A 144,179-nucleotide genomic window follows, 5' to 3' on the forward strand; every position below is an offset into this window, starting at 1 on the left:
TTTTATATATTTAAGTTACAAAATTAAGTAACAAGCTGCAAAATAGTATACATGGTATTATCCCATTTGATGAAGAGTAAATTACCATAATGCATATGTAGCTAGTTGTGCTATACATATACATAAAATCTGGACCAAGCTGGAGAGTTGGCTTAGTGGTTAAGGCACTTGCCTGCAAAGCCTAAGGACCCAGGTTCAATTCCCCAGCTATCACATAAGCCAGATGTACAAGGTGGCACATGTGTCTAGACTTTGATTGCAGTGGCTAGAGGCCCTGACATACCCATTTTCTCTCTCTGCTTCTCTCTTTCTCAAATAAAATATTTTAAAAAATATCTGGACCAATATTTACTATACTTTTCCCTCTATGGTATGGTATCAGAAGGCTCTTCTAATTTCTAAGTCATATGTGCCTATATAGTTTTACTACTTTTTAACCATTATCACAATGTACTATTTCAATATAGACAGAAAATGCAACCAGGCCCGGTAGGTGCAGGCCTGAATAGCAGACCTGTAATACTATCTCAGGAAACTGTGTCAGGAAGATTACAAGTACAATCCTAACCTGAACAACTTAGTAAGACTTGTCTCAAAATTTTAAAAAAAATGGAAAAAGGAAAAAGAAAAGGCTAGGTATCTAGCTTAACAGTAGAGTACTTACTTACTGTGTGTGAGGCTGTAGGTTCAATCCCCACTACTTGAAATACACATACATGCATACACAAACACACACACACCCCTCAACAAATAAAATAGTAACTCAAAAAATTCACAAAATTTGGAGCTAATAACAGCTATTTGGCGAACATTTACAATATGAGAGACACAGTTCTAAGTATTTTATATATAATAATTGGATCCTCACAAAACTGGGGGTATGTTGATTAGTAGTCTCATTTTATAGATGAAGGCACAAAATTTTATAGAAATTTTAAAACTTTTTCAAGGTTAAATAAGCAGCAAAAGTATATTCAGGATTTGAATCACTTTCTGACTCTCTAAAGAACCCTAGCTTTAGGAATATATTATCTTTCTATTGAGGAAAAATAAAGACACGTTAGTTAAAAAAAAAAAAAAAAGCTGGGGAGGATAGAGGCTTTATCGTTAAGGTGCTTACCTGCAAAGCCAAAGGATCCAGGTTTGACTTCTCAGGACCCATGTCAGCCATATGCACAGGTGGTACATGTATCTGGAGTTCCTTTGCAGTAGCTAGAGACCCTAGTTCACCCATTCCCCCTCTGTATTGCTTTCTCTTACTCTGTCCCTCTTTTGCTATGTCAAATAAATAAAATAAAATATTTAAAAATCTAGTTCACACCAATCTTTGACAAATTGGCTATCAGTTAAGAAGTGCAGAGATTTTGAGCACTAAGTAAGTATTCCCATGTCCCCTTACTGGTATCCCAGACATCTTAGGCTTTTTACCTCAATTATCACTTTAAACATATGTTCAGAAAATTCTAACTTCAAAATACATCGGCAAACTCTTCATAGTTTATAACTTCTATTATTACCCCATTCTAAAATATCATTACCTCTTACCTGAACTATTGCTTTGACTTAATTGATGTCTACACTTTATACGGTTTGCAAGTTAGTAACCAAAATAATCCTTTTGTTTTGGTTTGCTTTGTTTTGCTTCATTTTTGGGGAGGGGAGACAGCATCTAGGTATGTAGTCTGTGCTGGCTTCAAACATTCAATCCTCTTGCTTCAGTCTTCCAAGATCTAGGATTACAATCATGGTCTACCACATCACACAAAAACAATCTGTTTGAAAAGCATAATATGGCTTCTTTTCAACACCTTCTAATAACTTTACTGCTCACTGAAAATAAAAGTCAAAGTCCAACAATGGCCTACAAGACTGCATTATTTCGCTGCCTATCTTGCTGAGCTCATCTTTCACCTCAGATGTCATCATAGACTTATTAAATCACAGGACCTCTAGCTACCACAGACAAACTCCTGATGCATGCACCACCTTGTGTATCAGGCTTATGTGGGTCCTGGGGAAATCTAACCTGGGTCCATTGGATTTGCAGGCAAGCACCCTAATTACTGAGCCATCTCTCCATCCCACCAGATACTTTTTCTAAGCATTCTGTGTACTACTTGGGTTCACATATTACAGGAAAGAAAACCGAGGCATGTAGAAGTTGATTTACCCATGGTCTCTCAGCCAAAATGAGGCTAAGGTTTGAATACATACAGGTAGTTCCAGAATCTATTCTCCTAACAATAACACTGCCCTGCCTTTTTAAAGAGCCCTAGTGTGGACATCAAATCTTTTAGACTGCACAATCAAAAGAGACCATTGATGTAGCCCACACAGATCAACTTTTTTGAGGAGCTATGTAGCAATAGAGGGCATGAGCTGCTGAACACAGTCAGAGAGAAGACTGAGGAAAGAAGCTTAGAAAAAAAAAAGGCATAAATCAAAAAAAGTTACCCAGCAGAAGTAATAGTATTTACATATTTATACATAGGTTTCACTCTGTACCTATGAGAAACTTTCTATGTAGGCTAGATGGGACTTGATTTTGTGTCTCTTCTCCTGCCTCTGCCTCTGGAATTACAGGCATGTGCCATCATGCCCAGCCATAGGATCGAGGATTTAAAATAATAAGATTTTAAGTAATCTTTCTATTGTTTTGTTCCACCAAGATGAAATGAGTACCTCCTGTGGCACCTTACGCATACAATTTACAGACTAGACTTAAGATAGCAAGGTTTTGAATTTGAGATTTACCTACTGCCTTAGTAACTGGGACACAGTGTTTACTTTCTGCTTCTGATTTTTCATCTGTTAAATTAGGATACTAACTTTTAATTTTCAGGATTGCATGGTATAAATGAGATGATATGAACAAAACCTGTGCCTAGGTTTCAACGAGCTCTTTACATATTACATACTCTATAACATAGTTTTTATTCCCATTATTTGTTTCATAGCTTGTGTTTTTAAAGTTGCATGCCTTGCACACAGGCCTACAATTAAGTTGGTGGCAACCTTGCAGTTAGAGTCAGTGCATCTAGATGGAGCCATCTTATTAGCTTTTGCATGCTGCAACATTTCAAGCATGGCACAACCTTTCTCCTGGACAGAAAATAAAACTGGGGAGGAGATAGCTGGAAGAATCTATGAACATTTTACCTTGCTAAAAGCACTATAGGAATTGGGAGGAGAAGAGAAGAACTAAGGACTGTCAGATGCTTAAAAATGAAAAGCCCAACTGTTCCACAATTGTGTATCTGTGAATACAAGCACACTTTTATATCAGCTGTGTGATTAGAATTAGGCTTTAAAAGTTTCTAACTGGGGACTGGGGAAATGACTCAGTTGGCAAAATGCTTGCTATGTAACCATGAGGACCTGAGTTTGGAGCCCCAGCATCTACATAAAATAACCATTGACTCTGGAGTGTGGTGGCAAGCATCTGTTAGTCGGATTGTTAGAGCTTTCTGGCTAGCTAAAATAGATGAATCAATGAGCTCTAGGTTTAATTGAGACCATGTCTCAGAGGATAAGGTGGAAAATAATTTAGGAAAACACTCTCTGTCCTTCACATGCATCATACTAATACATATACAGATGCACAATGCACAAACACACAAAAAACTTTCTAAGTGTATTTTGAGCCTACAAAAATATATATATATATATACATAAAACCTTTCTTTTGGAGATTTTTTAAATTAGCATTTATTCAACAAAGTGATAAGTTTTATAAGTGACACATTCATTCAAGTATATCATGTACTTTGGCCATATTCACACCCACATTACTCTTTCCTGCCTCCTTTCCTTTGGGCCATTGTGATATTTGCCCAATGTTGTCCAGCAGATGCATTCATTCTTTACTCCCATCTACTAACAATATCATTCTTCATCCCTATCTGAGCTTTTGTTCCTTACTGGCCTTCCTCTGTTGGGTTTCTTTAGTAAAATGTTAACCACAAAAAAGAATGTACTTAGTAATCTAGATCTACCATCAGAAAAGTTTCTAAGTAAAAAATGAAAACCTCTTACTAAGATAATTTGAGAAGAATTTCTTTACAAATGGTAATTTTAAGGCAGCTGGAACAAACATAATGCATAGTATAGGGGCTCAGGGATAAGTGAAGTTGTCAATATTTTGTGGTCCAAAGAGATGTAGGGATATAGGGCTTGTTAGAACTCAAAAGAAGAGCAGGCCACCTTAAGAAGACAGTGGTTTTCTACTGAAAGCCAGCCTCTGCACCACAGAGAAAGCAGCAATTTCACTCTTGGGTAAATAACTTCCACTGTCAGTGTCTATATTTGAGGGCAAGGGCACCTCTGTAATTGAGCAGTAATTTATCAATACAGAGGATCAAAGTCTAATTTTATATTTAACCATCTCAGATCTGCTAAGGAAAATGACAATTTTACATCATTATGCTATTTATTATAAAAACAGCTACCTCATCTACTTTTATTGAACTCTTCATGTCCTTTGAATGGGACCCTCCAATAAGTATTCTAGGTGACCATAGTCAATTAGTAAGCTGTGTTGTTGCTATGTCTTTAAGGTGGAGTTTTATTGTAAATCAAACAATTTTGATTTTTGTTTCCAAATTTCCCTGAAGGTTGGTTTCCTGCAACTTACCAATTTCAAAATGGTCCAGAGTTCTTGAGAAAAAAAATAAGATTCAGTGGGAAACCAATATAGAAAATTAATAGAATATCTTGAGAGAAGTTTGTGCAAAGAAGAAGATTGGGCTGAGGTATTGCTCAGTTTATAGGTATCACTGCACTTAGTCATTAAGACACGATCACACTAGCAACTGGATGCAGCCAGCACTACTTGTGTTTAGCAGCACTGTAATTCTCATCTCACTGGCTCTTTTATTTCAGAATTTATTTTAGAATCTCTGGATGTTACTGTCCTTTGGATAATCTACCACCTATAGTCTGGCTTTGTGAAGCATAGAAATGGGAAGTAAGATTTTACTCTAAGGTACAGAATAGGAACTGAAAGTGGGGTTTTGTGCTAAGTAGCAAAAACTTATCCTTCTTAATCAGTAGTGGAGGAATTATCATTAGAAGTCCCAAAGCTGTTTCCTATTCCTCACTTTAATACTCTTTCTCTCTATTTCTCCATCCTTCATCTACTTTGAATAAAGGTACTATAGTTTTCCAGCCTTCTGATTTTCTAGTCTTGGGGATATAGTTGAATTAAGATATTCAGAGTACATCAGCCCTGATATAGAAATGGTGTGGGTAACTGCTTTTAAGAGCAGAGCCCCTTAAAAGGAAAACTAACCCTTGGAGTCATTTATTCAAGAGTGGGCTAGCTGCTTCTAAAAGAGCCTGATGAAAAGATAACTCACCTTTAGAGTTACCCAAGAGTGGGCTAGCTAGTTGTAGAAGCAGAGCCTGAGAGAAGGAAAATTCCGTGAAGTGGTTCAAACCATGGGTGAACTCACTGCTTCTTCTGTTGCCTCTGCTCTGATGTTAATGTGTCTCCAGCTTCTGCTGACAGGAACTCATCAGTATTTTCATTGAGCATCTGAAAAAAAAAAAAGCAGCAATATGTGAACAAGTTAAATAGTGCACGGACAAATGCGCAAGGAACATTTGGTTATGAATAACTCTTAAACATTTTTTAAGGGAGACATTTAGGGGTATGACCTGTTAGACTCTGCTGCTCCACAAAATATACATATTTAATTCACAAATGTAATTGCACTAAGCCCACCTGTGTTATTTTCAATAGATCTATGGCAGTTCTGTAGGCAATTCCTTACTGAATGCATTTTCTTCAATGCTGTGGTCAGCACTTCTCACGCATTCTGGTTTGTTCTGGGTCAAGAGTACAGCTAGGCCAGTGCAGAAATTAGAAAAGCATAGCTGACCATCTGTCAACATTTCTAAACATTGCTCATTAATATTGGTTATCTGTGTTGTTCAAGCCAAAGGTAAACCAAGGCAGGGAAAACCGAGTCAAATTGCTTCAAGCAGGTAGATTACATGGTTATAAGATTATCTTCAGAGAAAAGTACAAATTAGGAAGTCAGCAGAAAAAGCATCTCACACCAATATTTTTTTTAATATTTTTATTTATTTATTTATTTGAGAGAGACAGACAGAGAGAAAGAGGCAGATAGAGAGAGAGAGAGAGAATGGGCGCGCCAGGACCTCCAGCTGCTGCAAACGAACTCCAGACGCGTGCGCCCCCTTGTGCATCTGGCTAAGGTGGGTCCTGGAGAATCAAGCCTCGAACCAGGGTCCTTAGGCTTCACACGCAAGCGTTTAACCGCTAAGCCATCTCTCCAGCCCACACCAATATTTTTATAAAGTTATTCGTAATGACCATAAAATATATTTTACATATTTCATTCTTATAGCTCATTCCCACAGTCTGTACTTATAACTCATTCTCACACTCATTGATCCCATCTAATGGCTCTGGTAAGGAATATACTGTCTTCACATTAAAAGTTTAAGAAAGGCAGCCAGGTATGGTGGTGCATGTCTTTAATCCCAGCACTTGAGAGACAGAGGTAGGAGGATTGCTATGAGTTCGAGGCCAGCCTGAGACTGCATAGTGAAGCTTAGGTCAGCCTGGGCTAGAGTGAGACCTTACCTTGAAAAAAATCAAAAATAATAATAATAATAATAATAATAAGAAGAAGAAGAAGAAGAAGAAGAAAGGCATAGTGTGAAATGTTCCGTTTTTATCTAGTGTGATATTTGAAAATGTTGAATTATATTTGTTTATTTATTTATTTTCCTTTTAGTATTGGGTATTGAAAGATTTTTCCTTATCTTTTGATATTCTTAGTGATGTTAACAGTATTTTGTTAACATTCTCCACACCAATTTAAAATGCTTATAAAAATTCAGGTGTAGCCTGGTGTGGTGGCACATGCCTTTAATCCCGGCACTCAGGAGGCAGAGGTAGGATGATTGCCATGAGTTCAAGGCCACCCTGAGACTACAAAGTGAATTCAAGGTCAGCCTTTGCTAGAGTGAGACCCTACTTCAAACAACCAAAAAAAAAAAAAAAAATCACGTGCAATTTATAGAAAACAGTGATAAAGGAAGCTGATATTTCAGGAGACCTTCAGGATTTGCCAAGCTGATACATCAGTTTTATTTTAAGTCTCTTATCTATCTAATAATTTTACCACTTTAATTAAATTAAAGGAAAATTAGTATTGATGAAAAGAAAAAGTATAATCAAAGAAGCAGATAAGCAAATAATTAAATGCAAATACACGTTAATTATAATCAATAAAGTTAATGAACAATGTAAACTGCCAACATTATTTTGACAAAACACAGGATAGTATCAGGATGAAAAATCCAAAATAGCACAGAATGTTCTGAAATATTTGGTCACTTTCAAAACCATGAAAACAATTCTCAATCTTGGATGGAAAATATGTTCATGCACTTCAGTGAAAACACAATTCTTTATATCCTTCTATGTGCCTTAATAACTTGTAAAATCCTACTAAGGTCCCCAAGCTTCTTCAAGCAGAAAGAGCTTACTGGGCTTCTGGACATGGTAAGTAGAGTTTGAGGTTTAAAATACTATGTCATTTGGAATTATAGTAGGAAAACTAGCAAATAGTTTTCATTTTAAGTCAATCAAGTAGTTTCTTTTAAACTAAATAACATATCTGCCCTTTACCCCTTTCCTAAACCAACCTTGTCAGGATTATTTATCCTTTCTGCCATTATCCTTCTGCTATGATTCATAGTCCATTTAAGAACAAACACGTGACAATATCATATAGATGGTCTTTGATTTATAATGCTTTGACTTATGATTTACAAATTTACAGTATTATGAAAATTATACACATCCAATAGAAAATACACTTAAAATTTTGAATGTTGACAGTTACAAAGGGACAATAGTCTACCAGCAGTTTACAGTATACTGTGTTGCTAAGCCATCTCAGTGGTAAACGCATGGATTTATGAAGACTATAAGATGTAGAGCCTTTGTAAACAAACCAATACATATACAAGGATAAGAGCAGCCATTCATTGTAGAAAATAACTGGGAACAGGGTACCCAGTAACATAATTAAGAGATGAAGGTGATGGAGATGCATGATTGTCATATGGTCTTTGAAACATGCATTGTTGATGTCTCCTGATCCATTTGTGTTCAATAGATTGGGAGGAACCTGTTTCAGAAAATGACAGGATTGTTTTTATGTATGTACATCATAGCTTTGCATAAAGGCGCTGAAATTGTAAGTTTTAAATGGAAAAGAAGAATTGGTGCTATGGTCATAAAGAGACTTGATGATCAATTTTTATGATACTACTTTGCACTGGAAAACAACAATAATTCCCCTTTGTATTCTTGAAGTACTTAACACTTATCAGCTACTTTATCTCCTTTCCTTCTTAAGTGGGATTTGCTGGCTAGCACTACAGGGTTACAAAAAGACAATGAAAGATTAGAAACTTGCAATACTGGGAATATTGGTATACTGAGGAAAGATTAAGTTTGTTTTTATATCATTTATGGGACAAAAGAACAAAGAAAAGACAGCTCCCTGGAGATTCTCATTGAGAATAACTGAATTTGTTTCTGTTTATTTTTCATTGTTTAGAAGACAGCAACTTGATTTTAAATGATGTTTTTAATATCATCCCACAGGATAGATGAAAAACCCAGATCATTTCAACACTTTTAATATTAGAAAAAATAAGTAGAATAAACCAACAACTGAGACAGAGACAAGGACTCTTACCACATGTATTTAGTAGTAATTTTTATTAAAAGTTGGGTTATATACTATACTCTGTCACCCTATAATCTGCTTTCACATTTCTTTCTCACCACAAAACCACAAGCAAGAATCACTAGAGCCACCAGTTAGCAGAAAAAAATAAATAAATATGAGGTTTAGAAATACTAAGTAATTCTGTATAAAGAAACACTCTCCAACTTATGCCTTGCTGTCAAATACTTGGATCAATACTTATAATACCTACCAGGACACTTGAAAATTTCTTAATAGAGGATGACCTAGTACTCTATGGACTCTTTAGTTCTTTAGAAGAAGTGTTTTATCTGAGACCCAGTTGAAGAACTGTGGGGAATAAAATGAGCAATGGTGAGCATCCAATCCTTGTAAAACAGTCTAAATATTCAGCAAAGTTCCATGAAGAATTTCATATTGGAGACAAAAGGTTCCCATAAAGCTTATCTTCTTAGAACATACATAGTCCCTATTTATACAAGCTACAGGGTTGGTACCAGTGGATCAACTTTAAGAGATGGCTCTGTATAAGCAGTAGTTTAAGCGGTGGGTGGTGCCCTTGTTTAGCATATGTGTCCTAATAAAGGCAGATCAAGAATACTTTCCAAGTAGGGTCTGGAGAGATGTCTCAACCATAAAGATGATTAGAAGTATCATCAAGAACTAGAAATGAATAAGTGAAAATTTCGATGAGCAGTGGCTTTTGAGGACATTCAGGGATATGTATTTCCAGGGAAGAATATAGTCACAGAAATACTTTTATGCCAAGTTCTCATTAGCCAGAAACAATACCTATGATCTTACAAGGCCTCTACTTTCCAGGCTGTGGAAATAACTGGTAGTCTCAGGGAATATGTTGTGTTCAATTATTGAGACACTGATGAACTTTGAAACTTTGTGATTTTCTTGTTTGCTTAATGCCCATTAGCCTTTGATCTACTAATAAATATACTTCATTCACAGCTTGAACTCTGCACTTCCAAGGGGAGGTATTGGAATCAGCCTATGGGGAAACAGATGGCTCTGAGATTCTGAGTAGGATCTTGAACAAACAAAAGTATTCCCTTGGAAGAAAACTATCCTGTTGCATTTAATCAGCCTGTAACATAAGATGGGATTACTTACCATAATTCTTTACCTTTTGTCCAATCTCAAATTGTTCTGTACATTTCCTAATCTTGTGTGTTTTGCTGAAATTTGCCAGACCACAAAATAAAAAGTACTAGATATGATTTTTTTCATGGAAAATTCCAGCTTCTGCTCAAAAATCAAAAACTGCCAGAGTAAATGATTATAGGAGAATGACTTCAATGGTAATGTAGTATATTTCACAAGAGAGAAGAGAGATTGCAATGAAATTTGATGATCAGCAATTTGTAATGTTCAGATTTTTGTTCTTCAGTGGGGTGACTGATTACCCTCTTCAAATGCCTCAATTGAAAGAGTATGGTGGGGGAAGGGGTGTATATAGTCTGTACATATTTCACAATTTCCCCTAGGGCTCACATGTTTGAAAAATACTTAGCAGTAGTGTAGAAATGAAATACTCCAGAATCAATATTTTTAGTCAAAATCTACATTGCCATCTGTTAATTAAACAGTAACTTTCAGATCTATAAATCAGGTAATTCTTGGGTAACATATATACATGCAATGAAAAATATAGCCAACTGATAGTAATTTGATTTCTTCCATTATCATAATTCTAATTTATTTATTTCCAGTTCCAATGTGGACCCAAGCCCCATAATAATACATGCTTTGAAAGTCTGGAGTTACAGATTATGGTTTTTTTTTTTTTTTTTTTGGTTTTTCGAGGTAGGGTCTCACTGTAGCCCAGGCTGACCTGGAATTCACTATGGAGTCTCAAGGTGGCCTCGAACTCACAATCCTCCCACCTCTGCCTCCCGAGTGCTGGGATTAAAGGCGTGCGCCACCACGCCCGGCTATTTTTTTTTGTTTTTTTTTTTTGGTTTGCGTTACAGATTATGAAACCTCCTGAAATATTTGTGTGTATAAATTACTAAATTCTTTACCACATTGGGTATGATGTAGGACATGGAATGATCATAATCAAAGTAAAATAGGTAATCAATGTGTGGGAAAACTCCACCTAAACCTCAAACCTTAGATATAATGAGCCATGGATCTGAATGTTAAATATAAGGCTACAAAACTTCTACAACACATTAAAAGAGAAAGTGCTAAAAAGAAATCAATGAAAACTAATTTTTCTTGCTTGAGTTCATTTGCAGTGGATAGAGGCTCTGGTGTACCCATTTTTTCTTTTTGTCTGCCTATTTATCTCTCAAATAAATAAATCACTAAGTAAATAAAATATTTCTAAAAAGCACTATGCATAAAATTATAATTTTTATTGCTGGGAAAGATTCAGACTAGGAAAAAGTATTTGCAATTCACATTTACCATAAAGATTCTTTCTATAGCTATATAAAGATACATGTGAAAATTAATAAGAAAAGAAACAACTTAACCTTTAAAAGTAGGCAAGTGATTTAACCTGCATTTTATCATAGAAGATGTATGGCTGGCACATAATCACAAGGAAAGATTCTCAACATTATTAACCCATAGATAAATGAAACTTAAAAACCACAGTATCTACTACATGTATGTTACAATGGTGACAATGAAAAATACTGACAATACCAAGTGCTAACAAGAATGTGAGGCAAGTAGCCCTTTCATGCATTCCTCCTGGTATTGAAAAAATCATATGGTCACCCAAGAAAACATTGTAAAATTTTTTAAGCTAAAATAGTAACTATGTGATCCAGCCATTCTATTTGTCAATGTTTACCCTAGATAAATACAATGAAATTTATTTTCTCAAAAAAATTTGTACACAGATGTTTGTACCCAAACTATTGATAATCTCTCAAAACAAGAGATAACCCAGATCTCAATGAAAGGTAGAAGTTTGGAAATAAACTGTGATAAATCCATGCAATGAGGTACTACTTAACAATCAAAAAGCACAAACTGGTGATACACACAATATTGATAAATCTCAAAGCTATTATGCTCATTGAAAGGAGCCAGTGTTAAAATATTACATAGTGTATGTTTCTGTTTGTGTTACATTCAAGTAAAGGCAAAATCATAGGGAAGAAAGAAGAGAGAAAAGATTAGTATTCTAGGGTTTAGGCGTGAAGAGAATGTGATTAAAAGTTAAGTTTTCTGGTGATAGAACTGTTCTGTGCCCTGATTGTACTGGTAGCTATTCAATCTATACAATCAGTAGTACTTTAAACATAGAAAAAAATCATGTTATGGTGTCTTAAAATTTTATATTTATTGAAAAAACATAAGAAATAAGAAAACATTATGTATATTCATTTAACCCAAAGGTGAAATGAAGAGTATTGCTTTCCATTTGCAAATGTGGAAACAGATTTGCTCAAGGTCATCTAACCAATAAATAATACGTTCTGAAGTAGAAACTAGTACCCAATTTAAAAATACCATTTCGGGCTGGAGAGATGGCTTAGTGGTTAAGCGCTTGCCTGTGAAGCCTAAGGACCCCGGTTCGAGGCTCGGTTCCCCAGGTCCCACGTTAGCCAGATGCACAAGGGGGTGCACGCGTCTGGAGTTCGTTTGCAGAGGCTGGAAGCCCTGGCGCGCCCATTCTCTCTCTCTCCCTCTACCTGTCTTTCTCTGTGTGTCTATTGCTCTCAAATAAATAAATAAAAAAATTTAAAAAAAAATTAAAAAAAATAAAAAATAAAAAAATAAAAATACCATTTCACAGCCTGGAGAGATTACTTAGTGGTTAAGGCAAAGCTTGCAATGAGTAAGTTCTTAGGTTTGATTTCCCCAGTACCCATGAAGGCAGATACATAAGGTAGCACATGCATCAAGAGTTTGTTTGCAGTGGTTAGAAGCTCTGGCATGCTCATTCTCTCACTTTTTCTATCTGTCCCCTCAAATAAATAAATAAACAAAATATTTTTAAAATACCAATTCAGAATGATTTAAACAATAAGAACATTTATTATTTTATCTAACAAGGTGTTCAGTGGTAGGGAAGATCATGAAGTCAGTTGATTCTGAAATATAATAATGCCATAAATGATGAAGATTCCCTACTTCTCCTGCTGTGCCAACCACAGTTTGTTTCTAGAGCTCCTTCCTCTTTAGACTTATAAGATGTATCCCATGCTTACATACATACAAGCCTGTTTGTTCATACCCAGTAAAAAATAGATCCCCTGCAACAAGTTCACAAAACTTGTAAGACTTACATGGGTACTACATGCATATACCATGACTTCTTAGGATCTTAATGATTCAGAATAACCAGCTATAAAATTATTTATGTAATTATTGACACTAAAATAAATCAGAGCTTATCACTGTAGTAGTGGCTAATAATGTGTTTTCTTTTTACAGAGCTCAAATTTGCAATCCATTATGGGAAATAGGTATGTCAGGGCCATAGACATAACACTTTATGTTTGTTTAGCATTTTAAATTTTCCCAAGCATGCTAATAGGTCACTTTATAAAAACTTTGTTTAGAAAAGTAAGGACTCTGAGGATCTCAAGTAACTGGGCCAAATTTACCATTAGGTAGTAACTGAGCCAGGAATCACATCTGATCTTAAGACATCATTTTCTTTTTCCATTACATCATATAAATTCTTTCCTCCATGCTTGGAATTGATTAAAGAAACACAGAAATTATTACAAATAAATATTTCTTTTAAAAATATTTTATTTATTTATTAATGAGAGAGAGAAAGAGGCAGATAGAAAGAATGGGTGTACCAGGGCCTCTAGTCACTGCAAACTCCAGATGCATGCACCATCTTGTGCATCTGGCTCACATGGGTACTAGGGAATTGAACCTGAGTCCTTTGGCTTCATAGGCAAGATGCTAAGCTATCTATCCAGGCCTCAAATAAATTTTTCAAGTCCATATATAGTACTTGCAACTAAAAATACCAGAAAATAAACATTTCTTAATATTCCCAATGGTAACATATGGCTATTTAGAATTTTAGAATTCACTATGACAGGATAAATTTGAAACAGTGGAGTCTCATTCACTTCTCAGTATCTTTTCCCTCAATATCCGATCAATTGTCCTTACTGTTGGATTCAAATCCAGACATCTCTATTGAATTCATGTATTTTTTTCTATTTATTTTCCTAGGCTCAGTATGTATTTAGGTCCCTCTTACCCTACAATAACCTCTTTATCTTTTTGAATCTATTCTCTCCCAACTGCATGTCTTAAAAGATAGTACCATATTGATGTTTTCAACAAACAATAAAGATAAGGGCATCTTTGCTCTTGTCTACATCAGCAACAAAACTTTAACAATCTTTGCTTGACTATATATAAACTTTTTAACTCCATAATCTGATTTTCAAGGTCCTTGAAAATACCTTGAGATAATGTTCCTTCTTGAGTGTGAGTTGCAAGCAGTAGCATACTAATGTCATCTTACAGTAGCTTGCAACAACTAATTATCAACCCAACTTTTCTTGACTCCATATTTAGTGAAGTCACATCAGTAGCTTAACCTTGGCTGTGATTGGAGTATTTGTACCATACAAATTAGACAATGCACAAAATAAGAGCTTAACACATTAAGCATTTAAAAGAATACCAATAGTTCCAGGCCAACTGATGATGGAAGACCAAGATGTTGACACTAATAGCCACCAGGTCAAAGATAATAGGGTCTGGAGGAAGAGAACAGAAGCAGAGGGTTGAACAACTATTAGAAAGGTAGAGATATGGAGAGGTTGGATTCCCACAGAAGCACAATGAGCAAGGTAACTTAGGAGTCAATGACAGGTTAGATGGAAGTGAGTTGGGAAGAGAAGCCTGCTGTTACAGGGTATAGTGAGGGATGAGTTAATAGTGTGGGCAAATGAGGTAAATCCCACTAAAGACCTGTAGGGGTATCTGTAAGACATACTTCATAGTTGCTCACACAAGGGGTCAGGAGCATGATGAATTGATTTTAAGCAGACAGCTATGGGCATGTGCATTAACAAGTGGAAGGTATATGTGCATGACTCTGGGTGACCCTTTTCTGGTCTGGTCAGCATAACTTGGCATTCATCTTCTCCTTGGGTCTCTGTTTTTGACATATATATATATATATATATATATATATATATATATATATATATATATATTCTTGCCATATTCTTTATCATGAGACTTATCCCTCCTGCTTAACTCAATATTTCTCAGAGCCAGCCCAGTACAAAGACCCAGCATGATTATTTTGGGTATCAGAGAAAAATGCATGCATTGAGGGATGGGTAGCCAATGGGAATAAAGTGAGTCAAGGAACGCCGTTGGTGCTGAATTAGAGGAATCATGAAGGTTCAGGAAAAGCACTTGAATAAATTCTGAGGATGAATTCAAAATCCCATAAGGTAGATAGGCTCTGCATAGGGTTCTATCAGCAGAACTGAGCTCGTTGAGATGTACTCTTAAAAAGTCTCTTGCAATATCTTGCATTTTGAAATTTAGTTAAATTGCCTTTAATCTCATCCTAATTTTGGCATGACTGCATTTGTGAGATCTCTGAGTGGTTTCAGTTTGTTGTAGGCTCCTCTAGTTTTGTGCTTTTGCCTCCTTAAAATAAAGGTGTGTGCATTTCTTTAGCATCTCTGAAGTGCTGTCAGCATTCTGTAGCACAAAAGTACAGAAGTTTTTCTTTGCCCAAGCATTACTTATGTGAGTTGTGGGGAGGGGGGATTAGCCCGGTTTCCTAAAGACATGGAGTACAGTTGTGAGCCCCTAGCCTAGCCTCTTTCTCCTCAGACTCCAAGAAAACCTTCACTTTCCCTCCCCACGTTATGAGAGTAATTGCATTCTATAAAACTTTTCCAACAACTGGACCTGATTTGCTGCTTCAAAAATGCTTTACTTTATTACAAAGGAGCCATCTTTTCTTCTGCTTGGCACATTCACTCTCTGCTTTCTCCTCCCTGGACATTTACAAACAATGGCTATTGCCTGGTATATTCTTTCCAAGAGAGTTGGCAGAGGTTTGGAACCTTCAATATTTTCCTGTATTTATACAACATTATTCTCTAAAGTAGGAGGAAAAGTGTCAACATTTGGTTCCCTGATGATATTAATTAGGGCATCATAACCATCTCTGCTACTGAACTAGCTACAGTTGCTTATCCTACAGACATCCTACAGACTTCCAGCAAGTGCTAACCAGCAAGTGTTGTCATGTCAGTTGACCATCCACCTTTCTTAACCCTTATTCCCCATTTTCTAACCTTCATGAGGTAAAGTATTTCCTCTTCTCTGTGTTAACAGACAACTTTATTTGGACATCTTGTATGGTCTTGTGTTATGACTATTACTTAAAAATGTCATTATCCTTATTGAAATGTAAGCTCTGCAAAGATGAGATCATTTCCTTTTCTGAAATTTCACTTGTGAACTAAAGTTCTAGGAAAATGTAACAAGTAAAAAAATGTAAGCAAGTCTGAATGGATAGATGGAATGTTGAAGGATCAGAGGCAAATTATGTTGAGCTACCTTTAGTCCCTTTCAGTAGCCATTTATTGCTCAATCTCTGTGTGATCTAATATCCTTGTGACTATCAGGTGATCACATGAAACCTTTTTGGAAGGTAGTAACAGACTACAAGCTTCCAGCAACACAAAGACTAAGGATGACATCAGATATCATCTGAAGACTATTCCAGAGATTCTACCCCTAACACCACTATTTGCTGTAACCTGTCTATCTGATACTTTAGTCAATGTTTCTTCTTAAATTTATTTAATTATTTATTTGTTGGTTTTTTGAGGTAGAGTATTGCTCTAGCCCAGACTGACCTGGAATTCACTATTTAATCTCAGGGTGGCCTTGAACACATAGCAATCCTTCTATCTCTGCCTTCCAAGTGCTGGGATTAAAGGTGTGCACTACCACACATGGTTTTTTAATTTAGTTTAATTTTTTATTTTATTTTTATAGCCAGTGGATACAGTAAAGTTGGTACCATTGCTAGCCTCCTCCCTGTCTTTCCCCCTCCACAGGGACTCTCCTTGTTGGGATATATGATATGGGTCGTACATTTTGGGATTAGCCTTTGGTTTTGGGTAGGAGGAAATGTCTCACTCATCTAGAGCTCCTAACCAGAATCTACCCAAGTTGCAGACATACCTAGCAAGCATCTCGAGGACCGGACAATAGGGAGGGTAGAGAGGGAGAGGAGGGCAAGGGAGAGAGTGGGAGACACAAAACTGGTCCCAAACAGCAATGGTACCATAAAACTCTACATCCTAAAAGAGAGACCAAATGGTTGAACCTTCACCAGGCCCTTAGAGGTAACAATAGATTCACAAGTCCCTGGAGAGGGAATGACTAAAATTTTTATTTTTTTATTGACAACTTCTATACTTACAGACAATTAACAATGATAGTGCCCTACCCTCCCCCACTTTCCCTTCACAACTCTGCTCTCTATCATATGCCCTCCCTCTCCATTATTCTCTCTTTTAATTTGATGTCATTATCTTTTTTCCTGTTATGAGGGTCTTGTGTAGGTATTGCTAGGCACTGCAAGGTCATGGATATCAAGGCCAATCTCTGTCTGGATAGTTGCATTGTAAGAAGTGGTACACTTCCTTTGACTCTTACATTATTTCTGCCATGTACCCTGAGCCTTAGAGGGTGTGATAGAGATGTTTCACTGCTGGACACTCCTTCCTCCCTTCTACTCAGTACTATGTTGACTTTTGGGTCATCCCAGTGGTCATTGCCATCTGAAAAGAAAAGCTTCTCTAACCAGAAGTGAGAGTAGCATTAATATACAAAACATGAACATTAAGTGCAATGATTTCAGGGCATTTTGGTAAGAATAATATATGCATTTAGCCATACAGGAGCAGGCTTTATACCCCTAAGGCTCATGTCCTCCCCTGCCATAGGCTTTTGATTAGGTTTTCAGTACCAGGCATGCATTCCCTCCCATAGTGTGGACCTCAAGTCCAGTTGGTTTCCCCCAGAGCAGACAGGCTACTATTGCACTTGTTCATTCATTTGGCCTGTCTGGACAAACTTGAGGCTTCAAGTATCCACTGTTTTCACCACTGATGATCTTTGTCTTCTATAGGGCTACATGCAGGGCAGATTTTTCTAGTTTAAAGTTGGCTGGTTTACAAGGAGGTTTTCAGCTTAGCACCACCTTGATTTCTCAGTGGTCTTGCTGCCAAGGCATGTGGAGTCTTCAGAAATAGAGTCTTACCATCTGTTCCTCATGGGAAACCAAGGGTGGTGGAAATAGCCTATAATATTTTAGAGGCAACAGAGACCTCCCTGGCCATCAACTTACTGGAAGGTATCCCATGCCTGACACTGAAAATTTTCTAGTAGCAATCTATGGCTTCTAGATGTACCATTATCCAAAAAAGTAGGCTTTTTTATGTCTTATACAGAGTACTTTGAATTTTGATTGATCTTCCTCTCAACCTTCTCTTACTCAGTCTCTTCCCCTGGCCTTACATAGTCCATTCCACTCCCTGTAATCTTTTAAATTTTTTATTTGTTTATTTATTTATTTGAGAGCAACAAAGAAAGAGGCAGGTAGAGAGAGAGAGAGAGAGAGAGAGAGAGAGAGAGAGAGAGAGAGAGAGAGAGAGGGCATGCCAGGGCCTCCAGCCACTGCAAACGAACTTCAGACGTGTGTGCCCCCTTGTGCATCTGGCTAACGTTGGTCCTGGGGAATTGAGCCTTGAACCGCACTCCCTGTAATCTTTTATTCTACTCACATATATACAATACCAGTCCCTAAAGTCGTTCCCTCTCTTCCCTCCTTATAGCCTTTTTTAGCTTACTGGCCTCTGCTACATATTTTTGGTTTTAGCTCACACACAAGTCTAACCATCTGTAGTTAGGATCCATATATGAGAAAAAACCTGTAACATTTGGCTTTCTGGGCCTGGGTTACCTCACTTAGTATAATCTTTTCCAGATCCATCCATTTCCCTGCAAATCTTATAATTTTATTTTTTCTTTCCCACTGAATAGAACTACATTGTGTAAATGTACCACATCTTTAATATCTATTCATCTATTGAGGGACATCTAGGTTAGTTCCATTTTCGAGCTATTGTGACTAGAGCAGCAATAAACATGGTTGTGTACATATCTCTAGGGTAGTGAGAGAGTCATTAAGATTTATGCCCACGAGTGCAATAACTGGATCATATAGTAAATCTATTTCTATCTACCTCAAGAACCTCCACACTCATTTCCACAATGGCTGTATCAGATTACTTTCCCACAAACAGTGTAGGAGGGTTCCCCTTTTTCTGCATCCTTGCGAACATTTAATGTCATTTGTTTTCTTGATGATAGCCATTCTGACAGGAGTGAGATGGAATCTCAATGTAGTTTTAATTTGCATTTTCCTGATGGCTATGATGTAGAACACTTGTTTAGTTGTTTATATGCCATCTGTATTTCTTTCTTTGAGAGATCTCTATTTCATTCCATAGCCAATCTTTTAATTGGGTTGTTTGATATCTTATTGTTTTCTTTTTAGAGCTCTTTGTATATTCTGGATATTAATCCTTTGTAAGATGTATAGCTGGCAAAGATTTTCTCCCATTCTGTAGGAGTCTTTGCTATATTCATGGTGTCCTTTGCCGTATGAAAGCTTTGTAATTTTATAACATCCCAGTGGTTGATTAGTGGTTTTATTCCTGAGCAATTGAGGTTAAATTCAGAAAGTCATTGCCTATGCCAATATGTTGAAAGGCTTCCCCTACCTTTACCTCTAGCAGTTTCAGAGTTTCAGGTCTGTAAGGTCCCTGACCCATTTGGGCTTGAGTCTTGTCCATGGACAAAGACAAGGATGATTTTCATCCTTCTGCATATAAATATCTAATTTTCCCAGCACTACTTGCTGAAGAGGCTGTCTTTTCTTCAATGAGTATTTTTTTGCATATTTGTAAAAAAAAATCAGATGTCTGTAGCTACCTGTATTAACACCTGGGTCCTTTGTTCAGTTCTATTGATCTATGTATCTGTGTTTGTGCCAGTACCATGATGTTTTTGTTACTATGGTTTTGTAATGTAGCTTAAAATTAGGTATAGTGATACGTACCCCCAGCCTTATTTTTATTGCTCAAAATTGTTTTTGTTATTCAAGGTTTTTATCTTCTTCCAAATGATTTTAGTTTTTTTTTTAATTTCTGTGAATAATTCCATTGGAATTTTTTATCGGAATTGCATTCATTGTATAGATTGCTTTTGGTAAGATTGACATTTTCACAATATTGATTCTTCCAATCCAAGAACATGGGATGTCTTTCCATTTCCTATTGATTTCTGCAAATTCGTGCTTGAGTGTTTTAAAGTTCTCATTGTAGAGGTCCTTAGATTCCTTAGTTAGGCTTATTCCAATGTATTTTATTTTTTGAGGCAATTGTGAATGGGAGAAATTCTCTGAATTGATCCTGCACAAGTTTGGTGTTAATATGTAGAAAAGCTATTGATTTCTGTGTGTTTATTTTGTATCCTGCTACGTTGCTAAAAGTGTTGATCAGCTCTAACATTATGCTGGTAGAGGTTTTAGGGTTGTTTATGTATAGAATCATTATAGAAATAATGATAATTTGATCTCTTCCTTTCCGATTTGTATGCCTTTTATAAGTGTATCTTGCCTTATTGCTATAGCTAGAACTTCCAGTACTATATTAAATAAAAATGGGGACAGTGGATACCCTTGTCTTTTCCTAAATTTAGTGGAAAACCTTCAAGTTTTTTTTTCCCATTTAGTATTATATTGGCTTTAGGTTTGTCATAAATAGCCTTTATTATGTTGAGATATGTTCCCTCTATTCCCAGTTTCTATAGGACATTTACCTTGAAGGGATATTACATGTTGTCGGATGCCTTTTCTACATGTGATTTTTGCCCTTCCCTGCCTCTCTGGGATAAAGCCATCTTAGTAGGGGTGAATAATCTTTCTGATATATTCTTGTATTCTATTTGCCAATATTTTGTTCAGAATTTTTGCTTCTATGTTCGTGAGGGAGAATGGTGTGTAATTTTCTTTTTGTTGTTGTTGTTCTGTCTTTGTCTTGTTTTGGTATCAGAATGATGTTGGATTTATACAAGTATTTTGGTAGAATTCATTCCTTTTCTATTCTATGGAAAAGTTTGAGAACCAGTGGTGTTAGTTCTTCCATGAAGGTCTGGTGAAATTCACCAGTTAATCTATCTGGGCCTTGCCTTTTTTCAGTTGGGAGACTTTTTATAACTGCTTGGATCTCAGTACTTATAATAAGTCTATCATCTATTTAAGTGGTTTATCTCGTCTTGACTTACTTTTGGTAGGTCATATGCATCAAGGAAATCATCCATTTCTTTCGTACTTTCAAACATAGAGGCATATATATTCTTAAATTCTGTCCTTATGATTTTCTAAATTTCTTTGTTATCTGTTATAATGGTGACTTTTTCATCTCTAATTTTATTAATTTTTGTCTCTTCTCACTTTCTTCTGGTCAGATTTGCCAAGAGTTTATCAATCTTGTTTATCCTTTCAAAGAACTAACTCTTTGTTTCATTGATACTTTGGATTTTTTTTTTGTTTCTATTTCATTAATTTCTGCCCTATCCTTTATTGTTTCTTCCTGGCTACTGATTTTTGGTTTGCCTTTTTCTTCTTTTTCCAAGGCCTTAAGGTCAAGCATTAAATTCTTTACTTGTGAACTCTCTAATCTCTTAATCTAGGCACTTAGAGCTATCAATTTATTTCTTAGGACTGCTTTCATTGTGTCCCAAAGGTTTTGGTTTGTGTATTATCATCATTTAATTATATTAATTTATAGATTTATTTTTTTCTTCAGTGATCCATTCATCATTCAATGGTGTCCTGTTTAGTCTCCATGAATTTCTGTGTGCTCTGTAGTTTTTCTTGTTGTTGATTAGCAGTTTAATCCCATTATGGTCAGATAGAGTACAAGGGATTATTTCAATTTTCCTGTATCTGTTTACATTTGTTTTGTGTCCTAATAAATGGTTTATTTTCAAGAATGTTCCATGTGCTGCTGAGAAAAAAAAATGTATGTTCTGCAGCATTTGGATGGAATGATCTCTATATATCTGTTAGGTACATTTGTTCCATGACATCATTTAATCCAGATGTCTCTTCATTTATTTTTTGCTGGGATGACCCATCAATTCATGAGAGTGGGGTGTTGAAGTCACCCACTACAATTATGTTTGGTGTTATCTGTTACCTTAAGTCTAAGAGTGTTTGTTTGATGAAATTGGGAGCACCCTTGTTAGGAGCATATGTGCTTAGGATTGTAATATCTTCCTATTAGAGTGTTCCTTTAATCAGTATAAAATGACCTTCTTTATCTTTCCTCATTCATATTGGTTTGAATTCTATCCTGCCAGATATTAGGAGAGCAACGCCTGCTTGTTTCCTAGGCCCATTTGCTTGAAATACAATTTTCTATCCTTTAACCCTAAGACAGTGTCTATCTTTTATTGAGACATGAGTATTCTGGAGGCAACCAATGGCAGGACCCTGCCTTTTAATCCATTCTGCAAACCTGTGTCATTTGGTTGGGGCATTGAAGCCATTAATATTAAGAGTTATTATTGAAATGTATATATTTATTCTTGCCATTTGTCTTATTTCAAGTATTTTTTATAGAGTTTGTTTAGTTGTCATAAATTCCTTTAGCCTGTTTTTGTTGTGGAATGTCTTTATTTATCCATCAATTTGGATAGATAGCTTTACAGGATAAAGTAATCTTGGTTGACAGTTATCTTTCAGAATTTGGAATACATCATTCCAAGCCATTCTAGCTTTTAAAGTGTGTGTGTTGAGGGCTGGAGAGATGGCTTAGCGGTTAAGCGCTTGCCTGTGAAGCCTAAGGACCCCGGTTCGAGGTTCAATTCCCCAGGACCCACATTAGCCAGATGCACAAGGTAGCACATGCATCTGGAGTTCGTTTGCAGTGGCTGGAGGCCCTGGCGCACCCATTCTCTCTCTCTTTCTCTATCTGCCTCTTTCTCTCTCTGTCTGTCCTTCTCAAATAAATAAATAAAAATGAACAAAAAAATTAAAAAATAAAGTGTGTGTTGAGTAATCTGCTATTATTCTGATGAGATTGCCTTTATAGGTGAATTGCTTTTACTCTCTAAGTTCTTTCAATATATTTTCTTTGGTTTACATGTTTAGTAATTTAATTATAACATTGTAAGGAGAAGTTCTTTCCAGGTTTTGTCTGTTTGGTGTTTTAAAAGCTTCTTGTATCTGCATTGTCATTTCTTTCCCAAATTTGGGGAAATTTTTCTTCTACTCTACCCCAAATTCTTATATTTGATCTTTTCATAGTATCCCAGATATCTTAAAATTACTATTCATACCTTCCTATTAGCTTGTCTTTCTTTTTGTTGGACTGTATTAGGTCTGCCACCTGGTCTTCTAGTTTAGATATTCTGTTATCTCCTTCATCCATTCTACTGGTGAGACTTTCCACAGAGGTTTTTTTTTTTTTTTTTTTTGACTGACTGTGTTCTTCAGAGCTAGAGTTCCAGCCTGGTTTTTCTTCAGTATTTCTATTTCCTTACTTATGTCTTATGATGACCTCCTTATTTCATTAAACTGGTTTCCTGTGTTCTCTTTCAGGAGTTTATTTTATTCTTTAATTCCTTTGTTTTCTTCTTTGATTCCTTTCATTCCTTCTTTGGTTTCTTGGAGTTTAGATACAATCAATATTTTTGAAATCTTTGTCGGCCTTTCATCTAAAACAGTCTCATTGGTAATCATTCTGATGGATTTATAATTTTTGGTGGTATTTTATTGTCTTGACTCTTTGTGTTTCTGGTATTAATGTAGCCACTTTTGCATCCTGAATTGATTTGATGCTTGGGTTTTGTACTTATCTTCATTGTTCTTAGATGTGGTGATCCACCTTTATACACTTTCAGGAAATGAGTTTAAGGTGTCAAGTGTGGCTCTTGTACCCCAATCCAACAGCTGAAGTAATCCTAGGTGTTGAGTTTGTTTCCTAAGCAAGTATTCTAGTAGACTGGCTAGAACAATTTACTGGCAAACTGTAAGCTTCAACTTAGCAATATACACATTCAATAAATACTAGTACAGAGTATGTAATCGTGGGGATTAAAACAAACAGATAGTCCTATAAAGCCAAAATCCCTAAGGGTGTGTGTTGCTCTATACCCTTAATCCTGTTAGCAGGTAGGTTGAGAATTCTGTTCTGATTTGGGTTCCAGGTCAGCCTGGATCTGAATCAGATCCTGTCCTCAGTAATGACAAAAGGAAAAGACAAAGGCCCTATAAATTTGAAAGCATCAAAGACAACAATATTCAACCCCCAAATAGAATTTATTTGAAAATGGTAAAACCAACAAAGAGTATGTAACCCATAACCTGCCCTGACATGGAAAGAGAGATTAGCACTTCCATTGCAGGCCTATGTACCTCTTGTATTTGTCAGTCGGCCTTGTTACCTTTTGGGGTGGCTTCCAATCTCACCAATGCTATGTGCCCACCTTGAACCTTCCTTATTGTGCTGTGGAGCTGGAGTTCTGATCAGTTGTGCTGGATGTACTGCCACTGGGGGCTAAATGCTGGAGGTTTTCAACTCTGATGGTTGGGGGATGGGAGAGTGTAGAAAGCATGGGGTTGCTCATACAATCCAGCCTGTATCCCTTTCAGTACCTCCTTAGGTAACCACAGCTGTCTTTCCTTCATATTTATTGACTTTGCAAGGAGGCTGATGAGGTGGAAAATTCCATTGTTTGGTCTTTGCTGCTGCCACTTGACAGGTGGGCAGTGCTGGGCTGGTGTGTGGATCGTGGACCACAAGCATCTCAGGGAGATTCTGGCCATTTTCCTCCTTTCTGGTGGATCTTGGTCTCTCCTGCTTCTCTGCTATGTATAAGAATAACTTATACTCCTTCACTTTTCAGAAGAGTGTATTTTGCTATGGTTTTGCTTTAATCCCTCCCTAGTCTAGTTTGGCATGGCTCCTATGTTTCCATCTTACCTGGAAGTCTAATCAATGTTTATGAAACATGCTTTAGTTTATGGCTTTCTTTTGTTCTGTAATTATAAAACCTTCCTGAAATTTTTAAACCATAGGAACATGGAATTTGGGGTAACCTAAATCTCTCTCCCCAGGCCATAGTCACTCACATTGGTTCCTAAATGATATCTTATTCCCTTTCAGGTGAGAGCTGTGTGTTTTATATCAACACAGTTCTAGCCCAATGTCTGACACAGAACACACTATGAAACAAGACAGTCTATAGCAATAGATAAATCAATAAATGTAAAGCACTTGATCTTATGAAGCCTAGGGTGGTTGCTGGGGAGTCACTTCTACTTACTACAGTCATGGCAAAATCAATAGGCAACTATTTACTTATTGAAGATCTATTTTGTTCAAAATGTAACTGGAGCCCCAGGCTTGAGGTCTCTTTATGGTACCTCTATGCTTCTCCCATTTCCTGTCATTGAAAGCCAGTTTCTAGCACATTCCTTTCTATTTATTTTTGTGGAAAGTTTGGAACTGAAAGGAAATGAAATCAGTGGAAATATTCTGGGATGTCATATCTACATCTAGGGTTTTGTGCTGTCAATTCACTTTCTCTATGAGTTATTTCTATATACCACCACAGCAGCCAGCATTGCAGTGCCTTTGTATATAATACATGTTCAATGGGTACTTTTCTACTGACTTTATACATGCATGGGGCAAAATAAATACATTATAAAAAACGGAGATACCTAGCACTGAAAAAATTAGGATTATTTCTTAAAAAGTAAAAATTCACAACAGTGGGCTTAAAGTTCAAGTGCTTCTGTACCCTGCCTGTATTATCTCTAACCAGGGTGATCTGATAAAGTGGTGGAAGGGTGGCAAGACCTTTGATCCCTCTCTGTAACTGAAAGCACTCTTAGCTCTTCAGTGGCCCCACTGGCTGACTTTCTGTGGAGCCCTCCAGAACAGAGGATCATTCTTTCCATTAGGAAAAGAAAATGCTATTTAATTTGAGGATCCTGCTGAACAATGCAGCTCTTAGAAATGGTCAAAATTTCATGGTTCGAAATTTTTGGTAAGTGATGGTCAGAAATTTGGGTCTTAATTTTGATCTATGTTGATAAATGAGATTATACTTTGCAGAAGAACAAAGCCGCAAAACGCCTCTTTCTGCAGAGTGAGTGTTAGTGGCACTGTCAGTGGTTATGTGAGACAGATGTCTCTAATCCCAGATGGGTTTTCATTTCTCAGTCCTTCTGGAATCAAATTTTACCATACACAGTGGGGTTGGGGAGACACCCATGGCTGGTACAATATACTGAATGTCCTTGACACCTTTCATTTGTATACATTTTAAAAAAGCTACTGGTCAAAGGAAATTAGAGAAACTAATTTGCTAGGGCCTTCAGCTTGTACTTGGGTTTGCTGGAAAACAATTTATCACTTGAAGGTGTTGAGGCTAATCACTTTCTTAAAAGAATTCTCCAAATAGCAACAAAATAAGCATTTACAAAGCTGTTGGAAAGGAACCTTATAAGTTTTGGGGGCTAATGTTATATAGAAATATTTTTTACAAAATAAAAATTTTCAACTAATCTATGAAATTGTTGGTGAAATATGCAAACGAGGCTATTTCCAGTTACCATATTACAAAAGCTTATCTACTGTAAACAGCCATGGTTGAGATTAAAATGTGGTGTGTCAGTGGGAAAGGGAGATGAGTAAACTGATTAAGAAAAACCATCAAGTATAGATTTTTTGGACAGAAAGCTTCTAGAGAAGTTGCATATTAATGATCAGAATTTCTCCAGAGTACCTTTACTATTTAAAATGATCTGAAAACAACATCCCTGGCATCATAAAGGATGGTTCCAGGCTTAATGATCTTCCATTGTTCATAAATGTGCCTAGTATGGACTTCCTTATTTTCTAGATCATTCTCAGCTCTCTGGATTTCATCCTCTTTAGTGAGTATAAGATTCTCAGAAGACAGAGCAACATTGTAAATGAAGCCTATAATATCAGACATTGGTGAGATCTAAAGCTATAGAATTACATATTTGCTAATTTTACAAGTAGGGAAAACAAAACCCAGATAGTATGGGATTTATCAACTAGTGACTAATTTACAACATGTAATTTAAGAATGTGGTGAAAAAGCTCAGGTGTTGGAGTTTAAAGAACTGCGTTCCAAACTTAGCATCACACTTAACTGGCTGTATAACCTAAACTTTTCTGCAATATTATTTCACCTACAAAATGGAAAAGTGGATAATAATCACCAAAAGTTAGGTTTCTTTGTCAAAAACTAAGAACCCACAATAGTGGAGTTGGGCTTAAAGTTCAAGTGCCCCTGTACCCTGCCCTGTAGTATCTCTAAGCAGGGTGATCTGATAAAGTAGTGGAAGGATGGTAGGACCTTTGATCCCTCTCTGTAACTGAAAGCACTCTTAGCTCTTCAGTGGCCCCACTGGCTGACTTGCTGTGGAGCGCTCCAGAGCATAAAATCATTCTTTCCACTAGCAAAAGAAAATGCTGTTTAATTCGAGGATCCTGATGAATAATGCAGCTCTTAAAATGGTCACAGTTTCGTGGTTCAGTAGTTTTGGTGATGGTCAGAAATCTGGGTCTAATTTAGGATCCATGGTGAGAAATTAAATTATATTCTCCAGAAAACTGAAGCCACAAAAGTCCTCTTTCTGCAGAGTGAGTATTAGTGGCACTGTCAATGGTTATGTGAGACAACTATACATATTACACTGTGGTATAGTCATTCATACAACAAATACTTATTGAGAACTGATCTTGCACCATCCTTTATGGGAGATTTTAAAGAAACAATGGTAAACCAAATAATGAGATCATTCATTCAAGCCACATGAAGACACAGTGTAGTGATGCACAATGACATAGTTCATGTGTACTGTATAAAAGAATGGATCAGCTGGGCGTTGTGGCACACGCCTTTAATCCCAGCACGTGGGAGGCAGAGGTAGGAGGATTGCCATGAGTTCAAGGCCACCCTGAGATGACAGAGTTAATTCCAGGTCAGCCTGGACCAGAGTGAGACCCTACCTCGAAAGGCAAAAAAAAAAAAAAAAAAAAAGAATGGATCAATATTCATTGTTTATTATTCCAACTTAGTAAGTTATATTAGATAACAGGATGATACAATTTTATTTGTTTTTTATTTTCTTTTTCAAGGTGGGTCTCACTCTAGCCCAGGCTGACCTGGAACTCACTGTGTAGTCCCAGGATAACATTGCACTCACAGTGATCCTCCTACCTCTGTCTCCTCCTAAATGCTAGGATTAAAGGTGTATGACATAGCTTCCAGCTTCCATATGTTTTAATAAAGAAAAATCATTGAGTAGAAAATACTCCAGTGAGTGACTAATAAAAGCCTGAAACGTAAACATACTCTTTTTGGCAAATATATGATGGTTGACTTTTTACAGTTATGGCAGGTCAAGTTTTACAAGTGAAATCTCTTCCAAGTAGTTGGTGTTTTGATATGTACTAATATTTTAGTGTCTAAATTTGGTAAATAAATTATATTTCTGAAAATCCTACCTAAATATTTCTAGAGTAAATAGGGGCTGGGAAAAATATAGCTAAACTATTATAAATATATACTGACTACTTTCAAATACAAAAGCTTCCAGTACCTACATTGTGAGAAAATTAATAGAATGTGTCCATACTAAAAATAAATCAGATAAGGGTCTGGAGAGATGGCTCTGTGGGCAAGAGCATTTGTTTTACAAGTATGAGGACATGACTTTGATCTCAAGTACCTACATACGAAGCCAGGAATGTCCACACATGCCTGTAAATATAGCACTGATGGAGGCCAAAGAAAAGGAGATTTCTGTGGATCACAGGTTGATCAGTATAGCTGAAAACCTTGGAGCTCCCTGTTCAGTAAAAGACACTGTCTCAAGAAAATCATGTAGACAAGTGACAGACACCTGATTTCTTTCTCTTTCCAGTGCATGTGTTTTCATAGGATGCACATACCTGCACACATATATGCATAGTATACCACACCATTCACACACCATAATACAACATACTGCCTCCAAAATAAAAATAAACTATGTGTTTGTTAATATTGTCAGCTTGATTGGATTGAAGAACATCTAAGATATTAGTAAAGCAAGTTCTGGGAGTGTCTGGGAAAACATTTCCAAAGATGATAAGCTAGGGGAAAAGAACTACCAATTCTCTCTGCTTTCTGGCCACCATGAATTGAACTACTTTGCTCTGACATGCCTTTTTCAACTCGATGAGCTTAAACTTCTGAAATTGTGAGCAAAAAAATTCTTCCTCCCCTGTGTTGTCTATGTCAGATAATTCATCATAGAGGTATCTAACACATATAGAAATATTTTTATGGTATTCTCCATTGAAATGGGTATTTTTCCACTGCATTATTAGTCATACTACCTTCCAGATAAATTAAATCAGAATTGTTGATCTTCATATGATCATCAACCTTTGACAAACCTCCTTCACAATAAAGATAAACTTTCTATGTTATACGTTTTCTTTGATTTTTAGCCTTCACCAAACTTTGAGTTCCTTTTCGCTTTTCTTGGGGAAAGTGAACAGTTCTTGTTACAGGATATACCACATGAATTTACCATTAAAGACAAAATATGTGGTTAGGGTTTGGCAGTACCACAAAATTGGTATGGTACACTTTGGAAATGTAATTGACATGATAAAGTAATGGCTGAAACCATCCATTCAGGTCCCTGCATCAATCATTTTTGTCAATTATTATTATTATTATTATTATTTTACAAAATCAATAGGATCAGGCACCAAGACTGGTGAAAACACCCAATGAACAAGCATTCCATCTTGCAAACAAGACTCTAGATCTAGGCTATGTTTGGATAATCATGCTGTATGATTTGTTGCCTAATAGAGAACCCACTTATACCTTCTAAAGAAAACACTAAAAATATTTTTCTTTATCCTAGAAGACCAACTTTTAAGTGCAATTCAATTTAATCTCACAAATAGAAATTTTTTTAGAGACTATTGGGATAACCCACCTAATCTGTAGAGGTTATGGACTGGAGCCAGAGGTGACTGGTTTTAAGGTATTTCATTCTAGACCTCTATAAGGACTCACATAACCAAAACTCATTATGTTTCCTTCATCCCACAAAACACCCATCCATACACATGTGAACACACAGATGTTATCATAGACCATCTGTGGTCCTGTGTAGAGGAGAGAAAATAGTGAGTGACAATTGATTATTCTTATTTTATGCCAAGACTTACACATGCCCTTAAAAATCCATTAATCTTAGTTTGACTCAGAAAATTATAAAAGGCATAGGACCAAGACTGGAATGCGGACATGGTATTTCCTTTGGCTAATAGTAGTTTTGTTTCTGAGTATTTTGTCAATAATTTAATTAAAATAATAGAAGCCATAGATTTTCAACAATTGCAGAAGTACTTAATAGGTTGATATTGTATATATGTAAGTACAATGATTGGGATGGGGAGGTAATATGATGGAGAATGGAATTTCAAAGGGGAAAGTGTGGGTGGGGGGAGGAAGGGAATTACCATGGGATATTTTTTTATAATCATGGAAAATGTTAACAAAAATTAAAAAAAAATTAAAAAATGACACAAAGGGGCTGGAGAGATGGCTTAGCAGTTAAGCGCTTGCCTGTGAAGCCTAAGGACCCCGGTTCAAGGCTCGATTCCCCAGGACCCACGTTAGCCAGATGCACAAGGGGTCGCACGTGTCTGGAGTTCCTTTGCAGTGGCTGGAAGCCCCTCTCTCTCTCTCTGCCTCTTTCTCTCTGTCTGTCACTCTCAAATAAATAAATAAAAATAAACAAAAATAAATGACACAAAGAAGAAAGGAATTGCCTATGGGGTCAGCGCGGGAAGGTCCCACATGGCAGTGCCAGCCACCTGTGGCTCCTGTTCCACAGTTTTAGAATATTGATGGCCTAAAGTATCAGAAACAGTCACCTGGTTACCAATAATAATTTATAGTGCATATGCACATGTAGCAACATTAAGAACAGATTTGAGTAAATTCTTTGCTTAAAATGATTATAATTTCCAATATTAAAATAAATGCATTTGGAAAAGATTTGTGGTTGTTTGATCACATTAGTGGAGTCAATTCAAGGTTTTGTGGAGTAAAAGGACTCCTTGCATACTTTCTAGTCTGCTTATTTTAAGGAGAAAAGAGAGAATGGAATTAAAATTGGCCATTACTAATTCACAAAGCAGGACTAAGGAGATTGCTCAGTGGATAAAGTGCTTGCTGTTTTAGTGTGAGGATGGAATTTTCTGTAATCCCAGTACGTGTGAGGTGGAGAGTGTTATTCCTGTCATAAAATGGGTAGCTAGATTAGCCAAATTAGCAAATTCTTGGCTCAAGTGAAAGACGCTGCCTCAGTAAATAAGGTGAAAATCTATCCAGGAAGAAACCCAATGTCTAATTCACGTGCACACGTACTCACACATACACACACACACACACACACACACACACACATACAAAACACATACACACATGCGTGCACATTGCACATACATACACATGCTCCCCCCCAAAAGAATTCAGGAACGTTGTCTTCATAAACTTCACAAGTATTTTTGAAGATAAAGACTCGGAGAATCAGAGAATTACTTCTTTTTCTCATTTTCAGATGGGAAATTAAGGCTAGATATGGCATATGACCTTCCTAATGTTGTATTTCATTCCTGAGTCTAGGCCAAATTAGGACTGTAATTCATCTACTTAAATCTACACTTCTGTTAGGTATACTACTTTGCTAATTTGCTTCCTCCAAATTGATCAGGTTAACTAATCGACCTTTTCCCAATATCCTCTTTTAGATATTAATCAAAATACCTAAAAATAGATAACAAAAAAATTGTCATGACTCTCACATTGATGAATAGTTAAGAAACATATGAATCTTAGTGATAAGGACCATTGGCTCTCTATTCTGTCTCCAGAAGCTAAAAACTTTATCTTAAATTCCCCATGGGGATCAGAGAATTTTTCCTATCAAACAAAAGTCAATTTCTGACTGACCACATTTTACTCAAATAAAGCAGTTTCTTTTCCAAAAAATTCAGTTTTACCAGAGAATTCACCAAATTCTTCCCCATCCCTCAAATAATTTACCAAAGTTGGAAAATGTACACACTAGCAATGAAAAACTTCATTCTGCCAATAGCAAATGCTCTTACATTTTCTGGCTAGGAAGATAATTGGGCACAGTTAATGTATAATTCTTTTTGGGGGGGTTGAGTTATAGTCTCATGCTAGCTCAGGCTGACCTGAAATCACTCTGTAGTCTCAGGGTGGCCTTGAACTAATTGTGATCCTCCTACCTCTGCCTCCCAAGTGCTGGGATTAAAGGCATGTGACACCATGTCCAGCTTTAATGTATAATTCTTTTTTTTAATTTTTATTTATTTATTTGAGAGCGATAGACACAGAGAGAAAGACAGAGAGAGGGAGAGAGAGAGAATGGGCGCGCCAGGGCTTCCAGCCTCTGCAAACGAACTCCAGACGCGTGCGCCCCCTTGTGCATCTGGCTAACGTGGGACCTGGGGAACCGAGCCTTGAACCGGGGTCCTTAGGCTTCACAGGCAAGCGCTTAACCGCTAAGCCATCTCTCCAGCCCTAATGTATAATTCTTAACACAGATGCTTAGTATTTAGTGACTTGGGGTTAAGAAATCATTTATTTTTATTTATTTATTTTTTTTAATTTTTTATTTATTTATTTGAGAGCGACAGACACAGAGAGAAAGTCAGATAGAGGGAGAGAGAGAGAATGGGCGCGCCAGGGCTTCCAGCCTCTGCAAATGAACTCCAGACGCGTGTGCCCCCTTGTGCATCTGGCTAACGTGGGACCTGGGGAACCGAGCCTCGAACCGGGGTCCTTAGGCTTCACAGGCAAGTGCTTAACCACTAAGCCATCTCTCCAGCCCTTTATTTTTATTTTTGAAGTAGGGTCTCACTCTAGCTCAGGCTAACCTGGAATTTACTATGTAGTTTCAGGGTGGCCTTGAACTCATGGTGATCCTCCTACCTCTGCCTCCACCTCCCAAATTCTGGGATTAAAGGAATGTGCCACCACATCTGGCTAAAAAAATCTTTTTTTTTTTTGAGTGATTAAATTTATATAAGGAGCTAATTGTGATTTTTCCAAAGTTAGTAGATCTCACTAAACTGTAAATCAATTTTAAATCTTATTTTTGCATTTTAGCTTTTGATTGGCACAGAATATTTGTATATATTTATCAGTTTCAATGTGATGTTTTGAATCATATTGGGTCTTACTTAACTCAGGGCAGTTAGCACATCCTTCACTTTAACATTGTTGAGAGAAAATCTGTGCATCATTCCCATTGTCCCCCATGTTCTATCTTCTTTAGTATGTATGAGTTGTAGCAGGATGAGATTTAGGTCTGATTTACAGTATAGTTTGTTGTTTGTTTCAGTTTTATTTCCTGTATGCTATAGTACGAGGAGACAAAACACTGTATGAAAAAGATAAAGAGTGATTTAGGTCTTGGTCCCAGAGCAAGGCTGGCTGCCTGGTTTCAGGCATGGATTCTCTGCAGGAGCTTAGTAACTTTATGCAAGCTTCTTTACCTCTATAATTCCTATATGGAGAAAATGCAGCTGATGTCTAAATGTGGAACTCTTCTACTTTTCTCCAAGTTTCTCTGAGCTACATAGGAAAAGGGTGTGGCAGTTTCACTTTGGAGCCAAGAGGAGTTCTATGAGATGATAGTAAACAGGATAGGAATATAAACTAGGGCCATTGTATTTGCTTTCCTTTCAGTGATATGTTTTCCTGGTTATTCTTAATATCTATTAAAAACAACTTTTCCTCAAGTTAACATTTCCTGTCCCACCTTCGGAATAGAAGTCAGACAGGTAGTGACTACACAAATAATTTTTTAATTGTATAAACAGCATGACCCTATTCATTAGTTGAGACTTTTGTTTCTAGTCAGTTACTCAAATCTTCACATACTGGTGTCTCTCTATCCTTTTATCTCTAAGAATGATGAGTACTTATTGTGTCCAAAAGAGACTTATAGACTACTAATATTCATTCTACTTAGAACAAAGAAAAGGTTTATCATCTACAATCCTATGTGGCTTGTATTTTATTTCAGAAGTAAAAGTATTTTCAAAACACCCCTAAATGTGATTTTGTAAAAATTAAGCTGCCATATCCTCATTCAAGGCCCACATATAAAACCTGCTTAGAGATATCTAAAAAGAAGAATCCTATTGACCTTGAAGGCACTTGAATATTAGCCAAAGGTTGTACTTTTCAACAGCATTGTTGCTTGTATACTCCAGGTATTGCTTAATTAATTTATTTATCAGAGCTAAATGCATAGCCAAATTCCTTATGTAATTTCTAGTTTTCTACCTCAAATTTATACCTCCAGAGTTATCAAATGGATGACTCCCAAGTGTGTGTGTGTGTGTGTGTGTGTGTGTGTGTGTGTGTGTGTGTATATGATTTTTTTTTTTTTGAGGTAGAGTCTCACTTTAGCCAAGGCTGACCTGGAATTCACTATGTAGTCTCAGGGTGGCCTTGAAGCGATCCAAGTGCTGGGATTAAAGGCATGTGCCACCATGCCCAGCCAGTTTTGTATGCCTTAACTGGAGTTGCAGTAGAAGGAAGAAAATGAAGGTCTTTTCTAGAAAATTCTTTAGCCAGCAAAATATTTTGTGTTTTTGATGTCATTTCTTAAATATTTTATTCTCTTTAGTGTATTTTCCTTTTCTATTTATTTATTTATTTTGGTTTCTCAAGGTAGACTCTTGCTTTCTAGCCCAGGACGACCTGGAATTCACTATGGAGTCTCAGGGTGGCCTTGAACCCACAACAGTTGGTAGCTCATATATAATAAACAGTCATTATCAGTGAATATTTGTGTTCTTATTAACATACTTTGAATGGATACATCATATGCTGGTACCATTTTTCCCTCCTCCCTGCCCACATTACCTGAAGGCTCTCCTCAGTGGGGTTGCTGGTATTGTTTATGGGATTGTGGGTTATACGTTGTGATAGCAGGAATTAGTTGTTGGGGAATATTATAAATATTAAACTTAAAATTTGAGAAATATTACTTTATAGAAATTTCCATTTGGTGAGTCTTTATCCATGTATTTTGTAAAATTGAACACAGTTGTTCACCTCTGAAATATGTTTACTAAAATTTTGTTCCACATATAACCTTTAAGCACAGATTTTATATGCAGTGAAATATATCATTAATATATTTACTCAGTCAACTAATTAGCCAACCTACCTGCAATCTGTATGGAAATTCTCTTCTTCATCAACAAGAAACTCTTAAGAGGTCAATCTCATATAATATATTCTGAAAAATATATTCTCACTCACTGAACTTTAATGAAAAAGCCAACATTGTTAGAAAGTAAGATATTTAATGAAATATTTATTCATCCAAGTTGTTTGACACCATGCAGTGATAACAACAAATGGGATGAAGTCATGATTTGCCAATGTATAACCATGTTCCCATTGCAAAAATACATAAATTTCAACAGAATATACACACAAGCTCTCCTTAGGCTCAAATTCAAGCATGATCCTACTGTGACAGTTACTGTGCTATTAGTACAATTAAAGTGTAAGATGGATATAGTACAAAGTTACACAGGAAGAATATGTTATGTGTGTTCTATTGCACAGCACAGTGACCGTAGTTAATAATAAAGCATTTTTGTTTCAAAATAGATAAAAGACATTACATTTAAATTTAATTTAAAAATTAAATTTTTCACCACAAATAAATGATAAATATTTGAGATGTTTGATATGCTAAATAACCTTAACTCACTATTATATAATGTATACATGTACTGGAACATCACATTGTATCCCATAGATATATGCATTATTTCTTTTACAATTAAAAATAAAACTTGAAGAAAAATGAAAATGTTAACTCATATACTCCCACAAAAGATAAAAAAGAAGTTTTGGAGAGTGTTACTATTGTTTATAACTCTTAGAATCATGGAGTAGGTGCCCTTGCCTCACCTCATTTCAAGCCCAAGTCAAATGATTCCAATGAGATCAATATCTTTAATAGAGATAAATATTATAACTTGAGGAACTTTAACCTGATGTCTGGCTCATACCTGAGAAAAGTAAAGAGGTGTTAGCTAGTTATCTAGGAGTGTTTTGTACCTATTTTAATTGAGAACATTAATGCATGAACATACTGTAATTTTCCCTTATTCTTGTCCCATTAACCTCTTTTATCCTCTCTCCTATTCTCCCATTCTACTGAGGACCTTCCTTTTCCAAGAGTTCTTCCTCTGTCTTGATGTCTCATTCCTTTTGTTCTCTTCTCTCTGCCATGTAAAAAATATTGATGAGCTCAGAGCAATGCATGTTAGGAGTACAGTGCCCTGAAGTACTACTTCCTACCCTGTTGCTCTTACATTGTTTCTGCCCCTTCTTCCACAATATTCCCTGAGCCCTGCAGGGCATGATAGAGATGTCTATTTTAGTGTTGAGTTCTGTATTGATGGCAGAACAGAAGAGGCTATATTAGAATGGACCAGACTCTTGTCCAGGCAAAGAATATGAAGGACTTTCCACAAACTACTATGGAATGAGAAAGACATCTGGAAGCATGGTATTATTTCAGCTTATGATGAAGAGACCACCTGGAGTGGTGGAAAGATCTCAGAAAAAAAAAAAAAAAAACGTTATCTATTTTCCCTTAATGCCCGAGAACATATAATTATCCACACTAAAAACTGCTGTGAGAATTTCCCAGTGACATAGAATTCTCTAAAAGGTTCCCTATAAGCACCTCACAAAGGAAAGAGTCAGCTTCAAACACCTACCAATGATCCTCAAAAGCTAGAATATAATCACATGTTTCTCCCTCTTAACATTTTCATTCACTTGGACTCATGTAGAGAAATTGAAAGCAAGCAAGCAGAACCAATAGTTCCAAGCCTTTTATCCCTCATGAATGAGACCAGCTTGAGTGAAACATTCGATGCCACAGAGCAAGTATCAACTTGCAGTAAATGTCCTAAGCTTTTTTTTTTTTAAAGCCATTACTATTATTGCACATTATTATTATTATTACTGAGAGTTTTTGGGATTGGAAAATAAACAAAATCCTTTTTAAAAACACATATCTTTTAGCTACAGGATTTGCTGTATTTTCATTCTGGGACAAAAAAAAAAAGTCTTTAGGCGCAGACCTGATAGGGAGTAGGAAATGCATTACCAATTCTAGTTATGTGGGTTTCAATAACAGTGGCTAAAATTTACCAAGTGCATATTATATGCCAGTCACTATCTGATTTACATGTATTAAATCATTCTCACAACAACCCTGTATAGTGATTACACTCATTTTGTTAGTTGGGTACTGAGAGAGGTAAGGTAACTTGTCTACAGCTATATGATTATTAAGTGGCCAAACCACTTTTATGACTAGTTCCATTCAAGTGAATAAGAATTCATTTTTCCCCACAAATCTTTCTTTTCTCTAAACATCCAAATTATTGGGTATCTAAAATGTAAATCATGACCATATCAGTTTCAGTGTACTCACACTATAGCAACCCATGAGGCTACAGAGCAATGAGCTACCACAGAACATTTTTTATTAAATACATATTTTTACTCCTTTTCTTGTTTCTTCTTTTGTAGGTGTGGGAAGCCATTACAGAACAAAGTACAGCTTAAGGGACGTGATCTTCTGACTCTAAAGGACTTTACAGGAGAAGAAATTAAGTATATGCTCTGGCTATCTGCAGATCTTAAATTCAGGATAAAACAGAAAGGAGAAGTATACAACATTTTCTTCTTACCTTCCATTAGTAACAATCAGCCTTTTCAGAGGCAGCTTTCCCCAAGAAAGAGGGAAAAGAAAATGCATTAAAATTCCTAAGCAGTAGCTAAGTAATGAAACCTCACACTTGAGGTAATTGATTATCACTGTGTGAAGAGGGATATTTAAAATATCATAAAAATCAGCTATTCTATGACAATTCACTGCACTCCTTTCATTGGAATACTGAAATTCATTATTAACTGAATTTGAACCAGTGAAATCATTTGTCTAGAAAGATTTGGTTTTAATGCATATTTTTCTGTGTGTATTCTATCAAGTTAAAATGGATGGTATATTATTTTCTAGCATTAATATATCTGTTCTGTATGTATATCAGGTTTTATGCAATTATTAAAATAATGAAAAAATTACAATTATGAGATTATGTTTTAAACAAACACTTCACTTAGTAAAGGAACAATTAAATGCTAGCCAAGTGAGGGAGAAAATGGGATATGGTGTTTAGCTATAAGCATTTCTCTTCATTTTGAACAATTTATATTTGAAAATGCTTAACTAATACAGTACCTTATGTTTAGACTGCTAATTGTTAAAATATTTTTGTGATCCTAGTTTATTCAAGTAAAATTCTTAGAGTTGATTTCAGGTTAAAGGGGATTTGACAAGGCTCTGATTTTCTTTTTTTTTTAATATTTTTTGTTCATTTTTTATTTTTTTATTTGAGAGCGACAGACACAGAGAGAAAGACAGATAGAGGGATAGAGAGAGAATGGGCGCGCCAGGGCTTCCAGCCGCTGCAAACGAACTCCAGACACGTGTGCCCCCTTGTGCATCTGGCTAACGTGGGGCCTGGGGACCCGAGCCTCGAACCGGGGTCCTTAGGCTTCACAGGCGAGCGCTTAACCACTAAGCCATCTCTCCAGCCCAAGGCTCTGATTTTCTTATCTACTTAGCTAGCTCATCATTCACCAAAGAACAAACCGAGGACAACAGAAACCCCATATATTATGAGTTGATGTTGTTTCAGAACTCCTGATCTGAGAGGAAAATAGGTTTGTTTAGGTCTCGGGCACTTGCTCTTCACTCACTGTATCTTCATAGGTTACCTGGCAGGAAAGCCAGAACTCTCCTTCCAGAAACAAATGTTTTGTGTTTTCTCCCATGAGGATGGATGATGAACATGAAGTTGAAACAGAAAGACTTAGCCACTGGTCTACATGGAAGTTTTAGTAGTGCCCCATGTAGTGACAGAGTAATATGCTCTTAACTGAAAGCCTCTGTGAATCACACATCTTCAAGATCATTGAATGTTGAATGGGATTAACTAACACAATGAATGGCTCAAGTGTGAAGTATGCTTTGGATTAAGTCCCCATGTTGAACTAAAACTAAATAATATTACCTTATACCAGACATGGTGACACATATCTTTGGAGGCGGAGGTAAAAAGATCAGGAGTTCAAGGCCAGTCTCTACTACCACGCAAGTTCAAGGCCAGCTTGGGCTATGAAATCCTGTCTCAAAAAAATGTATTTTTCCAACTTTCATGTCAATAAGCTGTGTGAATTGAAAATGAAAATAGTTTTAAATTCATTTTAGCAACATTGTAAAGGCTCAAAAGCTGTGCTTTTTTTGTTATTTTTATTAGTGTAAAGAGTATATTTTGAAATGTAATTCTGGGTCTTGGATATACAATTTAACTTGCATTTTAATTGCATTTTTATCCTTGATTTTCAGTATTTGCCTTTATTGCAAGGAAAGTCCTTAGGCATGATTTTTGAGAAGAGAAGTACTCGAACAAGACTATCCACAGAAACAGGTGAGTCACTGACTAATTTGTACTCATGTTGAAGAGGAGGCCTGGGGTGAGGAATTGGGAGGTGCAAGGCGGTGGTGAGCTTTGTCTGTCTTCAACAACCACACATTTTCATGCGAGCAGCAATGAAAACCTGTAAATGTTATTTTCAATTCTACAAGCTTTTTCTTCCTAGAATTTCAAAAGCAGAAATAGCAGCTTCATCTGTAGGAACTCCATGGAGACATGAGTAGAAGTGCAACAAAACACTTCAGGTTCAAGATAAAATGTAGGTAGACACAATATGTATGGTTTCAACTCATGTAAGAAATATGAATATATTTAATTTATTTAGTTATTTGCAAGGAGACAGAGAGAGAAGAAAAGAAAAGAAAAGAAAAGAAAAGAAAAGAAAAGAAAAGAAAAGAAAAGAAAAGAAAAGAAAAGGAAGGGAAGGGAAGGGAAGGGAAGGGAAGGGAAGGGAAGGGAAGGGAAGGGAAGGGAAGGGAAGGGAAGGGAAGGGAAGGGAAGGGAAGGGAAGGGAAGGGAAGGGAAGGGAAGGGAAGGGAAGGGAAGGGAAGGGAAGGGAAGGGAAGGGAAGGGAAGGGAAGGGAAGGGAAGGGAAGGGAAGGGAAGGGAAGGGAAGGGAAGGGAAGGGAAGGGAAGGGAAGGGAAGGGAAGGGAAGGGAAGGGAAGGGAAGGGAAGGGAAGGGAAGGGAAGGGAAGGGAAGGGAAGGGAAGGGAAGGGAAGGGAAGGGAAGGGAAGGGAAGGGAAGGGAAGGGAAGGGAAGGGAAGGGAAGGGAAGGGAAGGGAAGGGAAGGGAAGGGAAGGGAAGGGAAGGGAAGGGAAGGGAAGGGAAGGGAAGGGAAGGGAAGAGAAGAGAAGGGAAAACACAGAGAGAGAATGGGCATGCCAAGGCCTCTAGCCACTCTAATGAAACTCCAGATGCATGTACCCCTTCTACATTTGGCTTACATGGGTTCTGGGGAATTGAACCTAGGTTCTTTGGCTTTACAAACACCTTAACCACTAATCCATCTCTCCAACCCATGACTATTTTTATAATTTGAACTTTTTCCTTCTGCACCAGTTCTGTGGTAGGAAATACCTCCCACATTAGACAGTCTTCAATTTTGTAGGGTTTAATTGATCAATATCAGATCTCTGCTTGCTTTCTCAACAGTCATTGATAAATCCTGGAGGCTATATGAATGTTTAGCTGATAGTGAGTCATTTGACGATCTTGTCCTTGGTCATTGGAATATCAGCATCATCATCAAAGGTTTACTCTGGAGTTTGATGAAACTTCATTGTTTATTTATTTTTGTCTTTTCATTTTTTTAAAAGTTATTTTATTTATTTATTAAGAGAGAGAGAGAAAACAGGTGCCATGGTCCCTAATTATTGCAAACTTACTTCAGACATATGTGCCAACCTTGAGCATCTGGCTTTACGTGGTTACTGGAGAATCAAACCTGGATCCTTTGCCTTTGACAGTAAGTGCCTTAAATTCTGAGCCATTTGTCCAGCCCATCATTTTTTAGATTATTAAAAAATTCATTAAAATTCCGTAATCACCTCCCATAAACCTCTCTGAACTCTCTGTACCACCCCCTCCCCTGGACCCCCTCTTCTTTCCAAATATTCACTCTTCTATTTTGATATCTTAATTAGGTCCTCCATCATCCATGACAACAGGTTAATGTTAGCAGTTCTTCTGCAGGTAACAGCAGTGAGTGTGAGGCCATGAATGTAATGCTCACATTGTATCTGGTAGATAGTGTTCCAAAGAACTTCTCCCCATCCTTTGACACTTTCAAAAATTATTTTTGTAATTATCATCAAAGCTATTTTTAATTTATTTTAATTTGACAGAGAAAGAGGGAGGGAGGGGGGAATGGGCAGGCCAGGGCCTCCAGCCACTGCAAACAAACTACAGATAGTGCGCCCCTTTGTGCATCTGGCTAACATGAGTCCTGGGAAATTGAACCAGGGTTCTTTGGCTTTGCAGGTAAATGCCTTAACCACTAAGCCATCCCTCCAGCCCATAAAAGCTGTTTTTAAAAATTACATAATCCCCTTATACCACCATCCTTTTTCTCTCTCCTTCTCCCACTGAACTCCTCCTTTTTTCCTACTATATGCTCTCCTACTTTAATGTTACTTTTTGCTCTCATCCACAACAACCTGTTACTGGGCCCAATAATATACAGGTCTTGTATAAGAAACACCTATTATTATGTCATGAATGCATCAGCCTATTTTTATCTGAAAGACAGAATTCCAAAGCACTCCTCCTTATCCTTTTGCTCTTTTATTCTTTCTACCCCAGTAGTCCATGAACCATGAACCTTTTAGGGTATGATAGAGATGTCTCATTTGGTACAGAACTATCAACTGTTACTTCTCAACACTTTGAGGAGTTTTGAGCCCCTCTCCCCAGTAGTCACTGCCATCAGAAAAGAGAAAATTCTCTAACCACAAGTGAGAGCAGTGCTAGTATGTGGACAAAAGCATAAGTATTTAGAGGGAACTTGGTGAGCATAATACATCTATATAGTCAAGCAACTATTGTAGCTCCCCCCAGGGATTATCACCTTCCCAGCCATAGGCTTTTGATTAGCTTTTCAATACCAGGCATGAATTCCCTTCCATGAGAGAATTTGCTGAATTTTCTGTTTTTATGTTGGATTTTCAATTTGCTATAGTTTTTATTTTGCTCAGATCACATGGCCTGAATAAGATTCACTTAGTTTATACCTTCAAACTCTTGATAGCTCCCCACACCTCCCTTAGTACACATGTACTGCAAAGCAAAAGTCTCTACCAAATTGTTCCTTTTTGCAATGGAGAGCCATGGAGTTCTAGAAGACTATTGTACAAGCAGGGAAGAGGTAGACTTAGTTCTGGAATTTCTCAAGTTCACATGAGGGTTTTGTCATTTTACCTACCCTTTAGAAATTGGTCTGGGTGTGTCAGAGACCCATCTATTTCAATTTCATTGCCTCTTCCTTCATGCTCTCTTTGTCCCAGTATTGGAAACCAGGTGAGGAAAGGCTAGCAGAAAGTGAAATTACTCTGACTTCCAAATATACTGTTAGTGCCTAGTATCCCAGACAATCAAAGCTCACATTTTCTCATTTTTCTAAAGGATTATCTCTGTAATGAGTTTTCAAAAATCTGTTTTGAAACTTATAAGCCACGAATCACCTCTTTTCTTCATCTCTGCATTTATCCTCTATCAGACCTCCTTAGGATCCATAGTATAACTTCCCAGACAAAGCCAAGGAGAAAGTGCCAAAAACAAAAACAAAAACATATTGTAGGATTCTTTACATGTATTATCCTACCTTATAATTATCAGAGGTTTTCAGGGCTTAAAAGTGTATTACTACTGTACCACATATGTTTTTTTTTCTTGTAATAATCAATAATGAGGTTTATCAAATGTTTAATCAAAATGAAGTTCAAGGGCTGGAGAGATGGCTTAGTGGTTAAGCGCTTGCCTGTGAAGCCTAAGGACCCCGGTTCGAGGCTCAGTTCTCCAGGTCCCACGTTAGCCAGATGCACAAGGGGGCACACGCGTCTGGAGTTTGTTTGCAGAGGCTGGAAGCCCTGGCATGCCCATTCTCTCTCTCTCCCTCTATCTGTCTTTCTCTCTGTGTCTGTCGCTCTCAAATAAATAAATAAAAAAAATTTAAAAAAATGAAGTTCAAGAAAAGTAAATCATTTGCTAAGTTTACTAAATACAAACAATGTCAACATTAAGATTTCCAGTCTATTCTTCTTATTAATGTATTGTTTCATTGCCTTTTGAGAGAAGGAAAAAGGGAAATATCGAATGTATCTCCGCATAACCCATATACCTCAATAAGGAGGGGCCGGGGGAAGGGGTAGGACATGGATGAGGCTAACAATGGTACCAACTTGACTGTATTCACTGAGTACAAAGCTGATTAATAAAAAATAAATTAATAAATTTAAAAAAAATTCTAGGAAGAGACCAGATTACTACATTTTGCTCATTAAATCTAGCTCCTGTAAGAGATCAATTTGATATCTCATTGATATTTGGAGGAAATGAGTGGAGCAGTAATACTCAACTTCTGTTTCCTTCTAACACTGGTCTTGCATAAGTTGGACAGAATTTTATTATATTTTATGTTTTTTAAAATTTATCATTAGTACATAAGATAAATAGAATTTTTTATGAGGTATGGTCTCACTCTAGCCCAGACTGACCTGGAATTTACGATGTAGTCTCAGGCTAACCTAGAACTCACAGTGATCCACTTACCTATGCCTCCTGAGTGCTGTGATTAAAGGTGTGCATCACCACACCTGGAAAGAAATAGTCTTCCTGAAGCCACCAAAACAAATACTAAGTAGAAATTTCTTAATTTAAAGTTTTTAAATGATTTTTTTTCTTAATTGTTAGTATTCTACCATTTTCCTCCATCCAAATGTTTTGCTTGATATAAAAATACCCCTGAATAATTGATCAGTTTCATCTTTCACAATAAGCTGTCAGTAACAAAAATAGAAAAGTTACTACTTGGTTTTGGGGTGCAGACCCTGTTCCAAGTACTGTGAAATCCTCATGACAAGGCTGGGAGGAAAAGTCCATAAATGAAAGCATGTTGAACTATGTTCAGGAAATGTCCCATTGACACTGATAGTAAATGACAGACACAAGACTGGATATTACTATTAACTGTATTTTAATTTTTTTCTAGTTTAGTTAAGAAAAACAATGGTCATGTTTTATTCTAGTAAGATTGTTTCCACAAATGGCAATAAGCATTTTATTAAATGATCATTATTATAGAAGTGCACAAAGTTGCAAATCCCAACAAAAAAGGCATAAGGAAATGGATATTTGGCCCCTAAAATGTATGGTTTGCAGAATATTTGTCATCAGTCTCTGTAAGTACCTTTGTATGTATTTGAATTCGAAATGCTTTCAACTTCAGCAGCAGGAGAATCAGTTAGAAAAGCTGACATAATACTAACAAAAATGATAAACCTCAACCCAAACCATGACAAAGCATTTCCATTGTGTATATATACATCTTTTTTTCTTCAGTGCAGGGGATGGATGCCAGGGTCTTAAGTGTGTTAGGCAAGCACTTTATCACAGAGCTGTATCCCCAGATATACAGATTATATGGTATATTTTATATTATATGCTATAATTTTTCAAGTATACAGCCTGTTTCCTTGGTGTTTAGAATGTGAATGAGATGCAATTAACCATCTTTTACATGCCTAGATTTGTACCACCCCCTGAGGTGGGTGATCATCATAGAACACTCTGGAAGGACTCCATCCTACACTTGAAATTCAGATTCAAAGATTCAACAATATTTTCCTTATCTCAGGAAACAGAATATAATTCTCTGACCACATTAATTGTTTCTGTAAAATGTTTATTAAAGTACAGCAAACATACAGGAAAATGCACAAATTAAGCAGTGCCTACTAGTTCAATGCATTCTTATAGTGAACACATCCTTGTTATTAACACTCAGATGAAAAAGAATGTTAGTAGCACTCACAGAAGCGCTCCTTTCTAACCTTGTATTTCCTTGCAGTTGCTACACCTCTAATCCAAGGGTAATCATTATCCAGGCTTTTAATGCTCAGATTAGTTGTGCCTGTTTTCAACAGTTGTATGAAAGGAATCATTCAGTGTATGTTCTTTTGTGTCTGACTTCTTTTGCTCCATATTAAGTCTTTGTATGTAGTTGTGGCTCATTCACTCTGTGTATGCCTCTCTGAAAAGCCAGGAAATTTTCCTGTGCATCTGCTGTTGAATATATTCCTTTATTGCAAATTAATTGAGCTGTTTGTCAGATACGTTTATTAATATCAGTAAGTGCAGAAGCTGATAGAAAAATGCACAGGGCATTGTAAGTGATGGGTTCTTTTTATTATTTAACAGTAGTATTTCACTTTCAAGGTGACATAGAAGTTGGGGCCTCAGCAGTTGTTCCAAATTCATCATCTTTACAAAGACACTAATACAAAAATTTTTATTCTATTCTACAGAAATTTTGATTCTATGAACAGAAAGGTTAATGGGTGCTTTGCTTCAACTAGCAAGAGCCCTTAGATTCCCTCATGTTTATAATGAATGAATTATATATTTTACCATTCCTTTCAAAGTCTGAAGAAATCTATGAGGAAAAGGAAAGAGCAAAGTAAGATTTATTTTTCCAAACATAAATTGGGAAATGAACCCATTGCTCAAAAACATCTGGTGTGAAAGCATAGGCAAGTGAAATGGGTAAAATAAGATATTTCTGGAGAAAAGGTAGAAAAAGAGTGGAGACTCACCCTTATGTTTCCTCCTCCTCAGCCATGTTTGTTGTTTTCAAGAACTCTGACACTCATTGAAGCCCTTTCAACAATGTGGAGTGATAAATTACTGAGTGTTTTACTTGTGCCTATAGATTAGAGTCTAAATTTCATTTTGGTCAGTGATAAAATAGAAATTCTTTCTTAGAGGCAATTTTCCTATAGTTTACCTTTTTCTTTTAGCTGTGAAATTCTTGATTTCTATTTTAATGTCCCCTCTTACTACCTCCACCTCCTGAGTCCAGGCTCAGGGAGAATCTTCTTCATAGCACAATGAATTGGTGCAACAAAGTAAATTCTACTCAGGTAATGAACATGACTTAGGTCAGACCTACCAAGATACCTTACTTTTTTTTTTTTTTTGCAATATTCCTCCATACTGTCAACCCTAAGCAGTTCTCACAGCAGTAATAGACATGTGGGAGGTGTACAGCAAAGATTTACTTGGTGAATGTGGATAGATAAAGGTGTATAGGTAAAACAGTGTTCAAATGTGATTATTAATTGCAAGCATCGTTCAACTTCAGCAGTTTATGTCACAGATAATAGATCTTTTTGTTCTTTCAGTCAACAGAAGGAGAGTTTTTCAGTGTAGAAAATGGGTCTTCTCTCCAGAGTCAATGCCTTCTTTTTTTCCTTCCATCCATTTCTCCTTCCTTTCCTCCCTCCTTCCCTTCCTCCTATTTAATTATTATTTCCTTAGCACTAACTATTTTCCAATACATCTGTAAGCAAAGCAGAGAAAAATTCATGTCTTAATACCCTTATCTTTTACTAGATACAGAAACACAAACAATAGGTAAATTATGCTGGAAGAAGTATGCTCTCAGCAAGAAGAAGATTGTGACTTTGTCAGAGGCAGAAATGTTTATAACATCATTAGATTTTTGCTTTTACTCTGAATGAAATGAAGTCTCACTAAAAATTTTGAAAAAAAAATGGAGGGACACAATCTAAGTTACATTTTAAAAAATGGCTCTGACTATTCTGTAGAAAATAGACTGTGGAAGTAAGGATGAGGAAACAAGATAGAAGCAGTGAACTTTGTTAGTGAAATCTGGGAGGAGAGAGGTCCAGAAATGAGTGATAGCAATGAAAGGGTAGGGGATACACACACACACACACACACACACACACACACACACACACACACACATTGGTTTTCTGAGGTAGGGTCTCGTTCTAGCTCAGAGCTGACTTGGAATTTATTCTGTAGTCTTAGGGTGGCCTTGAACTCATGGCTATCCTCCTACCTCTGCCTCCTGAGTGCTGGGATTAAAGGTGTGTGCCACCATGTCCAGCTCTAGTTATATGTTTAAAAGAGAGCCAGCAAGATGAAATTTATTTGTCAAAAGATAGATGTTTAAAATCACTTTAAGTTTTCTGTCTGAGCAATAATGAAAGCTGCCTGTAGGGCAGGTTGCAAGGGAAAGATCAGGAGTTCTCTTTGACATGTATTCACTTTGAAATGGCTATTAGACATACAAAGACATACAAAAGGCATTTGGGGGCTGTAGAGATGGCTTAGTGGTTAAGACACTTGCCTGTGAAACCTAAGGTCCCAGGTTCGATTGCCTAGTACCCACATAAGCCAGATGCACATGTTGGCACATGAGTCTGGAGTTTGCAGTGGCTAGAGGCCTGGGAACACCCATTTTCTCTCTCTCTCTCCCCCTCTTTTTCTATCTATTTCAAATGAATGAATATTTCTTTTTTTTAAAAAAAGAAAAAGCAGTTGGATATGAGGCTAGTTTTGGAGAGAGGTCTGGCTTACAGATGTTGAGCGTCATCAGCATAGAGATAGTACGGATGTGATATATGGTAAAGGGAATGAGTTAAGAGAAGAGGATTAATAACTTTCCTTGGAATGCAGCAATATTCAGAAGTCAAGAAAATACAAGGGGTCAGAAATCGAGACTGAGAAGGAACAATTGCCAATGTAGATATAAAAGCAAGAAGGTTTATTATTCTATTCCTCGTGTGAAGAAAGTTTATTACAAGAAATTGGTGCTCCATTTTGTCAAGTCACACTAGACTACGAAGTGAAAAAAAAAAAGAAAGAAAAAAAACTAAGAAGAGGAGTGTTTTCATGTAAGGGTGGCTTGCAAATCCTTATTGGGCCAGGTTTGGTGGAAATGAGAAGAGGTGGATAGAGAGAGGGAGAGAGAGAAAAAAAAGGCTAAGGAGAGAGAGGAGAAGAGAGCAGAGAGACCAACAGAGAACAGAGTTAAATAGTTTTGCTGCAAGGGAAAGTAAAAACTTAAAGTTATACTTGACAGAGGAAGTAGGAACAATAGAAAACGTGAACTTGTGTTTGTTATTAGTGAGTGAAAAATTGAGTGTAGTCCATTGAAGATACAATTTATGTAGTTGTATCTTGGAGAAAGTGAAGAATTATTAATATTGTGTCCATGATCAGGACAAAGATTGCCTTCTGGTGCATGAGTGGGGGCCTGGGCAAAAATGATACATATTATTGGGCATTTGAAAGAAGATCTGGAGCACATGGGTGAGTGGGTCATGGAAAGCATACAAAATGGGGGGAAGAGGCATGGAAACATCAGGCATGGAAAGTTCATCTGTGCTTAATAGGAAAGAAAGTAGAGTACATGGACATGGCTGCTATTATGACGTGGTCCAAGTGATCAATTCTCATCTAGTTCACATATGTCTCCTAACTAGTCTCTTTGGTTCTGCTCCACTACTTATGTCTCATTAAAACATATCTAATTATATTACTTCTCTGCTCTGAGTTCCAATTAATTTATATTTTCCTCAAACACAAGTAAACGTTGTTGCCTCCCACCTCTCTCTGCTTTTTTCCTCCCTCACGTTCAACTACTTTACTCCTTACACTGTATCTTCCACACACCAACCTTCCTGCTTTCCCTTGAAAGTTCCAATTATGTCCCTTATACAGAATCTTTGCACTTCTCTTCCCAGTGTCCCATGTTTTCCATGGCCCACTCTCACACATTCCTCCATCTGCAGGCAAATGCCACACAGTTTGGCTTTCTTAATCATGGTACTAAAATGAGAATTGTCCTCGACACTTCCTGCCCCCATATTGCTCTATTTTATAGCACTTACCAGTATTTAATACGTATTTAATTTATTCATATACTTTATTATCAGTACCTCCTCATTAAAATATAAGTTACAGGAAGGCAGGGAGTTGTGTTTTATTTATAATGCTTCTCTCAATGCCTAGGAAAGCAACTGGGCTTTAGTTTAAGAAAGCAATACAATTCAGAACCTTAATGTGATATTGGTATTAGTGGTAACTCATTTTTAGACTTTTGGATCCTCAGAGCCTCTGTCTATAAAATTCTTACAACAATATCTTCTGAGTTCCTTCTCAGAAGGACTCAGTGGAAGAATGTTTTTAAAGGGCCAGCTCAGGATAATGCTTTGTGACTAATCAGTGCATGATTTAGACCATGGTAGCTTCTGGTAAAGGAACACACGCAATAATAGAAACAAAGGCTATTTCTGTGGCTTTTTGTTTTTTATTGTGGAAGTTTTAAAATACATACAAAATAGAAATATTAACATAAAGAACACTGCAGTAATGCTCATATTAATCTAACACTTGTGACTATATTGTCTTGTTTAATTTCTCTTTTTCTTTTTGTTGCTAAAATAATTAGAAATTAAGTTATATATGATAATTCATCCCCAAATTCATTAGTTTGCATTTTCAAAAAGTACAGTATATTTTCCTATATAGCTGCAATATAATTAACAAAATAATGATTTCCTAATATCATTTACTCTCAGTCCATACTGAAATACCATTATACAAATTGCACTAAACCATTAGTGGATAATTTCATGAAACCTTGAGTCAAATTCCCATTTGTGGGTCTAATGTTCCTCACTCCATTCTCCATACAATTAACGATTTCCCCCTTATAGAGGGAATCCCTTAAACAGATGGGATTAGCAAATTATACCAGTTATATATGTCCCCAAAGAGAAATTAGGTACATTTCAATATGGAGGGCAGAATAATATTTGCAAAGTACCACAGACAAATCTCTATCTTGACATTATTCTTATTTGCCTTTAATTATATACTAGAGAAAATCTACCCATTGAGTCTCTCAGATGAGGTAGAAAAGTTTTGGCTGACTGTTACCATCTCCCATAACTTTGTCTAAGAGTATGTACCAAAAGAACTCTGTTTGTGCTCACAGAGTTTAACTGTGCCTTGGAGCAGACCCCTGTGTGTCTTATCCTCTTCAGCATAATGGAATGTGCTATGAGAACATGGCGGAAGCCATGCTTCTCTGCTCAAGTGTCTGCAGTGTTCTCACCATGTAAGGACAGTCAAAAGCTGCAAGGGCCAAGTACCAGCGGCACTCAGCTCAATCTTCCTTGGAAGATAAATAAAATAATAGAGTGATCCTTTAACTCTTACTAACCATCTCAATGGTTTTTCATTTGAAACATTTTCTAAAACCTGTACAATTTATGTACAGAAAAATGCACATGTGTCCATTTTAATATTAATAAACTCATACACCCCTGTAATCTACAAGCCTTTTAAAGCTATAAAACTTTTTAAAAATTATTTTAATTATTTTTATTTCTGATACATAGACAAAGAGGGAGAGAGAGAGAGAGAATGGGTGTACTAGGGCCTTTCAGACACTGTATATAAACTCTAGATGTGTGCGCCCCCTTGATAACATGTATGATATGGCATACTTGCATCACTATGCATCTGGGTACTTGGGACCTGGAGATTCAAACAGGTATTCTTAGGCTTTGCAAGCAAGTGCTTTAACTACTAAGCCATATCTCCAGCCCAAGATATAAATTTTTTTAATTATCCCAGCAAACTACCCAGCACTACTTTCCAGTCAATGTCTTGTCACACAAAAGCTCTCTTAATTTCTTCCACTCTTAGTTAGTTTTGACCAAAACTAAATGTTTACTGGTTAGTGTCTACCTACTTGAATTCGGGGTAGTATTTCTGAAAGTTTGTTATATTTTATTGCTGAGTAGTTTCCCACAGAAATTCATAATATCCCATATAACTCCAGTTTCTTTCTTCGTTATCCTGATATACATCTTTTTGCATTTTAAATACTAAAAACTAGGCTTAGGTCCCAAAAGGGAGCAAAATTGCCTTATTATGAACACTTGAAAAAAAAAAAAACAGTAACAATGATATTTAAATGTTAAAGTTCTAGGAATTTTTTTAAAGTTTTATCGGAAAAAAAAAGCAGCTTAACTGGTGCTTTCTTCTAGGAAACTTTATTCACAGTTCAAAAATGCTTGTGCATGTGTAAAAATTATTTGAATTAAGCATAAGGGTAAAACTTCATAATTTGAAATGTACTCATATTCAAATAAAAAAACAGTAACAATGTTGGCATATATATGAAGGAAAGTTAAATCTGTGTTTACAAAATTTCACCTACTTCCCTTGTCACCATTTTGCTTTGCTTGAGGCATTCCTGTGAGAGAGGTTGGAGAACTTTAAAGTGGTGACTTTTGAGTTGAGATTTTACACTCTATTTCTCTTTTCGAAAAGTTTTTTTTTTTTTTTCTTTTGCTTTTATTGTAGGTTTTGCTCTTCTTGGAGGACACCCTTGTTTTCTTACCACACAAGACATTCATTTGGGTGTGAATGAAAGTCTCACAGATACTGCTCGGTTTGTAAATTTTTTATTATCTCTAAAACTTATTTCAAAATCAGATGGAATCATTTCAAAAAATAACATGTTTCTTCTTAAATAATGGCTATTCCTCTCAATAGTTTGTAGTTCTTTTTCTCCACCGCCCCGCCACCTCTGTCCATGATGTTTGCAATTCTACTCCTTCATTCTCTAGCCACATTATGGATTAAGATTGCTATTCTTAGAAATTTTGAAAGGCTTCAGATAATAAAATTTCAAACTTAGGAAAATTCAGAAATTGTCAAACATGGCTTTTATATGTAATAGTCAAGGGAAGTAGAAGTTCAGCGAAATTGATATGTTCAATGACTTATAATTCATTAGTATCAATAATGTCAATAGTTAATACTTATGTCCTAGGTAAAGTTATAACTTTTTTAATTCTCATAACAACCTAAATAGTTGGACATACAGCAGTGAAACAACCAAATTTGAAATACATTGGCTGTTATACTACAAATTCTTCAATCTCAAAGTATTAATATAATATAGTTATTCTGTGGTCTTTTAGAAACTCTGACAGTTAATGGCTCTACCATTATCAATATGTGGCCTTCAAGGTCACCCTGAATATAAATCTCCATCCAGGACCAAGGAAACAAGAACATTGAGGTGCTATACTTGCTTCAAGGCATCTTAGTGCAGAAGTGAGTGGCTCAGTCACTTGCACCAATATTCTATCAGCAGTTACTAGTATCTCAATCTCACCTAAATGAAAGAAGAATAGGCAAAAGGCTCTGATCCTCTCACTATGTTATACTGAAAAGTTTAAACATGCAATGATCTTGCCACTGTAACATGTGCAGCTGGTGAATCCTGAGCAAAGGTCTTTGTTAAATGTTTGCTCTCAATCAAGAAGACTCAATATTTTTCCCCTAAACAATTATATGTCATAAAATAACTACTTACTGATACTATCTGCTTTTTATGGCAACCAGCCTCATATATACTAAATAATTCACCTTATATGTTTTGCTGAGAAGATTTCAATAGCCCATCTTTAAAACTTTCATGTTGATGAAATGCCACTGTTATAAATTCATGGAGCTGAGGGTATGGCTTAATAGTAAAGCACTTGGCTAGTATACATGAGGTCCTGGGGCCAATCCCCAGCAACACAAAAATAAAATTAAATGTGAGAATTATAATTGTGAAACAAATAAATCATACTGTGGATACTGTGACTGCTTCTTGCTATTAGTTATTGAACAACCTTCCCATGTAGTACAGAAGTCATATAATAGAGGTCTGTGTAAGGAAATTGTATCAGAATAATTTTTTTTTGAGGTAGAGTTTCACTGTAGTCCAAGCTGACCTGGAATTCACTAGTAGTCTCAAGGTGGTCTCGAACTCATGACGATCCTCCTACCTCTGCTTCCCAAGTGCTGGGATTAAAGGCATGCACCACCATGCCTGGCTTACCACTTCTTTTTTAATGACAACTTCCATAATTGTAAACAATATTGCTATTCTTGTACTTGTCTCAGGCCAAATGAGTATATGCTATTATTCTTATGAGACTTGTATGTATGAAGATGCCTTGATCTGTAAGATTGACCAGGGCACTACTACTGCCATGCAATCTGTATAGCTCCAGATAATTTGCAGTGGTCAGTTTTTGTTGTTGTTTTGTCTCCATTTAAGAACAACACTCGTTTTGTTTTGCTCATTGTGGGGCTGGAGAGATGGTGCACAGGTTAAAAGCACTTGTTTGCAAAGCCTCTCAGCCCTGGTTTAGTTCCCCTGTACCCACATAAAGCCAGATGCACAATGTGGTGCACAATGTACAGTGGCAAGAAGCCCTGGTGTGTCCATACTCACTCACTCACTCAAGTAAATTAAAAATTATGGCTAAAATATGTGGAAAGCAGTTTCTTATGCTTAAAATAATGTTGCTTTTGTGGAAAACTTAAAATTAGCTTTTATCTGAAGTGCCTTAAGTAGATTCTTAATTTACTTTTCTAGTACTGGTTTAAATATAATCTGTTATGTATTTTTAAGCTACTATTAAAATGTATTATTGTGGCAAAAAACTTTCATGTTGAAAGATAGTGTGTTATGTCATATAGGGCAATGGGAATATTAATAAGTGGTGTGATTACCTGCTGGGTTCTAAGGAAAGAATAAATGAACATAACTTAGTTTTTCTTTCAAATATGCTGACACTAATTGAGGTTCTATTTGCCTAGTAACTCAAATTCTACAAAAGTAAAGGATACTTTATTTAAAATCAAGTAGTAAAAGCAAGTTAAAGGAGAAAACCTGAGATATATCCAGGAGATGAGTTTCAGTGGAGACCCTTCAGATAGCATTAGATGAATTGGAATGAATATGTCATGTGTGAACTAATGACTGGGAAAGTATACAGTTGAAGGTACCACTGAGAATCCAAGAAAGAGTTAGGCAGTATAGATTGATAGCCAGAATGAAGGCAAAAGTCCAACAATTAGAGGAATGGGAATGATCCAAAAAGCAAGAGACAAATAGTCAGCCACGATTGAAAGCTAGGGATGAGTACATAAATTGCCTGCTCTCCATGCAAATCCCCTGTAGTCTTTAGATAGACAAGCTCTACATTTAACCTGAGAAAACCAAATCTCTAAGTGTTCTCCTAGTGGAGTCACACAAGAAATGCTTAATTCCCGAGTAATAACTTGAAACAATGTTTATGAAATATCAACATGGTAGAAGTTCATTAGTGACCCAGACCCCCAGAGTTTATATTGGAGACTGATCACATTGATGCATACTACCTCAAATGTACCCAAATTCTAGGCACTCTGATAGAAAGCAGGCATTAACCTCAAGCCAGATTGCTTAATTTAAAAAAAAAAAAAAAAAAAAAAAAAAAAAAACACTTTAGGCACAGAGAGCTACTCTTATCAGTCCTGTGAACAGTGAAAACACCCTAAAATGAAGTAACCAGATACTACAAAGAACAAATCTTACAAGCAGACCTTTCAAATAGTATCACCCAGACTTGCTATGTAAACACTTTCCAGAAAATTTTAAAAATTAAGACCACTTAGTTGTACTACTTGTCTGTCTACACTGTGGCCTACATAGGCAAACATATTTCTGTACTATTGATTCATCAATTAAAAGGGGTTTCTGATGTTCAGTATCCACTTCATATTCTAAAATGCATGCAACATATGTGATATAAGTACTTGTCCTTAAGCAGAGGTATAATCCAGTGTGAACTTTGTGTGAACAGATGCAGAGTAATTTGGATTGGGGTAGTGATGAAAGGTAGGGAGATTAGTGCCAGAGGTTCTAAACCTTATATTTGGAGTTATATTGGTGAGCTTCTTAAAATGTAAAATTCTTGAACCAACACTCAGAAATTATAATTTTCCTGTTAAGTTTCAGATGGTTTCTGAGAATCTACATTTTAACAACCTTCCCATATGATTTTTGACATGAAGATAGCTGGACTACTTTGAGACACCTTGAGTTGGGAAGTGGTATAGGGAGCCAAGGCCATCGTGCTGTGAATCTGGATTAAGGAAATCATGATAAAGAAAGGGATGGATAATAATGGGCTTACATGGTTTCATAACTGATTATGGAAGGTGAATAGATAATCGAGGTGAAATGATTCCAGATTTGTTTCTCTTAAGGTGTGGGTGGGTGTAGGAAGTTTCTACTTTTTTGGGGGGGTGATAAATTTGATATTGGATACAGTATATTAAAAGTTGAACCTCAGAGTACATATTTCCACAAGATATTGTAGATAAGGATCCTTGGGCAACATTGAGAATTGGACAAGTGCATGTATGTATAAGGTTAGCAGTTAAAAGTGAGCTGTGAAGCTTCATTGTGGGAGAATTGCAGAGGCTGTACTTAGCAAGCTGATGAAATTGGGATAAAAAGATAATAAGGATAATATAATCTTAGAAGAGGCTGGGATGGGCGATGAAGGTGTCAGAAAAGGGAGTCATTACTATGGAAATCTGACTTCCTTCTGTGTGCCTCATTATTGCTTAATCTGCCAAAATATCTGACAAACAGGATATACTGAGACTCAGAAATTCAATAAACCTAAATTGAAGAAGACAAGAGAAATGTACTCTTCTCCACAGAGGAAATTAAACATGGGAAATAAAGAAGTGAAACTCAATGACATCTGCCTTGCAATATGCTCCGAACAACCCTTAACAATGACCACCTTTGCTTTTTATGGAAGTTTAACTTTTAAAAATGCAAAGTGATTGTACGGTGCTTGAATGGCAGCACTTGCCTTTTTTGTTCAAGAGAATAGTGCACACCAGACACTGACTGATAGCACTGCTTCTCCAAGCTACCTGTCTGGCTGCTTTGGGGATCTGGTAGAATAAAAAGTGCCTGTGCACTGGAGAAAGGAAAAAACTGAAGGAGAATTAGTAAGTGCAGCCTCAGAACAGGAGGAGAAAATCAAAGCCAGACCAGTTTTTGAATAACTATTAAATGCAGGTTCAAAAGTATCAATTTTCTTTAGCTGATGAAATTCTTCATTTATTCAAAGCTACTTATTTAATACCCAGTTTTTCTTGCAGACATTGTTTTAGCATTAAGAATAAAACGCTGTTCAGGTCAAACAAGATCTTTTTTGATTTGGAAATACATTGTACAGGGAGGAGGCATTCCCTAAATAAATACATAAAGCACAAGTAGGAGATTTGGTTGAAATAAATACTAGGATGAAGCTGAAGCAGAAGCAGAATGGTTTGTTGGGTATGTAGAGGCTATCTTACATGAGGTGTTCAGGGAAGGCTTTCTCTGGAGGTGGCAGTCAAGCTGAGAACTCAGTAAAAATTCAGAGCCAGCCTTTGAGAACATTATCACAGACAGAAAGAACTGCTGGTGCAACGGCCTAAAGCAGCAAGAAAAATGACTGCATTTAAGCACAAAAACAAATCCTGTAATGTTCCAAAATTGGCAAGTAAACATATTTTAGTTTTAAATATAAAAAATATGTACATATCTTGTGTGTTGGCCCTCAATCCCATCCACAACAGGAAGGAAAAAAATAAAATAAGGCTGGGTGTTGTTGTGTGTACCAATAATCTCAGCACTTGGGAGTCTGAAATAGGAAGATTCGTCATTTCTTGTCAGCCTGGGCTTCATTACAAGACCCTATCTCAAAACAAAACAAACCAAAAACAGAAAAGTCAGGCTGGAGAGATGGCTTAGCGGTTAAGCGCTTGCCTGTGAAGCCTAAGGACCCCGGTTCGAGGCTCGGTTCCCCAGGTCCCACGTTAGCCAGATGCACAAGGGGGCGCACGCGTCTGGAGTTCGTTTGCAGTGGCTGGAAGCCCTGGCGCGCCCATTCTGTCTCTCTCCCTCTATCTGTCTTTCTCCCTGTGTCTGTCTCTCTCAAATAAATAAATAAAAAATGAACAAAAAAATTTAAAAAAAAACAAAAAACAGAAAAGTCACATCAAGAAATTGCAAAACCTAAGGACTAAAGGAAACCTAGATATCTAAATATTCAAAAATGTGTTGTGCAGCATTATCACTAGAATTCATTCATTCATCTTAACTATCTTACTGCTTATTTCCAATGACAATTTCAATTGTTCCGCATGTGAAATCACCCTCAAGCCTGTGAAAACTACCATTCTATTCTGTGCATCTGTGAGTTTGACTATTTTTAATATCTCAAGCATTTGGCCTTCTGTGTCTTGCTTATTTTATTTGGCATAATGCCTTCCAAGTTCATCTCTGTTTTTGCAAATACAGGATTTCCGTCTTTGCAAACAATGAATGAAATTTCAATGTGTGCATATACCACATATTTTTTCTCCATTCATTTGTTGATTTAAGTTGTTTCCACATTTCAATTACTTTGACCAATCCTGCAAAGAACATTAAACTGAAAATATGCCTTCCAGATCCTGATTTCAATTATTTTGCACAGATACCCAGTACTATTGTTGGTGCTAAATAATGTAGTAGTTCTGCTTTTTTTTTCTCAATTTTTATAAACATTTTCCATGAATATAAAAACTATCCATGGTAATACCCCCCCCAACTTTCCCCTTTGAAATTCCATTTTCCATCATATCCCCTCCCCATCTCAAACAGTCTCTCTTTTATTTTGATGTCATGGTCTTTTCCTACTCTTATGATGGTCTTGTGTAGGTAGTGTTAGGCACTATGAGGTCATGGATATCCAGGCCATTTTATGTCTGGAGTCCTACCCTTCCTTTGGCTATTACATTCTTTCCTCCACCTCTTCTGCATTAGACTCTGAGCCTTGGAAGGTGTGATCGAGATGTTACTCAGTACTCCAGTCACTTCTTTCCAGCACTATGATACCTTCTGAGTCATCCCAAAGTCACTGCCATCTGAAAAGTGAAAATTCTCTACCCAAAGTGAGAGTAGCATTAATATAAGGGTATAAATATTAAGAGAAGTGCTTACTGGGCAGTTTGATAAGCATAGTATATACATTTTTCCAGACATCAGCAGATGTTACATCCCTAGGGCTCATGACTACCCCTGTTTTAAGTTTTCAGTATCAGGGATGTGTTTCCCCCCATGGAGCATGTCTCCAGTCCAATTGGAGGGCAGTTGGTTTCCACCATGACAGATGTGCACCCGTTGGCTCATTTGGCCTGGCTGGCCAATTATAAGGCTTGCAGTGTCCACTGTTGAGTATCTTCACTGGTGGGATCTCTTTCTCCCATTGAACTACATGTAGAATGGCTTCTTTCAGCTTTCTGTCAGCTGGTCTACATGGAGGAGGTTATCAGCTCAATTCCAGCAGGATTTCTCAGTGGCCTTACATCCCAAGTATGTGAAGTCTTCAGTAATAGGGTCTTACCATTGATTTCTGGTGGGAAACCTAGGGCCTTGGCAATGGCCTATATTGTTTTGGGGGCATCAGGGACCTCCCTGGCCAACAACTCACTGGAGGTATCCCATGCCTGGCACTGAAAATTTTCTAACAACAATCTATGGTTCCTGAGTGTTCCATTGTCTGAAACCAGAGGATTCCATGTGATTTATTTGTATCCTCTTAGATTTTGATTAGCCCTCCCTCCACTTTTCCTTTACTAAATCTCAATTTACTCAATTATTCACAGATACCCAGTACTATTGGTGCTAAATAATGTAGTAGTTCTGCTTTATTTTTTTTTTTTTGAGGAAAGTCTATATTCTATTTTCTTTTTTTCTTATTGTTGATTTGTTTTGTATTTCAAGGTAGGTCTCGCTCTAGCTCAGGATGACCTGGAATTCACTTTGTAGTCTCAAGGTGGCCTCAAACTCATGGCGATCCTCCTACCTCTACCCCCTGAGTGCTGGAATTAAAGGACTGCACCACCAAACCCAGCTATATAGTATTTTCTAATTCTTGTACTTGCATTTTGAAGGAATTTCTATTCAAGTTCTTTGCTCACTTTTACCATGTGCTTTGTTTTGTTATTGAGTTGCAGGAGTTCCTTAAATACTTGAATATAAATCCCTTATTCAGATATATTCTTTACAAGCTTTTTTACCTTTCTGTAGATTCCCAGCTCATTCTTCTGCTTGGTTTCCTATGCAGAAGCTTCTTAGAATCTTATGTTGAGTATACTTGCCATAATAAACAATCATTAGTGTTGTGCGACATTTTTAAAATAGTTATATATAATATAAATATCCCCAAGAGAATTTTACCTTTTTAAATTTTATTTATATATATATATATATATATATATATATATATATGAAACTCCCATTACCACTCCTTAGTGGGATTGTAGTAATCTCCATGGGTCATGAAGGCAACAGACATGTGGGGGTTGGGGACCAAGCATCAGGGTATTCCTACCTACTATGTGGCTCTTGCAATATTTCTGTCCATTCTTTCACAATATTCCCTGAGTCATGACAGGCCTGTTGTAGTCTCTGAATTTCTGCTTTTATAGGTTTTGATTATTCTACATGTTTGTCACTCTCAACCTGGTTGTTAGGCTAATAGTAAGAGCAGTATTCATGATGTCACCTCCTCTGCAATTTCTCCTGGGCCCTGGTAGATGTGGTAGAGATGGGATGTCTCATGGTGGGCAGTCAGCTATCTTCTTGTCTTATGGATGGTTCTAAGATTTCCTCTGCCACCTGGGATATTATAATTTTTAATGAGAACAAAGTCATATTGCTTCTTTTCTCCTTGAATTATAATAATATAACAGTTTCAATTTGCAAGATATTGTGGTGATTTCTACTTAGGTAACACAGAGTTGAATAGCATGTACCATGTAGATAAGTGGAGGAAGATGCAATGAGGTGTTATTTCTGAGAAGCTGGTGGTTGGAAATTCCCAACAGCACCCACAGGTTTAGTGATTCATTAAGAGTCCCTCCAAGGCTCAACATATAGTACCTTCATATCTAAGATTTATTGCATCTAAAATATGCAAATAAAATTATAAAGGGAAAGCTGAAGGTTTCTCTCAGTGGTAAAGCACTTGCTTAGTATACACAAAGCCCTAAGTTCCATCTCCAACTTTGCCAAAAAGCTGTCACTAAGGAAAATGGCACATGGAGTGAAATCTGGATGAAACCAAACACAAATTTCCACATCACTTTCCAGTGGAGTCACATATACTTAACTTCTTCAGCAAATCAGTTCCCAGGGATTTTAGTGAGGACTGTTCAAATAAGCATCCTGTGCCTAACACAGATACAAATCCCAGCCTCGCAAATAGAAAGAGGGCATTCAGCATAAACCATAGTGTATATGCTTTTGGCAGTTCAGACAATGGCAGAAGCCCTCCTAAAGTCTATGTTTCCAGATGTCAGTCAAGGGCCACCCTTGTAAACAGGCCTTCAAAGAATGAGCATCATGGAGCTGCTGTATAAGCTCCTCACTGAACAGCAAAGCTTTTGTTACTGTTCTGGATTTTTGTTACATTTGTTTTATTTAATTGCAATCTAATGTGTAAGGTAGAATATTTTATACCCATGGGAGAACAGTCTTAAAATTAAGTTGTCTTGTCTGTGCAATTTGAATGTCTGAAGGCCTAGGTTCTCACCAGAGAAAATCAACCCCACTGATTATTTCCCTCCTGACTAGCCTCTTTAGTAACTCATTTCTACAAGCTAATATACATGAAATTTGGTGAAATTAACTTCAGATTTGAGGGCATTTTCAGATGTTAATTCTATGTAGCTTTACTGGGGTTAAGAGTTGGTTATTCTATTTTTTTCCTTGCTTTGGGCTTGTACTTTTAGATGTCATAGCAGAAGTGACACCTTAGCATGACTCACCACTAATTCTTTGGGAATTTAAAATCAGATGGAACTTAGTAACAGCAGTGGGACCTTATCACTCCAGTTACAAGGCTTTGTGTTTCTTCCATAATAATAACTGTTCATGCCTAATGCTGTGAGTGCACTATTGAAAGGAGCATACAGCTTCACAGTCATTTTCACTTTAATACTTAGTAATATGGCTTTGGGAATCAATTGTATGAAAGGCTCAATATAAAACCAAATAGGGTGACATTGTTATACTCTAATTACTTTCACTATATGTAATTTATTTATAGTAGTGATCACTTACATGTTCTACCCATGCAAAACAAAGAAAGGAACATCAACATGAGTCACTGGGTTACTTTCTTAGAATTACCATAGAAAACTTTCACAGCTTTGTGGCTTAAAACAGGTTTGGGGTTGGAGAGATGTTTTAGTGTTTAAGCGCTTGCATGTGAAGCCTAAGGACCCCAGTTTGAGGCTCAATTCCCCAGGACCCATGTAGCCAGATGCACAAGGGGGCACACACGTCTGGAGTTTGTTTGCAGTGGCTGGAGGCCCTGGTGTGCCCATTCTCTCTCTCTATCTGCCTTTCTCTCTCTCTCTCTCTCTCTCTCTCTCTCTCTCTCTGTCACTCTCAAATAATAAATAAATAAATAAATAAATAAATAAATAAATAAATAAATAAATAAATAAATTTTTAAAAAATGCGACAGATTTTTGTTTGTTTTGCTCATAGTTATTCATGGCAGGAACCCCAAACATGCCCATTCCTAGAAACATTATACATCTGTCACAGCAGTTCTTGATCTTCCTTAGTGTGTAGTTATAGCACTCCAAAATCTGCTTCCATCTTCAGCTGGAACTTTCCCCTCGTGAATCTTCTTCACTTTATAAAAGCAATAGCCATTGGACTTAGGACTTATGCTGCTCCAGCACGCCTTTATCTTGACTCCTTCCATCTATAAAAATCGTGCCACGTAACAAGGTCACATTCTAAATTTGTAGTTAGAAAGGCATTTAGGGGGATACCATTGAAGCCACCATTATAGTCATGTATATCTATGCCCCTGCAGCAGCAACATGGAAGAGTTTCTGATCATTGTCATTCTGATACATCAAATGATGGATTTTTTGTTTTGATTTGATTTTTTGAGGTAGGGACTTGTTCTAGCTCAGGCTGGAGTGGAATTCACTATGTAGTCTCAGGCTGGCCTCAAACTCAAAGCAATTCTTCTACTTCAAGGTGCTAAGAGGCACCACAATGCCCCACGTATGATGGAATTTATGAAAGGATTTCTTTCTTGAGAAACAGCCAATAGATAAACTAAATAATTGTCATACTGAAAGGAATGTTTTAAAAAAGGTAAAATTTCTTGTTTTTCAATATTGTGCTCAACAGCAAATATGTGTCCAATAGTAATAAATTGGTATCTAATAAGAGATATGATATATCCATAAATCTTTATAGAAGATGTTGACACTCTACAGGATACTTGTATTTTGGTGGTAGTTTGCATGTGAAGTGTCCCTAATAGCCTCAGGTATTTGTCATTAAGTCTCATACTCAATTCCCAGCTGGTGATTGTATAGGAAGTCGAGCCTTGGAGGAGGTATGTTTCTTGGGGCTAAGCTTTGGTATTATAGCCCAAGTGCCTTTGCCAAAGCTCACTCACTGTTGCTGCTACCTCCCAACTGTCATAGAAAGATGTGGTGCCTAGCCTCTGCTGTACTGTGACATGATGAGACTTTTCCTCAAGATCATAAGCTAAAATAAACCCTTTCTTTCTTGTTCCAGTGACAAGAAAATAACTGCTACAATAGCTTTGGTTAATACTGACAAAAGTCAGTTCTTTCATGTTGAATTTTTGCTATATTCTATCAAAGGAAGTGAATTATAATGCAATCAGCAAAGACTGTAAAGCAGAGGTAGTTTTGATTTTAATTTATAGGTATCCCACATACTACCCTTTATGGTTTGAGTCACTTGCTTCTGAATCCCAGGTTTCTGAGTTGCTAAATGGAGATACTAATATTCATCTCAATGAGTTCTAGGAAGAGAAATGAGAATATGCTTGTAAAAGACAAATATGCAAAAGAAATTCAAATAATGTTGGTTGAAGCAAGTTATGATTTAATCCAATCTCTGGATGTTCTGTGACTCACTTGTAGCCATTTCTATGGTTTCCTTGTCAGCTTACAAAGGCACAATCCTGAAATTATATTTTGAAAAGGTTATTTTGAATGACATTATTCCCTAACTATTTTTCTCTGGATTTTTCAAATTTAGATCTAACATTTAAGACAAAAAATCTGGCTATTATAAAATAGTTCATTAATTAAGTTAATATGAGGATTTCATGCATCTCTGGCTTTTTCAACAAAAGCTCATTTGAGAAGACTACATCTAAGTTTGCTGAAGTTAATTCTTCATTGTTATTTATGGATGTAACCCAAAGACCCAAGTGTTATTATAACCTGGGTAGAAATTCTAGGAGGCTGGAATATTCTTCCACCTGAAGCAGACTCTATCAGAGAGGCAACTCCTTGATCATAATTACTATATATTGAGCCTGTGCATCCTCTGAGGTCTTTTGCTTTGGTAAAAATAAAAATAGGAAATATTTATTTTGAAAATGATTGAAAGCTTTTGATGGTGTCAAAATGTACAACCAAAAATTCCTCCCACTGTTTCCCAGCCAGTTACACAAACAATAAGTGTTGTCACTGATAAGAAACTAGAATCTAGATGGTACACAAATACATTGTTTACTTGCCTTTGGATTTTGTGACCATGGAGAGTTTCAGCTTGAGCTGACTGTGATTCTCTTGAGTTGTGGCCACCCTGATTGCCCGCAGCTAACACTGGTCTTTTCATAGATACATAAAACCATGAAAGTGGTATTATGCATCTTTACAACCAGGCCTTGGAACCTTCAGTTCCAAGAATGTGTCTGATGATTTTTGACTTCAGCTTGAAACAATGCAGTTATATTTCAGCTAGACTGAAAGTTACTTTTTCCCTGGCCACCATATAAGAACGTTTCAAATTATATAAGTCCTGTTACTGCCTTTGACCACACTTCAGGATTCTGTCAGAAAATCCTTAATATATTGTACTCTGCAATCTTAGATCTGTCTACCTCTTTCTTTGGTCTTTCAGTAACTTGAGGATGGTTCTTATATATTAGCAACATATTTTCCCAGGACATACACATTTCCTGTGTTTCAGTATATTAGGAATTGACTTCTAAAGGCATAAAAATTGCAACATAATTGCCTAGCTCATCAATATCCACATTTACTCTTAAGGTCTGGCTTAGAATACTATTTTTTTATGATTTGTTCACCCAATCCCATGGATTCTATACCAGTCCTCCTGGGGCTATGGATACACTGCTTTGGTTTTTGATTTACTTTGTTTTGGTCTTAACAGTATTTTATCTAATCCCTAAACAAGTTTTCTTTGTTATATGGAAATAAAATATATCAAAGAACAACAGAAATTCAGGAATGGAAAGAATTTATCTCAATCAACCGTCATTTTAATGTCTTTTCCATAAAACTTTCAAATCACCATTGAGCTGTAAGTGGTTATACCAAGTATTATGAAACAGTTTACATACTGAGCCAGCTTGTTCCATTTTAAAAAAAGATTATTTATTTATTTGAGAAAGAGAGAGAGAGAGAGAGAGAGAGAGAGAGAGAGAGAGAGAGGGAGAGAGGGAGGGAGGGAGGGAGGGAGAGAATAGGTGCATCAGGGCCTCCAGACACTGCAAACGAACTCCAGATGCATGTGCCACCATGTACATCTGGCTTATGTGGGTTCTAGGGAGTTGAACCTAGGTCCTTAGGCTTTACATGCAAGGGCCTTAACTGCATAGCCATCTCTCCAGCTCACCTTGTATGTAGTCTGACTGTCCTGACCAAAAACTTACACAGTCCCCGAACTATCTTTCAAATTGATATGAAATTGATCTTAGTATAATTCTTAATATTCTTCTGTTTTTAGTATCTTTATAAACCGAAGGGTATTTGGAGGTTTCAGTACATGACAGACATTATTCTTATGGATCCACAAATCATCCAATATTTGTCAAGTGTGATCTGTATTCCATTTGGGGCATTTTGACCAAACCTCATGCATCTTTAATAACTCCCTTGCTTTTTGGTATGATAAGATGTTCCAGGCTCATCACAAACACTTCATTACTAAAGGCAAGATTTAGCCTTTGCTATTCAAAACCATATGCCATTTCAATTACTTTCAAAATAATATTTGAGAGATTTTGTTTTGTGCAGTGATGGAGATTAGACCCTGGGCCTTAGACATAAAGTGCTCTTCCAACTGAGGTACATCCCTAGCTCTCTTTTATAATAATTGCTATTCTGGTCTGCTTTACTTTGTTTTCCTATGTATCCCAGGCTGGCCACTATATATTCAAGGTTGGTTTGTAACTTGAAATAATACTTCTGTCTCAGCCTCTTAAGTACTGGGATCATAGGCTTGTGCCACTATGCCTGGAAAAAGTGCCCTTTTTGAATGATAGACTTTTCCTCACTATTGCATTAGTATTTTTCTGATAGAAGACACTCGAGAAATTATGTGCCACTGATGCTGCTATCATCTTGACATAACCAATGTTAATTCTTGATCTCCTGTGCCATCTTGTCATTTATGGTACTCTACCATGCTTCTGCTTTTACTGAGCAGTGGGAAAATAGACAATATAGGCCACATATTAAACATCTAGACAGAAAGGTTTACATAAACATTTTAGGTTGTTAAATCTTTGAAAGGACACAATATTGGCTATTAAATACCTAAAGCACATGGGTATGGATAAGAAACGAGCATTTTACAAAGCTGTTTCGTTATCATTGTTAGAAGAGGTCTAAATATGTCTTCAAACTCACAGGAATCTACTGGAAGGCAGACAGAACACCATTTTCATTCATTGGAAATAAAAACAGGCCAAAATGAAGTTTCTACAGAGCATAGAGTATGTTTAACTTGTCAACCTTTCATTTGTATCAGCTATAATAAAGCTCTTTAAATGTTTAATTCATAGATTTTAAATTACTGGAGAGCTGGATGAACCTAACTGTTCAGGTATAGCTGTAGAGTTCCCATCATTTCCAGTGAAATGTTTGTTTTTATTTTTATAGGTCTTTGGTAGCCTGGAAAGAATATAAAGAGTGATTTCTCTATGCTTATACTAACTTTAAATATATAAAAAACAATGTTATTGATAAAATAATATAAACTAATTGGCTGAAGTGTTATTGATATCACTTCTCTTCAAGGGTTGCTAATGTGAAAACATCATAGGAATTTCTTCCCATAGGCCCATATCACATCTACATCATTAGATGTCAGTTACCTGCAGCTTATGTGGCTGAAGAAGGGCCAAGTGGCATTTCTTTTTATCACTACTATGCATAAACACACAGATTAGGTACATACATACATACATATGTATACATATGATGTATTTTCATGTCTCACAGTGTATGTGTGGAAATATGAGGACAAACTCAGGGTGTTTCTTCTCTCCTTTCACCTTACTTGAAACAATGGCTCCCTTGTTTTTGCACCTGTATGTGTGCTAGTCTAGCTGACCTAAAGTTCCCAGATTCTCCTGGTTTTGTGTCCCATTGCCATAGGGAACATTGGGTTTTCAGATTGTGCCACTTTGTGTCTGATTCTATGTGGGTGTTGGGAAATCAAAAACTTGCAATTAAGAGCCTTTAACTACTGAGCCATCTTTCCAGCCCCCCTTCCAAGTGGCAATTTCTATCAAGCTTTGTCATGCTTTTTTTTTTTTCAATATAGATGCTTATATTCAAGTTCAATGGACTTTTGTGTATAAAACAATGTTCCTGAGTCTATCCTTTGCTTATTATACAATATGTTTATTAATTATATGAATTTATCAAACAACATTTGCTTAAACAGCATACAAAAAAATTTCCTCAAAATCACTGATCTCCATAGTATTGTCACCAAAGCAACAACATAAGCAACCACTGAGTGCTTGTTAGAAGTGCCAGCTTGTAAATTCAGACCTTGTGAATTAGCAATGCAGCATACAGTGTTTAACAAGCACTTTTGATGTTTCTGGTACATGCTCAAGTTTTCATTTCTTTAAACATTTGACCGAGAGCTGTGGGTATAACTCAGTGGTAGAGATCTTATCCAGTGTGCATTAGATCCTAGGTTCCATTCCCAGCACCACTAAAAGAAAAATAAACACACACTTTTATACTGCCTTATACAATGAGTAAATCAGATGAATGTTAAGTGAACAAAACATGTCTCTTCAAGCATTCAAACATTGATTGCGAACTTAATAAAATGCATTTCAACATTTAATCAGAACCCTAACATTTCAGATCTCCCTGAATGCTTTAAATATTTTGAAAAGTAAAAAAACACACACAAAATATCACATTGATTACAGTTACAGATTAAGATTTTCATGATAAAACAGTGTGTGATTATATTAATATCACCAACTTAATTTTGTTTTCTTTATTCTTAAACTTTCTTTTATCCTTACTCTTGCAAAATCCTATAATTTAAAATTCTATACATTATTGTGCTTTCAAAAATTCTACAAGAGTACTTTAATATCCTCTCAAGGTTTATGTAACTAGGTTAGGAAGGAAAGAAAAAAAAAGAAAGGAAGGGACAGGAAGAAAGGAAGGAAGGAAGGAAGGAAGGAAAGGAGGAAGAAAGGAAACACTGTTGTCTCAGAAAGTCAGGGACACAAGTTGAGTGGATTGCTGACCACTTAGTTTTGACTGATAAGATAAAAAGAATTAAAATATAGCTGCTCGGGCTGGAGAGATGGCTTAGTGGTTAAGCGCTTGCCTGTGAAGCCTAAGGACCCCGGTTCAAGGCTCGGTTCCCCAGGTCCCACGTTAGCCAGATGCTGGAGTTCGTTTGCAGTGGCTGGAAGCCCTGGCAAACCCATTCTCTCTATATATATCTGTCTTTCTCTCTGTGTCTGTCACTCTCAAATAAATAAATAAATAAATAAATAAATAAATAAATAAATAAATAAATAAATAAATAAAAATTAAAATATAGCTGCTAGCCACTAGGCTGTGCATCATGTGGAGGTTTATTTACAATTTTTATTGAAATTTCCCATAAATAAAACAATATAACATGACCATTATCCCCTCCTACCACCTTCTCCCTTTCCCCCCTCCCAAATCCACCCTCACTAACTACCTTCTTCTTTCCAACTAGTCTCTCTTCTATTTTAATGTCATTATTTTCGTTCCTCCTAATTATGCAAGTCTTGTGTAGGTAGAGTCAGCCACTGAGAGGCCATGGATATCAAGTCTAATTTGTGTCTGGAAGACAGCATTGTCAGCAGTTCTCCCACTCCTTTGGCTCTTACATGCTTACTACCACCTCTTGTCCAATGGACCCTGAACCTTGGAGAGTATGATAGAGATGTCTCATGTAGTGTTGAACACTATGTGAAGGGTTGTTTGTTCTTTTTTGTCAGTGTGATCCTGGAGATTAAACTCAAGGCTTCAACACATGCTACACAATAGCTCTACTGCTGACCTATATTTTTGGCCTCTGAGGCTGTGCATCTTGGTATTAAATAGTCTACACTTTATGTCATGAGATTTGCATTTTTCTTTGTATCTTCCTTAACAAATTATAACAAATTTCATGGATTAAAAAATAAATACATTAAATTACTGTTTTGGTAGTCAGAACTCTGGAGGTTCCAGGAGAGATTTAATTCCTCCTTTTTGAGCTCCTTTAGAGGTTGTATATATCCTTTGGATCATGGTCCCCTTCATCCATCATCAGGGTCCATATTGTAGTATCCGTTTTAGTGTATGACCTCATTTGTCTTTCTCATAAAGACACTTGTGATTATACTGGGTACAACCCAGTGGCATCTTTCTATCTCAAGATCCTTACTTTTATCAAATTTATAAATTTTCTTCTATCAAGAGAACATACTCATAGTAGGACGTAAACATGTTTAGAAGCCATTATTCTGTCTACTACAGGATTGTTACTCCTATTTTTCAGTAGTTTTTGAATGTTTTCTTTTTTTAAATTTTTATTAACATTTTCCATGATTATAAAATATATCCCATGATAATTCCCTCCCTCCCCACCCCCACACTTTCCCATTTGAAATTCCTTTCTCCATCATATTACCTCGGAATTACAATTATTGTAATTACATATATACAATATCAACCTATTAAGTATTTTCGTCCCTTCCTTTCTTTACCCTTTATGTCTCCTTTTTACCTTACTGGCCTCTGCTACTAAGTATTTTCCTTCTCACGCAGAAGCCCAATCATCTGTAGCTAGGATCCACATATGAGAGAGAACATGTGGCGCTTGGCTTTCTGGGCCTGGGTTACCTCACTTAGTATAATCCTTTCCAGGTCCATCCATTTTTCTGCAAATTTCATAACTTCATTTTTCTTTACCGCTGAGTAGAACTCCATTGTATAAATGGGCCACATCTTCATTATCCACTCATCAGTTGAGGGACATCTAGGCTGTTTCCATTTCCCAGCTATTATAGATTGAGCAGCAATAAACATGGTTGAGCACGTACTTCTAAGGAAATGAGATGAGTCCTTTGGATATATGCCTAGGAGTGCTATAGCTGGGTCATATGGTAGATCAATCTTTAGCTGTTTTAGGAACCTCCACACTGTTTTCCACAATGGGTGGACCAGACTGCATTCCCACCAGCAGTGTAGAAGGGTTCCTTTTTTTCCACATCCCCGCCAACATTTATGATCATTTGTTTTCCTGATGGTGGCCAATCTGACAGGAGTGAGATGGAATCTCAATGTAGTTTTAATCTGCATTTCCCTGATGACTAGTGACATAGAACATTTTTTTAGATGCTTATATGCCATTCGTATTTCTTCCTTTGAGAACTCTCTATTTAGCTCCATAGCCCATTTTTTTGATTGGCTTGTTTGATTCCTTATTATTTAACTTTTTGAGTTCTTTGTATATCCTAGATATTAATCCTCTATCAGATATATAGCTGGCGAAGATTTTTTTTCCCAGTTCTGTAGGTTGCCTCTTTGCTTTTTTCACTGTGTCCTCTGCAGTGCAAAATCTTTGTAATTTCATGAGGTCCCAGTGATTAATCTGTGGTTTTATTGCCTGAGCAATTGGGGTTGTATTCAGAAAGTCTTTGCCAAGACCAATATGTTGAAGGGTTTCCCCTACTTTTTCCTCTAGCAGTTTCAGAGTTTCAGGTCTGATGTTAAGGTCTTTAATCCATTTGGACCTAATTCTTGTGCATGGCGAGGGAGAAGAATCTATTTTCATCCTTCTGCAGATATATATCCAGTTTTCAAAACGCCATTTGCTGAAGAGGCTGTCTCTTCTCCTATGAGTTTTTTTTGGCATTTTTATCGGATGTCAGGTGGCTATAGCTACTTGGGCTTACATCTGGGTCCTCTATTCTGTTCCACTGATCTACATGTCTGTTTTTGTGCCAGTACCATGTTGTTTTTGTTACTATGGCTCTGTAGTATAGGTTAAAATCAGGTATGGTGATACCACCAGCCTCATTTTTGTTGCTCAGTATTATTTTAGATATTCGAGGTTTTTTGTGATTCCAAATGAATTTTTGGATTGTTTTTTCTATTTCCATGAAGAAAGCCTTTGGAATTTTGATAGGGATTGCATTAAATGTGTAGATTACTTTAGGTAAGATGGCCATTTTCACAATATTGATTCTTCCAATCCAGGAACAAGGGATGTTTCTCCACTTTCTAGTGTCTTCTGCAATTTCTCGCTTGAGAGTTTTAAAGTTCTCATTGTAGAGATTCTTTACTTCCTTGGTTAGGTTTATTCCTATGTACTGTATTTTTTTTTTTTTATTGATGCAATTGTGAACGGGAGTGATTCTCTGATTTCATCCTCTGTGTATTTGTTATTAGCATATATGAAAGCTACTGATTTCTGTGTATTTATTTTGTATACTGCTACATTGCTGTAGGTCTTGATCAGCTCTAACAGCTTGCTAGTAGAGTCTTTAGGGTCCTTTATGTATAGAACCATGTCATCTGCAAATAATGATAACTTGATCTCTTTCTTTCCAATTTGTATCACTTTTATGTGTGTCTCTTTCCTTATTGCTATGGCTAAGACTTCCAAAACTATATTAAATAAAAGGGGGACAGTGGACACCCTATCTTGTTCCTGATTTTAGTGGAAAAGCTTGCAGTTTTTCCCCATTTAGAAATATGTTGGCTGTAGGCTTGTCATAAATAGCCTTTATTATATTGAGATATGTTCCTTCTATTCCCAGTCTCTGTAGGACTTTTATCATGAAGGGATATTGGATTTTGTCAAATGCTTTATCTGCGTCTAATGAGATGATCATGTGATTTTTGTCCTTCAACCCGTTTATGAAATGTATTACATTTATAGATTTGCGTATGTTGAACCATCCCTGCATCTCTGGGATAAAGCCTACTTGGTCAGGGTGAATGATCTTTTTGATATACTCTTGTATTCTGTTTGCCAATATTTTGTTGAGAATTTTTGCATCTATGTTCATGAGGGAGGTTGGTCTGTAATTTTGTTTTTTTGTTCTATCTTTGCCTGGTTTTGGTATCAGGGTGATGCTGGCCTCATAGAAGGAGTTTGGTAGAATTTCTTCTTTTTCTATTTCCTGGAAAAGCTTAAGAAGCAATGGTGTTAGCTCTTCCTTAAAAGTCTGGTAAAATTCAGCAGTGAATCCATCTGGGCCTGGGCTTTTTTTAGTTGGGAGATTATTGATAACTGTTCGGATCTCCATATTTGTTATAGGTCTATTTAAGTGATTAATCTCATTTCGATTTAATTTAGGTAGGTCATATAGATCAAGGAAATCATCCATTTCTTTCAGATTTTCATACTTTGTTGAGTATATGCTTTTATAGTATGTCCCTATGATTTTTTGAATTTCTCTGGGATCTGTTGTGATGTTACCTTGTTCATCTCTGATTTTATTAATTTGTGTCTCTTCTCTCTTTCTTTTGGTCAGATTTGCTAAGGGTTTATCAATCTTGTTTATCCTTTCAAAGAACCAACTTTTTGTTTCATTAATTCTTTGGATTGTTCTTTTTGTTTCTATTTCATTAATTTCTGCCCTAATCTTTATTATTTCTTCCCGTCTACTGATTTTTGGTTTGCCTTGTTCTTCTTTTTCCAAGGCTTTAAGGTGAAGCATTAGGTCATTTACGTGCGACCTTCTAATTTCTTTATATAGGCACTTAAGGCTTTACATTTACCTCTTAGAACTGCCTTCATTGTGTCCCAGAGATTTTGGTATGTTGTGTTCTCATTATCATTTGACTCTAAATTTTTTGATTTCCTTCTTGATTTCTTCATTGAGCCATTCATCATTTAGTAGTGTATTGTTTAGTTTCCATGATTTTGTGTATGCTCTATAGCCTTTCTTGCTACTGATTTGTAGTTTAATTCCATTGTGGTCAGATAGAATGCAAGGAATTATTTCAATTTTCCTGAATTTGTTAAGATTTGCTTTGTGTCCTAATATATGGTCTATTTTAGAGAATGTTCCATGTGCTACTGAAAAGAATGTATATTCTGCAGCCTTTGGATGAAATGTCCTGTATACATCTGTTAGGTCCATTCCTTCTATGACCTCATATAGTCCAGATGTCTCTCTGTTTATTTTTTCCTGGGATGACCTGTCAATTGATGAGAGTGGGGTGTTAAGTCACCCACCACCACTGTGTTTGGTGTTATCTGTGAACTTAGTTCTAATAGTGTTTGTTTGACAAATTTGGGAGCCCCCATGTTAGGTGCATATATGTTTAGGATTGTAATGTCCTCCTGTTGGAGTGTGCCCTTAATCAATATAAAGTGAACTTCCTTATCTTTCTTGACTAACGTTGGACTAAAGTCTACCCTGTCCGATATTAGGATAGCAACCCCTGCCTGTTTTCTAGGCCCATTTGCTTGAAACACCGTCTTTCAACCTTTCACCCTAAGATAATGTCTATCCTTTGTAGAAAGGTGAGTTTCTTGGAGACAACAAATTGTAGGATCCTGCTTTTTAACCCAGTCTGCAAATCTATGTCTTTTCGTTGGGGCATTGAGGCCATTGATATTAAGAGATATTATTGAAAGGTGTGTATTTATGTTTGCCATTTTTTTTTTTTTTGTGGTTCTGGTTCTACCTGTGCTCTCTTCTGTTAACTAGTATTTGAGTATTGCTTGTTTTTTCTAGGTTCCTTATATGTGTGCTTTTCCTTTTCTTCAGCATGGAGGATTCTATCAAGTATTTTCTGTAGAGCTGGTTTTGTCTTCAAATACTCCTTTAACCTGCTTTTGTCATGGAATGTCCTTATTTCTCTGTCTATTTGAATGGATAACTTTTTAGGATAAAGTAACCTTGGTTGACAGTTGTTATCTTTCAGAACTTGGAATATATCACTCTAAGCCCTTCTGGCTTTAAATGTTTGTGTGGAATAATCTGCTGTAATCCTGATGGGCTTACTTTTGTAGGTAACTTGATTTTTCTCTCTAACTGCTTTCAATATTTTTTCTTTGGTGTGTGTGTTTGGAAGTCTGATTGTAATATGGCGAGGAGAGGTTCTTTCCAGGTTTTGTCTGGCTGGGGTTCTAAAGGGTCCTGTATCTGCATTGGCACCTCTTTACCAATTTGGGGGAAATTTTCTTCTATGATTTTGTTGAAGACACCTACTATGCCTTTGGATTGGAATTCTTCTCCTTCTACTATGCCCTGAATTCTAATATTTGATCTTTTCATAGTGTCCCAAATATCTTGAAATTCCCACTCATACTTTTCTATAAGTTTGTCTTTTTCTTTGTTGGCCTGTATTAGATCTGCCACCTGGTCTTCTAGCTTACATATTCCTCTCCATCATCCATTCTACTGGTGAGATTTTCTACAGAGTTTTTTATTTCATTAACTGTGTTCTTCATTGCTAGTAATTCTGACTGGTTTTTCTTTATTATTTCTATTTCCTTATTAATGTCTTGTATTGCCTTCTTTATTTCATGAAATTGGTGTCCTGCATCTTCTTTGATTCCTTTGATTTCCTCTTTAAGTTCCTCTTTGACTCCTTTGATTTGTTCTCTGACTTCTTTGAACATATTTGCAATCATTCTTTTAAAATCTTTCTCAGGCATTTCCTCTAACTCGTTCTCACTGGAAGTCATTTCTGATGCTTTATTACTTTTAGGTGGATTTATATTGTCTTGGTTTTTAGTGTTTCTTGTGCTATAATGTATATATTTTTGCATCTTGGATTAATTTAATGCTTGGATTTTCTAGCTAGCTGGGTATTCTTAGCTGTATCAGTTGATTTGATGTTATATATTTTCAGGGTAGGAGCTTAAGGTGTTAGATGTGGCTCTTATGACTCTCAGAGTATCTACAAAGGTGCTCCTAGTGTTTGAGTTTCCCTGCTATGGGAGTATTCAAATAGGCCAAGTGGAATAAAACACAGGTAGATTCTAAAAGTTAACTAAACACTACCCATTCAGTCAAAAACAGCCACAAGTATTTATACTAGAGTAGTTATTATAACAACCAGATCCTCTATCAACATAGAGGTTACAATTTCTGGTCTGTTGAGGGATCCCAGTCAGCTTGTGACCAAGTGAGACCCTTCCCTGGTGCAAACCCAGTTACCTTGGATGATTTTGGTCTCAGTCAAGTTGTTGCCTGGGTCGTTGGGCTGCTGTTCTGATTTCTGGAACTGGGCACTGGATTTTCCTGTGGGGCAAGCCAAGCCTGGAAACTGTGGCCCTGCAGATCAGCACCCCTGCTGCTGGAACCACTGCTCTGAAAGCTGCCTCTGCTGGGTCTGTCAGCAGCTCAAGCTGCTGCTGCTGGGCCCACTGCTACTGTTGCCTCTGCTGCTGCTGCTGCTGTAGCTGCCACTTCTGGAGCCACTGCTGTTGCTGAAGCTGCTGCTGCTGGGTCTGCTGTTGTTGCCCCTCCTGGGTCTGCTGCTGCAGGGTCTGCCGCTGCTGCTGCTCCTGGGTCTGCTGCTGTTGGGGCCACTGGTGCTGGTTCCGGAGCTGCTGATGTTGCTGCATAACTCTGCTCCTGCTTGGGTCCCGCTGTCGGCTCAAGTTGGCGTGGCCAGGTCCCGGACTGCTGTTCTGTTCACCGGAGCTGAGCTCAGGCAGTGGGGGAGGGGAGGGAGCCGCAGCTGCTCTGGTTCGCTCGCTGCTCCATGTGTTCTTCTACCTCGCGGTCTGCTCCTCTGCTGCTCACTGCCGCTCTCCCTTCATGTTTCCTGAGTTGCAGAGAGCGCCGGTGTGAGGGTATTTCCTGCACCTGGCTTTTCCTGCGGCTGGAGTTGAGCCTGGTGGCTTTCTGGTGCACCCCGCAGCCGCTGCAGTTGGCGGAGCTGCCGGGGCCACTTTTGCCAGCCTGTGCGGGCTCTGGATGCTCTGGATCTCTCCTACTTCTCCGCTGCTGCTTCAATTTCCTATACACCTCACTTTTTAGTAAAAGTGTGTATTTTGCTGAGTTTTTTTTTTTTTTTTTTTGGTCTTTTTTCCCCCCAGGCTGCTTTGGCGTGGTACCTATGCTGCCATCTTAACTGGAAGTCTCAGTTTTTGAATTTTTAAAAGAAATTTAGGAGCTGGATATGGTTGTGCACACCTTTAATCCCAGCGTTTGGGAGGCAGAGCTAGGAGGATTGCTGTGAGTATTAGGCCAGCCTGGGACTACATAGTGAATTCTAGGTCAACCTGGATTAGAGTGAGACCCTACTCAAAAAAAAAAAGAAATTTAGAAGATAAGGTGTTATTCTGGTTCTGTTTGTTTTTAATCTCTGACAGCACATGGCCCATTGTAATATAGTGTATTAACATTCCCTCAATATTTTAGTTCATCCTTCTTTTCTCTGAGTTATTATTTAAATAATGAAAATATTCCCTTCTTAAAGAAACAAGAAAGTAAATCTGAAAATTTGCATTTCTTTGTACAATAGTTAACTAAGTTCTTATTTTGGAATACTAGTATTATCTTCCTCACTGGAACTTGCATTAATAACCAGTGCTAGTTAGTAAAGTGCTGCACTCTTCTGCTACAGTGATTTTGTAGAAGACAAAATCATATTTTTGAAATAGTTTCTACCATTTCTAGGACTGGCTTATAAAGTATGTTAATTTTTATGTTATATACAGATTGAAAATCATATGCATATGTACTTTATCAGCAGAATCATAGATAACAAAACCTCCATAAAATATCTATCTGCAGCTACAGTTACATTGTAATACATGCCTATTTGTTTAAATAAAAGTAAATGCAATGGTAGCATTCACTATTCTTTGATATTCATATTTTATGTTTGTACATTTTTATGTTAATTCTTTTCTTATGAGTAGCAATGCCTTTTACAAATAGAACTTGCTTCACATAATAATTTTTTTTATTTTTTTGGTTTATTTTTATTTATTTATTTGAGAGCGACAGACAGAGAAAGAGGCAGAGAGAGAGAGAGAGAGAGAGAGAGAGAGAGAGAGAGAGAGAGAGAATGGGCGTGCCAGGGCCTCCAGCCACTGCAGATGAATTCAAGACGCGTGCGCCCCCTTGTGCATCTGGCTAACGTGGGTCCTGGGGAATTGAGCCTCGAACCAGGGTCCTTAGGCTTCACAGGCAAGCGCTTAACCACTAAACCATCTCTCCAGCCTTCACATAATAATTTTAATACTGTAAATGATCCTTTCTCATTAGCAGTGGCCTTGCCAGTTTTAGAACTCCTCTTGCATGCTAGCAACAATACAGTTCTACTATTTGGAGTTGATCTTGCCAAGGACATTGAATTGACTATCTAAGAGTTCCCATTTATTTTTGTATAAATCATAGAGCACTATGAAAGTCTGTGTGCTCTTGGTAGTGACTGAGCTGAAAGAAAATACTTCTTTTATAAGTGTATTTGATCTCATTCTCCTCAGTATACCTGACTGTTTGTTATGCTTTGATCTTTTTCTTAAACAAAAGAAGGCATTTATTAGAAAAATACAAAGGTCTTTGTAGGGATTAAAACAATTGTAATGTGCCAAGAATGAGAACTATACCTTCTGTCATTTTTCTCTGTTGCTGTTTATAAGAGGAAGTGATTTATTTCAAATTTATAGATCCATAGGAATTTCTATTAATGGTGGAAGAAGTTTGCTCCCTTTCACAGATTCAAGCAGAAGCAACAATTATCCAGCATACACCAAAAAGCAGAAGCATGCATCCGTCAGAGCTCACACTGCTCTGCACACACCTTTGGGCTGGAATCTGATTTGACCCCAGTGGAATGATCCTCCAGTAGAGTGCTAGAGTCTTATCAGGATGTTTAAACTTAATAAAAAAAAAATACTTACGACTATTGGGGACATACATTCAAACTACCACACCTTTCTAAGGGATACAGCACCATAGTGTGATCACAAACTTCTAGTTCTAGGTTCTGCATGATCATGAACAGAAAATACCCAAGGATAGACTTCCTTATAGCCTTAGTAATCTGCATGAAGGCCAAGAATGTGGTTTCATTTTTGCTTGCTATTTCTTTCTTTCTCTTTATGGATGGATGGATGGATGGATTGATAGATGGAGAGAGAGAGAGAGTCTCACAGTTTTATTATGTATTTGTGACTGGCATTAAAATGGTAATAATGCTCTTGCCTTTTCTTCCAAAGTGCTGGAATTATAGCTGTGAACCACCATGCTTGGCTTCTTTTGTATGTGGTGCTAATGACAAAACCAGGGGCCTGTGAAGTGAAATACATGTTTTTCCCATTGAGTTACACCCCAGCCTCCTCCACTTGCTTTTCTATCTTTATAGTCTCTATTTTGGTCTCAGCCTTGTCATGCATATATTATCAGACATTCATGAACTCATGTAGGCAGGCCTCTCTGAAATGACTCAGCAGCTGGAAGAACACCTCAAATCTGTGTAAATTAATTTTCTTTCTGAAGAATAAGTTACAGTATAACTACAAGATTCTGCCTTTAGATTCTTCATGATCCTACAATACAGAGAATTTCCTAGGGTGAGCTCTTTTGATAATACAAATGTCATATAATGACTTATTTATTACAGCTCTAGGACCAGACCATTTCTGGGGCTGTCTTCTCTCACCTTTAGCCATAGGGGTCTTCAATCCAGATATTTTCTCACTATGTCCTTGTCCTATTCGATTTAAAGGGGCTGTTTCAAGTTGGATATTAAATGTCTTTCAAAGATTCATGTGTCAAGGGCATGGGTCCCAATGTGTCATTGTTCATTTGGTGAACAATAAATCTAGCAAAAATTCAACAATAATTTTAGAGTTCATTAAAAATCATCTTAGGAAGCTGGAACCATTGGGTTTCAGTAGAAGTTAACTCTGCCTGTCCTTGAAAATCAAAGACAGATTTTTGTCATCAGGTGGGGTTCCCCAGGTTTATGAACTGAACTTTTGTGTCTTGTTTTATTTTTAACAAACAATTGACAAAATGAGTGCAAGAAGGATAAATTAGGAATTATTAAAGTTTAGTTAGGAAGAAATCATAATTGGTGAGGTTTATTTAAGGGAAATTGGGATCTAGGAAGAAGACTAGAACAGAGCTATATACATATGGGAAGAAGGAAACATACACTCATATGGAAATCATTGCATAGTTTATAAGGTTCATTTAAGAGAAGTTGAGGTTTTTAGGGAAGGACTGGAGTAGAGCCACAAGCATGTGGAAGATAGAACTTAGGGACATATAAGCAGATTTAGAAGAAACACAGAAAGCATCACCCTTGTGTTTTCCCATGGAAAGAAGTTAAGAGAGAAAGGTGAGAACTTAATGAAAAATAACAGAAGGAAAATATCAAAGGAGAGACCAAGAAATACAGGTGAGAAATGGATAATAAAGATAGTTATGTCCATGGTTATCCCAAGTTTAGAAAAATTACACAGGTTATAGGCCTAGGGTTAGTGAAAGCATCCATGTGATATATCTAGAATGTAAGGAAAATACACATGAGGTAAATTTAGAAGCCAGAGGAAAATCATACATGTAATTTAAGTGAAAAGTTACCCAAATTATAAAGCAGAGGTAAGCAGAAAAACCATCCAGACCAAGTATTCTCCTCTTCCCCACCCCACCACCACCCAGCCAGGCCGGGTGAGAGAGGAAACCACTTACATGTATCCAAGCAGAGATGAGAGGGAATCCAGAGAGAAAGAGTGACACTTAGAAGGCCACAGCCTTTATAGTATAAAAAATATATTATTTCATCAGATTCAAGTGTGCAAGGAGAAGACCTGATTGGTTTGTAGATTTGGAGGGAGGACCCCAGGGACAGCCCAACTGGGCTGTACTTATAGGTAGCATGCAAGACTATGGGCAGCAGAGGACACTATAAATCAATCTTGATCAGACACAAGTTTCATTCCTGCCAATAATTTCATTCTTGTTCCAGGTCAGGGTGGCATGTAGAGTAGAATCTCCTGGTTCTCTCTGGGTCTCAATTTCTAACTGAAACTGCCTAAAAGAAGCTGTTTTTCTCCTATTCTCTTTCACCATCTTTAGGAACTCATTCATATTTAAAGAAGTTGACAGTATGACTTTTAAAGTCAAACATACTTCATCTTTCTCTCATGATGTCTTAGTTACCATAGAATTAAATCTTTTTTTAAATGTGGAATGGAAAGTTGGTTATAACTGTGTTGCTCTTACTAAGGTATCTATTTCTTTGAAGTTACTTTTCCATGATGGAATTAGAAGCTTACATTCTTAAGGCATGAACTTAGAATTCATGTACTCGGAAGAGGATTTGTTTTATGATCCTGAAAAATGAGAAACAGATATAAAATCATTTTAACATAGCAGTCTTTACCTCTACATAGTGATTCTTAAACTTTGGAAAGTTATATTAATCATATGAAAAATTCAATAAGCCTACAGGGGCCCTGCTCTATATTGGGAAGCGAGGTATCTCCTTAGTAAAAGAAGAAAGTTCTGTTACACAACAAAGTATAGGACCCATTGCTTCAGATCATCAGATAGATCAGAGCAGCTTGGTGCTCTAATGGGGGAAACTTTACTGGGAATTATTTACCCGAGAAATATTCTCTTCTCAGAGGATATAAGTTATTCTTTTCCTTTAATTGACCAAGAAAGCACTCCCTGCCCCTCATTGTAAGGTCTCATCTCAGAAGCTTTAGTTATGCATTTTTTTAAAAATCTGGTTAAGATTCTAAAAAAGTAATTGACATTATTTACAGAAAAAAATATATATATGGTGGCCTCTATTCTGTTTTTAGTTACAGTCTCAACCCTTAATATGCAAACATGTCACTTGGAGATCCTGTTAAAATACAAATACTATTTTAGAAAGTCTAGGTAGGACCTGAGATACTGTACTTCCAGTAAGTTCCCAGGTGAGGCCAATGTTGATCTGATGAAGAAAGAATGTGCTGAGTTTTGGTTGTTGATCTTTGCTGCAATCTCCTTAGAAATGTTTAAAAATCCTTATCCCTAAATCCCAGCCACTAAACATTCTGCTTTTTCTGACGTAATGGATAGTTATTTGGGCAGGAAACAAGGGTTCAAAAATATCTCTAAATGCCTTGCATGTGCAATAAAGTTGTCAAACTTTCTCTTAGGTCCACCAACAAAATTTTAAGAGAAAATATAGAATGGCATTTTACTAACTTCTTTTGTGTTATAATATATGATATAATTGCATACTTCATAGAAATGATTTATCTTGTTTCCTTCACTGATGCCATAACACACACAAAAAAATTTCATCAGAAGTAATGAAATAAGAAAATTTAAAAATAATGTAAATTTCAGGGAGCACAATTCAATAACTTCAAGTGATGTAGGATTTTGTGTCCAGAGAGGGATTAAATTCCATAAAGATGCAGGAGATCCCAGGTCTCTGGACCTCAACTTTTGGGTTCTTGTCTGACCGAGTTGGCAAAGAATTGAAAACAAAGACTCTATAGAAGGATAAATTATGAATTATGAGGTTTATTTTAGGGAAAACAAGAGTACAGAAGGAAGACTATCTGCAAGAATCAATCCAAAAAATAGGAGGGGAGACATAGAAAGTTTTCCTCTCATAGAAAAAAGTCTGGCCGGGTGTGGTGGCGCACGCCTTTAATCCCAGCACTTGGGAGGCAGAGGTAGGAGGATCGCCATGAGTTCAAGGCCACCCTGAGACTACAGAGTTAATTCCAGGTCAGCCTGGACCAGAGTGAGACCCTACCTCGAAAAACCAAAAAAAAAAAAAAAAAAGAAAAAAGAAAAAAGTCTGGGTACACACACACACACACACACACACACACAGAGAGAGAGAGAGAGAGAGAGAGAGAGAGAGAGAGAGAGAGAGAGAGAGAGAAAGCAAAGCCTAAAAGATTCCCTTCAACTTCACACTCACATGGTGGGAAGGGGGGGGGGTCAGAAAAGAATAAGAATAAAGGGCTCAGGGTTTAAAGAGAGATCACACATATAGCATCACAAACAAGGAAAGAAAGCAAACAGACAAATAGAAATCCTACCCACTTCTCAGCTAGGCTGGGAAGGGGGAGAGAGACTTACACACTTGTATTCAGACAGATCCAGTGGATGAGGAGTACCGAGAAGAGATTTCCACACATAGATATGCTCTTTTATATGAATTAAACATTCAATAAGAATGAGCCTTGTCATCGGACTCTGGTGTGTAAGAGAGAGACCCTATTGGTTGGTGGACTCCAAAGGCTGACCCAGGAGGGGCCAGCCTACCCAGGTATGCTGAGCTGAGGAAGGAGCAGGAAGCTGCTTCTGGGGACTATTGCTTGGAGCCATCTTGGATTAAACTGGGTCACACATCCACTCTATTCCTGCCAGGGCAGGCAAGGTTACATCCATGTTTTCTGTGGGATTCTGTCCCTGGTAGAATGCCTAAAAAAGTTTCATTGTTCCTGTTGCCCCTTCACAAGGACCATTCTTTATGTGTCTTACCTGCACACCTTATGTATTCAGAATGTCCTTATAACTGAGACCTTCATGTCCCACATGAAGGCAGGCTCCCCAGGGTAATGGGAGCTGGGGTGAGGGGATAAAAGAGTATAACCTATTACAGTTTATAGAAAAGAAAATGAAAAAGATAAATATTCCTAGAAGACACAAGTGAGAAGACAGTGTGGAAGTAGAGGCAAAGATTGGGGTGCCATGTCCAAGGCTAAGGAAAGCCCAGAGCCATCAGATACTGGAAGAGGCCAGCAATAATTCTTCAGAAGGAACATGGTCTTGCCAACACTATAATTTTGGGCTTTGAACCCAAATAATAAATTTTGGTTATTTTTAACCAAAAAATAATATCCTTTATATTAATGGACAGTAACAACAAAAGTATTTGTTTCTCATGCCCTTACTTTGTTAAACAGAGTTGGAAATATGTAGATTTCCAGACACTGGGGACATTTATCTGATTCATGATACCTAAAAATCTTTAAGTATGAGAAATCTGTGATCTAGTTTGTATAAAATCTGAAAGTGTAGAAAATATTGCTATATGAATATATTTTAATGTATAAGTCTCTAATTTCTAGAAACAAGGATTCTTTGAAAAGTCTTTAAATTTTATAAGCACCAGAGGTCATTTTTGGCTATGTCAGTTTGGGTCCAATACGAAGCAGATTCTAAGATAAATTTAGACATATAATAGATATATTAGCAGAAATATCTGTGAAAATTAAAGGAGGTAGTTAATAGGAAGCAGGAATGAGGATAGAACCTTCATATAGGCATGCAGATCTTGACCTATGTGGAAGATGTTAAGAAAGAAGAGGTGGGTTGGGAAAGCCCCGGGAGACAGAGCAGTACTGAGAAAGTATTTGACAGGACACAAAGACCCCTAGAGTAAAGGCTGCTCGACTTGCCCAAGTCAGTCCACTGCCAAACATGAATGGCCCAGCTCTAGCCACCCCTGCTGAGCTTGATCACTGGGTGGAAATGGAAGGTGGCCTTGGCCTGGATACTGCAGTAGATGCAGAAGGTATGTCAGTCGGAGGCTGACAGTGGACAGTTCTGCTCACAGCAGGTTATCTCTTGTAGGGCAATCTGTGTGCATTTCCATTGCTGTTATACTAGTGCTTTCAGTTTTGTAGAGATGATAATGTGTATAATGTGTATTTTTTTCTGTGGGCTAATCTAAGAGAAAATAAGCCACACACCAGGTTTCTTTGCATGTTTGCTTTTGAATGTGTTCCTTCAAACTTAACTACATGGACTTTATCAATTACAATCCATCATCATTTGTGCTAAGCTCAATATTTATTATCTCTATGAAAATGTAAAATCAATAATCTCTAGATGATATTTGGGTGGAACTTTATTTGTCCTCTATAATAAAATATGCTTAATGTTAGGTTTTAAATCTGTCACTTTGATAGGTGATATATATTCTATTTTTTAAGGATTTCTTATTACTACCTAGGATCTTGTATTAAATAAGGAGTTATTAAACAAAATTAACTTAGATTATCTTTTTTGCTTTGCCACAGTGTATTATCTAGCATGACAGATGCAGTTTTGGCTCGAGTGTATAAGCAATCAGATCTGGATGTACTGGCTAAGGAAGCATCCATCCCAATTATCAATGGACTATCAGACTTTTATCATCCTATCCAGATCCTGGCTGATTACCTCACACTCCAGGTTGGTGTATTTATTTGTCTTATAAAGAAGTAAAGCCAACAAATAATTCCTGATTAGCATCAAATGGAACCATTTACTTAAATGATTGTATTTAATGATCATTATGATGCATTTTCAAATATCTCAAAAAATTATAGTGCATATGTGCATACCAGAAATTCAAGCAAAACAGGGCATTATTAGTCTATAAGATCCATTTCTCTTTTCAATCTTCCTCTCAAATCCCATTTATACCTTCTCATGTCTTGTGTTATTTGGATTACATTGCTTTCTGTCACCACATTTAACACAGAGGGTGAACAGGGAATGTGAACATATGTAGAAAGAGCCTACATACAACAGTCTGTGGCTTGAGAATGAAGACCAGAGGAGTTTAGCTTAAGTATTCAAGATGGTCAATTAATGCTTAGTAATTCAAAGAGGTGGTCGTTTTCTTTCTTTTTTATTAAGTAGAGACTTTGTGTGAATGCATCATATGTTAGTACCATCCTTTCCCTCCTTCCTGTCCCCATACCACTGAGGGCCCTCTTCAGTGGGTTTGCTAGTATTGACCAATGGGTTGTGGGTTATGAATTGTGAAAGCAGCAGCCAGTCATTATGGGCAAAGAGCAACACCTGCCAATATTCCCTCCTATGCTGTGGCTCTTAGAATCTTTCTACCCCCTCTTCCATGAATTTCCTGAATTGTGGTGGGTGTGCTTTAAGTCTACTTTAGTGTTGTGTTCTCAGCAACTTCTGCATTTATGCTTTAGTTCTATTCGAGTATCCTCAATGTCTGTCTCTAGCATCCTGGCACAGGTTGTAAAGCTTACCTTGGAAGCAGAACTCTTGCTTATCTTGCCAATTCCTCTGTGGTGTTGAGGTGGTCATTTTCTACTGCTTTTTTTTTAATTTTATTTATTTATTTGAGAGCGACAGACACAGAGAGAAAGACAGATAGAGGGAGAGAGAGAGAATGGGCGAGCCAGGGCTTCCAGCCTCTGCAAACGAACTCCAGACACGTGCGCCCCCTTGTGCATCTGGCTAACGTGGGACCTGGGGAACCGAGCCTCGAACCGGGGTCCTTAGGCTTCACAGGCAAGCGCTTAACCGCTACGCCATCTCTCCAGCCCTTTCTACTGCTTTTAATTGGTAAACAGCAGGGTATAATACATACATAATTTATAGAGTTAAGGATCCAATATATCTATATGCCCCCAAGTCAGAAACTTGAATAGCTGAAAGATATGTTTTGGTTTCCATAACCAATCTACATGGTATTACTACTTGGAATCCTGACAACCAGGATTTCTGTCTCTGGATGATTATAAGGAGACAAAGCAAACTGGATAGGGATAGATTTATCTTCCTCTCCATTTGAGTAAGGAGCACATGTGAGGTTAAACTCAAAGTAAATCTGTTCAATGATGAGAACAAAGTCCATGCAGGGAAGAAAAAAGTTGATATCAGATATCATGTTGCTATCTGTGAGTGTGCTCTTACATGGACACCAGATGATTTTATGTTTCTCTCTGAGACTTCATGGAAAATTCATTGAGTGACCTGCAGGATGTTGTGTGATACTTTCACATAGAAGATAGCACACTAGGGGCTGGAGAGATGGCTTAGTCATCAAGATGATTGCCTGAAAAGCCAAATGACTCAGATTTGATTCTCCAGGACCCATTTAAGCCAGATGCACAAGGTGGTGCATGCATCTGGAGTTCACTTGCAGTGGCTAGAGGCCCTGGTTCACCCATTCTCTCTTCCTGTCTATCTGCACCTCTCTCTGTCATAGATAAATAAAAATAAATATTTTTAAAAAGAAGATCCCACAATAGGATTTCAGTGAAGGAATAGCAGCTTATCAAGCAGAGAATGATTTCTAAATTAAATGGACCTGGGTTTAAATTCAAGTTTAGCTCCCCAGTAATCTGTGATCTCTAAATTTATTTCCTTTTTTCTTTGTCTTATTGTTATAAATATGTAAATGCATGAAGCCTAAAGACCTTTCAAGAAAAATTTAAAAAAAAAAAAAAAACAATTCCCATGTGCCCATTAAGCAGTCTTTTCATTTTTCTTTTTTTTAAAAAATTATTTTTTATTAATTAGTTTTGCACTCAATGAACACAGTCAAGTGGGTACCATTGTTAGGCTCGTCCATGTTCTACACTCTCCTCCTGATCTCTCCTTGTTGAGGTATATGGGTCATGCATTGTGGAGTTAGCCCACAGTTATGAGTAGGAGAAATGTCTCTGTGTATCATGACCCAACACGTGACTCTGACATTCTTTCCACCCCCTCTTCCACAAAATTTCCCTGAGCCATGTTAAGTTCATTTTGGGTCTGCTTCAGTGATGAGGTGTTGAGAGCCTGTGTGTCTCTGGATATCTGATTTGGTAGGAGTTGATTGTTCTGTGGGTTGATCTCCTTCATCCTTGTGCTGGTACCAGGTTCACCAAGAAAACAGCACCATTGCTTGTTTTGCCAATTATTCTTAGTTTCATCTGGGGCCCTTTTGAGGTATGATGGGGTGGTTCTCTCCTTAGGACCTGCATCTATCTGAAAAAGAGAAGCAGATTCTCCAATGGAGAGTAAAGTTAGCACCAGATAAATGGGATAACCCTTATTTTTTTATAGAGAAGTTAATAGGTGTAGGCCCTTTTGTAACCCACGATTTGTGGTGGCTTGGTAATGGACAGCAGGCTCATCTTTGGATATGGTTCTGACTTCTTTCCCAGTTCTAGCTATGGGTCCCATTCCACTGGGCGGATCAGTTAGCCAAGTCAAGATCAGTTGGTTTCCCATCATGACTGTGCACCATTATTGGACATGTGTGAGCATCATGACAGGTTATTTGCTGCTAAGTAGGTTAGACCATGAGTTGCTTGGACAAATATTGGTCATTTTCTCCCAACCAACCATGTAGCACCTTCTGGCAATAGATGTGCTGACTGTCTGGGAAGTGAATTTCTTCCATCTTCCAGCCATACCATTCCATTTTACATGTCAACTGCATATGGTGTCTTCAGCATAGGGTCTTACCACTGACCTTTGGTGGATCATCAAGTACTCTGACAGAAATCTGTCTTTCTTTTAGGAAACCTTGTAGGTCTCTCTGATCAAAAAAGTTCCTTGTGGATGATAGCCACCTGCTGGTACTGGGAGTTACAGGTCAGTGCCCATGAAGAGAAGGAAGAAAAAAAATAACTAATATAAAAGAGTTAGAGAGAAGAGAAAGAGAGAGAGAATGTAGATTATGGTCAGTCTTCATCATACCTTCTCCAGTGCCTTGTGACTCAGGTGTTCCCTCTAAGGGCCTGGTGAAGGTTCAACCATTTGGTCTGCCTTTTAGGATATAGAATTTTATGGTACCATTGCCGTTTGGGTCTAGATTTGTGTCCCCCCACCCCCTCTCTTGTCCTCCCTTCCCTCCCTACCCACCCTATTGTCTAGTCCAAGAGTTGTATTGTTTTTAATTTTGTGGTGCTAGAGATGGAACCCAGTGTCTCAAGAATGCTAGAAAAGCATTCTACTAGTGAGCTACATCCTCATATCAGTACTGTCACATTCTATAATTACTTTAGAATTTTGTCCTGTTTTAAAATAAAATGTTACTGATAGTTAAAACCTATTATGTAACTTTTCCTGATCCCATTTACTTCCACCCCACAAAGGGGGTAGGATTCCTTACAATGTGCTCCTCCAGGCACAAAATAGCCTGGATATCCATGAACTCATAGTGTCTGATACTACCTAACACAAGACCACCATAATAGGAGGAAAAGATGATGAAATCAAAGTAAAGGAGAGACTGATTAAGAGGGGAAGGGTATGTGATGGAGTGTGAAGCTGTAAAGGGGAAAGTGGGGGAAGGAGGGAATTACTATTGGTTATTGTCTATAATTATGGAAGTTGCCAATAAAAATAAATTAAAAATGATTATTCTTGTATTTGTATTTATATTTTAAGCATGCTTTTCTACATTAAACACATTCATATCCATATAAAGTACTATTTTTGGTCATGGTTTTTAACCTTATAACAATGGGAACATACTCAAAGCCATCATGCCAGGTACACTATCTTTCCCCTTTCTTACATCAACAAATCAAACTCTATGAAAGGGGTGACATTTGTGTCCATTGTTCTTTTTTATATCTACAGGGACAAGTATGATGTTGGGATATTGGTAGTGCTCATTTCTTGAATGAATGAAACAGATTCAGAATTCAAATGTGTGAAAATCTGAGTCTCTATGTCATCTTGGCTTGAGATATTAGTACATTCTAACTACTGCTTTGTGACTCAACCTTCATGTATTGAATTGTTCTGTATAACACAAAAATAGTACTTCATTCATTCCCACAGTACATTTAAATTAAGGTGAATATTATTTCCCTTTTTAGCTCTAATAACTTATAAAATTCGATTTCCTCCCATATCTAATCCCTCTCATTTATTTTTTTTTAGGAACACTATGGCTCTCTCAGTGGACTTACTCTCAGCTGGATAGGGGATGGGAACAACATCCTTCACTCCATCATGATGAGTGCAGCGAAATTTGGGATGCACATTCAGGCTGCTACTCCAAAGGTAGGGAACCTTTCTTCCTTAAAAGAACCCTCACTCCAATCAGATGCAATTACCCAGTGGAAACAAAATTTAGATTATGTTACTAGCCCTACTACTGAATCTATCTGAGGATTCAAGAGCCAAATTTCATGTATCTTCAATGAAAGCTGGTCTTGGCTGTCATTATTCATTGTGTGAATCTGTGGTAAAGGCATTTCTGAATTATTTCTTTGAATTTCGTGCCACTGGTCATGGCTGGAATACTTGTGAATTACCACCACACAGGCTGAAGAAAGCCATGAAGTTCAGATACCACAGAATCCTCAGTGCATGTGAATGCTATTATCACCTCACTAATATAGCAAGCTCATGTCAGTCCTATTGATGGCATCTACACTGGCTCAGGGTTTTAGACCTATCCCTAGGAGCTCTTTGGCTTTCTAAATCTGAGTCTCATATGATTAGGGAAATGATCCCTCTATGCTTTCTACCCTGTGCTAATCTCTCACAGAATGTATGGGAAACCTGACTGACTTCTTTTCATAAGTCCAATTTAACCTTTCTCATACATAAGTAAATAATAATATTTCTTGCTTTTTAAAAGAATTGGAACTTTCAAGGATAGAGATACGAAGGGGAGAGTATTTTCATCGTATATCTTTTTATATAGTCCAAATTGTTAACATGTGAATGTTTGATACTACATAATAGCACGAGTGCATAAAAACACTAATACAAAACATACAGATTGCCCTAGAAGTAGCCCTACTTTAAGATTCTCTGAGTCACATACAAAATGAACAGGCCTTTTAAGAGAAAAAATTAACCTTATGAGAGTATCATCACAAACAAACCCTGAAGGAGCCCCTAAGAACTTTTAGTTTATTTTTATTTATTTGAGAGCAACAGACAGAGAGAAAAAGAGGCACAGGGAGAGAAAGAGAGAGAGAGAATGGGCATGCCAGGGCCTCCAGCCACTGCACACAAACTCCAGATGCATGCACCACCTTGTGCATCTGGCTTACATGGGTTCTGAGGAATCGAGCCTCGAACTGGGGTCCTTAGGCTTCACAGGTAAGCGCTTAACTGCTAAGGCACCTCTCTAGCCTTTTATTTTTATTTTTATTTTTTATTTATTTTTGGATTTCCAAGGTAGGGTGTCACTCTACCTCAGGCTGATCTGGAATTCACTGTAATGTCAGGGTGACCTCAAACTCATAGTGATCCTCCTATGTCTTCCTCCTGAGTGCTGGGATTAAAGGCATGCACCACCACACCCAGGCCTTAAGAACTTTTTTGATACTATAAATCTACTTAACTCTTTGCTCCATGATGTTTCTCATTTAGCTATTAATGTTCTTTCAGGAATATTTTGAAAGGAAAAATCTCCTAAGTAGAAACAAGCTCAGAAACTTAAGTGTTAGTTTGTGATAAAATATAGAATTTCCCTTGCATGAGGAGAAAACCTTTTACAAGGACTAAACACCAGTGTATCTCTAACCAAGCATGTGTTTACTGATGTCTCATTAGTTTTTGCTGTTGCTCACTCTAAGAAGCTAAGGATCCTGACCTGGATATAAGGGACTATCAAATCTCTGTTTTGCCTCTTAAATTTGAGATATTTGTTTGCCAACTACTGGGCAAACAAATTATACAACACAGATGAGTTGCTGAATTTCTTTTTTAATTTTTTTGTTTATTTATGAGAGAAAGAGATAATGGGCACTCCAGGGCCTTCAGCCACTGCAAATGATCTCCAGATTCATGCACCACCTTGTGCATTTGGCTTACATGGCTCCTGGGGAGTTGAACCTAGGTCCTTTGGCTTTGCAAGCAAGCTCCATAACCACTAAACCATTCATCCAGCCCCAGAGTTGCTGAATTTCTCCAGTAAGAGTCACTTAAACCCTTGTGTCTTCCATGAAGTTTTCACTCAGCCCACCCCGACCAGTGTCGTAGATGAATTTTCCTATAAATAGATCTCTCATTGGAATTTGTGTACATGTTATTTACTCCTAAGGGACACATTTGGGGGACTATTGGTAGTAGGGTTTATAAAGTGAAGATGTTCCAAAGAATTATGAGACAGAGAGAGAGAAAGAGAGAGAGAGACAGACAGACAGACAGACAGAGACAGAGAGAGAACCAGGGCCTCCTGCCACTGCAATTGAACTTCATATGAGCATGCCACTTTTTGCATCTAATTTAATGTGGGTACTGAAGAATCAAACCCCAGCTATCAGGCTTTGCAACAATCACCTTTAACAGCTGAGCCATCTCCATACACAAAGTGAAGACTCTTAACGAAGGGTGCCATTTATAGGAACCAGCTATACTGGTTTCCCCAGATGAAGGAAAGTACTTGGATATGCAGGGGAATTTGGTTACCCTAGTGTCATGTCAAGTCCAGTCCCACACAAACTTGTTTTAGCCTGATTTCACAGGCGAACTATGGAATGTAAAATATGCCTCACAGTTGTCCCAACCTGGGATGAAGAGAGTGCAATTCCTTCTTTCTGGACCAGTTACAGGTAAAGGGAAACAGACAAAGTGGAGTGGTGAATCTTCTGGTACTTTTAGTGAGAAGAGTAGCCTGGTGGCCAAAGAGCTGCCTTCTGAAGAAGACATTCAAGTTCTAGGTATTAGAGACACACTGAAATAAGAAGGGCATCTAGGTAGGTCATCTGCATCACCTCTTCATCCTGCAGAAACAGAATAAAATGATAGCGATTTATTTTCCTTGGTGCTCATGCTCAAGCAGTTTGGGTCAGTGTATCCTGCTCTCTTAGTTTTCTAGGGTGACCATAACAAATGACCACAAACCAGGTGGCTTAAACAACAGTAATGCATTGTCTCACAGCTGGGGAATGTAGAAGACTGAAATCTGGGTTTTGGCACAGACACATCCCATCTGTTACTTGGCTTCTGGCTACATTACTCTAATCCCTTCCTCTGCCATCTCTGCCCTGTGTCCATGTGCCTCTCTATACAAATACCTCTTTGCTTATAAAATAGCATAAATTAAATTTAGGTCCACCTCATCCGATATGAATTAATTTTAATGAATTATATTTGCAAAGACACCATTTCCAAATATAATCAAGTTCTAAGGTTCCCAGTGATCATGTTTTTTTTTTTTTTTTTTTTTTGTGTGTGTATGGCTCTAGGGACCAAACATAGAACCTCACTTTCGCTAGCAAAGTACATTAACACTGGGTTGTAGCTCAGACATATGGCATGGATTTTTTGAGGACAGTATTAACCTAAGAATACCTGCCATAGAAAAATGGCAGCCACACGCAATAATATGAACCAGAAGCTTTCCTATTAAAGCCAAGTTTGGTTATTTGGAGAGATGACCCTTTCAGCAAGTAATTCTCTTCTTGCATTTAGCATGAATGCAAATAAAGGACTGAATGTAGACATATGCAGACACGGTTTCATTACAAATCTAATCTGAATAAAGGATCTGTGTTAATCCAAACTATTATTGCATCGAGACTTTTACAAATAGCATGTACATTAACAGTATAAGGTGCTTTTGTAAAAGCTTCTTTCTGTTGACGAAATCTATGATTTAAACATTTTATTGTATGTCAAAGACATTTTATTAACATCACAGAGAATAATTTCAATATTACAGAGTAATTTCAGTATTGTTCTTACACAGAAACTCATTTAAATGATAAAGCATACTAAAATACACGTAAATCTTGGTGGGAATAAGTTTTCAAACACCTGTTGGGAAGTTTGATAGTTCAGAAGTCAGTGTATCAATCTGTAAAGCGTCACTTGGTCATAGAACTATTACATTTAAAGATAAAATAAGATTTATTGTAAATTTAGGAAATGTTAACAGTTTTTAAGGCCATAAGTAATCTCTTTCCCCATGCTTCAACGAAGATTAATTTATATGTTCAAAAATAATAATTTAATCTACAATTGCAAAGGTACTCCATAGACCAAAGATAGTAATGATTTTGACATTATTTTAAGTGAATATTTAGACTGAATTGTGTTGGTTAATAACCTTCTTCATCTGGTTTTAAGATTTATGTACTGACCAGTGAATTATTTACTATTAAGAACTGAAATGTGAGTCAAGAATTCCTCTCCATATTCTATGTCATGGCCCAGTGTATGCAGGGCTTGGTGAATTTCTAATTTCCAAACTTTTCTTTTGCTTCTTTAAGGACTTATTGATTCCTTCTGTAAGAATGATTATTCTTAGGGAAGACAAAACCTCCTTTCCAAAAGGGAGGCTAAATTTTCAGGATAGTAGGGACTTGAAGTAATATTAAAGTCTCTTCATTTATGTTTACCTATATGAGTGGAAGTTCACAATATTAGTGATAAAACGCAGAAGCCTTTATTAATTTCTTTCCCCAAGCCCTTCAAGCATGGTTCCAAAACTCATGGTAAAGTGAGCCTGGCAAGCTGCTTTAAAATGTCTGCAATCATCATTATCAACGTCTCAATAGTATCTATTGTCAAGAAATTTGTAATAGGAGAATGAATATAGACAATCATGGGGACAGAAACACAATTTCAAGTGAATAAATCTGGAGCTGCTTGCCACAGGTGGAGATTCTCCACAAGCAAAATCTGAGTGTTTAGTATGTAGGTTGTGTAAGATGTTTATTACAGCATGCCCTTGAATTCGCCTGTAGAAAGGGAGGAAAGGAAGCAGGACCATGCAGAGGAGGAAGGTGAACAATGAGGAAGGCCGATTCACAGTCTTGGTTGAAGATGACCATTGGGAGCTGTCTTGAGTTAGGCGAAGGGGGTCAGGTTTCCATACACCCCTGCCAATCACTAATGGAATATATGGGGCCCTGTAAGAGTGTGACTTTGGGTGAGGTAGACTTTTACAGATGAGGCAATGGAGCAAGGAAACTGACAGCTGAAGGCAAACTTCTGGTGGTACCCCAGCTGCTGAGGAAAATAATCCCTTTGTTCATGGTTATTCATGAAGAGGGGTGTAAAGGGGATATCTCAGCATTCACCACCAAGCTGCACTGAAAATGTACAAAAATCATTCATAAAAATTGAATATGTGTGTATATATATACACACAATTATATATGGTTGGGACATGCTATACATTTTTCTGTATCTTGCTTTTATCTCTGAAAAATGCCCTGAGTGTGTGCTAATCAACATGTTTGGCACTATGCATAATATTTCAGGACTATGGTATGCCATAATTCATTCAACAATCATTTTCAGTATTTTTAGTATATTTCTGTGATGATTACTTATAATAAATCCATTTTCCTCTGAGTGTATCAAAAAAAATTGGGAAGGATAGAGGAAGGTAGGCATAATTATGGAGTTTGATCTGAGAGGATTCCCATAGGGTGGGTGTGGAAGTGAGACTGGGCTGAGATTCTGAGAAGTTGACATGTTCTTATGAAGACACCTGGAAAGGTCAAAGGGGCAAGTGTTCATGGGTGAAAGAAGGGCTGTGATGGCAAAAAGGGCAAGGTGTGTACATGGTTGACAAGAAGATTGGCTTTCCTGCAGCAGGGTATTGACAAGTAAAATATTCAGAAATGGAATGTAGGCAGGAAATGTTGAGAAATTAGCTTTGACTCCAGAAGCAAGTGCTAAGCAGGGAAGGTTATAAAGTAAATAACTCTCCCTGGTGTTTACAAAGTAGTTTAGATGTGATGAGAAACTATTCATGTGGACATATGGAATAGCTCCATCTACTTTATCTGCTCTCTGAATGTCCCCTCACTTAAAGCTGGGGCTAGGAAGAGCAAGCAAGACTTCTAGGATATAAAATGTGTGCTTCTACAATCCTAAATGTAAGTGCATCCTTTTAAGTACTTTGTTTACCTCATCAACCCATTCTAAACAAATACAAAATGCTCCTAGGGACACAGTGTGCTTATTGTGTAAATACCATTTCAAAGCAAGCTCCCTACTAAGTAAGAGGGTGTCCATTAGTATTTAACTAGGTGGTTATAGAGAGCTTTTCTGGGAAGTAATCATTCAAACTGACACCTGAAAGCATTATCTCTGCAATGGGTAGGGGAAAGCATTTTAGACAAAAAAGAACAGCGTGTGGAAAGGCTTAGACAAAAATGTATTATTAGTCTCTACACTTTTGTGTATAATCCTATTATGCTATTAAAGGAACAAGAAGAGTGGCCCCAGAAAGCTAGAAAGCATCTTATGCTGTGGTCTTCTTTATGGGATAAGGCAGAGATAATAAAACAAAGATGAAGCAATTAGCTGCCTTTATAAATTCAAAAATTCACCATGAAAGTTGGAAAACTTAGTCATAAAAAATCAACTCCACTGAACATGTTTGGGTTACATATTTTTAAACTTTTTTGACCATAGTGAATGCCAATTCACTATGTAGTCTCTGGGTGGCCTTGAACTCACAGCAATCCTCATACCTCTGCCTCCCATGTGCTGGGAATAAAGGCATGTACCATCATGCCTGGCTGGGTTACATATTTTTAAAAGGGAAGAAGAGAAGGACTATTTGGTGGTTTTGTTTAGTTTTGAGACAGAATCTCACTATGTAGCCCAAAGTGGCTTCAATTTCCCCATGAATAGCCTCAAGCTCATTATCCTCCTGCCTCAACAACTCTAGTGCTGGGATTTATAGGCATGTACCACACAGAGCCAAGAGGGACTATCCCCCCGCAGAAAAGAAAAGAAAAGAAAAGAAAACAAACATAGTGTATGAATAAGAAAATATATGTAATGCAATTAACTACATAACAATTTTTTCCTTGTAGGGTTATGAGCCAGATCCTAGTGTAATCAAGCTGGCAGAACAGTATGCCAAGGAGGTATGCTCCCTTTATGTAAAACTAAATTACCTTTCTCTATCAAACGAAGTTGTTAACTCTCATGCTTCTATGTGCTAGAATAGTACCAGACTGTCACTGACAAATGATCCATTGGAAGCAGCACATGGAGGCAATGTATTAATTACTGACACTTGGATCAGCATGGGACAAGAAGAGGAGAAGAAAAAACGGCTGCAGGCTTTTCACGGTTACCAGGTTACAATGAAGGTACAAATTTATGCCTCTCTGAATGTTCATTAATTCCATTCATAAAGGCCAGAATCACTTTAGGGAAAGTAGTCTTACCTTTCACATCCTATACAGGACTCACTACATCCAATGATTATCCATGTCCTTTTGGAAAAATAATTGAAACACAGAGAGCAGAGGGAAGCTTTCCCTCTGACAGTAGTAGAGGTATCAAAATGATTTACTCTTGTGTAAATGCAGAGCCATTAGATTACTTTATATGCATGAAGTTTCTTCTGATATCTTTCCCAACAGTAAATTATAACTGTGCATGCCAGACTAGTCCTTACTACCATGTTATAAGGACCACTAAATCCACTATAGTTTCGCTAACTTTGCCCAGGGACTTCTAGGTGATTCTCATTCAAAGCAGCAGTGTGTCTTTATTTATTTCTGGCAGTACTGGGCATGAGACTCGGGACCTTAAGCATGCTAGGTGTATTAGTCAGGGTTCTATATGGGAACAGAACCCATAGAATGAAATGTATTAAAAAGGAAAAATTTGGGCTGGAGGGATAGCTTAGCAGCTAAGACATTTGCCTGCAAAGTCAAAGGACCCAGGTTTGATTCCCCAGGACCCTCATGAGCCAGATGCACAATGGGGCACACAGGTCTGGAGTTTGTTGGCAGTGATTGGATGCCCTGGTGCTTTCTCTCTCTCTCTCTCTCCCTTCCTCCCTCTCTCTCTCTCTCCCTCTTTCTCTGTCAAATAAATAAAAAATAAATAAAAAGGGGGAATTTATTGGATTAGCTTAAGGTGTCAACAGCAGTCTGCAGGCTTGAGAGTGAAGGAATCTAGTAGCTGCTCAGTGGCTGGATGCCTCAGAAGTCTCAGTCCAGCTCTGAAGGCCTAAAGGCTTCCTGGAGATCTACTGATTGACAGGCCAAACTGGAAAGCTGAGGAAATTTGGTTTCAACACTGAGGAGGGATAGCTGAACAAGATAGATGCATATTCAAGTTAAGGCACTCACCAGCAAGTAGCACCAACTGCCAGGTAGGAGGAAGGGGCTCCTTCCTCTCAGGGTTTCCTTATATAAAGCCAACTGCTGGGAGGGTCACCCATTCTGGGGTGAAGGTTCACTCTGGAGGAAGGACTTCCTCCTTTGGTCAATCCTTCCTGGAAGCAACCTCAAAGACCTGCCCAAGAGGAATGTCTGTGGATTCCTAACCAGATCAAGTTGACAACAGAACTTAGTCATCACACTAGGCAAGGGCTTTACCATTGAGCTACAACCCTCAGCTGTACCTCAATCATGAACTGTCATTAGCAGCTCCTGAACATGGTATTAATACACAGCTGTCTGGATCTCACATCCAGGGTTCTAATTTAGTGGGTCATGAGTAACACTTAAGAATTTGAATTTCTGCCTAGTTCCCAGGTGATGTAAAGCTGCTGCTTTAGGACCACACTTTGAAAACCACTGTTTTAGAAGCATACCCTGAAAGAAAGATGTACACTAAGGTTTGGTCAACATACCAACTAATCTGGGTGGAGGAAGTGATTAGTCAAGTATAAAAATAATCTACTAATAATGTTATACATAAATACAAGTTCCTTCTCATTACATGTCAAATAGAATGGTAGTTTGGAAAACAAAAAGTGAAAATGTCTTTGCCCTACCCTTGTAACGGCGATCATTTCCAGATGAAGCACCTCTTTAATAATTTAATGTGTATCTTTGCAGACCTTTTCTGTATATTTACATAATGTATGTTTATGTGTACACTCTTGATTCTTCACAACTGACATTTTAAGCATATTGATTTCATGTGCTTTTTTATTTGACAAGTCATAGATATTTTAATCCATTCACTTAGATATTTTTCAGTCATTTTAGTAACTGCACACAGAATCCCTAAGTATAAATGGACAATAGTTTGTCTATAATGTTTCTTACCGATAAATTAAGTTATTTCCAAAACTTCAAAATTCAAACAATGCAACAATGAACAGCCTTATTCATATTTCTTTGTGTGAGTATTACTGGAGCATAAATTTCTAAAAAATGAATTTTAAGGTTATCTGTTATATACTTATGAAATATGAGTGATGTCTACCCAAAACAGATGAACAATTTTTATATTCCTATAGCTATATATTATAGTTCTTTCTCCACACACACTCTATTATTTATTTAGTTTTGCATGTGTGCATGATGTCTATGCATGTGTTTATGCATGTTCATATGCATGTGGGTGCACATGTGTGTGCAGGTACATATGCAGAGATTTTCATGTATGTATGGGCCTAGAGAACAACTTTAGATGTTATCATAAGAATTACCATCCACCTTGTTTTGAGACAGCATTTCTCATTGGCCTGTAGTTCATCAATAAGGCTAGATTACCTGACCACTGAGCTTCAGAGATCTGTTGTCTCTAGTTCCCAAGTGCTGGGATCACAGGTGTATGTTACCACACTTGGCATTTTTATGTGTGCACTGAGGAACAAACTCAGGTCCTCATACTCACAGGACAAACACTTCACCAACTGAGTTTTCTCCACCCCCCCCACAACTATTTTGTTACTTACATTTTACCTTTTTTACATTTGAGCCAAAAAGTTATTTTGTGATTTTTAAAAATTGTATTTGCCTTATTGTTTATGAAGTTAAACATCTTTTCATATCTATTGGCTATTTCCATTTCTTTCTCTTTAAATTGTTTTACCTTAGCTGCTTCTTTTTTTTTCCTTTTTAATCATTCACTAGAGGAACTTTTATATATGATGCCTAAACTCTTGCCATGTATGTTTCTAATACTTTTTTGTGATATTTTAAATTACCTATTGCTTATCTCATGCTTGCCATGGGTGATATTCTAGCTCACTTTAGAATTGAAGAATAGTCATTTTACTGATGCCTGACTGTTATAAATGTTACTTCATTTCCATTTCATGTTAATAGTATTTTTAATACTAAAAAGTCAATTGTTCTTAACATGGGGGTGAAATGAAATTTGGGTAAAAAGACAATAATTTTGAGACAAAAATGTGAAGCAATATAGTTTTTAATTTTCAGTTGAACAACAAAAATGAATGAGAAAATGTTCCTTTAGGAATTATCTATTGGAGAAAGTTGAGACTGCTGTGACATTTGCATTCTGAATGAAATATCTAGTGCATAGTGCTCATAATCATGCTGGATGTACTCTTACCTCAATGCTTCCTTCAAAAGTGTTTATATTTATGACAAAGTATGCTTCAAATGCTAAAACTCATTTGTAGATAAGCTTAAAGTATCATACTGTCATATGTAAACAACTTCTTTATATATTGAAATATAATTGATGAATTTTGCTATTTACCACATATTATACTGGGGGGGGTTGCTGAAAAGTCTGCTGTCCCCCTGGGTATAATGTTAGAAAACTAACTACTGGTATAATTTGAAGTGATTGATCTCCCAAGTTTAATAAATCAACTATAAAATTCTATAAGTTGAAATAATTGCATATATTTATCATTGGTATCTTGACAAAAACTTCACTCTGCCCTTGGTCTCTCCTTTGTATTGAATTCTTACCCCGAACCATATGTGTTCCTTTTGTATTGAATTCTTACCCCGAACCATATGTGCTTATAAATACTGAAGAAGAGATGTCTGATTGTCATGCACAATAGTCAAAATATGATCTTATTCCCATCTCTTTAGATTGCTAAAGCTGCTGCCCCTGACTGGACATTTTTACACTGCTTACCCAGAAAACCAGAAGAAGTGGATGATGAAGTATTTTATTCTCCACGATCATTAGTGTTCCCAGAAGCAGAAAACAGGAAATGGACAATTATGGTAAGAAAATGAGAATGGAGGAACAAGGAACTCTTCATATGGCTCCAAATTGCCAGTTCATGCTTTTTTGGTAAATACTATGTTAGATAATACAATTACATTCATTGATTATGTGGGATCTATTTTGTCTAAAAAGTTTATAAGAGATCATGATTGCTCATTAGCATTCATAGTATATATTTCAGTAGATTAAAAAGATCTCCTTCCAAATGTACCCACATTCAACAAAACTTGAACTGCCATGAGAGCCAGCCACCATTTTATGTCAACCACTAGAAGTTGTATATTTCTGGTTTTCTAATTTGTGTTTATAGAAACCTCTACTTCAGTGTCTGGTACAAAATAAGCACTTAAAAACCTTATTTCCTTCCTCCTCTCTTTTTCTCTGTCATTCCTTTCTTGATAATTTGACCAGATAATTTTAGCTCTCTGCTTGAGCTGGCTAAATATATATTTTTGTTTGGGGGCTTAAAAATATTTCCACAATTGATAGCAAACTTTACCAGAAAGACTATTGTCCTTCTTCAATAAAACCATTAGTCAACGTTTTTTTATTGTAATTCTATGAAATATTAATTTCCAGTATGTGCTTTGCAATTCCAGTGGGAATCTTTTTTTCTAAAACTAAATACTTATATGTAATAACTTAGTCCCACTACATTTTTTTGGCTCCACTACTTTTTAACATTGAGTAACTTAACTAGTCTTAATTGCTATACTAGCCAGAATCTTCATTACTAACAATAAAGTCCATTCTGGGTGGAAAAATAGATTACCTTATCAAAAGACATTAAACATCACTAAGAACTTCTTTAAAGAGGGGGGATACACTGAATCATTACTGAATATCACATACCTAATCCCAATACAAGCCCTCAAAATTGTTCCAAACCACTATGTTGCTTTTACTTTCAAGGAGAGGGAGAGAAAATGAATGAATGAATACGGGCATGCCAGGGCCTCAAGCTGCTTCAAATGAACTCCAGATGCATGTGCTACATTGTTTTGTGCATTTGGTTTTATGAAGGTTCTGGGGAATAGGTTATTAGGTTTCACAGGCAAGCAAAGTACTGAGCAATCTCTCCAGCTTACTGTGTGTCTTTTATAGCCACAAAACTACAGACACAATGACCCACAGCCTGATACCCAGGGCCCTTGAAACAAGATTCTGCATTCCCTTATAACTACCTCTGTTGAAATAACTGTAGTTCACATTTCTTACTATTTCATACATTAGGAAAAGTATTAAAATAGCATGGTGAACATACAGTACTAAACACAGGCAACTGTTAAATAAGTATAGTCAAGAAATATCTTTACAGTACAATACTTGCATTTCTGCTATAGCCTATGGACACTTGTCTAGTATGGTTGGTTGATGTGTATCACTGGAGTAATAAAACTACCTCTTAAGAGTAGAGTCAGAGAAAATAGATTCAAATACAGTTCTGTATTATCTGTTGTTTCAAGGATTAATTTCCTCATTTGTAAATAGTGATATTTGTAAATAATGTCATTACATTAAGTTAGATAATGCATGAACATTTCTTTCTTTTTTTTAAAATTATTTATTTATTTATTTGAGAGCTACAGACACAGAGAGAAAGACAGAGGGAAAGAGAGAGAATGGGCACGCCAGGGCTTCCAGCCTCTGCAAAGGAACTCCAGACGCGTGCGCCCCCTTGTGCATCTGGCTAACGTGGGACCTGGGAAACCGAGCCTCGAACCGGGGTCCTTAGGCTTCACAGGCAAGCGCTTAACCGCTAAGCCATCTCTCCAGCCCGAACATTTCTTTCTAGTTCATTGAAGTATCTAGTTCAGTGCTGGCAAATAATTGTTGACTGACATGTGATAAGACATTCTAGTATATTGCCTGTACCCAATAAGCACTCAAAATATATTCACTACTGCTATTTCTCACATTATTTTTACTGTTCCTAGTATGGAGTTTTGAAACAGTAAAAGTAAAAGTAATCATTTGTGGCAGGAAGTCCAAAAAGTTTTTCTCTATAAAGTTAACTTCTTTCCAGAAAGATAAATTCAGATAGCTGGCATTATTCATTAGTCAAAATGGTTTGTTTTTATTACTTTACATCTGAGTTATTCTGAAATTCTCTAGGTTGTAAGTGACCAAACCACATGTTAACATGAGGAACTGGGATAAGAGTGATTATTTTTCTCTAAAACCAGCCAGTACATATGTTCTAACTTATGACTAGGAAACCCAACCATGGCAACCACTGTTTCACATTTCAACTCCTTGACCTAGAGTAAGATCTATATAAGCATATTGTTTATCCATATATCCCTTGGGACCTTCCTTTGCTCAAGTAAAATATATCACCTTACAGGCTGGTGAATTGCCTTAGCTGTTAAGGCGTTTGCCTCCAAAGCCTAAGGACCTCAGTTCGATTCCCCAGGACACACATAAACCAGATGCTCAAGGGCGTACATGCATCTGGAGTTCATTTGCAGTGGCTGGTGGCCCTAGCACACCCATTCTCTTTTTCTCTATCTGCCTCTCTATTTTTCTCTCTCTCAAATAAATGAATAAATAAATAAAGTATTTTTAAATATCACTTCAGAAGTGTTCCCTTAATATTTCCTTGGGAAGGCACATTTTAACTTAGGTCTGCAAAACTGAAATCTAATCTCCCTTACTTAGGTCCCAAGGTAGACTGTTTCTAATGCTTATCTATTTCTTTTTCTCTTTCTTGTCATCCCAGGCTGTCATGGTGTCTCTGCTGACAGATTACTCACCTACGCTCCAGAAGCCAAAGTTTTGATGTGTGATTCTTGTCAAGAAGAAAACAATGCTCTTTAGCAACACAATGAGACAATTTATGGTTAAAAGACTTAAAAATAAGATATAAACAAACAATACATGATATAAGTTACTGTACAATATTGCTTTGTCATTGTAATGTTTTCCTAAAGCTTTTGATTGAGTGCTGAGACACTATAAGACACTACTTGACTTGATATAAACTATCTCTTTCTCTCTCTTACTCTCATTCATAACATGAATTACATTTGGATTTATTAATTATCATACACATTTGCTTCAACTAAAAATAAAACAATGTGCTTAAAATGCATAATATCTAAGCCATTAAGTGTAATCTATGCTTATTACCTTAATAAATGATCACCCATGCAAATTTATAAGTAGTCATTTACCATGAAGTCTGCTTCTAATGGATCTATAGGTTCTGCTTCTATGCCCCAAGACCAATGAGAAAGTCAAATGATATATTCTGTACATAGAGTACAGTTTTCAGACCAATGAGGAAGTCAGCCACATACAAGCATCATGAAATTCTTAAAATACAACAATTGCTGTGTCCAAACTGAAGGGTTTTTTTTTTTTCCCCCAGTCATTTGACAGAAGAGAAGAGAAAGTCCTTCAACAGCCTGCATCTACCTCTGGGTATAATGAATACTTAATGCCACAGGTTAAAAGGTGCCTTTCCTAGGAAATGGTAAAGCCATGGGCATCCATCCAGAATTGTAGAGTCCATTACAGAGTGACATTTTCTAGGTTACAGTTTTTCCATTAGTAGCAATTTAATTTTTCCATATGTGTGCTTATTATACACAATTTGCTACTTACCACATTTTAGCCAGTCATTTCCTCTACATTTTCTTCAGGATAATAATTTGTATTGTTGAATTATAATGTAATTAAAAGTAGATTTCTTTTGTGTATGATCAAATTTGTATTGTTAAATTACTATGATATATTTGAAATGTTTTAATTAAAAATGATAAGAAATGCAGTCATAACATTTTTTAAAATAACATATTTAGCACAGGCCTAAATAATGTATTTTCTTTATGTTCCATCTCTACTATTAAATAAAACAATATTTTCAGGCTGGTTGATATTTTAACAGGCATTTATAACTTAAATAAATAAGCAAAAGATAATAACAAGTTAGGCTTGCATTGAAGATGCAATAAAACATCTTGTGTGGGCAGATGAAAGGCTCATAATGTTAAAGAAAAATATCAGTTTTTCCAGTAAATGTCAAAGGTGACTTTCACATTTATGGTAATTCATTGGAAGCACTTAAGAAAAGAGTGACATGTAGTAGAATTATCTTCCTTCAGCAAAAATTATAGCAATAATTCAACCAAAAATTTTCATTTGGACTGTGGAGGCTCAACCCCAAACTACCTACATGAAAAGTAGTATCCTTCAATGTATCAATGGACCCCTATAGTAATGGGTTCTCTTATCTTTTTCTGATTATTAATTAAACCAAAAGTATTACCTAGTCCCCTTCCCTCAAACCTGAAATAACTTCTAGTCATTTATTTCATTTATTGCCAAAAATGTAGTCACTTTTTCCTCAAAAAGTTTCCAAGCTGTCTTTTTCTCAGAAGTTAACTTCCATCTCAAACCAACCTGGAAGGAATTTGTTAGCTTTTATATATTTTCCTTTTTATTTTTTCTTTCTTTATTTACTTATTTATTTTTTGTTTTGATGAAGGGTGTCATTTCATCCCAGGCTGACCTGTAATTCATTATGTAGTCTCTGACTGGCCTCGAACTCACAGAGATCCTCCTATCTCCACCTCCTGATTAAAGGTATATGCCACCACACCTGATAAAATTTTCCTTTGCCTTCCTCATTGCTTTTTTTTTTTTAACAATGTAACTACTGCTGCAACCCTTGGGTCCCTGGTATATGTAAGAAATCTTATCCAATTAATTAATAAAACTAGCCAAAGAGGGCTGGGGAGATGGCTTAGCAGTTAAGGCACTTACCTGCAAAGCCAAAGGACCTTGGTTTGATTCCCCAGAACCCACGTAAGCCAGATGAACAAGGGGGCACATGCATCCAGAGTTTGTTTACAGGTCTGGAAGCCCTGGCGCATCCATTCTCTTCTCTCTACCTACCTATTTCTGTATCTATCTATCTCTCTCTCAAATAAATAAATAAATAAGAAAATATTTTTTAAAAACCAGCCAAAGAGTTATTTTCTTCCAGACTTTCTCCACTGCATGTTGGGAATAAAAACCTAAGTGATTACACTTTAATAAGTTCCATTTTGATGACTAAGCATCAGTGGGTTGTTTTAAGTGATTAATTTCCAGGTACTTAAGGAAAAATAATTTAAGTTCAGATATTTAGAATGTATATTGTTCTAATAAGTTGACTATTTAAAACCCTGAATTAGAAATTGCTGCACAAAAGATCAGCATGGGATGCAGCATTATACTGTACATGTGTTTTAGTTCTTTTTCTTGTTCCTGCAGCAAAATAAGAAGCAAAAGAAAGGAGGAAGGGTTTATTTTTGCTTACTTCCAGAGGTGCAGTCTATCATAGGGGGAAAGGCAGAGCAGATGGTTCAGTCTGGAAACAGAGTGGCTTGAAGTGAGGTTAACCATAAACCTCAAAGACTTTCCTTCAATGACCCACCTCCACCAGTCACACCTCCGCCCTACAGGTTCAACAATCTCCCCAAACAGCATCACCAGCTAAGGACCAAATGTTCACAAATATGAGCTTGTAAAGGGGCATTTCATACTCAAACCATAGCAATAGAACCTCAGCTAACATGGCAGAAGTTTCCTGGCCTAATGTGCCAAAGGTTTGGGGCAAGATTCACATGACCAAAAAAAAAAAAAAATAGTGGAGAATGTAAATGAAAAATATATTCAGAACGCATTCCTATTGTCTTGGAAACTGCCATTAGCCTTCAGACATGGCATGACTCAGCAGATATAGAGGATTGCTAATTTTTACCAATATGAAGGTTTATGCTGAATAATGGAAGATCAATCAAATGATAAGGATCAGGTGCTTGCAACTAGAAAGGAGATAGGTTGCTGCTGGACTGCTGTACAAGTTATACCCTGTGCAAAAGTTACACGTGAAAGGTAGAACTAAAATGTTGAGACCTTTTACAAGCCTTTCCAGGTAGAACGAAGGAATGTTTCCTTTAATTTGTTCCTTCAGTGGTGATTACTTCATAAATCTGAATAGGTGCTGTGCTTAAAGTCACATGAAAGACCAGTCTTATCTGGCAAGTATCCTGACATCAACAATTTATATGAAGAATGTTTTCAATGTAACCATGTAATCAAGCACACAACCCAGAGAAACAATGCAATGGTTTTGATGTCTTGACAGTTTCTGCTAGAAATGATGGTGTTTATTGATTTTATGTGACATCTATATGACATAGTTCATTGAGAAAGGGGTTTTAATATCAACTATAGTTCTGTAAATAAATTCTTCCTTAAAGTAATTAAGACAAACTATTGTCCATTATCAACAAAACAACTATAGTCATGGGGCTGAGGAAACAACTCAGTTAGTAAACTGCTTGCCATTTAAATATGAGGACCTGAGTTTGATACAGTGGTGCTTTAAATGTAAAATATCCTGTATAACCTCATGTGTTTGAACTTAATCCTAAATTGGTGGCATTGTTTGACTAAGTTGTAGAAACTTGAGGAGGTGAAACCCTGCTAGAGGGTATGTCCCAGTGAGCAGACCTTGAGATTTTATAGTCTAATCCAGCTGGGTATTCTTGTTCTTTCTACTTCCTCTATGCTGATGTGATATGTGACCACATTTCTGTTCTTATCATTGTTTCCCATTCATGACAGTCTTCTCCTCAAATCTGTAAATCAAAAATGAACCTTTTCTTTCCTTAAGCTGCTTCTGGTTGGGTATTTTGTCCAGGCAATGAGAAAGTAACTAATATAGAAAATTGTTAACAGAAGTGGGGCCTTTGCTGGAATAAACCTGACCACATGATTCTCAGCCCTTTGTAGGAGGAATACGGAAGGATTTGGAACATTCAACTATAGAAGCATTGTCATGCTTTCTTCAGTCAGAGTTTAGTGGGCCTTTCTGATTAGAATTTGAAAGACCAGAAGGTTAGGATAAATGTGGACTATAAAGGCTTGACTCATGTGGTTCCAGAGAGGAAAGAGACTTTTTCAGGAATTGGGCTAGAGGCAGCTCATGTGATACTCTGGGAAAAAAAAAAAATGGCTGCATTCTTCCCCTGTCCTGGGAACTTGAATGAAGTTGGATTTAAAAGTAAACAACGAATGTGTTTTGTGGAGGAAATTTCAAGGCAGAAAATTTTTGCCTATGTGGCATAGTATCTTTTTGCTGTTCTAATCCAGATCTACAATGAGAGAAAAATGCAAAGAAGGAAGACATAAAAATATATAAGTTGGGATTTAGTTCAGTGAATTAGCACTTCCCTAGCAAATGCAAGGCCCTGTGTTTAGTACTTAGTACAGAAATAAAAATAATAAAAACAAATATATAATTTGAAGTACCAGGCACAGAGACTATAGTCACTCATCCTACATTTTTTAGAGATTATCACCATTAGGAAGGAATATGGAAACTGTTTTGCACTGGGAAATGAGAAAGACATCCTTTGGGCGAGACCCCACTCATTGAAGGCTTTAGTTTGTGAACATAGAAATACTTTTGAAAGAAAAAAATGGCTGAAGGGAAAATATTGCAGAAGGTATTTCCTGTTCCCCAAGGTCAGCATGCAGAGGCTGCTGCAACTGTGGTACAGTGCACAGTTGCAGTGGTGTATTGAAATATATAGACATTGACCCTTGGAGTAGTTTACTCATGAGTGGGCCCACTGCTTCTTGGCAAAGAGCCTGAAATATTTGCTCAAAGGAAGGGATTTAGGGACAAGACCAATTGAACTCTGCTGATCCAGAACACACACACCCACACCCACACCCACACACACACACATCATAGATGCTATCACTCCAAGCCCATCTATTGCTTTCAACATTTCTGTGGGCAATTCATTATTTCATGTATTGATTTTAATGCTGGTCAACATAATACATGCACAACACATTGTTCTCATCTAAGAGTAAAACCAGATCACTGAGAGGTATGTCAAAGAGCACAGCTTAAGGTCATTTGAAAAACCTGTGGTCAGTAAGTTATACAGATCTTCTGAATAATGGCACATTTCACTTTATAAAATCAGAAAATCAAATTTATTAATATAACCAATGACCTTGCTAAAAAATGTAAATACTGAGAATCCAATACAAATTATATTATTGGAAGCTTGCCTTGAAAACCCGTTTTATCTTTAGCAATAGTCAATTGATTTCCTGGAACTGACTGTTTTAACTCATTCTTTTTCAAGAAGATATTTATCAAATGTCCAGGTGAAAACGACCATAATTTCAGACAATTTTCCAAACTAAAAAGGTAACCTACAATTTTATTAAAAGGGGGCTTTCTCAATGCACAATTTGTATAATTTCACAAATGTATTTTTTTCAATATAGCTATCTCACTTCATTATGCAACAGAAGAGTTTAATTCTGACTTCAAATTTCAACACAGCAAATATTTAAAAAGATGTGTACTCAGGGTTGAAATGTAAAACTAATAATCTTTGCCATTTTTTTTATTTGAAAGAGAGACAGAGAGAGAAAGAAAGAGAGAGAAAACGATCATGCCAGAACCGCCAGCCACTGCAAACAAACTCTAGACACATGTTTCACCTTGTGCATCTGGCTTACGTGGGTCCTGTTGAATCAAAAGTGGGTCCTTGGATTTGCAGGCAAGTGCCTTAACTACTAAGCCATCCCTCGAGCCCCTAATTTTTGCTATTTAACCAAGGACTTTTTATGTTTTTTTTTTATTATTATTGATAGCTTCCATGGTTACAGACACTAAAAGATAATAATTCCCTCCTCTACACTTTCCCCTTCACAAATCCACAATCTATCATATCCCTTCCTCTGTCCATTAGTCTCTCTTTTATTTTTATGTCATCATCTTTTCCTCCTATTATAATGGTCTTGTGAAGGTAGTGCTAGGCACTGTGAGGTCATGGATATTGAGGCCAATTTCTGTCTGGACAATTGCATTGTAAGTAGTCCTACCTTTCCTTCGGGTCTTATATTCTTTCCACCACTTCTTCAGCAATGGAACCTGAGCCTTGGAAGGTGTGATAGAGATGTTTCTGTGCTGAACACTCCTCTGTCACATCTTCTCAAGAGTATTCTGCCTTTTGGGTCATCCCAATGGTCACTACCATCTGAAAAGCAAAGCTTCTCTAACCAAAAGTGAGAGTAGCATTAGTATATAGGTGTGAACATTAAGTAAAGTGCTTGTACCGCAATTTGTTGGGCATAATATATGCATTTAGCCAGACAAGAGCAAGTGTTACACTCCTAAGTCACATGACCTCCCCCACTATAAGCTTTTGATTAGGTTTTCAGTACGAGGCTTATATTTCCTTCCATAGAGAAAGCCAGCAATCCAATTAGAGAGCAGTTGGTTCCCCCCATAACAGACACGTCACTATCTCACCTGTTGAATTATTTGGCCTGGCTGGCCAAACTTGAGGCTTTCAGTAATCAAGGACGTTCTTAAGTGAATCTTTTTTTTTTAAAGGTGCTTCTATGTGGCCAGGAAGAATACAATGTATTTTATTTCTACAATCTTATTTGTGCTAAGCTGCCAGCTATTTGAGCCACCATTGATTTTGTAACACCCACCAATACTACTAGTCCAGAAAGTGCCCTTTGTGAAGCATGGTCCTATACTGCCTTCAGGGACACAAAGGAGAATAACACTGGAACACTCATTCCTAGTTAAGCCAGAACAAATGATCCCATTATACTTTGATCTTCTACAAAGATTATGGTGGGAGTCAAAATATTTATTATTCACTACTATAAAATATGTTTTTCCATGCTATTGGCTCTTTGAGCCCCAGATTTGTGCCAGGCAATTTGTTAAGCTCTGGGAAAGTAGTAACTGACAGAAATATTTGATCTGTATCCTTGTGTTGTCTATAGTCTAGAAAGGGATACTGACACTCACATGTAAATATATGCTATGATAAGAGCCGATGGGAAACAAATATACTAGAAAATGAATGGATAAAAGTAAATGTCCACATTTGCATAAGTCATGCTTAAATTTCAGCAGGTATCCAAATCACTTAGCTGAGAGAGAATAGAGGTTCTGGCTTATAAAAGTAGGAAAGGTCTAGACCTCTGTATTTATAAAACAATTTCTCAAAAGTATAGTAGTGTTGCTTTAAATACAGTACCCTGAGCAAGCCTCCCAAAGAAGGTGACCTTAAAGTTCCACCTGAAGTGATGAGAACAACTGGGGAACCAAAAGGCAGCTCTAGGTCTGGCAAGTGCACTGAGTATTAAGTGAGCTCATTCTCCTTCCTTCTTTCTTTAGTTTCTCTCTTCCTTTCCTTGCCTTCCTCCTTACCTCCTTCTCTTCTCTTTTTTCCTTACTTCCATTTTTTTTGCATTATTTGCCTTATTATTTCTTTTCAAGTTAGCTTACAAAGTAACAATTTTCCTTAAGGCATCTTCAATAAACACATTATTTTGTTTCGTGCTGCATGCTACTCCTACCTTTCTGCCCCCTTGCTCCACTGCACCCTTTTTTCCCCAGTATTTCACCTTCCACTTCAATATCACATGTGTTATTTTGTCTTCCCCACATGCTCCCTTCAAGCCTTCATTTTCCCAATCTCATGGACCCCTTTTTAGTTTTCTGGCCTTTACTCACATTTACTTCTACCTAGATATACATATTTAACATTTTATATCTAAGAACCATATATAAGAGAGAACATTCAGTATTTGTCTTTCTGTGTCTGGGTTACTCACTTATTTTTTTTTTCTAACTTTGACCATTTTCCTGGAAAGTTTAGACTGTCATTTTTCGTTCCTTTTTATTTTTTTTTTCCGTGTATGTATGTGAGTATGCTATGTATGTGTATGGGCATGCATGTGGTCACAGTTCAACCTCTGGCTATTTCTCTTCCCTTTTTTTTCTTATCAGTGCTGCTTCTTAGCTTACAGATACTTCTGGTTTCTACTCTCAATGGCATAGGCAGGTTGGGATTATAGGGTGAGCACTACTTCACAACTGGCTTTTTGTGGGCTCACAGGAGGATTGAGCTCTGGTGGGCAGGTTTCCATGTATATGACTTTGAACATCAAGCTATCTCTCCAATCCATCTTTCCATTTCTTATTGCAAAAATATTTTTAAAATATTTTTATTTTTATTTATTTGACAGAGAAAGAGGGAGAGTGAGAGAATGGGTGCACCAGGGCCTCCAGCCACTGCAAATGAACTCTAGATATGTGTGCCCCCTTGTGCATCTGTATAACATGGGTCCTGGGGAATCAAACCTGGGTCCTTGGCTTTGCAGGCAAACACCTTAACCACTAAGCCATCCCTCTAGCCCTGCAAAAATGGTTTACCAATCAATAACTACACATCCCCTAAACATGTTTTATGAGAAAAGGTGGTTATATTAGATTCTTATATTTACAAGCTTTGCCAGGAAACATTTCTCTGAAGGTTTTATCCCTTTAATAAGAGGAAGAAGATCATACATATATCTCTAACAATTTTTGCCCCAACTAGATGTTTTTCCAACATTGCCTTGTTACAGGGTCAGTAGAAGATAAATGTTCTCTGAAATTCACTTAGTCTTGCTAAGAAGTTAACAACCAGCATGACAGTTTGAATTAATTCTCAAAGTACTTGTGCTAATAACATTATCTCCCCTGAAGGCTTTTCATTAAATATAATTGTAAAAATTACATTTCTTTAACTAAGGTCAGTAAAAGAAGTTAAAGTATTTAATTTCTGATTCCCATATAATTAAGTGAAGAATGGAGAGGAAACTAATTCCAGCTGGATAAACTAGTGAATAGATTGGCCCTGCAGAAGAAGAAAGCTTGTATTCTTTAAAGATCTGGAAAGGCAGGATAGTGAAAATATAGTAAGCAAGAGAGAGGATTAGAGGCCAAGTTTGGAAAGTATTTCAGGTGTTAGCTCAATTTGGCCTTTGGGGGTAGAATGTGGACTTTTATTATCAGTCCAGTAGGAAAGTCTCAATAAGGCTACATATCCTATGTTGTGTGAAAATAACTGTGAGTCAAATATATCATAAAATTCAGTTATCACATGTCAACCCACCATATTCTTCTCTGGCCATTGATTTCTTAGCTATTTAGTTGTCTTTGAAGTCTACTGATCTGTTAGCATACCAACAAAACAGCATTTCTATACTTTTAAATTGAGAACCAAATCTATGACCAACTTTGAGTCAGAAAAAAAATTATGAAAGGTCTGTTCATAAAAGGAGGACATCGCTAGACCCAGATGCCAGACATGTAGCTATAGGATTTGATGTCTGCTTGATTTTGATCTTATATTAGTTTAATCTTTCCTTGCTATGTCTTCATTTTGCAATGAGATTGTGTACTCTGTGCTATTATATGTTGAAAGTATTTAACTTATGTGTTAATTTTACAGGGCTCACAGTTGAGACTATCTTGTGTCTCAGATGCAACTTTGGGCTTCTGAAAACTATTGGTATTGGTAAAGACCATGGGGACTTTTAAAGTTGGATTAAAGGTATTTTGAATCATAAGATGTTTTGGTATTGGTAAAGACCATGGGGACTTTTAAAGTTGGATTAAAGGTATTTTGAATCATGAGATGGTTGTGAGTCTATGGGGACTAGGGTTTTAATGTGGTAGTTTGAATGTAAAATACCCCCTTAGCTTCATGTGTTTTGAATACTTTGTCCCCAGCTGGTGGCAATTTGGGAGGTGGGGCCTTGCTAGATGGGGTATATTGTTAGGGATGGGACCTTGAGGTTTATTAGCCCAGCTTAACAGTGCTGGCTATCTCATTCAGTCTATTTCCACCCAGTTGATGTGACACCCAGCTTCTGTTCAGCCATGCTTTCCCTTCCATGATGATGCTACCCCTCAAAACTAAGAGCTAAATTAATTCTTTTCCTCCCCTAAGGTGCTTTATGTTCAGTGTAACTATGACACCCTACAAATGATGAAAAAGCAAAATAAGCAAACAAACAAAACTGTATGGCCTTTTAGACTCAGTATACCATACAGTGTTAGAGGTGTCAGTGATGGAGAAAGATACAATATGGACCTTATGGGATGATCTTGTGAGAGAGTTAATTTGCAGGCTCTAGGAATCTGAAGCAAGGGTCTGTAATTCTCAGCAATAAATGATATATCTTTAAAGAACCATGCCATGGCATGTTACTGGGTCCTGACAGAGATAGAATACTTGACCGTCAGTACCAAATAATCATGGAAATGGAAAGTTGAGGATGGAGCCTGAACAAAACCTGAGAGCACAAGTAATTTGCATGAGATGGTAGCTCAAACTTCCATGTTGCCCATATGAAGTACACTGGTGTGCCTTACCTGGTTTTCACATATAGTTATATTGGGAGAGTTCCCACATAAATAGCTAGAGGAAGAATAAAGCTCTATTTCTGCTTTTAGAAAGGTCACATAATGTGAGTAAAAACAGCAAATGAATGACATCCAGCAGTTTCCCTGAAAGATCATAAGACAAAAATAATTTCTTAATAGGTGGAGCTGAAATGGTATATTTGATTATCCACTTTGTGTGGAAAGAAAAGTGGTCTGAGGTGAAAAAAATTATGGACTAATAGTTAATGTACTATATGGTCTGGCCATATATATGGTCAAGGGGATTATGGGAAAATCAGGTCAAAGGTAAAAGGACTCCTGAAGTAAAGTGACCTATGGGAGTGAGTTGAAAATAGAAGAGTCTTTTCATCACATGTAAATATCTACCAGAAATCATATATTATTGAAGAGCCACTGAACAACCAAGGACACATAGTGACTTGACCTGTAGACATGAGCCAGCCTTTTCTATCATTCAATCCAGAATGTACAATGTACATATGTATGGTGGTAGAGACAAGCTAGTGTTGTAGTTTAAATAAAATGTTCCCCATAGGCCCATGTGTTTTGAATCCTTGGTCCCAGCTGGTGGCATTTTGGGAAAGCTGACACTGTTTTTCAAGATGGAGCCTTGCTTGAGGAAGTGTGTTGCTGGGGGCAGGATTTAGGGTAATATAGCTCAGCTCGAGGCCCAGTACTCAGGCTACTTATTTCCTTTCTTCCTGCTGCTGTTTGTTCTTGTCAGGCTTCCTCTGTTATGAGGTAGCTTCTTTTTATTAAGTTTTTTTTTGTTTATTTTTATGTATTTGAGAGCAACAAAGAGAGAGAGAGAGAGAGAGAATGGGCACGCCAGGGCTTCCAGCCACTGCATACAAATTCTAGATGTGTGCGCCCCCTTGTGCATCTGGCTAAGGTGGGTCCTGGGGAATCAAGCCTCAAACCAGGGTCCCTAGGGTTCCAGGTGAGCACTTAACCACTAAGCCATCTCTCCAGCCCTGAAGTAACTTCTTGAAACTGTAAACCAAAATAAACCTTTCTTTCCATAAGCTGCTTCTGTTTGGAAGTTTTGTCCCACCAACGAGAATATAACTACTATTGCCAGGAACATGGGTTCCGACTTACCAAGGGTGATCTTCCTCAGAACATGAAGCCTGTCAGCACACTGAGACCCAAGTTTTGACACATGACATTTTCTTCTGGTCACTTGATTTCAAGTTAATGCTACTAGACCCTGACACCCTTAAGTGCTCAGTAGTTTGTCCTCAGGGGGATATGTTTGTCTTTTCTGCCTATAAAGCCTCATCCAGCACCACTATCCAGGAATTATAGAAAGTTCAATTCATAAGCAAAAAATCAGATACAAAATAACATCTAGAACTTATGGTCTGGGTATGGTCGGAATGTGTCTCAAGGGTCTGTTGTGATGAAAGATATTTTTCCCCAGGATGACATTGTTGGGAAGTGATAGAACTTCTGGGAAGTTCTGGAAGGAGGTCCTTAGGTCATGGATGACATGAGATAGTTTATATGAAATCCCTTGGTAGTTCTAATCTGCCCTCCCCCAGAGTTCTTGTGAGAAGACTGTTATAAAATGAACATACCTGCATCTGTCTATTCTATTTCTCTATTCATGTTTGAGATGTGAATATTTGCTCTTACCCCCAAACCAGTGTGTTCTTCCATCTACTGACTTCATCAGAGGCCAATTCACTGGGACTTCTACTTACTCTTCAACTTGTGCCCACCAAAAGCTTTAATTAAATAAACTTCTTTATGTTAGCTGTCTCCAGGGTTTCATGGTAGTAATGCATAGTTGACTAATATGCAATGTATCCCAGTTTATAATAAAGGAAATGTGAAAGTGAGCCAGTGGTAATAGGATCTGTTGGGTGTAGAAGATAGCACATTACTCAAAGTCAGGTGTCATCACAGAATGCTAGAATGACATGCAATGTGTTTAGAAGGTGGTAGGTAATGTGCCAGTTTAAAGGCAACACTAAAATAAAGTTGATATAATTCAGGGTATTATTTATGCATTAAGTCAGATGCTTCAAACTGGTGTTGTCTCCAGTTAGAAGAACACTAATTTCCAGAAAAACGGTGTGGAAGAATAATTGGCTCCACTTAACAATGGATGCCATTTTGCTTGGAGTCTCACTGATTCTGAGTTCTAGGGGGTTGGCAGACATGAACCTCCAACACAGTGTAGCCTTGCCAGGGAATGAAGAAAGGTGTTATTGAGCTAGAGACTATGGGCATAACTAGTATTCTTTGGATTACTTGTGTTCAGGTTGAGCAAGCAAGAAAATGAGGGGTTACAATTGTGACAAGAGTAATGATTGAGAGGAAATGGGATGCTTTTCTACAATGAGAACAGACAAGAATGTATTTCATATTCAGGTTGATATGATTGCAGTCATTTTGACATGTAACTACTATGTATACTTCTGAGCATCCTTGATGTTTTCCCCATATAGTTTCTCACTCTACAACAAATAAACCAAAACATATACTGGTCTGTAGACCTTTAGGGACAAACTCTGCTAATGTCAGCACTAGGAATATAGCTAATATTTATAATGTTAGCTTGAGGTAAACCAGTCATGTTTCAGCTCAGATGTAGTTCCTCTTTACAGATCTAGTAGAAGTCTACAGTAAATCTATATTTTTATTATTATTTTCTATTTATACTATCATATATATATATATATATATATAATTTTTTTCTTCATGTTTATCTAAGCTCTGCACAAACGTCCTTTCTTTGACCCTGAGTTGCAGGGATCCACTGCTCTTGTTGACATCCTAAACCACTCCTCTAATTATATATTCCCAACATAGGGCTGGAAGGATGGCTTAGCAGTTAAGGCATTTGCCTTTAGAGCCAAAGGATCCAGGTTTGATTTCCTAGGACCCACATTAGCCAGATGCACAAGGGACAAGGGGGGATGCACACATCTGGAGTTTGTTTGCAGTGGCTGAAGGCCCTGGCATGCTCATTCTCATTCCCTCTCTCTCTCTCTCTCTCTCTCTCTCTCTCTCTTTCTCCCTCCCTCCCTCCCTCCCTCTCTCTCTCTCTCTCTCTCTCTCTCTCTCTCTCTCTCTCTCTCTCTCTCTCTCTCTCTCTCTCCCTCCCTCCTTTTTTCTCTTCAAATAAATAACTAAAAATAAAATATTTTAAAAATAAATTCCCAACACATTGCTCTCTTCAATTGTCAATCTTTCTTTCTTTTTCTTTGGTCTTATAATAGTTTGTGGCCAGATCTCATATACTAGAACTGAGTTTTTCTGTACCCAAGTGATATATTTTTGTGGTCCTCAGCACTCTCATACCCAATGATGTATATTATTTTGCAAGTTTAGGAACACCTATCTCAGAGGGTATGATTATTAAAAATAGCTCAGTCTATACAGGAATAGAGATTTGGGCCAGTCAGTAACCCTTGCATGACTGTAAGCCCTGGGTAAAGAAAGTTTAGTACAGATAGGAGAGGGAAGGCTCCAATTGTTTAACTTCAGCCAAAGTCCAACTGCAGTGACAAGAGTATCCGCTAATCCTAGTATGTTTCACTTGCTCAGGTTGTCCTTCAGGGGGCAGTCCATTGGAACCTTGAAGGAAGATCTCCTCCCCGGATTTATGAAGGTTATTTTAGACCAAAGCTAATTTTACATTCATAATTATTTTCCTCAATTAATCTCTTGCACAATGAATCTCATATTATAGGTAGCGAAACTTGATCAATGTACACTTCATCAGATTCTCAGAATGTATGTGACCTAAGAAAAGATGATCTACTTGCCAACTACTGAAATTTCATTTTTCTTTAGACAAAACAGAAAAAAAAAATATGAAGTTCTTGACTCAAACTGAAGATTCCTTCTTGCCACTTTCCTGAAAAAAGTAAAATTGTGCTGAAGCATCTGGGAAGATTAGTTGAGACTAGATGTAAGTTTAAGTGCAAAAGTGATTTATCGGGCTGGAGAGATGGCTTAGCGGTTGAGCATTTGCCTATGAAGCCTAAGGACCCCAGTTTGAGGCTCAGTTCCCCAGGGCCCATGTTAGCCAGATGCACAAGGGGTCGCATGCATCTGGAGTTTGTTTGCAGTGGGTAGAAGCCCTGGCGTGCACGATCTCTCTCATTCTCCCTCTCTCTCTCTCTCTCTTTCTCTCTCTCTCTCTCTCTCTCTCTCTCTCTCTGTGTGTGTGTCACTCTTAAGTAAATAAAAATAAGCAAAAAATATTTAAGTGATTTATCATCTAGGCAGGTCACTCTTCCAACAGATTGAGACTTTTTTCACTATTTTGTTATTGGGAACTTTAATATATGAACACACAGTAATTTCATTGTGTTCCCATCTAGTTATTCTCTTTTGTCTCATATCCCTTACCTCTATCCCCTGAGGTAATCCTTCCTCTGTTTTGTTCTGTCATTCATGGCAAAATGTTGATAGACTCAGAACCCTGCTGGTCTTCTAGGGAAATCATTAACCATTGAGGGGTCATAAATGCCCCTATTGGCTCATGTCAGAACAACATGGCCCCAAAGAATAACTATGACCCATATGTCTTTTATATTCCTTCCATACCCTCTTTCAAAATGTTCACTGAGCCTTGGATGGTGTGACAGAAATATCCTTTAGTGTTGAGCTTCATATACCCTTTTATTTTCTGCTTTGATGAGCATTGAGTATCCTTGGTGTCTATAGACATCTCAATAAAGGAGGTTCTCTGGCCAGCAATGAGAAAAAAAAAAAAAACCCTCATGTTCAACCTGTCACTTCCTCTACAATGTTCAGTAGGCCCTGGAAGGTGTGATAGAGATGACTCATCCAGTTTTAGGCACTGGTCTTTTTTTCTCTTGTCATTTTGATGAGTCTGGAGACTCCTTGGTATTCACTGGCATCTATAAAAATGCTGGTTCTCTAACTAAAAGTGACAGCAGCATTAATCAAAGGAGATATACATATATATTTAGAAGGCCTTTGGATGGGTATAATCTCTCCGTTTAGCTAATGAACAATGGGAGCTTCCATCTAGAACCTATAAAACCTAGGCTTTTACACCGTTCTCAGGGCCAGGCATGAATTCCCTTCCACTAAGCAGGCCTCTTACACAATTGGAGAGCAGTTGATTACCCCCCAAGATTTATGTGCCATTTTTGCACCCACAGAAATATTTTACCTGGCTGGTTGATTTTGTAGCTTGTAGTATTGATTCTTTGATCCCACTATTGGTAACTATTACTTCCCTTAACAGCTCACCTAGCTCTTTGTAATACTATAACAGCTAGCTGATAGGGAGATGGCTTCCATCTCAGTTCCAATTTGATTTATCCATGTCCTGTGATCCCAACCTGTGGTCTTCAGCAATAGGGTGTTACCATGTCATTTGGTCAGTAAACAAGCACATTAGCAATGTTCTGTATTGTTTTGGGGTCTCAAGGGACTCCCTGGCCAATAGCTCAATATCTGTAGATCTACACCTACAGCACTAGGGTTTTCCTGCAACAACCTATGGCTATATTATAAAGCTTTCTCCATCCTGACAGAGAACTTCTGCCCAATCTTTTCTCGCCCTCTCTGTATGTTTCTTTCTCTCTCTTTCACTTTTTAAGAAAGTTATAAATTTTAATTAGTTAATGAAGAAGGTTTCTGTAGTACTTACTCATATCATCTTCAGTGTTGTGTATCCCCCCTTTTACCCTGTGCACACTTAGACCTTTATACCCCCTATATTCTGACCCCACTTGCATGTTTACTATGCCATCCCCTATTTCCTCCCCATTTCCTCTTGCTCCAACCATCATTCTATATTCCTAAACTGTACTAATACTATAGCTTAAAAACAAGTCTAACTATTCCCAGTAAGGATCTACAAAAGAGAGAGAACATGTGGCATTTGTCTTAGAATAATTCTTTAAAGATCCATCACTTTTATTTGAATTTCATAATTTCATTTATCTTTAGAGCTGATTAGAATTCCATTGTGTATATGTGCCCCATCTTTATTATCTAATCATCTGGGCTGATTCCATTTCTGAGACATTCTGAATAGAATAGCAACAAACATGTACCTCTAGAGTAAAGTGTAGTCTTTAGAGTATATGTCCAGAAGTTGTATATCTGGGTTGCATAGTAGCTCTATTTTAAGGTTTTTTAAAAGTGATTTATTGACAACTTCCATAAATAAAGATAATATACCATGATCATAATCTTCTCCCAACACCCTCTCTTTTCCCCCTCCCAACACTCCCTCCACTGAATCCCTTCTTCTTTCCAATCACCTCCCTTCCATCATTTTTCCCTATTATGCATTTCTTGTATAGGTACCCACCATGAGGTTATGAATATCAAGGCCACTTTTTGTATGGATAACAGCATTGTAGGCAGTCATCCCTGTCTTTTGGCTCTTACATTCTTTCTGCCACCTCTTCTGCAATGGACTCAGGGTTTATAAAGTGTTATAGAGATATTTTACTTAGTGCTGAATACTCCACTGTCACTTCTTTTAAGCACTACAGTGACTTGTGAGTGACTGTAGTGGTCACCACCATCTGAAAAGAGAAGCTTCTCTAACTGAAAGTAAGAGTAGTATTAGTACTGGGGCAAAAACATAAGTGCTTAGAGGGTAGGTTAGTGGGAATTTTATATATGCATTTAACCAAATATCAGTAGTCATTACTTTGCTAGGGCTTAGCACTTCCCCAGCCATAGGCCTTTGACTAGGTTTTCAGAACCAGGCATGTATTCACTACTGTGGAGCAGGCCTCCAGTTCAATCAGAGAGCAATTGGTTTCCACTCTAACAGAATGGTACTATTGTGACAGTTGGTACATTTGGCCTGGCTGGCCAGCCATAAGGCTTGCAGGGTTCACTGCTGTTTAACACTGTTGATGACTTCCATCTCCCAAAAGGCTGTGTGAAAGCTGCTGCTTCTTCTTCTTCTTCTTCTTCTTCTTCTTCTTCTTCTTCTTCTTCTTCTTATTATTATTATTATTATTATTATTATCATTATTATTATTATTATTATTATTATTTGGTGTTGAGCATCCTGTCTAGTTCCAGACCATAGTGGGAATGCTTAAAGTTTTGCCCCATTTAATAAGATATTGGTTTTCCAGTTTTAGTTTTATAACCTTTAATATGCAGGGATATGATTCCTCCAACACCAGTCTCTCCAATGTTTTTGTGATAAAGGTTTTTGTATTTTCACTTTTCTGCTTCTGTAAAGGTGATAATGAAATTTCTGTCTTTAACTCTATTTTTATGATGTATTACGTTTATTGATTTCCATATGTCGAACCATCCTTGAATCAGTAGAATAAAACTTACTTAATCAAGGTGGATGACATTTTTTCCTTTTATTATTATTTTTATTGACAATTTCCATGACTGTAAACAATATCTCATGGTGTTGCAGTCCAGTTCGCATTGCTGGTAGAAATCACCCAACCAAGAGTAGCTTCTGGGAAAAAGAGGTTTATTTTGGCTTACAGGCTGGAGGGGAAGCTTCACGATGGCAGGGGAAAACGATGGCATGAGCAGAGGGTGGACATCACCGCCTGGCCAACATAAGGTGGACTATAGCAACAGGAGGATGTGCCAAATACTGGCATGGGGAAATTGGCTATAAAGCCCATAAGCCCGTCCCCAACAATACACTCCCTTCAGGAGGCATTAATTCCCAAATATCCATCAGCTGGGGAGCTAGCATTCAAAACACCTAAGTTTATGGGGGACACCTGAATCAAACCACCACACATGGTAATGCCCTTCCTCCTCCCACTTTCCCCTTTGAAACTCCATTCTCCATCATATTCCCTCCCCCTCTCAATCAGTCTCTCTTTTATTTTAGACCTGAGCCTTGGAAGGTGTGATAGAGATATTGTAGTGCTGAGCACTCCTGTCACTTCTTTCCAGCACTGTGATGCCTTCTGAGTCATCCCAAGGTCACTCCCATCTGAAAAGAGAAGGTTCTCTACCAAAAGTGAGAATAGCATTAATGCATATGTATGAACATTAAGAGAAGTGCATACTGGGCAGTTTGATGTGCATAGTATATACATTTAGGCAGACAGCAGCCAAAGGAAGGGTAGGACTCCTTACAATGTGCTTCTCTCAGACACAAAATGGCCTGGATATCCATGACCTCTCAGTACCTGACACTACCTACACAAGACCATCATAACAGGAGGAAAAGATCATTACATCAAAATAAAGAGAGACTGACTGAGATAGGGAGGGGATATGATGAAGAATGGAGTTTCACATTTTTGATGTATTCTTGAAATAGATTTGCAAGAATAATTTTTTGCTTCAAAACAATTGAGAGACAGAGAGAGAGAGAGAGAGAGAGAGAGAGAGAGAGAGAGAGAGTGTAGGCCTCAGCCACTACATTCAAACTCCAAACACTTTCATCAGCTAGTAGGCATGTGCAACCTTAGGCTTGCCTCCCCTTTGTGTGTCTGGCTTATGTGGGATCTGGAGGGTTGAACACGCGTCCTTAGGCTTTGTAGGCAAGTGCCTTAACTGCAAAGCCATCTCTCCAGCCCTAGAATTGCAAGACTTGCATTGAGAATATTTTTTCTAAGTTCATCCAGAAAATTGGTCTAAATTTTTCTCTAATTATCACTGGACTTGTAATATCTTCTTTTTTCAGCTCCATCCTCATTAGTTAGGGTTTTCTCTCTCTTTCTTTTGGCTGATTTGCCTAGGGATTTTTCTATGTTGTTTATCTTTCAAAGAACCGAGTTCCTGTTTCATCCATTTTAGGGGAAGTGGTTTTCTTCAATTTTAGTTTATTGGTTTCTTCTCAGAACGTGATTATATTGCTGAATATTTTGGGTATGTAATGTTCTTGTTTATGCAATGCCTTCAGATTAATAATTAACTTATTTATTTTTATACCTCTTTTTTTTTATAATATAGTGTAGTACACAGCTTCAGGCTCGCTGAGATGAACTTCCAGACCAGGCATAGTTATGGAGGAAGGGATACTTCTTGAAGCTTACCAGGGGAAGTTCCATAATAGCAGAAGGGCCAAGCAAAGATAGAGAAGCCACAAGCCCCAAAGCCAGAAAGCCATACTATGCAGCAAACTTCAGGAACTCTAGCTAGACACACTTTGAATATCTTTGAAAAAAAAAGATTTTTAAAATATTTTTTATTTATTTATCTGACAGAGAGAGAGGGAAAGAGAGAGAGAGAAAGAATGGGCACACCAGGGCCTTTAGCCACTGTAAACAAACTCAAGAATCATGCACCACCTTGTTCATCTGGTTAGCATGGGTCCTGGGGAATCAAACCAGGTTCCTTTGGCTTTGCAGGCAAACACCTTAACTGCTAAGCCATCCCTCCAGCCTGCTCTTTGAATATCTTTAGATTGGAATTGCATATCCACCACCACACCTTAGGGTGGACATCACAGTGACACCTAGGTCCAAACTACAACCTAATAAAACACTGAATATATTGGGGGCCATCTATTCAAATTACCACATATAGGAATATAATTTTCTTTCTAGTGACTACCTTGTTTGTGTCCCAAAGGTTTTGGCATGTTGTGTTTTCATATTCATTCATTGTTACCAATCTTTTTATTTCCTTCTTGATCTCTTCAATGGCCCATTCATTGTCTGATTGTGTTTTTCAACCTCCAGGAGATTGTGTATTTTCTGCTGCTTCTTTTGCAAATTTCTAGCTTTACTGCAATGTGGTTTGATATAACATAAGGTGTTATACAAATGTCCTGTATTTGTAGAGACTTGCTTTGTGTTCTAATAGGTTTTCCTTCAATATCTCTCGTTATTGAGTTCCATTTTTCCTTTCTTGGTTTGGCTTTCTCATTGCATTTAGTTGATTATCTGTGCTGTCTTAGAATCCATTCAGGTATTTGTTTATGTCCTCTTTGAATTCATTCAAATGTCTATTGAGTTATTTTGGCTTTTTTTCTTGCATTTCACTTAGGTGTTTATGCATAACTTCTTTACATTTCTGTATATCTTTGTCATGATTATGTTTTGAAATTCTTTGTCAGAAATTTCCTCTGTTTCTTGTTGGAGGCTTCAACTATGGGATATTAAGGCATACTTGGTAGGGAAATTTTGCTTTTTTTCATTACTTGTTTTACTTTGGAGTTTAGCCAAATTGGAGGTAATCCCTTTGCATTACTTAGAATGCAGTAACAATGACTCTACTGGAAGACATGTGGTGGGATGGGGTGTGTACTGCCCAATAACACACAGGCTTGGACCTAGCCCTCATAGGTCCCAGACAGTCTACATTTTGGTGGGTTTGGGGAATGAGGACATAGATTGTGCACTGTGAAAAGCTGTAGTGGTTTGATTCAAGTATCTCCCATAAACTTAGGTATTACGAATGCTAGATTCCCAGATGATGGAGATTTGGGAATTAACACCTTCTGGAGGGAGTGTATTGTTGGGGGCGGGCTAATGGGTATTATAGCCAATGCTTGCCACATTTCCCTGTTGCTATGGCCCACCTTATATTGGCCAGGGGTAATGTCCACCCTCGGCTCATGCCATTGTTTTCCCCTGCCATGATGAAGCTTCCTCTTGAGCCTGTAAGCCAAAATAAACTTCTTTTTCCCAAAAGCTGCTCTTGTTTGGGTGATTTCCACCAGTAATGAAACCTGACTGCAACAGTAAAGTGGCACCGATGACTGGTATTGCTGCTAGACACCTGACTTTGTGGCTTTGGTCTTTTGGAGCTGATTTTCAAGAGGAATGTGGAAATATTTGAAGCCTTGGCCTAAGAGACGCCCTGCAGTGCTGTAAGTACAGCTTGATGGACTATTCTGGTCAGAGTTGAAAAACTGGAATGCAGTAAGAACTATGGACTGTGAGGTTTGGCTTGTGAGGATGACAAAGAGCTTTGCTTGGACTGGTGTAATAGTTAAGGTGTTGTCAACTTGATCTGTTTAGTAATCCACAGGTTGCTTCTAGGAAGGCTCAACTAAAGGAAGAAGTCTTTTCCCCAGGGTGAGCCCTTCCCCCAGAGTGGGCAGCCCCGCTCAGAGGGGGACTTGATATAAGGAAGCTCTGGGTAAAAAGAGCCCCTTCCTTCCTTCCTTCCTCCCATTCACTTGGTTACTGGAGCTGCTCGCTACCTTCCAGCGTGGATTGAAGACCAGTGCAGACTGAAGACCAGCATCAACTGAAGACCCATGTGGATCAAAACCCAGCGGCTCCTCAAGAAGCTGCCAGGCTTCCCCGCACCATCTGCAGTGCTGGGTCGGGACTGTTGAGGCTTTTGGACATGAGGACTGAGCATCTACCAGGTTTGGTGATTCTCAGGCCTGCAACTGCTATTGGACTACTGTAAGCTTATCCAATAAATCCCCTTTTAAATAATTTATTCTAGCAGTTCTGTTCCTCTAGAGAACCCTGACTAATACAGATTTTGGTAACAGGAGTGGTTCTAGAGAAACAGAATTGTAAGGATGGTTTTCTTTAGTGGGCTTAATGCTATCTTGGGTTGGCTCTCCAATTTCAATGCTACTAAAGGCCATTATGGTGATAAGGAGAGCACTTTTCCTGGAAATAAGGAGGGTACTAATAATCCATGGTGTGCACTATTTCAAGAACTCCGTGAGATAGATGTATTTGGTGACCATGAGTCATGTCTTGTGAAAAGTGAGGAATTTAGTGACTCTGTATTTAAAACATTTGAATATTTGTGGCAAAGTAAGACCAATGATGAGGCTGGTTTGTTGCTTTTAGCATCTCTGAACAAACTAGTGAGGGAACAGCAGAAGCACAAAAAGGAAAATTCCAAGCTTAAAACCCACATATGTGATCTCAAGGTTTCTAAAGATGCCTTGGAGGAGAGTTCCCTCTCTAGCCAGAACAGGGCTCAAATTGCAGAAAACCAAACCCAAGCTAGCATTGTGAGATTGGCTAACTTGTAATGTAAACTCAAATCCCAGCCTCAACAACTATCAAAAGTTAAAATGAGGGCACCAATTGGAAAAGAGTGGAATCCTGTGGCTTGGGATGGTGGTATGTGGGGAGACCCTGAAGAACATGGGGGCATGGAAGTGCTAGATTCTGAAGATGTTTTGGATGGAAATATGACCTGCCCTCCCTTAGCACCAGTTGTATCCCCACCCCCACACCCTGAAGTATTACCCTCCCCACCCTTGCCTGGGGGAATTCATCCCTCTTTGTCTGAGGAATCAGCAGGAAGTGCTGGTGCTTCTCAGTTCCCACCCATCTTTGCCTGTAGGCCTAGAACCAGATGGAAGGCTAGGCAGGCCCCTAAAGGTGAGATACAAAGTGTGACACAGGAGGAGGTGAGGTACACCTCTAAAGAACTTCAGGAGTTTTCTAACTTGTACAGGCAGAAGCATGGGGAATATGTATGGGAATGGATTTTAAGGGTGTGGGATGATGGGGGATGGAACATAAGATTAGATCAGGTTGAATTTACTGAAATAGGCCCATTGAGCAGAGATTTTAGATTTAACAATGTAGCTCATGCAGTTGGAAGGGGTGCCAAGAGTTTATTTGATTGGTTGGATGAAGTATGGATCCAAAGATGGCCTATTGTGAATGAGCTCGAGCTGCCTGATATCCCTTGGCTTAATGTCGATGAAAGGATTAAAAAGCTCAGAGAACTTGGAATGCTGGAGTGGATTTGCCATGTAAACTCATCTTTGCCCCCTCAATGGGAGCATCCAGAAGATGTGCCCTTCACTAAGACTATAAGAAACAGATTTGTGAGGGGGGTGCCAGCATACTTAAAGTCTCCCATCATTGGTCTTTTATGTTAAGAAGATCTCACAATGGGAGCTGCAGTTGCTGCATTAGGTGATTTAGATACAATGGGCATAACTGGATCTCGGGATAACAAGGGCCAAGTGGCAGCGCTGAATTGCCAAAGGCGGGGTGAACGTGTTTTTTGTAATAGACAGCGTAGGCAAAATTATGCACATAAAGGTATGACTCGTATGGATCTTTGAAATTGGCTAATTAATCATGGTGTTCCAAAAGTCAAATAGATAAGAAGCCTACTGAGTTTCTTCTTGATCTGTATAAGCAGAAAAGTTCCAGAGCAAGGGAACATGAAGCCACTTTGAATTATAGCAGCAGGGAATCAAGACCTCTTAATCAGTTTCCAGACTTGAGCCAGTTTACAGATCCTGAACCCCATGATTGAAGGGGTGGCTGGGTCCCCTTGAGGAAGGACCCTCCTGCAACTGCCAAAAGTTTCAATATTAAACTTACACCTACCCTTCCTCAGAGGGACCTGCGGCCTTTTGCTAGAGTAACTCTACACTGGGGGAAAGGAAATAATCAGACATTTTGGGGCCTACTGGACACTGGCTCGGAATTGACATTGATTCCAGGAGACCCCAAAAAGAACCATGTCCTCCAGTTAAAGTTGGTGCTTATGGAGGCCAGGTGATCAATGGAGTTTTGGCAAATGTTAGACTGACAGTGGATCCAGTGGGTCCCCGAACTCACTCTGTGGTTATTTCTCCAGTCCCAGAATGCATAATTGGTATAGATAAACTTAGGAGTTGGCAGAACCCCCACATTGGTTTCCTGTCTTGTGGAGTGAGGGCTATTAATGTTAGAAAGGCCAAATGGAAGCCACCGAGGCTCCCACCACCAGGGAAAATAGTGAATCAAAAACAGTATCGCATCCCTGGAGGGATTTCAGAAATTAGTGCCAGTATAAAGGACTTGAAGGATGCAGGGGTGGTGGTTCCCACCACATCTCCCTTTAATTCTCCTATTTGCCCTGTTCAGAAGACAGATGAATCCTGGAGAATGACAGTGGATTATCAGAAACTTAATCAAGTGGTGACTCCAATTGAAGCTGCTGTACCAGATGTGGTTTCTTTACTTGAGCAGATTAACACATCTCCTGGTACCTGGTATGCAGCTATTGATCTTGCAAATGCTTTCTTCTCCATACCTGTCCATAAGGACCACCAGAAGCAATTTGCCTTCAGCTGGCAAGGTCAGCAGTACACATTTACTGTTTTGCCTGAAGGTTATATTAACTCTCCAGCCCTGTGTCATAGCTTAGTTTGCAGGGACCTTGATCGCCTGTCCCTTCCACAGGGTGTCACATTGGTCCATTATATTGATGACATAATGCTAATTGGACCAAATGAGCAGGAGGTGGCAACCACTCTGGAGTTGCTGGTACAGCATATGCGCATCAGGGGATGGGAAATGAATCCATCCAAAATTCAAAGACTTTCTACCTCAGTGAAATTTCTAGGGGTTCAGTGGTGTGGGGCATGCAGGGATATTCCTTCTAAGGTGAAGGACAAGTTGTTGCATTTGGCCTCTCCTACCACTAAGAAAGAAGCACAACATCTAGTGGGCCTATTTGGATTTTGGAGACAGCACATTCCTCACTTGGGTGTCTTACTCCGTCCCATATACCAAGTGACTCGAAAGCACTTAGTTTTCAGTGGGGCCCGTAACAGAAGAAGGCTCTTCAACAAGTCCTGGCTGCTGTGCAGGCTGCTCTGCCCCTTGGGCCGTATGATCCAGCAGATCCGATAGTACTTGAGGTTTCAGTGGTAGACAGGGATGCTGTTTGGAGCCTTTGGCAGGCCCCTACAGGTGAATCACAGCAGAGGCCTTTGGGATTTTGGTGCAAGGCCCTGCCATCATCTGCAGACAATTATTCTCCATTTGAGAGACAGCTCTTAGCCTGCTATTGGGCCTTAGTGGAAACTGAACATTTGACAATGGGCCATCAAGTTATTATGTGACCTGAGCTGCCCATTATGAGCTGGGTGTTATCTGACCCACAAGGCCATAAAGTTGGACGTGCACAGCAGCAGTGCATCATTAAGTGGAAGTGGTATATCCATGATAGGGCTCGAGCAGGCCCTGAAGGTACAATTAAATTACATGAGGAAGTTGCCCAAATGCCTATGTTTGCTACTCCTGTTGCAATGCCTTCTGTCCCCAAGCATGCACCTATGGCATCATGGGGTGTGCCCTATGATCATCGACTGAAGGGAGGTCAAGGCATGGTTTACAGATGGATCAGCACGTTATGCAGGCATGGCCCAGAAGTGGACAGCTGCAGCATTACAGCCCCTTTCTTGGACAACTCTGAAGGACTGTGGTGAAGGGAAGTCTTCACAATGGGCAGAACTTCAGGCAGTGCATATGGTTGTGCATTTTGCTTGGAAGGAAAAATGGCCAGATGTGTGGTTATACACTGACTTGTGGGCTGTGGCCAATGGTTTGGCTGGATGGTCTGGGACTTGGAAGGAGCACAATTGGAAAATTGGTGAAAAGGACATTTGGGGAAGGTGTATGTGGATAGAACTCTCTGAATGGGCAAAGGATATAAAGATACTTGTGTCCCATGTTAATGCTCATCAGAAGGTGACCTCATTGGAGGATGACTTTAATAATCAAGTAGATAAGCTGACCCGTTCTGTGGATAGTGGTCAACCTTTCTTCTCAGCCACCCCTGTCATTGCCCAATGGGCCCATGAACAAAGTGGCCATGGTGGCAGAGATGTAGGCTATGCATGGCCCCAACAACGTGGACTTCCACTAACTAAGGCTTACCTGGCTACGGCTACTGCTGAGTGACAAATTTGCCAACAGCAGAGACCAACTCTGAGCCCCCGATATGGTAGTATTCCTCGGGGTGACCAGCCAGCAACCTGGTGGCAGGTTGACTACATTGGATCTCTTCCATCATGGAAAGGGCAGTGTTTTGTCCTTATTGAAATAGACACTTATCCTGGGTATGCATTTGCCTTTCCTGCACATAATGCTTCTGCCAAAACTACCATCCGTGGGCTTACAGAATGCCTTATTCACCATCATGGCATTCCACACAGCATTGCTTCTGACCAAGGAACTCACTTCACCACCAAGGAAGTATGGCAGTGGGCTCATGATCATGGAATTCACTGGTCTTACCATGTGCCCCACCACCCTGAAGCAGCTGGCTTGATAGAATGGTGGAATGGCCTTTTGAAAAAATAGCTACAGTGCCAACTAGGTGGCAATACCTTGGAGGGCTGGGGGAGTGTCCTCCAGCAGGATGTATATGCTCTGAATCAGAGTCCTATATATGGAACTGTTTCTCCTATAGCCTGGATTCATGGGTCCAGGAATCAAGGGGTGGAAATGGGAATGGTCTCACCATCACCCCAAGTGACCCATTCGCTACATTTTTGCTTCCTATTCCCGCAACCGTATGCTCTTCTGGACTACAAGTCTTGGTCCCAGAGGGGAGAGTGTTTTGCCCAGAGACACAAAGAACATTCCATTGAATTGGAAGCTAAGACTTCCCCCTGGTCACTTTGGGCTCCTAATGCCCTTGAGTGAACAGGCTGAGAAAGGAGTTACAGTGACAGCAGGGGTGATTGATCCAGATTACCAGGGGGAAATTGGACTGCTCCTCCACAATGGCGGTAAGGAAGAGTATGCCTGGAGTGCAGGAGATCCTTTAGGGCGTCTGTTAGTGTTACCATGTCCTGTTGTCAAGGTCAATGGATGATTGCAACAACCCAATAGAAGTAGTGTGATAAATGGCCGAGATCCTTCAGGAATGAAGGTATGGGTTACCCCTCCAGGTAAAGAACCAAGACCTGCTGAGGTGCTTGCTAAAGGTGGAGGAAATACAGAATGGGTAGTAGAAGAAGACAGTTATAAATACCAGCTAAGGTCACATGACCAGTTACAGAAACGAGGACTGTGATTGCAATGTTTCTGTCCTGCCTTGATTACAGAGTGTTTGTATGTATCTACACCAATATTATGATTATATCATTAGCTAACTGTTGAATTTATATTAGACCCATTATATTAGAGACTAAGCTTTGTGTTGGGGGGAAGATTTTGTGGTTCTGGTTGTACATGGGATAATTATGCCATGTTAGGCAGAATTGTGAGATTGTTACTGTTTTCATTTGGAAAGTAAATATGATGTAAGGAGACATGATTTGATGTCAAGTTGACAAGGGGTGGACTTGTGATAGTTAAGGTGTTGTCAACTTGATCTGTTTAGTAATCCACAGGTTGCTTCTAGGAAGGCTCAACTAAAGGAAGAAGTCTTTCCCCCAGGGTGAGCCCTTCCCCCAGAGTGGGCAGCCCGCTCAGAGGGGGACTTGATATAAGGAAGCTCTGGGTAAAAAGAGTTCCTTCCTTCCTTCCTTCCTCCCATTCACTTGGTTGCTGGAGCTGCTCGCTACCTTCCAGTGTGGATTGAAGACCAGTGCAGACTGAAGACCAGCATCAACTGAAGACCCGTGTGGATCAAAACCCAGTGGCTCCTCAGGAAGCTGCTAGGCTTCCCAGCACCATCTGCAGTGCCGGGTCCGAACTGCTGAGAATTCTGGACACGAGGACTGAGCAGCTACCAGGTTCGGTGATTCTTGGGCCTGCAACTGCTATTGGACTACTGTAAGCTTATCAAATAAATCCCCCTTTTAAATAATTCATTCTAGCAGTTCTGTTCCTCTAGAGAACCCTGACTAATACAACTGGGCTAGAAGCAGTTTGTGTGAGAAGCTTGCAGGGTTGCTTTGCATAGAAATGAACTGATGTGAGGAGAGGGATATGGCACAGAAAAAAATCTTTGGGTGAACTGTTATCCATTTAGCTGCAATTGAGAGATTATAATCTTTGAGATTGGGCCAGCTGACCTGAAGTGGGACAAAAGGAAGAATGTAGATAGACTCTAATGATGGGTGCTGAGTGCTCAAGTAATGTCCTGTTCTTCCTAGTCTGCTTTATTCCCCTCTAGATTAACAAACTTGAAACCTACCTGTTATTGTGAAGTGTAAGAAATGCAGGAAAGAGAGGATCATTGAGTTTGCAATACCGTCTTGTGTTTTGGAAACAGCCATGGGCAGTGTGTAGCAGGTTTGCTGGATGGCTGGAGACCCGATAGAGCCATGAGGATGAACTGTGGAAAGCCAGTGGAGATGCCGGGGACACAGATGGCTGTTAAGGAAAGTTGCTGGCCCTAGATGCAGTTTTCCAGGACTTTGAGTAGCCTAGATGGAGAGGCAGAATTGGAACTCCAGAGACTTGTTGCTGGTTAGAATTATTGGACTTGGAGTCTTGTCACTGACTAGAGTGGTTGGACTTGAAGCAACAGGGTTTGATATTTGCCCTGGTTGTTTTGAATCTTGCATTTATTGAATATTTCTTTGCTATGCCCAATGACATCTTTTTTAGTGTTAATGTTTATTCTGTACCATTATGGGTTTGGAAGGGTTTTTTTTTTTTTTTCATTTTTGGTATTATGGCTCGGTTAAAATATTTTTGACTATGGGGATGTTTGAATATCATTGGAACTAATACAAACTATGGGGACATTTAAAGTTGGATGAATGTATTACATTTTACATTACATATGGTTTTTAATTTATGGGTGCCAGGGGTGGAATGTAGTGGTTTGATTCAGATGTCCCCTATAAACTTAGGTATTCTGAATGCTAAATTCCCAGCTAATGGAGATTTGGGAATTAACACCTCCTGGAAGGAGTGTACAGTTCGGGCGGGCTTATGGGTGTTATAACCAGTTTCCCCATGCCAGTGTTTGGCACACTCCCCTGTTGCTATTGTCCTCCTTATGTTGGCCAGGGGTGATGTACACTCTCTGATCATGCTATCATTTTCCCCTGCCATTGTGAAGCTTCCCTTTGAGCCTGTAAGCCAAAATAAATCTCTTTTTCACACAAAATTCTGTTGGTTGGGTGATTTCTATCAGTAATTGGAACCCGACTGCAACAAAAGCAAACTGTGGATGTTGGCTCTCTGAAAACCTACCTGTGACTGGATTAAGAGAAGTGTATCCAGATTTGGTGCTGCACTTATTTAATCCCAACACTTTGAAGGTAGAGCTAAGGGATCACTGTGAGTTCAAGACCAGCTTGACACTACAGAGTGAATTCCAGATCAGCTTGTTCTAGAGTGTGACCCTCCCTACCTAAAGAAAAGAGAAATGGGCTGATGGATCCCAAATTCAATTGGGGCAAAGGTCTTTACCTGATGTTGCACCAATATTACTATGTAAATAATTGGTACTAGTTGGAATGTCACAAAAGCAATAAAAGTGGAGAAATAGTGTTTCTTAAAATTACTTATTAAAATAATATATTAAGGAACTAAAAAATAACTTCCTGAATCATCCAAGATTACAGTGCTATCAATCACCCTAATAACTTAAAATGTACCACAAATACTAAGGAAGCTTTCTCCATTCTGAAAAATGCAGTGACAAGAGACGATGAGTACAAACCATTTCTAGAGATAATTAAATACATACATTTCAGAGTTTAGACAGTTAGGCCTTTTAATATATGAAATATGTTCTCTGTCACCAAACTTGAGGATATTCTATAGCTTTAATTGTATTCTGCTGTTAGAGAGAGGGATATCTATCTAATAGCTCAGATACACAGGGGAGAAAATATTAGAAGATGGCAACTCTCCTTTTTCTTATTCACCACAACTAATTCAGAGAGTTCCTCACTGATCAATGTATTCATCGGTATAGTATCAGAAATAATCCCAAGATTTCACAGTTTACTAATACAAATAAGTTGACTCAAGGAAAATTCATACTCCATTCTTTATTGATCCACTTTTGTCCTTATAATGTTTCCCAAGCTTTTGCCCCTCAAAACAGTGAAGGAAAGCATCTTACTTTATAATATTTCAGTGTGCCAAATTCCTACAGATGTCAGTCAAATTTAGAGTAACTGGGTGTGTGGCTTTTCTAGGGTCATGTGTGGGCAAAAGAGAATCCAGGGTTGGGGTCTGAGGTGGAAGTTAAGCCTTATTCCAAAGGAGTAGATGATCTTCCATCAATTAGTAATAGTCTGAGAAGCATCTATGTGTTTGTGGCAAGATCTTAGGATGAAGACACTCCTAGAATATCAGCCGATTGATGGGAACTTTCCTCATTTTTATGACCATAGCTGTTCCAGTGGCCAAAATCATCTGGTCATTCTCTTTGGGACAAAAAATGTTGTGAGTCCATACCAGCACTGCAAATGATCTCATCATGAGACAGTTCTCCAAGTGGCTCTAGATTAGGCATCTAATCTTTTGTACTTAATTAAATTTATCCATTTGTAAATCTCATATCATGTTCCTTATCTCTTCTGCATGTTTGTATGTTTTTATAATGGGAAAAGTTGTCCCCTTTCAAAATTGGGTCAGTGTTATAATATTAAAAAATAAAAAGTCAATACGTCTATGATTCATTGAATCTTTCAACATTACCCATGTAACTTTGAATTTACCAAAACAACTTTAGTAGCTCTGACAGATTCTAGGGAGTGCATTGAGGGGCATGGATAAGGCTACTACTTTGCTATTAATTTTAGTAATAATAATTTAGTAATAAAGTAATAATATCAGTGTTAATGAAGCCAGTATATCACATGGCTTTTCCTTTAAAAGAGTCCATTTTATAGAACTAAATAACATTTTTAAATAGGGGACTATCTTGGCATATTTCACTTCATGAAAGAAAACATATAGTCTCTTCAGCAATAATTTTAAATTTTCTATTTTTATGCCATATGCATATACTCCCATCTCATAGCACAGGTCAAACCATGCAGATGCTCCTTTTAGCCAACATCTTGAAATTGCCAATCTAGTATTTTGTGGCTCTTTTGTCAACATCTTGCAACTCATGGTTCTATGAAACGGTTGTGCAATACTCTTTTTTTTCCTTTTCTTCCAGTTGTCTAACACAAGCTCTCTCAAACCAATCTGTCCTCAGAAATCCCTCTTTGAAGGCAGAAAGGGGAAAGTCTAAGAAATAACTCATTTTAGAAATTGGGAGGAGAATATCCAGAAACGCTCAATTTTCAAGAAACTAGGTTCCATCACACTGTGATCTAGCTCATATTACACGTTTATAAATCTAAAAATATTTTCTAGTGGGTTTTCTGCTCATTACCATAAGTAATGGATCTCATTAGAGAAAAAAAAAGCAAGTCATTTGACATGGAAATAACAGTAGCCTCTGTGTCTAGTTGGTCAACCACAGTTTCAGTGGTAATTGAATTGGATGTATCTCAAGTCTTTATTCACTAAAAATGTTTATGAAAAATCCTTTTCCTCTTTTTAAAAGTAGTTATTTTCATGGGCATGAGTTATCTCTCTATGTGTATGTATATGGGTGCATTTATTTACAGAACATATTTGCTGAGTCTCAGTGTGAAGCATTTTTTTTTTTAATTTTGACAGCATTTTGCTTTAAGAAGTCCATTTTGTTTCTGGAGTTCATTTGTAGTGGCTAAAGGCCCTGTTACCCAATCTCTCTTCTCTCCTCTCTCTCTATCTCTCTCTGACTGTTTCTATCAAACAAATAAATAAATAAAATATATTTTAAAAAAATAAATCTATTTTAGTTGTAAAGAACTAGACACATAATAAATAGATCTGTCTGAGATTAAAGTTAATATATTCACTCATACTGATATTTTATTCTGCATTTATTAAAAATTATATTAGTCATTGTGGTAGTTTGAATGTTAAATGTCCCCCATGACAACATGTGTTTGTGATGAAATGTTATACTCAATCCCCAGATAGTGGCAATTTGGAAAGTGGAGCCTTGCCAGAGGAGGTATGTCACTGGGAGCAGACCTTGAAGTTTATTAGCCCAGATCCAAGCTCAGTATTTAGACTACTCCTTCCCAGGTATGTGATTAGATATGTGCCACCCTCTGTTTTCCTCACCATGATGAAGCTTCCCCTCAACACTGTGATCCTGCACAAAACCTTTTTATGTCATAAGCTGCTTCTAGTCATTTGTTTTATCCCAGCAATATGACGGTAACTGCGGTAGTTATGCACACTGGTATTCAGTATATCTCCACCTTCTAAGTTATTCCTGTACTCAAGGACATAAATTCTTGAAACTATTTTCCATTATTGATCTTTTGTGATCAGAATTCCAGTTTGACTTTGTTACTAGGGAATTTGCTGATGTAAGGAGAAAAGAGCTAGTATTTCATGATGGCAGACACATGGTTCCAGGAGCTACTGCTGAGATGTGGAATGAGTCAGGACATGATGACCTTGATAGGCTGGCAAAGTCATTTAAGATGGACTCTGGTTTGCATGGAGACATGAAGATATTTTGGATATATCAGGACTAGGCAAGGGCTACCATGGAGGCTGTAAGCTGAGGATGGAAGATTTCTCTGGCTACTCTGCCCATCTGGAGGGGCAGAACTGGAAAATCTGGATACTGTCAGTCTCTGGTTATATTGGACTTGAACTGCAGAAGTTTGATGATTGCTTGATGGTGGTTGAGTTTGCATTATTCTAGTCTCTCCATGCTATGCCTTTTACTAGTTTATTCTTGCTATGCCTTTTACTAGTTTAAAATGTTTATTCTGTACCTTTATATCTTGAAAGTATTTAACTTGTTTGATTTTGCAGGACTCACATTAAGAGAGAAACTTAAATCTCAGAGGAGACTTGGAACTTTGGAACTATCTTAAATTGGTAAAGACTATAGGAACTTTTGAAATTTGACTGAATACAATTTACAATGTGTGATGATTTTGAATCTATGGGGGGTCAGGGGTGGAATATGATACTTTGAATAGATAGCCCCCAATATTTTTAGTGTTTTATTAGTTTGTAGTTTCAATCTATAGCCACCTGGCTGGAAGAGGTGTCACTGGATGGATCTTAAGGTGTGGTAGTGGGTTTGAAATTCCAATCTAAAGATATGCAAAATGCTTTGTTCCTTCTAGAGGTCGTGAAGTGTGCTGTGTGGTTTTTGGCTTGTGGCTTTTCCCTCTCTTCTTAGAGCTATGCAAACAGGCCAGCTTTTTCTGCCACTATGGAACTTCCCCTGGATATGTATGCATCAATAAATATCCCTTCTTCCATTACTGGGCCTGCTTTCGAAGTTCATCTCAGCAAACCTGAAGCTGTCTACTACAGTTCATAAACTATTGGGAGATCTCCTTTGTCTGCTGAGGGTGACAGTGTGGAGCTGTCTTTGTCCCTTCACTGCTTACATTTCCTTCTATTGTTTCATATTGGGAAGAGAAACAAGTATGGGTGTATATGTGTGTGTCCCAAAACCTTTTTTTAAATTTTTTTTATGCTTATGGTTATTTTGCACATTATATTTAGTCAGCATACAAAGTAATGGCATTCATTTTGATATTTTATATATGCATTTCATTAGAAATTTCTCATATTCATCCCCCATTGTCCTTCCTTATCCCTCTTCTCTGTTCCTGGTGGTCATCTTCCTGTCCCCCAGTAGATCTCCTTTTGCTTTCATGTCAGAGATAAGACAGGTAAGTTGATGATAGATATATAGATAGGTGATATATACATAGATAAATAGATAGATTCTAGTGGCTGAGAAGATATCTCAGTCAGTTAAGTGCTTGCCTTGAAATTATGAATACCTGAGGCCTACCCACTGGACCAATATAAATGTTGGGTATTGTGGCATGACCAAGAATTTTATTATATCAAATGTATGAAGTGAGCTTCACTTTGCTCTTTTGTGTTTAGCAATATATTCTAAATAATACTAGATAGCAAAAGGTAGAGGTTTTCCTTTTTTTAAAACAGAGTTAAATTTTCATTATTTATAGCTACTATAGTATATTTAAGTCAGTTTCCTATTTAAGTTTATTGGGTATATTTATTCTTTCGCTGTTAAAAATAGTAGTGAAATATAATGTTTGGTAAATGTCACCTTATATTTTTGCTTTATTTATACAAATGAAATTATGTGGTCAAAGGCTAAATGCATATGCAGGGTTAAAAGATGTTAAAATTCTTCAAATGAATTATACTTCTGACAGTTCTCACAAGAGTACCCATGTACCCACAACCTCACCAATGCAGCATATTGCCCAACCCCGGAGTGGGGGTGGGCTAGCTGCCCGAGTGTAGTCATCATAAGAGATACATGTGATGGCGGTTGGCAAGGCAAGTCTGCAAGGAGCCAAGAGGTATGAAATTGGAAAGGGGAGGAACTCAGCTGATAGAGTGCTTACCTAGTGAGGGAAGCAAGGATAAGGACAGTTTGTACCCAGTACTTCTTTTCCTGTGGGTAATTTGGATTCAGGCACATCCTGGTAGAGAAATAAAGGCAAGCTTAGTCCAGTGCTGGGCACAAGTGCAGTGAAGGCCAGTATGTTCTTGAAGTGACCACACAGGAAAAGCCATCTCTTTTGTATACATGACAGGGAATACATATACTAAAAATTATGGGATGTATAGCCCTCATATGTGCAGATCATCCAAAGTTATAAATAGTCCGTCTGTCAATCAGGATAAGTATCCACTCCATTCCTACTCTCAGGGATCGAATCTTCCCTCCACCTAAACTCAAAAAAGGAACCCCAAGAAAAACATACTCCAAGCACTTAAGCCACATGTTTGCTGGAGCCCATTGTGAATGGATTTGTTCTATTCTTTTACTGTCACTTCAACAAATATGTACTGTCACTACTGCTACTTGTCCAATTCATTGATGGATACACTAAAAACCTGGACATTGCTTCATGGGACAACCATCTGGTAATACTAAGTGCATGAAACACTGGGTTTGAGTCACACATTGAACAAAACTGGTGTAGTGGCAACTTCAAGAACAGCCTGGGCTACATGAGACACTGTCTTTGAAAAATAGTAGGGCCTAAACAGATGGTTCAGTATTTAAAGGTGTTTGCTTGCAGAGCCAGATGGCCTGGGTTTGATTCCACAGTACCCATCTAAAGACAGATGCAGTGGCAAGAGACCTGGCATATGCATACTCATCCTCTTTTTCTGTCCCTCACCCCTCTCTCTAGTAAATAAATAAGATATTTTTAAAGTGGTAAAGGGATTGGAGATATTATGAACAGAACACTGGTAGCATTTGCTTCCATGAGTGACTTCCCATCTTTCATTTATGGTAGGTCAGCATTATACAAAAGGGAAATTATTCCTCGTTTCTGGATAAATGGAAAAGCATCACTGGTATCTTATTGACTTGATTTGTCTTCACAACTGTTTGCTAATCACATGTTAAAAGAGAATTACAGTGTATTATTTACACCCAGTTTTCCCTAGTCACAAGGTATTGAGTCAGAGGGCTCATATGAGGCTGCCTTTGAAATTTCACAGACACCAAAGGGATTACTCTGTGTGAAATCAACACCCAGACCTGTGTCGGAATTAAACCAGAATTCCCCTGACATTAGAAAGATGAATAAACAGAGCTTTGTTTTCCCTGCTAACGAGAGCAAACAGCTCTATTCCCTGTGGCCTCTTTAGAGATTTTTGCAACTATGAGATGATCATAGACAGGCCAGAGATCTCACTCAGAATTCCTGAATGAGAAATCAGAAAATGAATAGAACAAAATGCCATGTTTGAGTTTTTTAACCTGGAGGTAGAAATTGACTGACAACACAAACAGATTTTACCCCTTAGGCAGTCATCCCTGGTCTGTATGTTTTGATACATAGATGTGATATTGGCTGATATAGGGAAGGGAATTGAAAGGTATGTCCAGATAAGTTCCAGGTGTTTGTGTCCTCTAACAAAGAATTGTGCAGACACACATAGTAGCAGCAGAAACAAGGCAGTTTGTTGGGAAAATATCCACTTCCAAAGAGGGGGAAATGGGCTTGAAAAAGAGAGTTTAGTAGTTCAAACAGCCATGTTGTGCAAAAGATTGAGGCTTTTCTATCACATACTGTGGAATCTTTGTGTCATTTATATAACATGGGCCTTTGTCTCAGTCACTTAGCATGCTTGCTTTCTCATACTTGCTCTATCTGTTGCTTGTAGTTTCACATGCAATTCCATGCAACACCCTCTCATTAGCATCTTAAATCTCCCTGTAAGAGTGTGAAAATGTATAATGAAACATCAGACACTAGAGTACCTCTGCAGGGGGAAATTCCAGCCTTCTTCTTCACCAATTTATTTTCACATGCTAATTTTTCAGCCTTTGCACAAGGTTCTCTGGATCTCAGTCTAACCTCTTTTCTCCTGCTTCAAAAATACCTAAAGAGCTGATAGGTCCCAAGATGATAGAAAGCTGAGAGTTGTTCATTATTTCACTATTTTCTTAATATTTAAAACTAGCAGAAATATAAGCTATGAGAGTACAGCCAAGATGGATGCCCGAAGCCTAATTTTTCCACTGTTGAGATGAGGCTCTGTTCTATTCTAAGTTACTGCCCTGCTCAAAATTTCACTGTATTTTGTGGAACAGTGGCATTCAGGCTGTGTCTTGCCCTGTGTGACTCCATTTTACAAAGCAGCAGGTGTCTTCATTTTCATTGTAAATGCTGAGGCAGAAGGACTCTACATCTTGTTTGTTCATAGACACCACCACCTTCCTAGCATGAACTATAAGGTACAGAATCACAAATAACTTATTTGTGCAAGTAAAGAAAAGTATCACTTATAAGCTTATTAAAGTAAATTGGGAACACATGGGAACATAAGTTTATAAAAACCATATTAGAGACACCAGGTCTGTAGACTAACTGAATACTCCAAGCCAATGAACAACGCAACCTTCTCACCTAGAACACATAAAAGAAAGGACACTTAACAATGCAGTGACTGCAGCAGACTGATCTGTCATTAGTTGGACTATTCAGTATTTGTGTCAAGAGCTCAATTAGGAGACAAATATTTCCTATCCCCAAGGATTTATCTCAGCCCTGCTTTCCACTGCCAACTTGAATTGCTATTTGTCTCTCTAGACCCTGTTCTGAGTTTTGCCTCCACTTACCTCAAACATCTGTGTCTTGAACCAGCTCAGTTCTGCAAAGTCCTCCCAAAGTATTCCAACTGGATTCATTAATGATATGTTATTTAGCCAGCTGTGGAGATTCTGCAGCTGTGTCTGCTTCTGTCTTCAATAGGGCTTCTTTGAACTCTGCAGCTTCTTTAACCCTCTTGTAGCCATTCTGTTACCTACCTAGATGCATACATATGTGCATGCACATACGCATGCACAGATCCACACATGCACACATACACATTACTGTGAAAAGTGGAATGTGTGAACTGAGAGTTAATACTAGTAGTTAATATTTGAATAAAGGAACCTGTGGTTGACAATGGCCACATTACCAAATGAATATGGAGTATTTGGTAAATTGTAGTTAACAAAACTGAAATAGCTTATGAACTTATTGTTACTAATAACAATTTCAAGGGGACAGTTCATCATTGTGGGGAAAGCAAAGCAAAAACAAACAGCAGAACATTGCATATTGTCACATAAGCAAGGATGAGCTGAGCCATCAAGACCCAAAGGGCCAACCCTGGCAACATCCCCTCTAAGGCTCATTTCCCCAGGACTCCACCAGCTGGTGAAAAAGTACTGGGCTTAATCACAAACACCTGAGTCTATGGGGGACATATCTCATTCAAACCACTTGACAATGTTTTTTTAAACTCAGCAATTCCATTTTTATCTTCTATTTTCTCTGTGGAATCATTGCTTTTGTTATTATTGTTGACTAGTAATAATTTTATTCTAAAAGCATAGACCATTTCAGATATCAGTAACTCTCACTGGTAGAAATAAAAGCTTGCCATAATTATCACCTTTGGCTCATATATTATTCCTTGAGTGTCAGACAGTTGGCAGAATATAATGATTACCTTCAAGTCAAAAATAAACATCTGGAAGTATGCTATTATTTTAGCAGAAAGGTAGGAATAAAATGCAGATGTTCAAAGCCCACAGTTATTTTATTATCTTACTCCTTTCCTGTGTCCTTGCTCTGAAAGAGGATTGGGCTGGGGGAAGGGGGATAGGAGGGAGAACTGAACCAGCAAGAACTTCATTCCTACCCCAGTGGTTTCTTCTCACTTTTACTCAAAGAGCTGGCTTTTAACCTGTTTCATATATTGAGTTCCTATGTGGATTTCATTTGCTAAAATGATTCTCAGGTTAAGGAAAATATTGAAAACTAATTGAACCAAATCATTCCAGGAAATTGAGGATTTTATGTTTTAAAATATACATTTCAGTGATGTAATAATGGCTGCCATTTACAGAGTGCTTTCTACTCTTTAAATAGCCTTCAGAGACATTTCATTTTACCAGAAGAACAAAGCTGATCAATAAAGGTAATTAATTAAGACTATGCATTCACAAATGTCTTAAGTTCCATTAACATTTAATTATCCTTGTTAATGGGAAATGGGCCCACTTTGTGTATAAAATTCACATACGATCTGAAAATGTAATTAGACCAAATAGTTACAAACTTTTTTCATTAAACTTTGTCTGAAATTCTTAGAGAATATTCAATAATAGTGAAATATTTTAGTGACAATATTTGTTTACTCTATTTTCCATCTCCTGCAATGAATAGTAAAAGGGACATTAATTAAGAATTTTGAGAAAATGCATTTTTGAGAAGGATTCTAAATTGTTTTTTTTTTAAATCTTCTTCAATACCAAGCAAACACAGCCTTGTATAGAATAGTTGCCAAATTAAAAAAATAGAAAATGTGCCTAAAGAACACCCTTGGACATAGCCTATATTGGATGCTAGTGACTCCGGGGCTTTGGAGTGAGGGACATTGGACTTCAAAACTAAGCTGTATTATGTGCAGCTACAATCTTGGGATACTTTTCCATACAAAATTTCAATGTAGAAATATGAATGATGAATGAATTTACATGTTTTCATTTGAAGACTTCATGAATATTTAAAGTCTCCCTTGCCTCATGGAGAAAATCAACATCCCTAGATGAAAATAGGTCTGGTGTGAGTTAGTAACTTGCTTTTAAAGATGTGCTTTTTGCCTATAAGCCATTTGCAGAAAATGCATTTTTAAACTAGAAAAATATTATCTTTCCAAAAAGTCATTGGAAAATTTGATATGATGCTAACACATGTTTTTAAAAAGTGACTTAAAAACGTGTCCAACAGGGAAATATTAAAACTTCAGCATTGCTTAACATTGAGCTGTTATGAAATCAAGAGGAGATGGAAACAGCTCTAAGCAGCGACAGTAGGTCCCAAGTTGCACAGATTATTATAGTTAAAAACTTTGTCCTGGTACCAACACTAATATCTCCCTCTTTTACTGTCAGAGATAGCACTAAAGGATCAAAGACCAAAATATTCTCTTTTTCCACATTTCTTCTCCCCCAAAGTTTGAGCATGTATTCCAACTGACATCTTGTATACTTTAAATTATAGACATAATGAGGCTTCTTCTTTTTTTCTATTAATATAAACCAGTATTTTGAAGTTGTAGTGTTCACTAGAATTACTCAGAAGCATATAATAATCCAGTGTCCAAGAAGCATCTTGGAACAATTAAATCAATGTCTCTGGAGATGGAACCTAGTAATTGATGTTATTTAAAAGCTTCTCAGAAAATTCTAATGTGCAGCCAAAGTTAAGAACTATTGATTCTGATGGTCATTAAGCAATTATTTCTATTACAAGGCATCTTATAGTGTGAGTGATGTATGAAACTTAGGATCTCCTGGTAGAAAAAAGGTGTCCCTGACCACCACCATTAACCAAGGATCATGGCATACTCCTCTTTGTTCCATCCTCTGGATGGCTCAAATTTCTGTTCATTCATGTTATGTTCTGTTGACACAAAGAGAAATTGTTCTGCGTTTTCTTCTGAAGTCTTCATTACCTGCAATGAAAATGTAGCAGTGCTTGAATGATAATTGTTGAGATGATGAGCTTTTTTGACCTGGGATAAAGGTATTTGAACTGATAAAGGCTTTTGAGGATAACTTTATCCTGAAAAGTCATTATCTGATGGAAGCTCTGGCATTCTGAAAGCTTAAACTAGACAACTGAAGCTAGGTGGCAGTCCTGCTTAGCAATTAAAGAAGACATTATAAAGACAGCTATAAAGAAGATCCACACAGAAGCAAACCAAAATGAATGCATCACTGATTTAACATTAGCATGGGATCAACAGGACAAAATCAGCATATTATCATGACTTTAAATATAGACTTCTTTACCGAAGTTGTAGAAGTTCCCTGAAATTATAGGTAACTTATATTTTCTAGCTGATTCTTAATAGCTTCCATACCTCTTTATATTCCATTTGGGAGACCAAACCCTCTGCAGGTGGACCCTGGCCAGTCCTTTATTGTCCATAAAATGGAAGCATATAAAAAGTTTATGGTGAATACTGAAAAGCATTTGAAGTGGAAACCCATGGTATACTCAAAAGCATGATCAAAGATGATTTTTAGAAGGCAATATTTATTGATAAGGATATTTGACAAGATATTAAGAGTGACTATGTGTAGGCCAGGTACATTTTATTAAATAGAAACTTTGCTGTATGGACAAATCATGTGATGGTCTTATTCTTCTCCTCCTGACCCAAATTCCATTGAGAGCCTACCTCAGTAGGGTTACTGTTATTCACCATGGGGTTATGGGATGTGAATGCAGCAGTCAGGCATTGAAGGGCAACAATGCCTCTGGATACTCCTTCCCAGCTGTGTTTCTTTATAATCTTTCCTCCATTCTTCTGCAATGTTCCCTGAGCCATGGTAGGTGTATTTTAAGTCTACCTTAGTGTTGAGCTATCAGCAGCTTCTGGATTTCTGCTGTGATATGTTTTTAGTGTCTTTAGTGTCTATCACCATCTCCCTGATACAGGTTGTCATATTCATGTGAGGACAGAACTCACGTTTAACTCTGTGGTGTCACCCAAACCCTGGCTGATGTGAAAGTAGTGGCTCACCTCATGACAGGGAGTCATCTATCTTTTCTTGTCATGTTGATAGATCTGGGTTCTACCTGGTTTTCACTGCCTTTGTAAAAAAGAGAAGAGATTCTCCAATGGAGAGTGAGAGTATCATATATTAAAGGGGTAAGCATATTTAATTAAGAGAGATCTGATGGATGTAACCACTGTTTTTGGCCAAAGACTAGTGGGAGCGTCTCTCTGGAGTCCATGACCATCATCTCCACAGGATTCTAACTTGGTTCTTGGTACAAACTATGAGTTCCTTCCCATTGAGAAGGCCTCTTATCTAATCAGAGAGCTATTGGTTACTCACCTAGGCTGGGTGTCACTATTGCACAGGTGTGTGCATGTTGTTTACCTGGGTGGTTTTATATTTATCACAATCCCCTGCTTATTCACAATGTTAGTGGTCATTTCCCCCAGCAGTTCGTGTAGTACTTTCTAGCACTATGAGTGCTAGCTGTTAGGGATCTGGCCTCCTTCTAAATTCCAGTATGATTTTGCAGTGTCTTGGGTTGGCAGCTTTTGGTATCTTCAGCAATGGAGTCTTACTTATCCTTAGCAGGTAATCAAGTGCTTTGACAGAAGCCTGTATTGTTTAGGGGAACTCATAGGTCTCTCTGACCAACAGATCCCTATAGGGTTTAACCAATTTCTGGGACTAGAAATTATAATCCAGAGCACTTGGTTTTAGAATTAGGCTTCTTCATGCCCTCTAGTCAGGATATATATTGGGGTTATTATTTTCTTTTTATGCTTTTTGGCCATGTTTAACAAAGCCATATACATTTTCATTAAAAATTGTTTTTATGAGAATTCTACTGTCCTTTAATTCACTAAGTTACACTACTGATTAAATAATTAGTGGATCATGACTGTTTTCTGCCATGACTAGTGCTAGCCCAAGGCCTACTTTATTTTAATTGATGGCTCCTCTAATTAAAGTAGTTAATAGATGATGCCAGTATGTGTTCACCAAAATAATCAATAGATTGTGCTTATACTCACTCTAATTTGGAAATCTAAACAGGTGCTTTTGTTTGTTGCTATTATTTTGAGGAATTCTGAAGATAAAGCTGTGTAGATTACATATATTCCAAAATGTTTTACAAAACTGTCTATAGTGAATGTAATTTTAGAAGTTTGAAGATAATTTATTATGTCAAAATTAAGAGCTCAAGGACATTTAGTGATCCTTCTAAACATATATTCATTTAATTAGTTGAGTTAAAGCAAAGCATATTGAAGAGT

The 144,179-nt window shown here is 37.6% G+C and overlaps 1 protein-coding gene across 1 annotated transcript; it reads left to right on the forward strand.

Moving 5' to 3' along the window:
* The first annotated feature begins 25,815 nt into the window (after positions 1 to 25,815).
* Positions 25,816 to 101,694, forward strand: Otc (ornithine transcarbamylase). Its single transcript, XM_004665738.2, has 10 exons — positions 25,816 to 25,892; positions 37,572 to 37,710; positions 39,454 to 39,535; positions 51,451 to 51,538; positions 83,345 to 83,498; positions 87,951 to 88,073; positions 94,814 to 94,867; positions 94,946 to 95,095; positions 98,771 to 98,908; positions 101,635 to 101,694. The coding sequence occupies exons 1-10, from the start codon at positions 25,816 to 25,818 to the stop codon at positions 101,692 to 101,694; spliced, it is 1,065 nt and encodes a 354-aa protein (XP_004665795.1).
* Positions 101,695 to 144,179: the final 42,485 nt, after the last annotated feature.

This window comes from Jaculus jaculus, chromosome X (assembly GCF_020740685.1).
Source record: "Jaculus jaculus isolate mJacJac1 chromosome X, mJacJac1.mat.Y.cur, whole genome shotgun sequence".
NCBI classification, from domain to species: domain Eukaryota; kingdom Metazoa; phylum Chordata; class Mammalia; order Rodentia; family Dipodidae; genus Jaculus; species Jaculus jaculus.

Bases quoted from the DNA above. Each gene is read 5' to 3' on its own strand.
- Otc (XM_004665738.2), top strand. From the start codon at position 25,816: ATGCTATTTAATTTGAGGATCCTGCTGAACAATGCAGCTCTTAGAAAT. The intron at 25,893-37,571 runs GTAAGTGATGGT...CTTCTTTTGTAG, and splicing joins TTCATGGTTCGAAATTTTTG to GTGTGGGAAGCCATTACAGA. The intron at 94,868-94,945 runs GTATGCTCCCTT...TCTATGTGCTAG, and splicing joins CAGAACAGTATGCCAAGGAG to AATAGTACCAGACTGTCACT.